This window comes from Triturus cristatus, chromosome 6 (assembly GCF_964204655.1).
Source record: "Triturus cristatus chromosome 6, aTriCri1.1, whole genome shotgun sequence".
NCBI classification, from domain to species: Eukaryota; Metazoa; Chordata; class Amphibia; order Caudata; family Salamandridae; genus Triturus; species Triturus cristatus.
In genome coordinates, this window is record NC_140589.1 from 1,840,632,785 (window position 1) to 1,840,776,963 (window position 144,179).

At 45.9% G+C, this 144,179-nt stretch overlaps 1 protein-coding gene across 1 annotated transcript; it reads left to right on the top strand.

Annotated features, from left to right (window-relative positions):
• Positions 1-1,856: 1,856 nt before the first annotated feature.
• Positions 1,857-103,969, top strand: SLC30A3 (solute carrier family 30 member 3). Its single transcript, XM_085609972.1, has 8 exons — positions 1,857-2,278; positions 7,208-7,419; positions 34,064-34,210; positions 35,379-35,532; positions 75,050-75,269; positions 81,355-81,460; positions 103,351-103,485; positions 103,824-103,969. The coding sequence occupies exons 1-8, from the start codon at positions 1,857-1,859 to the stop codon at positions 103,967-103,969; spliced, it is 1,542 nt and encodes a 513-aa protein (XP_085466098.1).
• The last annotated feature ends 40,210 nt before the right edge of the window (positions 103,970-144,179 follow it).

The window sequence follows — 144,179 nt, forward strand, 5'->3', positions numbered from 1 at the left end:
TCAGGGCGATTGTCGAAGACCTGAGTACAGAAATGGTGGTGTTTGATCAGGATCTAGCATCTGTACAGGGTACGTTTTTTGTACAGGCGTACAATAGCTTAACGGAGAAAGTTGGGGAATTTTTCCTTTTAAAAGGAAACAATAAGGACAAGAGTGGTGGTAGGGTTAACAATACAGCTATAACAAACAATCCCTGGTACACGGCCCATTGTAAAGCTACAAGAAACGAGATTAGAATTGCCTTGCGTCAAAAGAACCAATTCCGGGTTAGTGTAGCCAGGAAAGAATACGCAAGGGCCTTGGAGCAAGCAAAACGTGAATGGGAAGAACAACGCTGGCAAGACCTCAAGACAGCTTCCAAAGGAAAGAATTCTTCGCTGTTTTGGGATCTGATTAACAAAGCCAGGTTGACTAGTTCTCGCCCTTTAGATAGCCACATAACAGGTCAGCAATGGCAATCCCATTTTTCCTCAATTTATGGTGGGTCAGAAATGCCTCTTGCCCCTTCTGTTTATGCACCCAGCGTCCATCCCATACTCCCGGTCAGGGAACCCTTTTTGCCATCTGAGGTGATGCTAGCTATTAGTCATCTTACCCCAAAGAAAGCAGCAGGCCCAGATGGGATACCTGGAGATCTCCTTATGGAGGCCCCAGAGTTATGGGCCAAACTCATTGCAAAAATAATGAACCTCATCTCCCATGGATACCCTGTCCCAGTTTCGTGGAAGGGAGCGGAGGTAATCACGGTCTTTAAGAAGGGTGCCAGAGACGACCCTGCCAACTATAGACCAATCAGTTTGATTGATGTGCTACAGAAGGTGGTTGGCAGGGTAATTATATCTAGGGTTGGCACCTGGATGGAAGAGATGCATGTGTTGTCTCATCTCCAAGCAGGGTTCCGACAAAAGGTGGGCACGATGGACCAGGTCTTTCGCTTTTCCGCGATCTATTGGAAGTCGGTTACTATCAACAAAGGTAGCTTATACCTGGCTTTCATAGATCTTAGGATGGCCTTCGACCTGGTCCCTCGTGAGAGGCTGTGGGAGGTTTTGGAGAATATGGGGTTTCCTGGTCCCCTCTTGAGTTTAATTGTGCATCTCCATGAGGGGAACTATGCCAGGATCAGGTGGGGTACCCAAGGGGAATTAACTGAGAAGATCCCCGTGAAGAGGGGTGTACGCCAGGGATGTGTCATGGCTCCAACGCTGTTCTCTCTTTTTGTGAATGGAGTGGTGGATTACTTAAGAGAAGAACCAGCTGATGCTCCATCCCTGGCAGGTGTAAAAATCCCCACACTCCTCTTCGCGGACGACACCATTTTGATTTCTAAGTCGCCGTCTGGCTTACAAAAGCTTTTGAATCGCTTTAGTGCATTTTGCTCTGACAGAGGTCTCACTATCAACACTCTAAAAACTAAGCTCATGGTTCTAGCGCCTTCACCCAGATTTAGAAACAACCTTTTACTTAATGGAGAGCCCTTGGAGCTGGTAGACTCATATGACTATTTGGGTATTAGGGTCAATAATCGCATGAGCTGGAAGGATCACTTGGCTAAAATGATGTTAAATTATAAAAGAACTTCGGGGGCGGTTATGAGAGAATACCGCAAATCTAAGAGCAAGCCCCTCTCACCGCTCCTAACTATTTATGAAGGCCAAGTTCTCCCATCCGCTCTATATGGCTCAGAATTATGGGGGTTTGAAAATACTGTAGAGCTGGACAGAGCTGAAAATAAGTTTTTGAGAGGTGCAGTAGCCCTCCCAGTCTCCACCCCCCTAATTCCTTTACGGGCTGACATGGGTAGGCGCCCTCTTAAGGATCTAGTGCGCTTACGCCCGTTACTTTTTTGGGTTCGCATGCGTAGGACAAGGGAGCTTCAGGATTATGCCGCTGCCCTAGATGAATTAATCCAGCTAAATACCAATAATAGGATTAAGTGGCTGAGCAACTTGAAGCGGTTGGTGGTGCTCTTGGGTTTGAGCGACTCTTGGGCAAACCAATCACCTCCGCCCAAGACGGTGATTAAACAGCTCTACTGGGATCTAGTACAGCAGGAGACACTTTCTAGTAGTTCTGTGGGCTCACTCACTGAGCGATTCTTGTCCTTTAAGTGGATTAGGAGCTTTGAACCATTCTTGGACTACATTGAGCAGCCTTTGGATAGAGCTCTTTACTTAAAGGTTAGGCTCGGGATCCTCCCAGTAAACGATTATACCTCGGGGTGGAAAAAGCATGTCAGCAAAATGAATACATGTCCGGGCTGTGCAGCCCCTACAGAGTCAGTGGCCCATTTATTTTTTGCTTGCCCAGCTTACAGTGTTGCCAGGAGGATCTGGTTAAAGCCGTTATGTAAGAATTTGGGCCTTAGATGTCACGTATCGGCCCTGCGGATACTTAGCACTGATACTTCCTCGATTGCTATGGTTTGTGGAGTCGCAAAATTTTTGGGCAGTGCCTGGCGATCCCGCATGAGGCGTTGCAAAACCTACTCTGGTCCACTTACTAGTTAAGAGTACTTGGTTAGGATTTCCACCATGTTGATATGTGACTGTGTTTACCCTTAAGTGGTGTAGTGATCAATTGTGTTTTTATTTAATCTTATGCTTGGAATTTTACATTGTATTGTGTTGTTATTTTGCTCTTTTATGATGAAATTTCATCGAATAAAGAATATTTGATATTTGATTTGATAAAGCACTGGTATTAAGGTACAGAATACATGATCCTACTTTCTGACTGGCACTCTAAAACCTACCATGAAAAAACTTGGATAAATCTCTTATATGCTAAACTGGCACGCGAGAGGCAAAAACATTCACATTTATTCGAACTTTATGCCCAAATCTTCACCTCAAAGTGGCCTTAACTGAATTCACTTTTTAGTGTACACAACACTATGTCACCCCCACCACCTCCAACCACAAATACCTTGGAGAGTGGGCAGGCTAGAGAGAAATTACACCCCAAGACGCTCAGGGAAAGACAGTAAGAGGCAACCTATCAGGACGCTCTGCTGCCTAAACCCTCCTCTTCCAACTCGCCCACCCGTCTGAACAGCCCAGGGGGAATTGAGGCTGCCAATGTCTCCCCTGCCTCCTGTATGTGCCTAGAGAGCGTTAACAAAATATCCAGCCAATCAAAACCCGTTCTGCTCAACAAGAGGTGTCTGCAGTAAAATAACGGTGACTATCTCCTGAGGCAAAAGACACAAGATGCCACCTGGTGATGTGTCTACTATCAGAGCGACGCATGGTGCTATCTGAACCGTAGAAGCGCATTGAAAAGCCACAGTGAGAGCAGAGCAGAATAAAGATATGAAATCTCGTTCTATGGTGCAACATCATACCTTAGTTAGAGATAATCTTTGTGCAAATTATTAAACCAAAAAGACATGTAGAATTAAAATGATTGCACAAGCTATCCATCAAATGGATTTTATAACACTGAAATACACGTTAAAGTATAGAAATTGCCAGGTTATTGGCGGTGGATGGCACCACTATGGGTCATAGGCTATGTGAGGTACATAGTAAAGTGTTTGAGGAGAGTGGGGACATGGGCCACATGGGGCATAGGGGACAAGCGATAAGGGGTAGGTGAATGAGGCTTGGGACACCTGAGGCAGAAGAGGAACACATACAGGGAGGGGCCAGGAGCAGCGGACAGGTCACCAGCAGGCACTCCAGGAAGCAACGACTCCAGTGCCGCTTGCATCCTTACTTCCAGCCACAGCAGCTCATAAATACTCAACACATCCAAAACTAGGCGCTGATCTGATACCATTGCAGGATGAAGAAATCCATTTGTGCAGTTTGGAGCCGCTTTCACTATAGTGAATGGGCGCCTCTGCCCATGCATTGCAACGGAAGCACTTCTTTGGGAATGGAATGGAATGAGAAACAATGGAAGGGACTTGATGCACAATCCATAAGCTACCTCCTGCTGAGGAATCCATTTTTTGAAATAATAACTCCACTCAGTGGTGCTTGAGTGCTAGTTCACCAAAAAAGTCATAGTTAAAAGGAACTTTGAGAAACCAGAGTTTGGGAATGTGATACTGAGCTTTCATCCTTCATTACAGAGCTCCCTAGTTTCAGCCAAACATCCATGTAGCTATGGGCCTGATTTAAGGTTTGGCAGGCTGAGGACAGGCCATCAGGGAGGCATTACCTCCGCCATCCTGACGGACTACCGTCCACTACATTCAAAGATGACCTCCGCACCAACGCTCATCTCTGTTCATTGAAAGGAACTGCCCTCACAACACTTCTTTTCAATGTACAAAACCTTTGGTGGGCGACCACTGTTGTTTTTGATAGTCGTCCACTAAACTTTCTCAATTATTTTTGGAGGTGCATGCCCAGCAGCAGAGATGGTAAAATCATGGGCACCTTTCCTCGCTCATTTATGCGAGGTATATAGTGCAATATTGCTGAAATTTATGGAATGGAAACATTCGTGCTTACATTACATTCGTGCTTACATTAAACAAAATGGTATGCTTATGAATGAAAATGTTCTCCATCTGCATACATTCAAAACCAGTTTTCTCGGGCATTTCCTGCGATTCCAACCCAGCACTGTCCCAGTGGTACAAGAATGATTACTTCCATGGAAGCCTAGACCTTTGGCAAGATATATGGGTCGCCCTGCTGGTGAGGCGTGGATTACTGCCTGTCCCTGGTCCTCTGCTCTTGGCAGGGATAGCAGCTAGGTGGCTCCACAAGGGACAAAACCCGACTCACCCTTTTATTTCATACCAGATTTCTCCCGCCACTCCGCCAGACAGGGTGGAAACAATGACTGAAAGAAGGACATTTCACCCCAGGTATTTGAGGGTGCTAGGGCTCGTTGATAGGGCTGGAGCGCAACGCAACGTCAGCGCTCCTACGCACAGTAAAGATTTACACTGACGAGGTAGGGTGTTACCATTTCTTAACTTTCTGGGGGGTATGCCTTATTCCCTTTATCCTGAAGAGTGAGGAAATGTGTGAAATTTCACCCCTTTTCTTCACACCTAAAGGTTTTGTTCATGTAAAGATCCCATCCTCACACACCTTCAAAAACTAGGCGTGCCCTGCACACTTCCCAACTACTGCGCACTTCCCAACTACTAGAGGTGTCTTGCACACTTCCCAACTACTGCGCACTTCCCAACTACTAGAGGTGTCCTGCACACTTCCCAACTACTGCGCACTTCCAAACTACTTGAGGTGTCTTGCACACTTCCCAACTACTGCGCACTTCCCAACTACTAGAGGTGTCCGGCTCAGTTCCTAACTGCTGCACACTTCTCAACTACTAGAGGTGTCCTGCTCATTTCCCAACTACTGCGCACTTCCCAACTACAAGAGGTGTCCTGCACACTTCCCAACTACAAGAGGTGTCCTGCACACTTCCCAACACTGCACACCTCCCAACTACAAGAGGTGCCCTGCACACTTCCCAACTACAAAAGGTGTCCTGCATGCTTCCAAACAACTTACTGCATTCTCACGCTTACCTCATTTAGGAGTAAGCGTAGAAACTGGAACAATCGTTTAAAAGGAGTTGCAGATGTTTGTGAATACCCAAAAAGATATGACTCATGGTTGTCTACACCGTTTACATGGCTGTGTTGGACTGGCTTGTGGGCACTTGGTCATTCTTGAACTGCCAGATGAGCCGACTTAAAAGGGCCAGTAAATAGGCACAGCACATGTATACTGTAAAGTGGGGCATCACCGTGCTCACCACAGCTATCATCTCCACCCACACTCCACATACACAACATGCAACTGTGCACTTTTTGACAGAATTGTACACACATCCTGCACAGTACATATATGTTGTATAGTTGGGCATCACCGTCCTCACAGCAGCTTGCATCTCTAAACACACTCCCCATACACAACAGTGCACTTTAGACTGAACTTTGCACACACAACCAACTCAGCACAGAAAGGCCAAATGAATGGGTGAACATGATCAACGGCACTCTCCATAAGACCCGCCTTCACTGTCATACGAAAGAACATATGAAGACACAACTCAAATATGCATTAATTGGCTGTTGTGATAGGCAGAACCCGCTCATTATTGCTGATTAGCTAACACAGAGAAACACTACTTCTGGGCAACGGGCATATCTGCCATCCCAGAAGATGTATGAATCACCTTTAATTAGACCAGCTGTGTACGAGATCCAGAGGTGAAATAAAATCCAGAAGTATTTGCTTCTTTTAATATTTAACTTTAATAAAGAGTTGTTGTAGGATATGCATGGTGTCATAGTGCTGCACAGGTAACTGTAGGGGAAAGAAACATTATCCCCAGCCCAGGGTCAGGAGTTGTAGTAGGAGGATGAGGTAGTGTGTGTGTGTAGTGGAGAAGTTAGGATTCAGATCCAGAGGAGGACAGGAAGGTTCCGTCAAAATGAGGTGGTAAACAAGATGAGCACCTAAGTAGTTTAAGAGCTGAGCATCTCTTTGCCCTGTAGTTGAATGAGAATTTAATGGAACTTTTGTGGAAGCGTGTGCCATAGAAGTTCCAGCCTTCCATCATAGTTCGCTCAAAAGGAAAAGGCTGCAACAAGCCTTTATCCCCGGATGTTGGAAGACTGTATCTTTGGGTGGATGCGAGCTTCACCCAAAGATATGATGAGGCAGCACTATAAAAAGCTTTATGCACTATGCAGCAGCATTTAAATGGAATCTTGTCTCTTAATTGTGAACTTTGGTGTGGCTGATGAGATGGGAGTCTCCCCATCACAAAATTGTATACTAACTACACCTTCATCCCACCCTTCTTCCGACAACTGCTGCTTATTACAAATCTCTGCCTTACCTTACTACTATACTGCTATTCTCTCTATATATGTTTGGTCACTTCAACCTGCAGATGTATGTGCCTTTTAAATGCCCTAGGGTTGGTCTGATGCCCAGTACACATGTATATAGCTGTCACTTGTCTTATTAATGTATTCGTGGCGTCATTTCTCTTCCACTCACAAATGTTGAGGGAATTCTTACCTTATTACCCTTTGTTGTAAGAGCTATGTCACTCTCTGGAGCACAGCAGAACTATATAAAATAAAGGAATTTAAATAAAGCAAACTACACCGAGATCCTGTCTTTGTTAATGGTTGTTTTGCCAGTATTTTTAGATCTTGACTGCCTGATGTCTCTTTGAACCGTCACGCTGATCCCTTGTTTTCCTTTTTGCTCAGTCTGCTCACGGGATCCAAGGACTCGTTTCCAAGCATTCCCTTCGAGAACGGCGGCGTCTCCACGTCCATCGAGCTCGAGAGGCACGTGGCCCAGCACTGCCATGGCATTTCCTCCCCCACCACAGAGGGTCACCACAGCAAGATGCAGGCACGCAACAAGCTCTTCTTCGCCTGCGCGGTTTGCTTCGTCTTCATGGTTGGAGAGGTTGTAGGTAAAGGGTGTTGTGATGACTGCGGGTTATGCTACTACTCCATGAGCGTTTGTAGCACGGGCCAAAGGGTGCCACGTTTGAATCTATACAGTACTGCTCTGCTGCATTTTGACAGGCCCATGTAAACTGCGTTTTAAGCAAACAGTCAAAGATAAGTCACTTCTCCAAGGCAACCAAGTAGCTCTTTTGGTTGTAAACTAAATTTAGTTGTCTTTTCTACATGCTCTTCTTAGGTAGTGACGTAATATCCTTATGTACATTATGCAAATTGGACTTCCATAGCCTCCCACATGCCACTGTAAGCTGCATGAGAGTACTTGATCCCCTAAGTTATTTGCATGTAATTGTACGGTGTCACACTGCACGCCCTCACAAACCTGAGGACAGGTAGCAGTGGCCATGAAAGGAAGGCTCTTGGAACAGAATGCTTCTTAGTCCCTTACTACAACTCTTTGAGCAGACTTGTTCAGGTTCCAGCTATATGCTCCTGAGGGCTCCAAAGAGTGACCATGAGAGAAAGGCCTCTGGCACAGAATGTTTGCTAGTCCTTTACCACGACTTTCAGTATGCTTCTTTTTAAGGTTACAATGCTTTATTTTAAGTTATATATATGTAACATGCCAATTTATCAAAACATACACAAAATGTAACTCTTATCTACAGTGAAAATATACATCTGAAAATTATTTCTACACTTAACCAGATAAATAACTGCTTTTGATTCATGTATCTCAACATTAGATCAAACCTATAATAATGAAGGTAATGTGGATACCTATAATATTCGTAGCTTTTTAACATTTTATGTAAGTCAATTTGAAAATAATTGTGGCAGGCAAGGTGAAACCCGAGTGCCAATAAATACATATGTAAACAAAATTTAAAGTAAATGAAGGGGGGCGTGGCCATCAACATGGCCGAGTAAAACGTGCTTTCACTGAGCTCTGGTTGAAAGCTCTAATCCGATATGAATCCGGCAGTCCTGGTACTAGGATCAAACACCTGTGACTTGAAACCGCGGTGCAGACCCCCATACCTGCAGTGGGGACCCTGACAGAGGCCCTATATCTAGAAATAAAGGCAAGACTGGGAAGGCCTAGAATCATGCCCGGAGCCCAACGGAGGCAGCGCCTCACTGAAGACGGCGAAGGCTGTGCTGGAAAACCGAACCTGAAACTGGCACGAACTGCAACAGGAGACAAGGGGGGTTCCACCGCGCCCAGGACCTGAGAGGGCGAGTCTGTCTGGAACGTTTCCCCGTTTCTCCGGACCCCATTCTGCAGAATCATCGAGGCGGACCGCGAATGGTGTCGCCGACTGTGGACTGGGCTGTGCGTCGCTGTTTGCGGCCTAGACGGGAGGGAGCTGAGCGAAGGACGCCGGGGCTGTGTCCCCACCGGGGCAATCCCCTCGAGGCCCCAGAAGCAAACCAGAAAGACCGCGACCCAATTAGCAGCCTGAACAAAAGGAGCGGCGGCCCGGCCCTGGAAGGGAAAGGCAGCGGGAAGGCCGTGCCTGGACCGAAGCAGAGCAGACATCCCAGAGGCCCAAAGAAACTCCAGCTCTGGCGGTAAACTCAGGGCAGGGGCCGACCCGAGGGCATGCATTATAGACTCTTAGAGGGGTGACGGTCCCGACCGCATTACAGCCGCATAGAGATTGGGCCTAATTGAGAAGGCCGCAGTCTCAGAGTGGGAAATCCCCACCCCCTCCTGGGAAGTCGCAATACATCTGATGTACCCCCGCTTAGAGAGAGTGGCCCCAATGAAATGCGGGTGAAGCCCAGATCGGCCCTAGCAGTGGTGTAGAACCTGAAGAGGCATGCAGCGCTACCCCCCCCCCTACCCCCGGGGGCAGAGCATATAGAGATAAAAGAGGGATACACAGGCACGGAAGGCTGAATGCGAAGGGAGCGACAGCTTGCTTAAAGTACAAAACGTATAACAACACCCTTTCCCCCTCCAGGAACAGTGCCAACAACCAGGTAAATACATAGGATTAAAGAAATCATACCTCCACCAGAAACAAACGAGGAAAGGCGCCAGAGGTACATATCCTTGGGCCCTCAGGGACACATAGCTCTCTGTTGAAGTCGCCACATACGAGCGAAACGTAATCAGAAGCGACAATATAACGCAGGTCCGACCCGTGCAAGACCTAAACCACATCTGCCTCCATCATGGGTAAGGATAAAGACAAGGATCCCAAGCCCCCCAGACAAGGGAATATGGATCGTTACACCAAAGTGATTACCCCACCCCCAGAGGACCTACCACAGAGTTGTACAGACACAGAAACCTTACTCCAAGCCATACAAGCCTCTAGAGTAGTACTAGAAGAGAAAATAGGAGGGGTGGGCACAGATGTGACACTACTGAGAATTGATCTCCGTAATCTCTCGGACAGAGACACGGACTCAGAAACTATGATAGCGGAAGTGGAAGATATGATACAAGATCTCCGCAAAGGAATGGCAGAATAGCAAACAACAAATAAAGAGATCCAGTGGCGCATTGAAGGTGCGGAAAACAAAGTGCGAAGAAATAACTTAGACTTTGTGGGTTTCTGAGAAGGGGTGGAAGGCACGAACAGACCGGAATTTTTTTACACCTGGATACGAAATATCTTTCCAGCAGACACATTTTCCTCCTGTTTCGTGATTGAACGAGCCCACAGAGCACTAACGCCAAAACCGTCCCCAGGTGCCCAACCGAAACCCATCATAGCAAGATTTCAGAACTTTCTTGATAGAGACTTGATACTCAAGGAAGCCAGGAGACTAGTGGAAATTAGGCACGAGAATGCGCGGATCTTGATTTTCCCGAATTACATCAGAGAGTTCCAAAGGCAGAGGCAGACCTTTGACTCCGTTAAGGCAAATCTCAGACCCTACAAGAATCATGGAACTGGATAGAAGAACGTCTCAACCTACGGAGTTCGGGAGAATCACAACAGCTTACTGAGAAGCGAAATGGAGCAGGACTGAGATCAACTGGACAACAGAAAACAATAAGATCCCAGGAGCATTGGAGAACATGTATACAAGGGGCAGCGCCATATATCTCATGAGAGTGGGGAAGGTTAAGGAAAAGAACCTTCGCAGCAAAGGAAAGACAAAGAGAGAAAACTCCACTAACCACCCACACCGCCAGCCGATGAGATCCATGCACAGAAACTGATACCAGGGAAAGCTCCACTGGTGGCAAAGAGGAGCCCACCAAACACCCCCTGATAAAAGAAATAGTAGCAATGGAGCAAGACTCTGAGGGAGAGAGACCTCCGCTACGAGCAGAGCTACTTGAATCAAATTAATTAACAACAATGAGTACCAGGATTCTGCCCTAAAATTAGACCGTGAGAGCCATGAACAGCAGCCACCCCCTTTCCCCCCACACCAACCCCGTGACATCGTGCAGCAGCAGACTCCGAACACAGGGGCAGGTGACAGACCACCAGAGGTCTGAGACATTTTCTTCCTTTTCTTTCTCACTCTTTTCCTTTCTTCTCTCATCCTAGTGTTTCTACTTACTTTTCCTCTTTCCTTTACCTGTTAGAAGTTCTAGCGCTGTAGGAGTTCAAACCTATAGCGTAAATTGTTGAAGGGGTGGGCGACAGACCTCTCCTTCCCTTGCTCACAGACACTGAGAAGTGAACTCTGGGGAAGAGTGTGAAATGGGGGAGGCGGGGAGGGGGGGGCGCTAGGATGGGTTTACAATAAGTATGAAATTATTGTTTAAGTATGAACTTAGATTCAGTTGCGGAATCCATGTACAACACACTCCAAGAGGGAGACACAGAGCGAAACCACAAACCATACTGCAACCGCACGCATTGCGTCGGGACACCCTAGACCAATATAATGGTACCGGAAACTGAACCTCTCTCCACCCTGACGTGGAATGTTAACAGGCTTGGAGACAAAGTTAAAAGGGGCCTAGTCACGGAATTTATTTTTCTGATGGGCACGCGATGTGGGTTCCTTGGCAGAGTACCATACATGGTCTTGGCCCATGCAGGATATACCTCCGGATCCAGGAGAGTGGCGATCCTGATTAAACGATCACCCCCCTTCCATGTGAAACGCACCTGGTCGGACCCCCAGGGCACATATGTTGGGGTGACTGGGAAGTGGGGCAGACGGAGCGTAACACTTATTTCAGTATATGCACCACCGAAACTACAAATACGCACACTAAGTAAACTGACAGAGATCTTGTTAGACGCAACAAATTCCCTTCATATAGTAGGAGGAGACTTCAACGATGTGATGTATACACCCTTGGACCGCTCAAGAGATCATAATCACACTCCCACGATCACACCACTGGCATGCCTCGCTGACACGCTGGACTTGGTAGACGTGTGGAGATATGTTAACCCAGGAATAAGGCAATATTCCTACTTTTCAGGTGCACACAATGTCTTCTCGCGACTGGACTATGTGTTCCTCCCGTTAGGCAAGACACAGGAGATACACAAAGCAGAATACCTGGCCAGGGGCCTATCAGATCACTCTCCACTCCATATATTAATGGGGGAGAGACAAAGCAGCGGGAGCGCGCCCTGTCGATTAAATGCATGGGACCTTCAAAATATGACGATAATGAGGGGCCTTAGGGCAGACACTAAAATCTTCTTCAAAGAGAATCTAGGATCAGTATACTCAGAGGTAGCAATATGGGAGACATACAAAACTGTTTTAAGAGATAGGGCCCAAAACGGTCTAGCGTGGGAGAACCAGACTAGGGGGCATATTCTCAAAGACGTATCGCTGAGTTTGCAGCACTTTATCGCAGCCAAAGTCGTGACAAATGTATCGCCCCATTCACAAGCTGGTGCTAACAGCCCATATCACCAGTTTACCCGCGGTAGCAGCCGCAAAAAACATCGCCACAGATGACCCTGGCAACTAACGCTAATGAGATGCAAAGAAGGCGTTCCCGTGCAAAAAGCCGCAACAACACCACACCTCAACATTCTCAACGACCAGCCAGATCGGCGATAAGATCCCAAAACAGGCGATAAGGCACATTAGTAGCATGAAATTAACACCTGCTCTGACCTGGTGAAAAGTCGTACGGCAACCTGCACCAGAAAAGGGAGCCCAGCCCACAGCCACACCTGATGAACAACAGATGCCATGGAGCCACTGATCATGCAGCTCGGAGCCCCAACAGGGCCAAAACACCCACCGCCACCCCCCCGTTGCCCCCCACCCTCCTGGACCACCACAGAGGCAGCGCAGACAAAGGCAGCGGACCTTCAGGAAACGCACCAGTCTCACAGACCTAAGACCAGACAATGTCATTTCCCACTACAGGCTCAAAAGGACAACAGTCCTCCGCATCCTGACCTTCATTGCCCACAGGCTGACCGTACCAACACAGCGGACAACCAACATCCCTTCGCAGACAAAGCTGCTGGCTGTGCTGCACAAGTTGGCCTCTGGTACCTCCCAACCGCCAGAGTCGGAGGAGTCTCACAGCCAGCCCTATCCAAGTTCCACACACCTGTCCTGGATACCATCATCAGCTTGGTACCCCAGTACCTATACGTCCCCCACAATGCGCAGGAACAGCTGGAGACCAAGCAAGGCCTATATGCCATAACTGGATTCATGCACGTTGTGGGCAATCGACTGCACACATGTCCTACTTGTGCCCCCTACCGACACTGCACACATTTACCGCAACAGAAAGCACACGCATTCCATCAATGTGCAGGCAATAGTGGACCACTGGGGACTCTTCACCAATGTCGTCACCAACTACCCAGGCAGTGTGCATGATTCCTTCATCTTCCGACAGTCCATCATCAAGCTGCGCTTCCAGGATGTCACCTACGGAAATGCTTTCCTCGTTGGTAAGTACCACCTAAACACACCACAACCTCCAACTCCACAATCATGCAACTTACAACTCTGGCACTGCAAACATCACAGACTCACATACAACATGCCAAACAACATGCCTACCCACCAGACACGACAGCACAACTTACTGTGGTAACATGGGCTAGCCATGTACATGAGCCATCAACGGCATGGCACCTCAGCCACACAATAGCGGAATGTGGGGAGAGTTGGGAACCAGGCATGTGCGAATGAGGCAAGTGACCCATGAATGAGAATGTACACAATGCCAAGTGTGGCAGAGATGTGCTGGACAGACTGCAGTATGCATACCACAGACATATCAATGTCTACATGCACTGCTGGTGTTTGGAGTGTAGTGGACAGTGGACGCAACCATGTCACCCCAGCCAGTGGGGAAGATCGCGGAAATGTAGCTTGTGACGTCCCCCCCATGTAAGCGTGTGCGGATTAGGATGGCCCGGCATACGCCAGGTCAGCGTAGGGGTTTGAATAAAAAGCACGTAGCCCTGGGCGTGGTTCTCTTCCGGAATGCCCAACGTGTCTGCCACGAGGCCGACGCCGTCGCAGTGAGCGGTGTTGCCTGAAATTCTGTGCACCTGCTGCTGCCCGGGCCGCTGGTCCCCGAATCCGTCTTGCCCGCACCTGCGCACCCAGGCCTCACTGCTCTCCTGCCGACACCGGCGTGTGTCAAAGAGAGCCCACCACGTGCCGCCGCAAGCTCCAATCCCGAGGCCCGAGACCTTGGCAGCCTCCTTAGACCATCACGGCCTCCGCGACACAGGCCCGCAGTACTGCTTTCTCGTTTACGTACTCTACCGCTGCCTCCGGCCTACAATACGGTCAAGTAGGGCACACATTTGGAACTGAGTCTTGATATCCTGATGGCCGAGTTCATATGTTCATGGGACGTTTGATGTCACTATACTCCCTTCGATGTGCTGCCACCAAGTCTGTGCATAGCATTCCAACCATACGTGTCTGTGGTCCCTCGCTGACTACCGCCTTCGGCCCCCACTGCAGGCCAGTAGGTCACACATTTGGAACTGAGTCTTGATTTCCCAATGGCAGAGTTCATATCATTGTACCCCAGGAGAGGAGTAAGAGGAAGATGCGGTTCAGTACAGATCAAAAAAGGATCATCGTTACAGAGGTGTCCGAACACTACCGACAACTGCTCTGGTGTCACTGACTCCCATCCACACGAGCCAAAGACCCTGCTGACTGCTGCCTCAGGCCTACACTGCGGTCGAGTAGGTCACACATTTGGAACTCATATGGCAGATTGGATATCATTGTACAGGCTTCATCTCAGACTGCATACCCTTACAGCTCTGGTGCCGCTAAGTCTGTTCCCCGACATCCATGGACACTTTCTGGTTGAACTTTGGTGGCAACTGAGTTTATGGACTGGCTTGTTGTCTTCTTCATCATGTCAGTGATACTGACTTGGTGGCAAAAATGAGGCTGTAGCATTCCACTCCTCCATTTGCCGCTTCCGGCCGGCTTCTGCCCTCTGCATCATGCCCTGGAGGGCACCTTCCACTGTCCCCCGCAACCCTCCGCTACATTCACTTTCGACATCGACGTGGACCTGCTCAGCTTGCGTGGCCCTACCTCAGTGCACCGCAAGTCACCGTCCTGTGGAAGTGTGTTGTGCTGACCGCAGTGCATCTGGGGCCACTAACTCTGTGCAGCTCAAGTCATGGACCCTGTATGATAGAATATTGGATGGCCTCTGGGTCGATGGACTGGGGGTCATCAAGGCCATGTGTCTGTGGCCCTGCGCTGTCCGCTGCCTCCAGCCTCAACTGTGGTCCACCTGGGCTCACACATCAAATCGAGTCCTGACCTGCCCGGACGTTGCATCACCGTAGGATGCACACGCCACCACCGCCAGGACCAACTCCAAACAACAGGTGCCAGAGTCAGAAGTATCTTACTGCCAGACTATCAGAGTTGCTCACACCTGTCGTGGGTGCCATCATCAGCTTGATACCCTGCTCAGCTCCTCAGGTGCCACTAACTCAGTGCACCACAACTCATGGACCATTCTGGTTGCATATTGGGTGAACACTGTACTTTCTCCGGCTACCACCATGATGCTTCACAGTTGTTTCTGTTATGCTGGTGTTTTCTGATTCCGCTTTAATTGTGATCACTGTTCAAGTTGTTGCCAGCACCAATGACTCCATGAGGGCTGGCTTACACTCAACCCCCACACATCCAGCACAGGCGTCACTGTACATGTGACCCTGACAATAAAGGTGATGAGCGCACGTGCCCATAGCCAGTTCAACAAACTATCTTAGTGTGTCCGTGTGCTCATGATGCATGCATTCAGGCCCCGGGCCCTACAACATTACATTGTGCTGTGTACAGCGGACGCAGCCATGTCACCGCAGGCAGCGGGTGAGACCTTGCACATGTAGCTTTGTTGTCCCCCACTCAATACGTAAGAGGAGTGAACTGGGCCGGCGTACGCCAGTCCAGCGTGGGGGTGTGGATGATTATCCCGTGGCTCTGGGTGTGGTTCAGAACTGGAAATGTGCATAGGCATGTGTCTTTGTCGCAGTGTGGGTCTCCGTTGGGGAGTGTAAGTGGTCCCTGATGGGACTTAGACACCCACGTATGTGATCTAGTTTGGCTTCCATGAGGTCGAACCCCACCTACACCTGTTCAACCACCCCCTTCTGGCTTTCTGACACCTGGCCTTGGAATGCGATGTATGCTTCGATGGGCTGCTGGGAGCCAGCCGTGGTGGTGGGTGCGTCCAGCTGTGTGGTCTGTGCAGGGGGTGGGGTATCCTCGATGCAGCTGGTCTGCCCTCCTCCTGGAGGTTGATTGCCTAAGATGTCCATGAACTGTTGTAGGGCGTCGGTGTCAAAAGTGTGGAGGTCCTTTTCAGCATCACTATCGAGTTGTCTGGTCTGCTCTGCTGGAGGTGTTGTTTGTCCCTCTGCAATGTGAAGGGGAGATACTGATTGACATTGTGTTGGCATGTACGTTGACGCATTGTTCAAGTTTACATACAGACTGCATGACAATGTACATTGTGACTGTTTGGGAGGAGCGGACTATTTGATGTGGGACAGTGGACATTTGGACTACATGACGTAGGTGAGGTTGTACACGTAAATTTTCATCTCACAGTTTCCTGCTATGTCAGATGTGATTGGCCATTTTCTACGCACAAGCAGACCAGTTATGGCCTCTGTTCTGCAGTGTAAGTGTTGCACTGTGTACCATATTGTCGTCAATGTGGATGTGCTGTCATTGCTATGTGTATGTGCTGCATTGTGGGAGAGTCGCCCGTGCAGCTGGGATTTTGCTGCCCCTTATCCCTTGAAGGCAGTGTGCCTATGACTTTTGTGCTTTTAAGGTGCTGTGATGTTGGCGACTTGGGTCATTTGTGCTCTTGGACGGTTTTTGTACTCTTGTGCATTGTTTGTCTGCAGATGTATTGTTGATGTCAGTGGTTGTTTGTGCACATGGATGTGGCAGAGTGTGACCTGCTCCTTTACGGATGTGGTCCACACTCAGCCACCACAGTCTTGTGGCGTGCACAATATCATGGTGATTGTACTCCAGCTATGCTGCTCGTCATGTAGTGTCACTTGCATTGTCAGTGTGGTTCACAAATACGCATCTTTGCTGTGTTTCGCACAGGTGCATCTGGGTGTTGTGGAATTGATGATGTGTGGGGTGGGACCCCTTTGGGCACATGATGGACGGGGGCCTACGTGATGTTTCTATGTGTGCTGCAGAGTGCCACTGGGATGAGGTACATGATCCAGGGTCATTGTGGGTTTGCGCTGTTCTACACGTCGTTGTGCATGTGTGCCATTGTGCCCGTCACCCCCTTGTCCCCCCAGTCCCTAGTCGTTACTCACCCTGTTGATGTTGTGTCAGGTCATGTTTAGCTGTTTCCGGACTCCCGACTCCTTGCACCGTCTCCACAATGATGACTGTGGCCACCATTTGCTCCAGCTCCTCCTGTGGGGAAACAACCTTTACAACGCAACTATTACATCGCACTACACTTACAATGCAGGCATTACAACGCAACATCCTTTACAACGCATGACACTACAACGCATACCATTACAACGCATACCATTACAACGCAGACACTACATCGCATGTCACTACAACGCAGGCATTACAACGCATACCATTACAACGCATACCATTACAATGCATACCATTGGAGTTAGAATATTAATTTTTAACCCCTACACTATCCAACACTTACCCTACTGTTGCACCCCCTGGAGTTAGAATAGTAATTTTTACCCCTATACTATCCAACACTTACCCTACTGTTGCACCCCCTGGAGTTAGAATAGTAATTTTTACCCCTATACTATCCAACACTTACCCTACTGTTGCACCCCCTGGAGTTAGAATAGTAATTTTTACCCCTATACTATCCAACACTTACCCTACTGTTGCACCCCCTGGAGTTAGAATAGTAATTTTTACCCCTATACTATCCAACACTTACCCTACTGTTGCACCCCCTGGAGTAAGAATAGTAATTTTTACCCCTATACTATCCAACACTTACCCTACTGTTGCACCCCCTGGAGTAAGAATAGTAATTTTTACCCCTATACTATCCAACACTTACCCTACTGTTGCACCCCCTGGAGTAAGAATAGTAATTTTTACCCCTATACTATCCAATACTTACCTTAAATGCAATGTAACATTATGCGTTGTAATGGTATACGTTGTAAAGGTAGTATGCGATGTAATGGAATGCGTTGTAAAGGTAGTTTTTTAAAATGCGTTGTAGTGTCATGCGATGTAATGGAATGCGTTGTAGTGGATGTTGCGTAAAAATTGCGTTGTAAGTGCATGCGTTGTAAAAGTATGCGTTGTAACGTCATACATCCCTCCTGTGGCGTAGGACTCCCACCTCCAGTCGCCGTTGCTGCCTTCCTGTTGACAGCGGGTTTCAGCTTGGTTTGGCTTTTCACATCATGCCAGCGCATCTTGACCTCCTCGACAGTCCGACTGCATTCACAATGGAAAGCCATTTTTCCGTCTGTGTTGCCAGTGACACGGTGGAGGTGACGGACAGTTGTTGTTAGTGTTCTGTCACCTCCGTGACGATGATCCGGTTGTCATGCGGACTGTACCCTGTCCTCCTCTTCCTCTTCTCCTTGGCCTTTCCCGACCCTGAGGTTCCTTGCTGGTGGTCTGTGGGGCTTGTGGGGTTCGCGTTTACCTGGGCACTCGGTCCGGGTGCATCCATGGGGGTACGCATTTTTTTCTTTTGGCCTTTTTCGTTGTTCTGCTTTTATAGTGCATTTTCCCGCATGACGCGTGGGAATTGCAGGCCTGTTGCTGGTTATCGCTGATTTTTGTATCGCGATTGGCCTCATCGCAACTTTTTTTGTATTTGTGTTTCGCATTTTTGCGGCGTCGCGTTGATTTTAACGCGGTCATTTGACGCGTTATCGTGGGACTAACGCATGGTGCCGCCAGGTTGATAATACTACGTTAACACAACGTTGTTTTCCCGCGATAGACTGCGATATGCAAAGTTGCGTTAACCCCTTCAGTGCCACGCCCTTTCCCCGCCCTGTGCCGGGCGTTGCATTAGCGGGCGGGGTTCATGACGAGATAGTCTCGTCATGGGCACAGCGCAACCGCGCTCCATGACGAGACCATCTCGTCATGGGCACTGAAGCGGTTAAGCTAATTTTGCGATGTTTATCACAGGTTCTTGAGAATATCCTCCTAGAAAAGCAAATCTTAACCCTAAAAAAACAAAGCATAGAGAATAAAGATTCCCATGTACATAGACAGCTGGTAGATACACAACGACAATACAAAGATCTGTCGACCCTATCCTCTAAGCCACAGGCCCAGGCGACCCTACACAAACTCTATGAGGTAGGGGAGAAGTCAGGGAAACTCTTGGCTTGGCTCAGTAGAAAAGAAGTAGAAGCTCGCTGGATAGAGCGTATCACTGATTCACAAGGGGGACACAACTGAAAGATGAACAGATAGTACAGAATTTTGCTTGCTACTACAGAGACTTTTGCGACGCCCGCCCATTGCGTACGACTCAGGACATCGAAGAATACATGGCTGAGGTCCATAACCCAACACTTGATGACACAGACAGGGAGGGACTGGAAAACGACATTACGATAGAGGATGTTAGGACTGCCATAGCCCGACTAAAACCCGGAAAGACCCCAGGACCAAATGGCCTACCGGCCGAGCTATATAGGAGAAGCGCAGACCTCCTTAGCCCTCACCTCTTGGCTCTCTTTGTAGGGGCTTGTGACAAGGGCATCCTCTCTCTAGATCTCTGCATAGCCACAATCATACCAATTCATAAACAGGGGAAGCCGAAAGATAAATGTGATTCATATCACCCAATATCTCTCCTTAAAACAGAGGTGAAGATTTTGGCGATCATCCTGGCCGCAAGACTGCGCCTGTTGGTAACAACCTTGATACATTATGATCAGTCGGGATTTCTCTAGGGCGGAGCTACTAGGTGGAACCTACATAGGACAATAATTGAATGATGACGGTCAAAGATAGAGACGCCCCACATCTACTATTATCATTGGACGCAGAAAAGACGTTTGACGCCGTACACTGGCCCTTCCTTGAGGCTACTTTGACAAAATTTGGTATAGGCCTGAACTTCAGGAAGTGGGTGGGTCTACTACATAAGGACCCCAGGGCGACTGTCCGGGTGAATGGGTGGACTTCCATGGATTTCCCCATACGACACGGGACCAGACAGGGCTGTCCCCTGTCCCCACTGCCTTTTGCCCTTAAAATAGAAACTCTAGCCTGCTCAATTCGTCAACATCCAAAGATATGGGGGTTCCAAATTAGTCCAAAAGACACGTGGAAGAAAAGATCTCTGTATGCGGACGACATACTTTTATATATTACTCATCCTGACACAACGATCACAGCCCTATTTCACACAATAGACATATACGGACAACATTAAGGATACAGAATCGATGGGCACAAATCGGTGATCTACAGCCCGGGTGACCTGAATACATGGCCCACACTACCTAGTAACCTCCAGGTGGCACACAAGGGGTTTACCTACCTGGGGATCTATCTCACCACGTACAGAGACCTCTGCTACAAAAAAATTATTAAACATATACTCATGAACTTCAAAGAGGATGCACAATGTTGGAAATCATTACCACTTACTATATTAGGCGGTGCCGCCATGTTTACAATGATGATTCTACCCCACTTTCTTTATGCCCTGCAAAAAACATATTTTCCCCTCCCACGAGCCATATTTCGCTAGATTGACGCTGAGCTACGCTCCCTCTTATGGTTAGGGAAACAACCTGGAAGAGCACTACATACTCTGCAGCGCAATCAATATAACGGTGGGATATCGCTGCCAGACATAGAAGCTAATTACTGGGTGAAACATTTAACCCCTATAAATAACTGGATCCCCACACCAGGGGACAATCCCACTTATAGACTGGAGAGGTACACTATGCGTAGGTGCACATTCCTGCATTATTTATATGGGGGTAGAGGCAAAGGGACACTCCTACCAGCTACTCAGGCCACTATTGAGACATGGGGAGGAGCAACAAAAGTAATAGGATGGGACCATAAACTCACGAAAGAAATGCCTTTATGGCACTGTACATGGCTGAAAGAACTCCATAAATTGAAGGGCTTTGGGGAATGGGGTGCCATCTGTATTTCCGCAATAGGGAATATCTTAGACAAAGGCAAACTTAAAAGCTTTACCACCCTCAAAGCAGAATTCGCAGTTTCTTAAATATGCACAGATTAGACATGCATGGCACGCCAGACTATGCACCCCTGGAAGGGAGGTTGCTTCAGGAACACATTACGATTAAAGCAGTATCTCTCACCTACAAGACCCTGAATAATAATGCCCCAGACCGATTAGGTAAGCTGCGAAGCACGTGGGAAAGCAATATAGGCACATTGGAGAATGTAGACTGGGAGGCAGCCATGATGCATCCTAAAGAGGGCGCAATTAAATCCTGGCTCTGCTTTATCCAATACAAGATATTACACAGGGCCTACTATGACCGAGTTAGGCTACATAAGATAGGCTGAACAATGGACCCAAGATGTCTACACTGAGGGCGAGAAGAAGGGACTTTTATCATATCTGGGAGTGTGTACAGATACAGCCATTTTTGAAGAAGGTAATACAGAAACTGAACAAAATAATGGAGACCACTATACCATTAGACCCCAAATGTATCCTACAGGGAATTTCAAATGACATAGATGTGGAAAGATCACAACAAATTTTTACTACACTGGCATTAGTAGCAGCAAAGAGAAATGTTGCGAGAAGATGGGGGGGCCACAAAAACTCACCCACGATCCGGGAATGGAGAGAAGGGATGGATATGTATATGGCAGCCAAGAGGGTCACATATAAGGCGAGAGGATCCCTGAAAAAATTCCACAAGGTCTTGGGGAGGTGGAGGAAATATTACGGGCTGGATATATTGGATGCAGACCAAGCGGACCCTGGGGAACTTTCCCTGACTGGATCAATAGACACCTGAAGATATTCTGGAGATGGAAGGGAAGGGAACCGGGAGGATAGATTTGAAAACTGATGTTAATTCGTGCCTAGCTAAGTAATAAAAGATGTGGTTAAGGAGGTGATGATGTAATGCTCCATGGAATGGCGAATAATGTATGGTACTATGCAACTGTAATTGAGTTTGTTTTGGATTCATTGTTTTGGAAAACAATAACAAAACTTTTTTTTAAAAAAAGACTGTAACCAATAAACCAATTTCATTTTTTATTGTTATAAGTTAATAAAAACCAACCATGACCACGATGCAAGAAGGGGGACAAGGAGCTGTTAGAAATAGGTCTTGTACCAATGCTCCTAAAGACAATATGCAAACAATTAGAATGATATCAGGTCCTAAAGAGAGAAGAAAAGAGTGCTCAGCAGCCCAGGTTGGTTCTGCGAGTCGGGGTAGGTGTCTCCGAGATTAGGTATGAGTGTGCAAGGTAAGGGAGTGGTACTCCTGTGTGTGTTGTTGTGCCCTCACACACCCTTGTGGGTGCAAAGCATCATCATTAGGCACTGCTCCTCGTGGGGGTGGCGCTGCAGTCCCTCACGGGCCCTACTGGAGGGCACTCTGGTGGAGATCTTTTAAGAGTTGCCACATTTGTGCATGTGGGTGTGTGGGCCAAGTGAAGGTTGTGAGTGAAGATAAAATAACCCGTTGGTACCCTGATATGTTTATTCGGGGGTCCTCTGGATCAAGTTAAAATGTGAAGGGGATTGGAGGTGCAGTTTATGCAAAAATGAGAGGGGAAAGGAATAGATGTTCTTCCGCTGCTCTCAACCCACATGTTAGTGTTAAATGAAGTTTTACAAGTGGGGGATGGTCAACATGTTTCGTGCTGTCCGTGGGTCCCTAATGGATCCCTTTGCGCTTCATCAGAACCGTGAAAATGGTATAAAAGAGGGAATCAGGGACAAAGGCACCCTATATTCCCACCAAACCTACAGTGAGGTGGTTAACATGTACTGTTATTGGGCACGTCTTATTCGTGTCCTTTGATTCAGACCCACCGGTGGTCTTGGTGGTCGAGTAGGTCTCCAGGACTCGGAAGAAGGGTGATAATTTCCTCTTCCTACCCGAAGGCTTCCGCCGAAGCAGCCCTTCTCCACTCCGGGGAGGCTCTGAATCAAAGGACAAGAGAAGTTTTCTAGCAACCAACCAAATTATATCTCAAGTAGCCTTTAAAACCTCTTCAGTAGCCATTGAAGTTCAGACCATTATTGATCTAGAGACTGATAAATAAGAAGTCAAGGGTTGGCATATTAAACACTCTTAATATGCACATTTACGAAAGTGAAATTGGCCAAATCAACTCTATGGTTATAGCATATACCAGAGGTTGCCAACCTTTTCTATAATGAGAGCTACTTTATAATTGAAAATGTTCCTGAGCCACTGCCTAACATAAGGATTTCAAAAGGGAACACAACTTAAATACCGTAGCTCGAGTATCCCCAGTTGTGCTCCAGTGAGCATTACAACATTGTTACAATAGCTGTATCACAAAAGGTGAGATGAGAGCAACTGGAAGTTCACTAGGGTTGTTGGATGGCAGTTAGAGATGTGATGCGCTGGTTTTTCAATGGTACTCATTATTCTTTTTTAATCTGGTGCCATTTTCTTTACAGTGCATGTGTCTTTTCATTTACTCTTTTTCTCTCCTGATAGTGTCAATATACTTCCTGTGTGTATTGTGGCCTTACACATCATGTTGTCTATCACATTTTTTGGTTTTATTATATTTCTAGCTCATTATTTTACCAAGGTCTGTATTTAACTTTATGTAATGCTTAGATTTGTGTCTTGGAATGTGAAAGGTTTGTGTAACCCCATCAAGGGACAAATAGATCTTTCCCATGTATCTTAGATTAAGGCTAATATTGCACTGATTCAAGAATCCTATTTGTCTTTTGATGAGGCGATGAAGTAAAAAAGACAGTGAGTGGGTTATGTTTTTAATTAGGACACATTTCAGAAGAAAAATGGGGTCATTATTTTATGAGGTGAACCTTGAAATATTGAGGGTTTGTCATAGGAGAAGGATTCTGAAGGCAGATGGGTTTTGTTAGACCTTAAAATAAATGCTACATCTATTTGTATCCTAAATGCAATGGCCCAAAGAATTCTCAGGTTTATTTTTAGTATTCATCATCATAAACTTTATTTCGGCCACAAAGGTCATAAAAGTACCATAAAATTTGACAAAATACAATTCTAAAATACAATGAAATCGAATCACAATTGAACATAAAATAGTATAAAAAAATACCAAAATTACAGAGATATATTTGAGCTTAGTAGTTAATTGCAAAAATGTCTACGTTTGATCAACATAGCATTTAAAAAGCGTGAAACTGCAAAGACAATTGGAGGATGGGTGTCGTATTTCAGAACTCTTAAGGCTTTTTCACACTCTCTGAATCCCAAGTTTCTACAAATAGGTTTTACCCAGCGTTTTCTTTGCTGATGGTACATTGGACAGAAGAAGAAAATATGTTTTTCATCCTCCATTCGATAGCCACAGGCAGGGCAAGCAGTGATTTTATTGGGGTCCCAACTCGAAGTAAAGGACCTGAGCGGTAAACTGCCTATTCTCAACTGGAAGTACAACTTCCTAGCAACAGCAGGAAAGATCAGATCTAAAAATACCTCCCTCCTGTAATCGACTTTAATCTGAAGAAACTGGGCAGTCAATCTGCCAACACCAGAGTTAACATGCAGGCTCACAAGGTGGAAGTGTCTAAACTGCTCTGCCAATTTTGCCTTAGATAGAGCCAAGCATGAGACCTCCGGAGAACCCCATAGATCTAGAATGCCGATCTTAACACAAGTGTCCCTGATGTACTTTAGCCAAGGAATATTCTTGTTATTAATTTGGGGCCAGACCCCCTTGAATTCTTCTCGGTAGGAGCCCAACTCCGGATTAGACCAGAGTCTCTTCCAGTAGGTCACTGGCCGCAGCGCCACCACCTCTTCCATGGGTAACAACCCCAGATCAAACCTAATAGGTACCAGCGGGGTGCTAGGGGGCAAACCCAGCAAATTTCTCATGAAGGAATTTTCAATCCTTTTTAGGCTGTAGATCTTGGAATGTCCCCATAGTTCTGCTCCATAAGTAGAAGCTGCTCTAGCTTGGGTTTTGAAAATTTCTATTACTGGTGCTACAGGCTTGAAAAACGATCCTCTAAAAAATTTAGACATTCCTCCTGTAATTTGGGTCAGTTTTAATGCGGAATTAGCAACTTGTCCCCCCCATCTAAGATGTTCTTGGAGAGTAATCCCCAAATATCCAAACGTCTGAACCCGCTCAAGAGGAATGCCATTCAGCGCTGGGTTCGGGCGTGTATGCTTGGGGGGTTAGGATCATAAACTTCGTTTTCGCTAGATTAATCTCCAGACCTCTTTCCCCACAGAAATCCACAAAACCATCTAAAATACGCTGGATACCAGTAGATGTTGAGACAACAACAAAGTGTCGTCAGCAGACATCAGAGCTGGTACCCTACCCGTGGCGAGTCTTGGGATATCAGTGTCCTTGATGCCTTCCAGATGTTTGATAAGCCCATTAATATATAAACAGAATAGCGTGGGTGCTAGCACGCATCCTTGGCGGACTCCTCGGTTTACAGGGAAACGTGCAGACAGCTCTCCGTGTTTCCCACATCTGACCTGTGCAAAGTTTTCTGTGTGAAGTCTTCTCAAGACATCCAAAAGATACAAAGGAACATTGAGTGCCTGGAGAACTCTCCACAGATTTTCTCGCGGCACCAGGTCAAATGCCGACCTCAGGTCAACAAAAATGAGGTAGAGGCTGCCACCCTCCAGACTCACAGTCTTCCAATAAAGGACCTGAAGTCGGAATATCTGATCGACAGTTGAGGTGCCCTTTCTAAAACCCGCCTGCAGGATACTCAAGATGTTATTTTCTGCCTCCCACGTCTGAATTCTGTCCAGGACAATACGTCCAAGTAGCTTTTGAGTGATATCAATCAAACTAATGGGCCTATAGTTTGAAGGTTGTAGTGGGCATCCTTTTTTGTATATTGGCACGATCTCAGCGCCACGCCAGGTTTCTGGGGGTTCTGCACCAAATAAGATAGAATTAAACAGGACACAAAGATACGGTACCCATACCTTGGGTTCTGACCGATAGAGATCGCCTGGGATTTTGTCAAGACCCGGCGCTTTGTTGGGTAACAACTTATGGATAGCAATTTCCACCTCCTTAGCCGTGATCACCGGAACATCCTCTGCTCGACACTCGGTGGTGGAGGGGGGGCAGTTATGGCTAATGTGTTGGAATTTGTGCCTAAATATAGGCCCCCAAAATGGTCTTCCCAAGCTGCTGGGGCTATGTTAGGAAATGTAGTAGTCACAGATTCTTTTCTACCATTACTGACAATAGCCCAAAAAGATTTAAAATCTTTGTACTGTAAAGCTAATCTTAGCTCTTCCCACTTGTCATCCTCCCAAGTCTTTCTTGCCCTTTCGATCTTTTGATTATACTGTGCTCGTAGTGTTTTAATCCTTGCTTTGTCCTTGGCCTTAATTGCTAGGATCAATTCACTCTTTGACTTCCGGCACTCGGCAGTATACCACAATTGGCTTTTAGCCAGTTGAACCCTCGTACTCCCAACCGGACAAAACACCTCCGAAAGTTTTGAGGCGAGCTGGCTATGGATGTCTACCGGCCTTGTTTCCCTCCCAGTGGAGGTGCAATTTAGCCCTACTCCAGCCATTTCACTAAGATGGGGCAAAACCAGTCTATAAGTTTCTGCCATTTTATTTGGGCAAGCAAAGATACGAGGTCATTTTACTCTCCGTCTGTTGTTATACAGGATGAGAGGTTGTGATATGGTAGTGGCCACAGTATCATAACTGGTCAGTCTCCAACTTCCTGGTTTTAATATCGTAGCCAAAGCGTTATGATCGCTGTCATCTCGGTCTATCACCCTAAAATCAAGCACCTCGTCCCAAGATCTTGTTTCGATGAGAATATAATCTATAATAGAAGTTTGCCCTACTCTATTAAAGGTAACTTGTACAGGTCTATCGGATTTAAATCTGCCATTGCATGCCCTCAAGGATAGGGAAAGAGTGAGAGCAATGATCTGTAGCACCAATGAGGTCCAGGCTTTGACCAGGGGAATCAAGGGATCAGGAATATTCCAATGTGTATTTTCCACAATCGGGTCATCTAAGTCCAACATACTGAGTGGTTCATATTGGCAATTAAAATCACCGCCCACTATCACAGAGTACTCTGGGTCCAAGGTCAGAATGTAGTCATTCAAATGTATTATAACCTTGGATTCCCGGCCACTCGGGGAGGGTCTAGAGTAAACATTCAATAGGGCTAGATGTGTATTCCCAGGCAGATCAAGTAGAACACATTGAATATCATGTGAACTAGTTTGGAGATGTCTAGCTGTAACACCCAGATGCAAGGCCACCCAGGTGCTAAGGCCCCCTGAAGGTCTCTCCCTACCACTAGTTATTGCAAGTATGTTGTAGGACACAAAACCAGCCCGTTGGAAGTTTTCCAGAGCCCATGTCTCTTGCATTAGACAGATATCCTCATTCATTCATTCATCAAAGGTGTCTATAAAGTTGCCCCAATCTTCACAGATCAGTTTACTCTTAAGGCCTGCCACATTCCAAGAGAGTAGGTTGATATTCATCTTGGGCTCCCCTATAGCAGCAGTCAAATCACTGGCATGCCTGTTTGTAGCTGGGGGGATAGTCACCCTACCCAGGCTTCCCTGCTTACATTCATTCCCCAGCCCAAGTAAGTTGATGTTCATCTTGGGCTCCCCTATGGCAGCAGTCAAATCACTAGCATGCCTGTTTGTAGCTGGAGAAATAATTACCCTACCCGAACTTTCCTGCTCACATTCATTCACCAACCCACCCAACAATGGCAGTGTATGTGACTCTTTCGAGATGCTCCTAGGGCTTTTCCGAGATAAATCCTCAGTAACATTCAAACTGGGCAATACTTCTGGGGACCCCTGCTGCGGAAGATTGTCTTTCCAATCCTTAGAGCCCACCTTGATGTTATGTAGCCCTTTCTGATCCCCAGCCATAAGAATAAAATTACTAGAATCTAGGCGTCAGTCGACTTGGTCCAAAACACTAAATCTGTTATTATGGTGGAATGTTTCAAGTGGGGGCGGGCAGAATTGGTTATGGACTTGGTTATTATTGCCAGGGCAGAAAAAACGACCGTCCAGAGCATTTCCCAAACCATCCACCCAACCCCTCAAAGTAGCAACATTTCCTGGACCATCCACCCAGCCCCTCAAAGGAGCATCATACCCATGAGAAGAGGGACCCGGGTAAAAATAAGTGAGTTGAAGTGCTTTTATGGCTGATTCAGGGCTACCGGAGCTACCAGACTGCATTGTACAAATATACCTCACTATTCTTGGGTCCCTAAAATTAATTGCAACACAGTCGCCCTGTATATCCTTGGCTCTAGGACCTACCCAATCTATCCGTCTTACAAATAGTATTTCGCTTCTACACTGGTTGGGAAGAGGTTTGTTACAGTTCAACCAATGCGTACACTTATTTTTAAGTTCGCTAAAAGCCTCCCTTGATCCATAATTCAGGGTAGGTACCCCCACAAGGACCACTACATAGGGAACAGATTAAGGTGGCAAGTCCAGGCATGGCAACTTAGATTTAGCTATAGCCCCTGGCTTCAGTTGGATTAGCTTGTGGGGAATGGATTAACAACAGCATGATTCACCTTACTCCTTGCATTCCCTAGTGAGACTAGTGGGATTGGGTCATTGTGTTCTACTTGGACAATAGTACCTAGTCTGTTTCCCTGTGGGGTGGGTTGGACTGTCAAATCTATTGGTATGTTAATTGGTTTGGGGTTAGGGCGATTTAACCCATCTGAATCTTTATTCAATGAAGCAGAATCTGCAATTAAGCCCTCCCCGACCCTTGTCTCCTTGCCCCCAGACAATGCAACAAACATTAATTCCAAATTGGAGAGTCTTTTTTCAATAGAATCAAGTCTGTTGTGAATAGGGAGGCAAGTCACAGTGAATATCTGTTCCATTTTTGCCCAAAAGTCTCTTCTGGTTTCTGACCCAATCGTGCCCTCAATGCCTTGGGTCATAGACTCAGCAAGAAGCACTGTATGCTGGATGTCTGAATTAGCCATAGGGTCAGAATTCCCAACATTTGCCCGTTTTTGAATTTTTGTTTTTTTATTAGACAGAGATGTACCTCCCCGCTTGCGTCTAACAACCTGATCTGTCAACTTGCCATTGGCTTCCTCGGTCGTATCCGAGATCGAACATGTACGAATTGGCAGACCAGATCTGGTTGTTCCAATATTATTCGCGAGTATAGCGGAATCAAACCCAGAAAACTCACCACGCTCAGTTGAACTACGAGCATTACAATTTACAGCTGAAGGTAGGTTTCCATCACCTCTACAATCAGGAGGAATGGAGTCTATAGCTAAATTAGGCAAGTTGTTATCTACAGGTACAGGCGACTTTGCCAGGGCAATAGTGCCCAATGAGGAACGTTTAACAAACTCTTGGTCTAAGGAAAGCCTTTTTTCCGTCAACTCAATTTCCCTCTGTAAAACGGATGTAGCCCTAGTAATAAAATTGTCCAAAGTTCCGACCACTCCTGTCCCATTAAGAGACTTCCGCCCCTTCCCCAAACCTGCAGTGGCCATTACCAACTAATGGTAAATAGTAATGAAGGCAGACACACACAAGAGTGCCTAGCGGACCTCTTGCAAGGTGACACAATAAATCCAATGTAGGGATGTAAAATGATGACTTAACTCACGGATTTAAGTCCAGAGGAGATAAGAGGAGGGCCCCGTCCCGTCCTCTAACGTACTCGGATGGGCTCAGACGGGCCCGCCCTTGGCCCGGGCTTCGCCCGCGCTGCGTCCCGCGATGCGTGCCCACACGCACGTTGTAATCACTCAACTGAAGGGGGGCGGAGTCCCAGAGGAAGAGGGGGCAGCAAAGTGTCAGCGGCCTGCTGGTCCTCGCAGTCCTGTGGGCTGACTCCTGGTGAGACGGCAAGCAATGTTCTCGAGCGGCTCCTGCGAAGCGGGGGCCGCGAGACGTCTTGTAGAGTTTGGCAGAAGGGGGGCGGAGTCCCAGAGGAAGAGGCGGCAGCAAAGTGTCAGCGGCCTGCTGGTCCTCGCAGTCCTGTGGGCTGACTCCTGGTGAGACGGCAAGCAATGTTCTCGAGCGGCTCCCTCGAAGTGGGGGCCGCGAGACGTCTTGTAGAGTTTGGCAGAAGGGGGGCGGAGTCCCAGAGGAAGAGGCGGCAGCAAAGTGTCAGTGGCCTGCTGGTCCTCGCAGTCCTGTGGGCTGACTCCTGGTGAGATGACAAGCAATGTTCTCGAGCGGCTCCCGCGAAGCGGGGGCCACGAGACGTCTTGTAGAGTTTGGCAGAAGGGGGGCGGAGTCCCAGAGGAAGAGGCGGCAGCAAAGTGTCAGCGGCCTGCTGGTCCTCACAGTCCTGTGGGCTGACTCCTGGTGAGACGGCAAGCAATGTTCTCGAGCGGTTTATTTTTAGTATTAATATGATCTTGCATTAACATCCAAATGATAATGTATTAGTAGACAATGCAGAGTTCAAATTAACTATCACCAGTGCGTAATTTGCAAAGGAATCAGTGCCTGTGTCCAAAGCCCTTTCTTAGAAACCCATGGCCGGCTCTATTACTTGTTGACACACCAAATACCAAGGCTGCATAGTCTTGAATGCACCTCATGTCTATTTAATCGACTACCAGAGACTCTCTACCTCTTTGTCTCACTCTTGCAGTATCCTGCATTCTCCCTTTCTGGCGTTTTTTCAGTCTTTTGATTTCTACTTCTTTCCGCTTTGTCTTGCTCTTGGGAAATGTCTGATGAGGAAAAATAAGTGCAGGTCCCTGTTAGACTTGTGAGCCGTACGGTGGTCATCCCCCAAACCTTTTTTTTCACTGCTCCTATTTTGTCGAATTTGTTTTTGTTGGCCATTAGACTCTACGAACTTTGCCACCACTAACCAGTGCTAAATGCCTGTGCTCTCTCCTTTAAACATGGTAAAATTGGCTTACACCAAATTGCCACATTTAATTTATTTTGTAAGTCCCTAATAAAGTTGTATTACAGGTAATCAGTGTCTGTGAATATTCAAAAGCGCTTTCTGCAGAAGGTACAGATGCTACAAAATGCAGCAGCTCAGTTACTGCTAGGCATCCCAAAACACAAATCTGCTTCTCAAAGCTTTGGCTTAACTCCATTAGCTCCCTATAGGCAAATAGATTCAGTTTAAAGCACTTTGTATTGCCTTCAGGGCACAACAGGGTGTTGGCCCTGACTATCTGATACAACGTTTTCAACATTATACCCCAGCACGCTCTCTGCGCTCTTCCAAATCTGGAAATCTTGTAACTCCCAGATTTAAGACAGCTAACTGGGGTGGGAGAGGATTTGTATCATGTACATCCAGGTTGTGGAACTCACTCCCCACAGAACTAAAACTCAAGGCAAACCTATTGGAATTCAGGAAAAATCTAAAAACCTGGCTCTTTAGCAAATAGTCCCAGTATCTTTTATAATAGTTCTGGTTTTGCATTATGGGTCAGCGCCGAGATACCTTTGGGTAATTGTTGCGCTCTAGAAATTCTATTTTCATTTCATTTCATTCATTTCCTGTAAATGAAATGCTACTAGAAGGAATGCAGCAATAATTGTGCCACCCACTTAAGTAGCCTTTCAAACATGTCCCAGGCCTGCTATTGCAGCCTGTGTGTGCAGTTTTAAACTGCCATTTCGACCTGATAAACTAAAACTTTTGCCAAGCCCAAACCATCCTTTTTGATACATGTGTCACTCCTTACATAGCCCCTTAACAGCCCACAGGGCAGGGTGCATTATATTTAAAAGGTTGGACGTGTACTTTAAGTTTTACTTGTTCTGGTAGTGAAAGACTCATAAATGTGTTTTTCACTACTGCAAAGCATACCTCTCCTATAGGATAACATTAGGTTACCCTATTATCTTTAATAAGTGATAACTTTTTATTGGGAGCAGGTGGGAAAGTCATGTTTGGTGTCCGAGGAATTGTAATTTGAAAAACTCTTCAATGGTAAATTCAGATTTTAAGTCAAAATTTGAGAGAGGAGTTGGCCTAATGGCTAAGGCGGTCGACTTCGAATCTGGGGGAACCAGTTCGAGTCTTGGCAATGACGCTGAACATCCTGTGTTTCTGGGCAAATCACTTAATCTCCCCGTGTCAAAAAAAATTAATGTGTGTCCTCATGTAACACAACTGGTGCTATGTAAAGCGCTCTGATACCCGATACAGGGTCAAGTTCGCGCTATATAAAACTCTGTAAAACAATAAAAATCTGAAAATGTCACTTTTAGAAAGGTGGCATTTTCTTGTTCTAACCATATGGTGCCTGCAGCTTGTTCCTAGGTCACATGCCTAGGTTTAGTTGGCAGTTGGTCTTTTTGTATTCCTCTTAGACAGCCACACAATAGGGAGTCTGAGTGTTGGTAGGATGGGCCATGTCTGGAAGGATGAGGGGGCAGAGCTGTTACCTGCCACACCTGCAATTCAATAGAGCTGTCTCAGCACACATACAAAGGACTTCAAACTAGCCTATTGTTCCCCCAGACAGACTGGGACCAGTGCACGGCGGCAGGAAATTCCAGACACCTTGGTAAAGGGAAACTCCAGCAGCTTCTCCCACTTCAAAGTAGGCACCAGGTATAAAAAGGAGACCCTCACACTCACTCTTCAGTACACGCCTGGACCTGTCGATACTTCAACTTACATCTTAGGCTAAAGTGACTCCAAGGGTCAGCTGACTGACCTCCTGTTAGAGCTTAAAGGACTTAACAAGCTCCAGAGGATTCCCTGCATCTGCCCAGCTGATCTGCTGCCTGGACTTGCAGCTGGACCTTCAACTAGACTTGCCTAAACCCTGCTAGCCTCTGCTGGAGGAAGTTCCTGACCCCCAAAAGGTGCCACTCGGGTCTGGGACCATTGGTGTGGCATTAGTTGAACCCCTCCGTGAAGAAAAGGAGAAATCTTGAAGTTTTGGGTTCTTTGGGACTGCAAACAGGCATGTTTGTGCCATGATCTTGCCGCACGCACCACCCTCCAACAAGACGCGCCGCTGAACCCAACTCTTGGCACTATAGTGGCCACTAGTGACAACCGATAATACGAGAGCTGCGCTTCATGCTACAGCATTAGTAGTCTGCGGTGACCGCCAACGCATATCTCTAGCAACAACCGTCCACGACGCCTGACAGGATCTTCACACTACAGCGACGAACATCCACAATGCCTGGCCTGCTCTTCTTGCTACAGCAACGACCATCCGCAGTGATCTCCTTGATCCTTGCAGCCTCCTCCACTGCGAACGGAACTCTTTGTGTTGGACTTTAGAAGGTAACTTTTTCAGTGGGACTAACCTGGTGCCTGTATCCGACGCGCACTCTATTGTGGTTGGCCTGAAGTTGTGACCACCAGATCTCGCACGACCAGATAACTGTGAGTGACACTTTGTGCATTTAGGTGCTATAATTACTTTAAATCTTTAAAATGTTAAAGTTGCATATCTCCAGTTCTACTGATCAAAATGTTTTGTTCGATTTTGTTGTGTCAAATAATGTATTACATTTTACTCAATTTTTGTAAAATAGTGTGGTATTTTTGTTGTGTTGTATTTTCACTTTATTGCTGTTTGTGTGCTGCATAAATACTTTACACATTGCCTCTAAGTTAAACCTGACTGCTTTTGTGTCAAACTACCAAAGGGTTAATTACAGGTTAATCTAGTGACTTTTTGTTGTTCACCCTGACAAGGATTGTGGTTGTTGCCTCAGTAGAGTTTCACCCCCGCAACCAACTACCCAGTTTCACACAGTCACCAAAAAGTGAGTGACGGTGGGCCTGACCAGCAACCACCAGCTCGAATTGAGCACTGATTATAACTAAGCGCTGCAAAGTGCCCCGAAAACTAGTGGCCACCTCAATGCAAAAGTCTATGATTACATAAATACAATTAGGGGTGTTGAGAGGCTAACCTTCAGTTGTTTTGCTGCCTTGTTCTAAGTCTAGTGCCTAAGTGCTCTTATTAAAGTGAATTCTGCCTGTTCTACAGGTGGCTATCTGGCGCACAGCTTGGCTATCATGACCGACGCCGCTCATCTGTTGACAGATCTGGGCAGCATGTGTGTCAGCTTATTTTCGCTGTGGATCTCGACTCGTCCTCCTACAAAGACTATGAACTTCGGCTGGCATCGATCAGGTACGAACAATTATCTAGTTATCGTCTGAATTACTGTCTAGCAAAGGAGTTACAATGGAGTTACCAACTAGTTATAAAATGGATCATGCCTTTGGATACAAAGTTGGCCAGTTGTGTTTCCTCTCCTTTGGGGAAGGGTAATGTAATTACTTAGGTCCATTTATTCTGTTCTGGTGCATTTGTTGCCTAGGATAGGATGATACAGAGAGCACCCAGTCCATCAGCGGATCTCTGAGCATGTTCCTTACACGCATGACTGAAACAGAACTGCTAGCAATCGACACAGTGCAGAACTATATCTCAACATCTCTTTAGGGAATGTTAGCATCAGGATGTGCACACATTTGCAGATTCTTAGTGGGGGTGGTAAATTTACCAAGGAAATGACTGTCAGCAGACTTACTTCCACCGTGGTACAGCACATCCACTGTAGAGTGGTAGACTTTACATTACTACCCAACTCTAAACCAGACACAGGCAAGTGTATAGCTCTAGGCTCTGAATTGTCTGATGGCACTATCCATTAAAGGCTAAATAATTGCTCTTACATTTGAATGGCAAAACCTTGTTCTTATTAGGACCATATCTGCTAGGCACTGCCTTAGCCATCACTCACTGGCCTTCTACCTAGAAACTGAACACGGGACTGATGCTCCAGCCAGGCTGTTTCACAAAATATTGATTTGTGGGTACCATTGTGTGTGCATGTGTGGAGTGCAGGATAGGTGTATGATATATATGTGCACATGTAACCCTGCTGTTGTCTCAGCGTAGGAACGTGGGATGTAGGATGTGGTGTGAATTGAGAGCTCTTCATGGGAATTGGTTGGCAACAGTGACACGAGAGTCGGAAGAGATGACAGTTTACATATACTTGTGCTTCAGAAATAAAGTACTTACCTCTCACTGGCTTATGGTAGGAATAGTACTCAAGGATGAGGATGTAATTGGAGATGATTCAGGTGTGTAAAGTAAGTGTCGTTTTTCAACCTCCCAAACCTTCTTATACAGTCTATCTTCTCTCATCCTAACTCCCTAGGACATGCACACACTGTTAAAGCCAGTGGTTTTCCCACACAGATAGGCAAGTGAAGTAATAACCACGGGCTTGTCACTGAGCAGGTCTATTCTGAAACGAGTTTATTTCTCTGTTGGGGGGCTATCGTAGAGATTCTTGGCGCGCTGGCATCAGTGCTTTCCATCTGGATCGTGACGGGCGTGCTGGTCTACCTTGCCACTGTAAGAATCATCAACAACGACTTCGAGATCGACGGACACGTCATGCTCATCACCTCCGGGTGCGCCGTTGGAGTCAATTTTATGTGAGTTCCTTGTCAGTGCCTTTATGTCTGTATAACATTCTGGGAGCCTTTAATCCCTGTACAAAAGATGGCCTCTAAGTCCTTATTACAGGCAACTTGTGACATCTCCATTCACCTGTAACAAGGAAATGACATAGCTAATAACGTATTACAGTTGAGTTCTGATGTCATAATGCCTGCTGCCAGAGCCAACAGCCAAGGGAAAGGGCAACTAACGGAGCATAATTTCAGCTGCAGTTTAAACAACAATAAGACTAACTTTTCCTTCTAATCTGTTTTTCTGGATGAATAGTTATAAGCAGAAAATAGATATTTATCATATATATATATATAAATATATATATATATATATATATATATATATATATATATATATATATATATATATATATATATATATATAAAAATTCAACAAGGAATCACCACACTCCTCCAGCTTCAATTTGTCAGCTTATTTATTTCAGCGCAATAACCACCACCACCACATATATATTTATGAAAAAATAGAATCTCTCTGCATGTTTGTATGCATTCCTAGAGACAGCATTTTCTTAAATATGACATATCTTTTTGTGACAAAATATCTTACTGCTATTTGGTGTGTTTAATTTTTCACTAGAGATTTAAATATTATTTTTATGTTTATGAACATCCTCTCTCTTTAATATAAAGGAGCACCACACCAAGGGGCATATCTACAAGCCCCTATCGCCACAGGAACGGCACTTTTTGTAACGTTCCCGTGGCTTATGTACAAGGCAGTGTTAAGCCACATAACATGGCTTAATGCTGGTTTGTACATAAGGCACCCTTTCAAGCTATGTTTAGCGTGAAATGGGCGTGCAGTGGGTGTTGTGGTGGCCGCTCCACCGCAACACCCATTGTATTTGACGCTGCCCGTTATGTACAAGGGTGGCGTACATAGGAGGCAGTGCCAAAATTAAGACCAGGAAAATCCTGGTCTTAAGTTGGCGAAACAAGGAGAAATGCATTATTTCTCCTCGTTTTTGCTTTTTCCATGTGTGCTGCCTTGTGCAGCACACATGGAAAAAGCAAAATTCCATGGTTTATTTATGTACAGGAAGGTGCCCCTTCCTGTACATAAACAATTCTTTTAGAAAAAAACGCAATTTTTTAACTTTCATGTGTGCTGCATGAAGCAGCACACATGAAAGTTACAAAATGGCATTTTAGGATTGTTTATGTGCAGGAAGGGACACCTTCCTACACATAACTAATCCTCCCCTGCACATAGACACCCATGCACTCTGATGCAAGGCCATCGCTGGGGGAAACGCAAGGTTGCACCACATTCTTGTAAATATGGTGCAGCCTTGCATTTCCGAAGTGGCGGAGCGTGTCGTTAAGCCCAGGAGGCTAACAACACGCTCCGCCACTTCATTGTACATATCCCCCCAAGAGTTTAAGTGGGAAGGGATATAGTGTGAACATGTATTATTAGGAATAAAATACCCCTTGCTGTATCTTATAAGGATATTACAAGTCCCCTTGGAGTTCCATGACATTATAAAGGAACTCTGCCTTCAGCCTCGATACTCCGTATGGTTCATGGAACTCCTCAATGACTTGCAATATCTTTATGATGTACGGCAGGGGGTACTTAATCCCATCTGTTACTCAGTGGCCACCTCTTCTGCACTCTTTAATTGTAAATGTAAATTGTATTGTTATAGTGCTTATTACCCTTGACGAGGTGTCACTATCCCTAGATCACTTACTTAAGTTTGATCCCACCCTAAGAGGATATGCCATCTTATATCCTTATCAGGTGTCAGCGTTTTTCATATGTAGTGAGTACTGGTATTTATTTATTTATTTATAAAGTTTTGTATAGCGCAAACATGACCCGGATGGGTATCAGAGTGCATCACACTTTGGAAGGGTAGCATTATTCCGCCATCTAGTCGTTGGGTCTGGAATAGTGTTTTTTTTTTTCTTGTTTTGGGCGTTATCGACCACCATTTGGTGCCAGGTACGTCCCCTGTGTGATGTCAGACGGCGTCCTGTAGGTCGTTGTGCGTGGTAGCCATCTTCGGATTCTTTTTTCCTTGTGATTTTAGTCTAATACTTTAGATGGTCCTTTAGATAATTATTATAACTTGCTTCCCCACCTGTTTGTATTCCTTGTAGGGGAGGCCGGGTGGGTCGCATGTGAATCCAGAAAATTCTTCAAGCTGTAAAACTACTCCTACTGGTAAGTAACCATTTCGTTTTACAGGGCGAATCCTTTTCTGGATTTACATGCTGTGCATCAGATTACGTAGCTGTTGCTCTCATCTTGGGAAGGCTGTGGTAAGAAGAAGACCTTGCGAACAGGTGTTGAAGTACTTTCTGTCCTATTTGTGCTATCTTGGCCATATTTTCCCTTCGACTTTCAGATTTGAGACGCGATCTTCATCATGATATTTCTATGCACATGTCATTTGACTCCTTCCTCATCACCTATGTTCCTCACGCTAACGTTATTCATAATACCTTAATTCGGAAAAAGCTGAAAACACTATCCTCATGTCAGTACTTTGATGCAACTGAGACTGAATACAGCGTACCTACCTCAGCACCTATCAGTTGTAGTATCCTCAGCTTACCGCAGACACTTACTTTTTGGTGCTACTTGGAGCCACAATATCAGACTGAAGCATGGGTGCAGAGGGATGATGGTAGTGAAAGAGGAGGTTTCATGTGTCTCCCTTTACTGAACAGATTGACATAGGTCAAGAGGAAGCAGAGAAAAAGCCCTAGGTCCTATAAAGACTTTAGTTAAACTCCTAATGGGCTGGATGGGGGTCAGTGGACTGAAGTTGGTGGACCACACAGTTCTTGATGTGTTACAGGATATGTTTGGAGCTAGAGTGGAGATCACACAGCTCTACCGCTTGGTCTGCTGGTTGAACATGCACTGAAGGCAGTCACATTCTATTAGTTTTTGCTGAATATGGAGTGAAACCGGAGACAAGTGTTTAATGGATTAAAATGCCAATTGATGTACAAAAAATAGATAAAAAGTTCACATCTTAATTTTGTGGGTGTATTTATTTTGTTATTTATGTATTGCAACATGCTGCCTGATGACTTCTCTAGAACTTGTTCTGTTTGCAATAAATGGGTTTGCTCAGGCTCTCACACAGAATGGTAATCCTCTTCAAGCTGCAAAGTGGAAATTGATGTTTGCATGGGGATCACACATAGCACGCCATCTTTAGTGATGCTGTCCTATCGAAGACTAGACGTCGGTGACCGAACACTGGCTGTAGTCTTGTGAAGTAGTGTATTCCAGTAACCTTTATGGTAGATTTACACCTGGGTTGGAGGCGGCACTCCCCTGTAGTCTCTCCAGTCAACTGATGCCATCTCCTGGAAAAGTTCACCTGTCTTTCGTTAAACTTGCTAGGAGAGGTGAAAAAGTTTGTTAGTCTGACTGAACTGTTTGAGCTTTCCAAAGGTTTTCCAGATGAGGTAGGTTAGACAATTAACAGCATCAGAAGGCCCTTGTAACTGTTGTTTCAGCGACAACAATATTGTTTATGCAGGTACACCTGTTGTTTTCTCTCGGAATTTTAGCCATGTTGGCATTGCCATAGATGCAGAAGATTAGGGAACAGTTTCCAAGGTGTGGGAAGATTACAAAGAGATAGCCTTATGTGTAGCAGTCTGAGTCCTGCTGTTTAAAGCCAGCAGGACCAGAGGTCTCACCAAGGTTATTCCAGGAGGGAGTTCACAAAATCGGAGACATTAACTGAACGCCTTGGGCACCCATTGTTCTCCATTCCAGAGAAAGATGTCGGCAGTGCAGCTGAGGTAGTGACCATGAAATAAATTAGGTAGTGGTTAAACAATACAGAAGTCGTATATTATCCTACTTTCATTATATCTTCTCTAGAAAATATCAGATCATATGAGTGATGCTGGTCACTGTTTATTTGAAGTGGAGAGAGGCCATGCTTTGCAACAAGGGTTTAGCTGTTGCAGAGATTCTGACCAAAAATCTAAAGTACTAGGAATAGTAGGTGGGTGGCATGCACCTTTAGTTGCACTAACACATTAGTAGGAGATTTTACTTATTTGCCCAGCAGAAAGGAACAAGTATACAAAAAAGTGATGGTTGGAATTCCTGAATTAATCTCTGCTGCTGGTAATTACTTGGGCCGCATCCCAATCTATCGTTATGTTGCTCAGGTTCGAATTCCTTAATAAAAACAGAAGACAAGAGGTGTTTGCCAAAACAGGAACAGTTTTGTTTAATTAAACAGTTCGGCCGGGAGAACAGTTACAGGCACAAGGTCTAAGCACTGTCTTTTGTAAATGTTTACATCAAGCCATAAATGTATCTGGAATCCCCCATATGGTGAGGAATGTTGGTTGCTAACTTAGAGTCATAAATTAATGGTCAAATGTTACTACAGGTGGGTCTCAACCTTGCGTGGACAGAGATGTCTGGCGTGGGGAGCGCATGATCACTATGTGTGCTGGGTCTTGTGGCATCTGACTTTATGGTGTTTTTCAAAGCGCGCATACCCCCTTGCAACGTGTGCTTTACTGGGGGACAGTCACCCCTGACCATTATGATGTAGCTGCGCATATCTGTGGGATTGATCAAGGGTATCCTGCCTGCATGTTTGCCTGTCAGCCATGTACCCTCCCATCTGTGGCCCATCAATCAGGAATCCCAGGCTTAGGTCGCAGGGCCTGCCTAACTATATATGTGCCTGTCGAGGTGTTTTCACACCATTTCACCTCAGTTTGGACCCAGCTGTTTGCAAATCAGTCGTGGTCCTGCTCCAATGGGAATAGTTCAGCCTGAACTGTTAATCCAGGTCCGCTCTGAACTGGAACTCCAGCAACCCAGGAATGGTTTTGTGCTGAGTAGAGGTCCTCAGCCAAGTACAGCTTGGTTCCAGTGACACATTGTGCACTGGGCCCACGTCTGGGCATACCCATCCCACTTAGGGCGACACACTAACCTTTTTTTTAAAGTGATGGATGGCATGCTTGAATTAATCTTAGTCACTGCTAATTACTCGGTCAGCGTCCCAGTTCATCATTATTTTGCACACCGAGTCACCTCAGTTTAGACCCAGTATTTTCGAATCAGCCTTGACCCTACTCAAATAGGAATAGCCTAGCCCTAACTGCCAAGTCAGGTCGTCCCTGAATTTCTCCTAATTATGCTACAGCAAGCTATGCGAGTTATGCCCACCCCTACTTGTTATAGAACAATAATCCATCTGGTTTTTCTACCAACAAGCCACTGGTGATGAAACTCTTACTGACATACACCATTACCGAAGTGGCCTGAGTTCTAATCCCAGTTACCTAATTATCATTATCATATTATGTGATACCGGGAATGTCCCTAACTGGTTGTACCTTGGTTTCCTTACCCATCAAAACTGGGAATGCCTGGAGGTGATTCAAATTGCTTTGGAGGTACTTACTAATAAACATCATCCCCATTTTGCAAAGAGCTTGAGAAGCCTGGTTTGTCCTGCTGGAAAAAAACTTGGAGAAAATGGGGGCAAAATGTTGTTTTTACAACATAGTTTTCTAAAGAAATTAACTAGTAATCTGTACATTATAGAGACCATTATTAAACGGAATTGATTGCATATTCCAGTCTTGCAGATCTGCTGCAGCATTATTTCTTAACATAAGCAAACAAGTTTATATAGCTGAAACACTTGGAGGCATCTTTACCATGTGTTTTTTGTCACCATTGAACCAAGCAAGGGGGCTCAAGGGCAAAACTAAACCTAGAATGACATTTAGCAAGCCACGCAAGGCCATCTTGTGCGGCCCTGTATGGTTTGGTAAATGTAACACAAGGCAGTACAAATCACTGCCTTGCTTTACTCTGCCCCAGGGAGGCGTTCCATTGGTGGAGCGTGGGTCTTCCCATGCATCCACCCATGGATTTGGGTGCGTTCCCAGATTTACCATTAGTGGTAAACCTGGGAATGCGTCAAATTCTAAGCCGCCCCAGGGGAGGCATAACGAAGAGGAATATGCATTCTGCAGCACACATAGAAAGAGGAAAAAGACTTAGAGGATTGTTTGTATGCAGGAAGGTGTCTCTTCCTGCGCACAAACAATCCTGCCTACAGTGCAGGCACCTTTGCACCATGGTGCAAGGGTGCTTTCATTGGCGCTAGGCAGGATTTTGTGCGCCAGCGCAGACAGAGAGTAGGAATGTGCCATATAATGTTAAATACAGCACATTCTTGTAGTTTTCCTTTCATGCAGCGCAGCAATGTGGCTTGCTGCATTGCATTACATAAATATATGATCAAAATCCCATTGGTGCATAAAAAACAAACAATTGTGCCACACGAGAAGCTGTGCGTGAACTGCATGCCCATTTTTTTTTCCTTTGCCAGTTCTTACGCCACAAAAACGTTTGAGCCAGGAAATAAAATATCTGGGATAATGTAGAGAAAAGTATAGATAAGTATAGATAAGGGTGCAGCCATGTTGCCAATTGCTTGAATATTCCAGGGAGCTGTTCTAATATCCTGGGAAGCTGCTAATAAGGGAATGCCCTATTTGGCAAACTGCACATCAGTGTTTTGTTTTTTTTACGGAGTTTTACATAGCGCAAACCTGACCTGAAGGTATTGGGTATCAGAGCGCTTTATACAAGCACCAGTTGCATTACATGAGGGAACATTCATTTTTGTTAGGCACGGAGAGATTAAGGGGCATATTATCAAGAAACGGCGTTAGAATTATCTGTTCTGGTGTCAACATGGGCTTCTATTGGAATTCTCTGCGGCATATTATCAAGCCCATTATCGCCGCTTTAGCTGCAGTTTTCTGCCGCTAAAGTGGCGATAATTTTAACGCCGTGCTTGATAATATGCCCCTAAGTGATTTGCCCAGAATCACAGGATATTGCACGTCCTTGCCGAGACTCGAACCCGGTTCCCCAAATTCGAGGTCGACCGCCCTAGCTATTAGGCCAACTCCTCTCCCCGTTAGGCCAACGCCTCTGCTTAATACAGAAAAGGGTGCTCAGTGTGAAAGAGGAGCTGCTAAAACATGCCTTGCATGCTTATTGTTCATAGAGCTGCTCGTGGCTTTAACAGTCAATCCTATGTCACAGGTCTTATGCAGGGCTGCTAAGTGTGACACCTTGTGGATATATGAACACATTTGGACCCTATGCTCGCATCATTGCAGACCCGATGACGAGTCATGCATTTCTGTCATGGGTGTCTTATTTGGTGAATCTGCAGCCGGACAGTCAGCGCTCTGCTATCTTGTTACCCGCAAGAGTTCATTCTGTGTATTATCCATGAGGGAGCTGGTCTTCCCAGCCAGCTCTCCTTCCATGTTGCTACAAGCAGCAGTCAAAGAGTAGAGCGAGTCATGGCAGATGGGCTCAGACGCAGAAATAGCATCTGCTAATCTTTCTGACTTTGAGGCGCCTGACAGCAGACCTGCTTGAGTCCACTCAGTGGAGTATCAGACTGCAGCCAGTGACTCAGTTCAAGAATGAGAAATATCTGTGCCAAACGCAATATAGTTTAATTTGGGGAGACAAAGGCGGGGTGAGGGGGGGGGGGGGGAGGCTGAACAGCTATGTAATGTTAAAGCAACAGTATAACATTTCTTTAAGATTTCAAAAGAGAACAAGCATTGGCAAAGCCAATCGATCTCAGCAATCCGAGAGCTATTGACGTTGGTAATATCAATGTCTTTTAGCCCTGCTAAATAGCAGCATGGCTGAAAGGCATGTAAAAATCCTAAGCATATGACAGCCACTTCAGTTTTCGTGAGTGGGGTAACACACAAAAGGGCACACACGAACCAAAGCCCCAGCGCTGTTGTCTCTGAAAATAGGAAAGACGAGGCAGGCGGAGCTTGGCTCAGGCCGGATTTCATTTCTGTTTAGCTGGCATGAAAGAGCAGTAAAAGACTGGGAGGGAAGCGTCCACAGATTGAACACAACACGTGTCTCTAGCCAACACCTAAAAAGTGAGCCACTTACAAATTTTTAGTATTGAGAAGCGTCCAACCCTACTTGTGTTCCTAAGAAATCCCTGGAAGCCGCTAAAATATGTCAACAGTCCAGAATTAGACGGGAGACACTATTTCAAGCACCAAATGGCTTTTCTTCAGCCTTCTCATGTAAATAAAATCTGCCACTACAGCAAGGTACCAGCGAAGTTAGAATTCTGCGCTTTTTCCTAAAGTTTGGACTTCTCTGCTTAAATTTCCGCTTGTACACTACCTCACCTCCTTCTGTTAAACGGGATGGGCTAGCAGCCAGGGTAGAGCACTGTCTCCCGGTTGAAAACAGGCCTCACACACCAAATTGACCATCATCTGCGCATTTACTAAAATTGGGCACTTTGGGTATTTGCTGACTGTAACAGCATTGTGGTACAAAAATAAAAGAACAACGAAAGTTTAAAAAAGATGGCAACTCCTCATTTAAACGGAGAGAGCAGGCGTGTTTGCTGGCAGGGGAACAAGCATTGGCAGAGTGAGACACTTGTCTTTAACTTCACTCAGTTGACCACTTTCTTGTCCGCAGAATCCTAAGTCCTCACACATCCCTCTGTAGACAAACAATGGCCTAGCTGCGCGATTTTTGATAAGGCTTGTGGAAAGAAAAACACTAGATCATAAGAAAAAGGCATGTGCTCAGCCAACTCCGTATCTCCTCCTCCAGCACAAAATCACTCAATACAGCCAACGCAGCAGAGGGCCAGTGGCATGAAAAGCAATCTAGGAAACTCTAAGGACGAGGATGCGCTTTCGCTACTATTGCAGTTTAACAATGTATACATTGTGGAAGGTGAAGCCAGTGTGTGAGGAGAACAACGAATAATAATAAGCAATAACAAGAAGCAATGGGGGAGTGCGAATTGGGAAAAGCAATTTTGGACGGAGGGGGCTAGCAGCGATGAGGGTGGAGATGAGGGGACTGGCAAGCAGCGTAGCGGGAGGGAGTTGGGGTACAGACAAGCAACACCGCATCATTAGCAAAACAAACCCTCTCACTTTGAAGTCAGAGAAAGAAAAGTAAACAGGTGCCCTTGGAAAACAGCGTCTGACATCTGACCTCAGTCTTTGAATGCACAGTAAATGTGACAAGATAAGAACAAAGATTTACATGCTTTTTTTAAATGAGCAATGGGATATGGTTCATTTATTCTTCCAGGGACTGGATTGGGGGGGGGGGGGGGGGAGTTTATAGATGGACTCCATCTTATGTGCACTGTCTACATGTAACCCTTAAATGAAAATAAAGTTTTTTACAAAAAAAAAAGATTTACAGGCCTGTTTACAGAAATGGAGCTCGGAGCAAGTGAAAACACAAGTGCTTGTTTGACGTGCTTAAAAGCAAAGAAAAAAGTAGTTCCTAAATCAGTTTCTAGAATGGGAGCACTATATGAATAGTAGCAATTGGCATGACACATGCATGCTATGGACAAATGGGAGAAAGAATGTGGAGCCAGCAAATGGGAAGCCTATGGTCGAGCTGAAGCCCACATTTTGAATTTAACACTCCCTCCGAGACAGCGCATGCGCTGTCTAGCCGAGATCTAAAAATGCACTGACTTCAGTGACATTGCTGCCAAGTTGACTCATGAGCGAGTTCTGGCTTTTTTGTCAGGGCGGCTTTGAATCCGGGGAACTGAGTTTCATTGTAACCGAGGCATGAGCTCCAGAGTACAAGCATTCGAGCACTGTTGCCTGAAAGAACATATTTACATTTGGAGCTATGTGCAATCTTCCTGAGACTACATGGTCACATTTCTCTTTGAAAGGAGCGGTGTAAAATGTGTTCCTGAAAACATTTACAATTTTGTCTTAAAATTGCTACCCATGGTTATTTCAAAGGGCGAAGATACATGATTGCTTTTGCTGGAAACATTACATTTTGACCTTTGTAAAATTCAGTCTTAAAATCATTTTTATACTGTTATTAGACTGCACATTCTACTTTCACTGTTCTGATTTTAAGTACATGGTATCTTTATTCAGATCTGCCCATGTACAAGTGTTGTGCGAAGTAATGTGAAGCCCGATTGGACAGTGTTATAGAAGCTCAGGGCAAAGGAACGTTTGGAGAGGTGGAGGAGGGGAGGTCACAGGGATGCGATGGTATGGATACCAAACAGATCCTTGCCATGCAAGACATATTCACTCAGCCCTGCCTTTTGAGCCAATAATATTTTGCGATTTGCAGCTTGCACTTTCACATTTCTCATTATAGGGGTACTGAACTCTCAAGTTTCCCGTTTCCATGCGCGAGTAGCTCACCCAGTCTTGGGTTTTAAAGTTACATGCTGGATTTTGTAGTCATGTTTAACTCATTATAAATCTAAGACCACAAGTTCCAGAATTCAAAGAAACACCTGCAATGGATGAGCTATTCATGAAAGAAATTGGGGAAATTGTGTTCTCTGATAATAGAGGTATGGACTCATAGATGATGAAGATTTCACATTTAGCAGGGGTCAAATGGCAGCTTTATTCTGGAACTAGGAACTTTGGGGCTGATTTAGAGTTTGGCTGATGGGATGTCTTGTAAATAAATGATAGTCCTGTAGCCAAGTCATGTATAAGTACGTTGTAGGTTTATTCATTGGTACAGCTTCAGATAAGTTTATGTGTAAGAAGAGACACCTTCCAAAACATACACAATCTTCTCCTGCACGCAGACACCCTTGCACTATGGTGCAAGGGTGCCTGTGTTGGCGCTAGGCTGTTAAGCATAGCGCCAGCTCAGGAGGAAACGCAAGGCTACACCATATTCTTGCAAATATGGTGCAGCCTTGCATTTCTGAAGTGGCGGAGTGAGGCATTAAGCCATGACGGCTAAAGCCTCACTCCGCCACTTCTTTGTACATATTCCCCTCTCTGACTTTTTTAATTCTCAAGACTAGAAAAACAAATGTATTTGCCATTCCTTTTCTCCATGGCTTCGGCCGTATTTTGTTGTTGTTCCTTTCTTTGATTTGTTCAGTTGACAAAAAAGCCCCTTCTCTGACTTGATCTTATAGACTAAAATAATACTTATTTTCCTTTATTGTTCATAGTTTTATAATCTTGGATGTATCATTTGCATTATGTTTCCTATCAAAAGTCCATTGACTCCAGGAGTTTACTATTTACCTACTGCATCCCCCTGTTTCTATAATCTTTCTTTAAAGGTCAGTCTATTGCTCATGTTCTCAGCCTAGGTATTCACCTCTTGTTTATATTCAGCAAAATATTTTATTATGTTATTAACTGATTTTAACGTTTTGATGTTTTGCATACAGTGATGCACCAGAGTAGCAAGTGTGTTCAATAACCATTTATGTCAGAGAATGACAGATTTAAAATGGAGGAAGATTGGGTAAACTATAAGGATATATAATCAAAAACATTCCAGAGGGAGAAATGGAGGTTTTTAGTAACATTGAGTGATGATGGCGAGACAATGAGAGTGACAAAGCTGGAAATGAGAAGGAAACGAAAGAGGTAAAGCTAATTAGTTGTAAAATATATGGCTACAGATATAAATAGAAGACTGAATGTGATTGAGCCAAGACAATTTGAGATGTGTGTTGTAAATAAATGATAGTCCTGTAGCCAAGTCATGTATAAGTACGTTGTAGGTTTATTCATTGGTACAGCTTCAGATAAGTTACTGGAAGATGTAAAGTCCAGGTGATGCCCCACCAGGAGCAGCCTCCCTGCTGCTCAGCCTGCTCACTCCAACTGACACTCACAACCTCACCAGGCACCCATGCATTCCACTACATCATCAATCATCCAAAATTCCAGACATCTCCAAGCACACTAACTCTCATTCTGGCTGAGCAGTAGGGAAGAGATACATAGGCAAAGGGGAAAGGCAAACAGTAGATCATAACACATCCCCCTTCCTAAGGAAACCAAAACACAATCAAAGCAAATGAAAGTACATAAGGCAATCAAGATAGAAAATACATTAGATTATGAAAGATGCATGAAAAGACAATGAGCAAATGAATCAAGACATAACAAACAAATGAAAAGCATGACAATTCATTAAGTCAACGACTTCACACACCAAAAATCACTACAAATCCAAATGAAAGAGTTTCAAGAAAAGCATCAGGCTTAAACAGTACTAGAATATTCAAATCAAACATTACAAAGGTAAAGCCAGAGAAGCCTCGTTAGACTCATATCAAGGTAAACGCAGAAACTCCGTAAGACTCATATCAAGGTAAACACAGAATTTTGGCGACGAGCGGACCTGGACCCAAGCGTACTTATGGATTGTACAGAAACCCAGAGACTACAAAGAAACCATTGTAACCAGCGCAACTACAAAGAAAAAAGAAAGAAAAATACCTGAAGCAGAATGGAGTAAAAGGCAAGCTAGCCTCACCAGTGTCCTGTCATCGGACTGCCCCAACCACCGTGTGTGTCCTGCCTGATCTTGCTCCATGGACTTGACCACAGGTATGGTCTGTATGTTAGGGTATGCCTGATTTAAGATTCACCCTACCACTTCCTTTAGTATCTGCGGTATGGATGCATCTACTGCGTAAAGGAACTGTGGCTGTTCAAGATGAGAGTTATGGACCTAACTCAGTGAATGTTATTCACCGGTACCACACATGGACAGTGTGGCTCCACATGTTGTCAAAACGGCCTTAGGGAGGTGTTTTTAACTTAGGTATGAGCCTTTGGAGGAATAAACACTGCCCAAGATTCAGTAAGGTATTCATCTTGCTTACAACAGTTGTGCACACTTAGTTGTTTGGCACATGTTTGGGCACAGCGTTGAGTATCTGCACAGAAGGATATGGTTTTGGAGATTCACCTTTCAATGTGGCAGATAGACTCTCTGCAAGTCATGCGTGTTGTGTCTTATGGACTTTAATGAGTTGTTCCATGCTCTGCGATGATGGTGTTCACATTATGATTGGGAGTGTGCTCTTTGCAAAAAATGGATCGTCTGGACACCTTGCCAACAGTTTGTTTTAGCAGCGCATTCAAGTGTTGAGCTGCGTGTCAAAAGTGGTCAGAAATGTTCGTTTTTGTCATTCATTGATGGTCTCCGCTGAGACACAGAGATTTGGAGCGTTTTTTTTTTTCAACTGCCGAGTTGCTGATCGAAATACGAGGCGCGTGTCACTACCAACGTGCACTCCTACCTGCATGGTGACGCTGACTGACAGTCATCAGGCTCTTCATGATGTACTGTTCCTCGTGGGATCCACTATGACGTTTTGCTTCTTTGGCGCATCACAGCTTCTTTGAAGTGCACTGGCCACCTGGCACAATGCCGAAAACGTGCCGCCATCTTGGGGCTGGCACATTCTACATTATTGTCCTCTTCCCATCGTAATTGCCAACCACGCTGCTCTGTTTGTGCTGCGATACAGTTAACAATAAAGCTTGTACAAAGGAGTAAAATCTCGTCGCATGCCAAGAGTGACGGACTGGGTGGCGCGGGCTTGTTTACGACAAGCAGCTGTGTAGCAGTCCTTTCGCTTTTCTGTTTTTCCGGACTGTGTGGTGGATGTGTTTTCCAGCAAAATAAAGGTACATCTAGTGCGGCAGAAGTGTTCTCCAGCAAAGAAAAGGTTCATTACACTTTTAAACTTTTGGCGGTCTTATACTCAAGTTCCACAATCCAGCGTGTGGTGTGTCCTGAATGGCTGTCGTTGTATGAAGAGCTATGGAAAGATAACACTGGCGACATTCATTTGTGACTTTTGTATTTACAGTGACGAGTTCCTTACTTGTTCTGTTTAACAAGCGTCAGTACGTGCGCAGGTTGAGAGCTATGTATATTTAAGGGGGTGTCTTGGCTCTATGTTTGCTATTCCCACCATTAGTTTGTATAAGGTTATGTGCACTGTACCTGTGTATGCTGTGTGGCACAACTCTGGTGGTCACTCTCTACCTTTCAAATGCAAAATGTCTCCAAATATTTTGTGAAGTCTAGCAGTTTGGTTGGAGTTGTTGTTTTTTGTATTTCCTTACGCAGGAAAAGTACTGACCTTGATGAAGTCGGGTGAGTAATCGCTCACCGGCGTGGGGCACAGGTCATTAGTGTTCTACTTTATATGTAATTGTATTAGTAATATCAAAAGTGTCATATTTCGTGATGCCACAGTCTTACGCTATTTATTGAGTGGGACGTCCTAGTCTCCTGGTGGGTGGACATCACAGGTTATCCCCTACATGAGGGTGGTTTTGGTCTTGGTGGGTGGTTGCCCACTCCTTTGTGTTGTGTGTGTAAGTCGTTTTACATTGCACGTTGGTCTGATGTGTTGGTAAGTCGCCTTGCGATGCTCGTCTTGTCTGTGTGTAAGTCGCCCTGCGCCTCACGTGTTGTCCTGTGTAAGTCGCCCTGCGCTTCAGATGTTGTTATGTGTAAGTCGCCCTGCGCGTCACATGTTGTCCTGTGTAAGTCGCCCTGCGCTGCAGATGTTGTTGTGTGTAAGTCGCCCTGCGCATCACGTGTTGTCCTGTGTAAGTCGCCCCGCGCTTCAGATGTGGTCGTGTGTAAGTCGCCCTGCGCCTCACTGTGTGTACCCTCTATGTGGTCCATATTGTGGTACACTTGTGTCTGTAGTGTTGGTTCACCCTTGTTGTCTGTTTCTGGCCTCGGGTGTTTGTCGTGGGGTGTGTGCACCCTTCACTACTTTATTTTCAAATGTTCATGGGGAAGGATGGGGTTATTGCTAGTTTGTAATTTAAAATGCTTGACAATTTTTATTCCTTCCCAAAAGTACGCAGTGTTAGTCTGCTTCTCTGCGTTTTAACATCGTTTGTGATTTGATCATTTATTTCACGCTTTGATATGACTTAATCCCCATGAGGGAGGATGGGGGATTTTTATGCATGTTTCTATATGTCGTATTTTGCTCATCTTTTCTTTATTTGCATTGTTCTCTCTTTTGTGATGTTTTACTTTTAGTTGCATCCCTGAGTTACGAACATTATTGCTATTCTTGTGTATAGTTTTCTTCTTTTATTTGTAATTCCTGTTTCCATTTTTAAAGGAAAGGGATAATGTTATATCCTGAGTATTACATTTAATTGTAATCAGCCTAGGACCTCCTAGCTGCTCAGCCAGAGTGAGAGATGGTAATGGAATGTTGGTGTGACTGTGATGAATGGAATGCCTGGGTGCCTGTGTGTATGAGTGGTGACAGTTGGAGATGGGCTGAGCAGCTAGGCAGGCTGCTCCTGGTGGGGCTGGTGTAGGAGCTGGTACATGACTGAACTAAGACTGTTATTATTTGGAACTGGAACCAATAAAGAAGACTTAGAAACGATACTCCATCACAAATGTGATTGAGAAACCTTCCACCATATTACAAGTATATTATATGCTCTTGCACAGGGTGAAGTTACAGGGTGAAGGGAAGGGGTGAAGGGATGGGGTCAAGTGACAGGGTGAAGAGCTTACAGGGGAGTTGACAGGGTGAAGTGACTGGATGAAGAGAGAGGTTGAAGGGACAGGGTGAAGTGCTTTCAGGGGGTTTGAACAGGGCATCGATGCTTGTCTGAATCGGATTTAAAGAGCTGAGGACTCCACACCGAGTCCTGCTCTGAAGCCTCTTGATGTTCGCTTTTTGGACAGGAAGAAAGGGCTCAGCTTTGAAGCCCTGAAGATAAATACATTGAAGAGACTGCTTTGAGGAGCATTCGTGGGTATGGGGAGATCTTGTATTCTGACCTCGGGGATATATCTCCTTATGGAGTGTTTTCTAAATGTCAAGAGATTACAAGAGCAATTCGAGAAGTGTAAATGTCAGTGAATAAGCGTTACTCAACATATCACACAGAATATATGAGAATGTCACACATAAGCACATTAAACACATCTTAAGCATGGATACCACTCACATAACAAAATGCAAACTTAGAGGCCCTGCTTATGGGCCACACAGAAGAGTTAAAGATAATGTTGCGTTAGTCCGTACAGCACTCAATAATACTGCCAAGCAAACCTACACCCTCTCAACCATGAATTTGCATGGCTCAAAGAGATGTTGTCATAAAAGTCACAGATTCTCAGGTCTGTGTTCTACTGCTTTCTAATCTCTCTCCCACTTACACTTTACTCTCACACAGTTTGCCTGTTACAATTCTACCACTCATTTTCTGAACTCTCTTTGCCCTTCACCCAACTGCACTTCTGTGTTTTCTTTCCACCCACACCTCTCTTTCCCACCTTCATCCTCCCATTTCCTTCAACTGCACATTGTTATGATCTACTCACCGGTTGCTGTGTCTATTTTACTAACTCGAATGTCTCATTTATGTTTTTGTTATGATGTGAATGTCATTCTTTTGAGTTGTGGTTTGTCTTTGATTTTGCTATTGTATGGAAAAGGGGAGGTGAGTGTGTAGTGTTTCTGGTTACTTTTGTGTGTGTAGTAGTCAATATACTTTGCGTGAGTGTAAGGTCTCTCTCACTATTTGGACCCTGAGTTTAGGGGTAGACTACCCACCCCTAGCTTTCCCTTTACCCTTGGTTTACCACTGATTGTTGTTATTGGTTGACTTTAGTGTGTCACCAATGTGAGTGACTGGATTCCTTCATTGTTTGAACTGCGTTAAGAGAAGACACCTTCTTACGAAGCTTCTTTGTGTTACCTCTGATTTGTGGTAATTTTTGACATGAGTTTGTCGGTTTCCCTCACTGTTTGGATTGTGTGGGTGAAAGGTTTTTCCCTGTTGGACTGTGTTAAGAGCTAGAGAAGACATGTTCTTATGAAGCTTCTCTACATTTACCTTGTTATGAGTCTTACGAGGCTTCTGCGTTTACCTTGTTATGAGTCTTACGAGGCTTCTGCGTTTACCTTGATATGAGTCTTACGAAGCTTCTGCGTTTACCTTAATATGAGTCTAACGAGGCTTCTCTGGTTTTACCTTTGGAATGTTTGATTTGAATATTCTAGTACTGTTTAAGCCTGATGCTTTTTTTGAAACTCTTTCATTTGGATTTTTAGTGATTTTTGGTGTGTGAATTCGTTGGCTTAATGAATTGTCATGCTTTTCATTTGTTTGTTATGTCTTGATTCATTTGCTCATTGTCTTTTCATGCATCTTTCATAATCTAATGTATTTTCTATCTTGATTGCCTTATGTACTTTCATTTGCTTTGATTGTGTTTTGGTTTCCTTAGGAAGGGGGATGTGTTATGATCTACTGTTTGCCTTTCCCCTTTGCCTATGTATCTCTTCCCTACTGCTCAGCCAGAATGAGAGTTAGTGTGCTTGGAGATGTCTGGAATTTTGGATGATTGATGATGTAGTGGAATGCATGGGTGCCTGGTGAGGTTGTGAGTGTCAGTTGGAGTGAGCAGGCTGAGCAGCAGGGAGGCTGCTCCTGGTGGGGCATCACCTGGACTTTACATCTTCCAGTAACTTATCTGAAGCTGTACCAATGAATAAACCTACAACGTACTTATACATGACTTGGCTACAGGACTATCATTTATTTACAACACACATCTCAAATTGTCTTGGCTCAATCGCATTCAGTCTTCTATTTATATCTGTAACCATATATTTTACAACTAATTAGCTTTACCTCTTTCGTTTCCTTCTCATTTCCAGCTTTGTCACTCTCATTGTCTCGCCATCATCACTCAATGTTACTAAAAACCTCCATTTCTCCCTCTGGAATGTTTTTGATTATATCTCCTTATAATTTACCCAATCTTCCTCCATTTTAAATCTGTCATTCTCTGACATAAATGGTTATTGAACACACTTGCTACTCTGGTGCATCACTGTATGCAAAACATCAAAACGTTAAAATCAGTTAATAACATAATAAAATATTTTGCTGAATATAAACAAGAGGTGAATACCTAGGCTGAGAACATGAGCAATAGACTGACCTTTAAAGAAAGATTATAGAAACAGGGGGATGCAGTAGGTAAATAGTAAACTCCTGGAGTCAATGGACTTTTGATAGGAAACATAATGCAAATGATACATCCAAGATTATAAAACTATGAACAATAAAGGAAAATAAGTATTATTTTTGTCTATAAGATCAAGTCAGAGAAGGGGCTTTTTTGTCAACTGAACAAATCAAAGAAAGGAACAACAACAAAATACGGCTGAAGCCATGGAGAAAAGGAATGGCAAATACATTTGTTTTTCTAGTCTTGAGAATTAAAAAAGTCAGAGAGGGGAATATGTACAAAGAAGTGGCGGAGTGAGGCTTTAGCCGTCATGGCTTAATGCCTCACTCCGCCACTTCAGAAATGCAAGGCTGCACCATATTTGCAAGAATATGGTGTAGCCTTGCGTTTCCTCCTGAGCTGGCGCTATGCTTAACAGCCTAGCGCCAACACAGGCACACTTGCACCATAGTGCAAGGGTGTCTGCGTGCAGGAGAAGATTGTTTATGTTTAGGAAGGTGTCTCTTCTTACACATAAACAATCGTCAAATGCCGTTTTGTCACTTCTATGTGTGTTGCTTAATGCAGCACACATGGAAGTTACAAAATGTAAATTTATTAAAGATTGTTTATGTTCATGAAGGGTCACCTACCTGAACATGAACAATCCAGGGCGTTTTGCCTTTTCCATGTGTGCTGCACAAGGTAGCATACATGGAAAAAGCAAAAACGAGGAGAAATAAAGCATTTCTCCTCGTTTCACTAAGTGAAGAGCAGGTTTTTCCTGGTCTTATTTTCGGTGCTGCCTCCTATTTACGCCACCCTTGTAAATATGGGGCAGTGTTAAAATCAATTGGTGTTGCGTGAAAGGGTGCCTAATTTACAAGGCAGCAATAAGCCACGTTAAGTGGCTTAACGCTGCCCTGTAAATAAGGCGAGGCCCTATCGCCACAGGAACGTCGGAAAAAGTGACGTTCCCGAGGCGGTAGGGGCTTGTACATATAACCCAGAATGTCATGCTGGAGGGTTTCTTTCAAAGGGCCGCATATTGACTTAAAGTATCTGGTATAATGCTTTACAGAGTTGCCACATAGTCCACCTATACATTTTCGGTCATTTGTTTGAATCACTCCTCAAACACCTTTTTCCCTAAGGCAAAAAAATACCTTCTTTCTATTGCTTCCCAGGACTAATGAAGTTTTTTTGTGGGGACATTTTCAGGGATGATGCATCTTCTGTCCTTTACTAGGACAGTGACATTTTGCTCATTAGGTCCACTACAATGTGCTCATCTGTTGAGCTCTTTCACGTCATTTCACTTGCACTGAGGTCAAACTCTGGAGTCACCATGCTCATATCTCTGGTTTTGTTTTTGAATGAAGCCCCAGTGCACGCTGTTAGTGACCTCTAGGGAATATGGTGCTTATTGCTTAGAAAGAGGAAGAGAAAGGAGAGTTCTCTTCCAGGGGATCCTCATCAATAGTCATAAGCACTGAATATTCCCGCCCATGCGCGGGGACCCCGGAAATAATAAAAATTATATATGAAAAACATATATATATATACAGCAATATATATATATATATATATATATATATATATATATATATATATATATATATATATATATAAATATATATATATATATATACATCAAAACACAAAGTTGTCCCCAACTGGCAAAGCCACAACTCGGCGTGGTAATCCATATACACAGGTAAGTAGCAGCCCAGCGATGTGCACACTTTTTGCCAGACGCGTTTCGAGCTTATATCAGCTCTTGTTCACTGGCAGCAAGGATACAGGAAATGGAATTCAAGAACATATGATTTATTTAAATGAAGAGTCCCGCCCCAATAGGCGCAGTGGCATGCTGGTCATAGTAGTCTTAGTAACTGCCACCACTACTCAATGTTCGTTAACCAAGTGGCTCCGCACCTGCCTCCAAGTTAAAAAATAAACTTCCGGTTGGGCATGCGCTCACTGCCTGGCTTGCATAGATACATCTTGCCTGCGTTGGCCACGTCGTCCCTCAATGCCTCTTCGTATCCTGCAAAGAGGTCCTGCATGTGTCGCGGTGGGGCTTCGCCGCGGCTGGACCTGCCGCTCAACATCAAAACACAAAGTTGTCCCCAACTGGCAAAGCCACAACTCGGCGTGGTAATCCATATACACAGGTAAGTAGCAGCCCAGCGATGGGCACACTTTCTGCCATACACGTTTCGAGTTTATATCAGCTCTTATTCACTGGCGTCAAGGAGACAGGAAATGAAATTCAAGAACATATGATTTATTTAAATGAAGAGTCCCCCCCCAATAGGCGCAGTGGCATGCTGGTCATAGTAGTCTTAGTAACTGCCACCACTACTCAATGTTCGTTAACTAAGTGGCTCCGTACCTGCCTCCAAGTTAAAAAATAAACACCCGGTTGTGCATGCGCTCACTGCCTGGCTTGCATAGATACATCTTGCCTGCGTTGACCACGTCGTCCCTCAATGCCTCTTCGTATCCTGCAAAGAGGTCCCGCATGTGTCGCGGTGGGGCTTCGCCGCGGCTGGACCTGCCGCTCAACATCAAAACACAAAGTTGTCCCCAAGTTGTACACAAAAATGACCAAACCTCAATACAACCAATCAGTAACCTGCACCCTCTAGAACTTTCCCAAGAGAGGCTGAATCCCTCAGATTTTTGCCTCACGTCGTATGTAAAGGGAATATCCCTGAGCTCTGCTCAGGTCTTCAAAAGTTCTCTCAGATAAGTCTCATTTTTCTTTCTGAACAATGTCTGACAAGAAAGGACTATTTCGCCCTTCTAAATCCTGTGGGAAGAAGAGGGTTCAAATAGATGATGCCCACAAGGATTGCATCTATCCTCATCATGAGGCAAAACAATGTTAAAACTGCCGCACCTTTTCATCTAAGGCGCTTAGAGATAGAGAAGGCAGACTTTTGGTGTGACTGAAGAGTACACAGGGAGCGTCTTCTGATGAGGAGAGCGACACTTCCACTAAATCCCATAAGAGGCCCAGGTTGCCTGAGGGTCAATCTGAGAAGGTCAAAAAACACATTAAAACATCTCTGACCAAAGAAGCTCGAAAAAAGGAGAAAGAACCTAAAGTCTCCCCAGAGCCAGCCTTGCGACATCATTCTGGGACTTCAAAGGCTAAACTGAAATCTTCAGGACCTTCCAGGTATAAATCCAGTCACAGATCCTTTTCGGCATTAGTTTAACTTTTTCAACAATGCCAACGACGACTACTCTCTCATCATCAAGGCTGTCGATGGCACCTACAATATTGACGGCCGCTATCAACACCCCAATACTGTTGACCCTCTCTTTACCTTCTACGAAGACCTCAACGACGAGGTTACCACAGTTGACGCCTGCAGCTATGACCACACCATCACCGTCGATGACAGCTCCACCATGGACAAAGGCTCCACCGTCGTCGAAGTCTCCACCGCCGATGAGCATACGGTCGACGGCTACATCAACGGCGATTTTGCCATCTACCAGAAAATCAGGTTCGTAGACGGATCCGTCGACACCGCTCACGGCGACGAAGTCACTGCAAATGCAGTCCACACCATCCAGACTGTCCGAAACATCTCTGCGGCCTGAATTCCAATCGCCAGGCAAGTTTTCGCCCTTACTCCAAAGTCACCTTCTAGACACAGAAGAAAAGGATAATGATGGTAAATTCAGGGCTGCTGCTAGCCCTTCTGAACTCCATGTCAAGTGTCAGGAAGAGGATGAGGACTATTATGACGAGGAGCAGTACTACCAAACTCTATCCAGCTCCTCCTACACAATATCAACATTTTAGATATTATGTTGATCCACCAAGGCAAGAACCTTCTCAATTGCCTTCTTCTTTAATACAAGATCTACAGGCCATACTCACGGACTACAGAAAAAGGTTCCCGCCCCAAGAGGAACACATTGCTGTGTCGCCGCCTCCACCACCACCACCTGTGACGCCGCTTACACCAATACTGCCTCCTCCGGCTACTCCTAGGATGATTCCACATCCCATCATCCCTGTTCCTCCTAGAGAAGATCCATCCTCTTCGGAAGAAGAGCCTGAAGAGGGAGAAATTCATGAGCTTTCTCCACCCACTGATTAATGCGATAACCATATCATGCCTACACGTCAGATGAGATCAAAAAATCCTTCCACTCCCGTCACGTCTCCACCGGATAAGGAAGGGCGCCGCTTGGATTCCACTGGGAAGAGATTCTCATCCATATCCGCGATCTCTGTCAGGGCTGCTAATGCACTTGCCATTCTGGGCCGCTATGATCGGCAAATGTGGTCCGATATCGGGGCCATGCTAGATTTTATACCATAGGAAAATAAACAGGAATTTCATAAGATCCTGGCTGAGGGAGAGGCACAGTAGCCGAAATTAAAGACTGTGCCATGGACATAGCCACAACAGGTTTTTGATAACTAGCTGGCGCAGCTGTTTTAAGACGCCAGCGATGGCTTAGGGGAACGTCTTTCCATGCAGAAGTGCTATCAAAGATACTGGACATGGCATATAATGGAGACAGTTTATTTGGAAAACGTATAAATGACGCTCTACTAGCCATCAAAACTGATACAGACACAGCCAAAGCATTAGGTACCCGACAGTATCGTAAAGTGCCCTTTTGGGGAAAAGGAGGATGTGGATTTTCAGGCTAAAGAGGTACATTCCAGCACACCCAAAACTATCAATGTTTTCAGCTACAATATTGTCAGGGTTACCCACAGCAATCCTATCGACAGCCAACAACAGCTGGCTTCTCCAGGGAAGGCTCACGCAGGAAACCAACATCGCAAGCACGTGACTCAGGTCGCAAGCAGTGACCACATCAGGGTACCAGCTACTACTTTTTCCCCCCAACCAGTGCGAACGTTTCCAATCATATCCATCAATGGCACAATATTACAACAGACAGATGGGTCTTGGACCTATAGCCACACTCTAGAATTTATCCAGCGCCCACCAAACACTCCACCCAGGGGATTGCACCCCCCTCGTCTTCACTTACTCAAACAGGAAGCCAAGATTATGCTAATGAAAGAGGCAATAGAGAGGGTTCCAGTAACACAAAGATGAAAAGGCTTTTACTCCAGTTTCTTCCTGATATGCAAGAAATCGGGAGAGTGGAGACCTATTTTGGACCTCAGATGGCTAAACAAATTCCTCAAAATCAGACCTTCAGAATGGTTACACTCTCAGACATCCTTCAGCGCCTTAACAGCGGGGACTACATGACATTGCTGGATTTAGATGATGGTTATTTCCATGTTCCTATACACCCCAAACACAGAAAGTTCCTCCGCTTCACAGTGTCTGGTACCCACTATCAGTTCTGAGTCCTACATTTCGGCCTCAAATCTGCTCCGCTGATTTTCTGGCCCCAGTGGCAGCCGCCTTTCAGAACCAGGGTCAACACATTTTTCCATATTTGGACAATTGCCTCCTGAAAGATCCATTGGCTCATCTGACAGCTACAGCTACAAGAGAGTGCATGGATCTGTTCCACAAATTAGGCCTTTCTATAAACCAATGAAAATCATCAATGTTTCCAAGTCAGACAATGACGTTCCTAGCGGCCGACCTGGACACCGTTCAGAACAAAGCTTTCCTCTCGCAGGAAAGGCAGGAGCGGTTGAAAACCTTGGCTCTTAGACTATCAAAAAGAAATAAACTTCAGTAAGGACATAGAAATTTCTACTGGGCATACTCTCCTCAGCAATCGACTTAGTGCCACTAGCTCGTCTTCACAGGAGGCCTTTGTGAGAGAAACTTCAATGTCAATGAATTGAAACTACGGGATCCTTCGACGACTTGATAACTATCACTCCACGCATGAGTGAGGCTTATGAATGGTGGACTTTGGAGTCACATCTTTCTCAAGGCCTCTCCTTTCTGCCACTGATGCCGACATCTATTCATAGTCACCACCGATGCTTCCATGGAGAGTTGGGGAGGTCATCTTCAAGACCTTCAGATTCAGGGAAAATGGTCTTCTTCCCAGCGTCAGATGCATATCAACAGGCTAGAGCTGAAGGCCATTTTTCTCTCCCTGCAAGCTTTCCTTCCTCGGATAAAAGGTTCATCGGCGTCGGTCCATACGGACAACACCACAAGCATGTTTTATGTCAACAAACAAGGAGGAACCAAATCTCTTACTCTCTCTCAGGAGCCCAGCAGCTCTGGAACTGGCTCGCACTTCACGGAATATTCCTAAAAGCGGAACATGTTCCAGGACTTCGGAATACTCTGGCAGATACCCTCAGCAGGACCAAAGACAACTGCCACAAGTGGGAACTTGAACAAGACCAACTGGACATGATTTTTTCACATTGGGGGAAACCAGCACTGGACCTGTTTTCGACCCATACCAACTCCAAATGCTGCTTCTTCGCAAGCAGATTCCCTCTCCTTAACTCTCAGGGTAATTCCCTTTCAATGCATTGGTCAGGAATATATGCTTACGCCTTTTCTACCACTCCACTGATACTCAAGGTCCTGATGAAAATGAAAATGGAACACTGCAGTCTTCTTCTGATAGCCCCCAGATGGCTCAGGTAGCTCTGGTTCACGGAGCTTCTCCTCCTCTCGGAAGCCCAGCCCACCCGTCTGCTACCGACACCAACCCTGTTGACCAGGGACCATGGTTAGATGTGTCATCCGGAACCAGCATCTCTTCGATTGCATGCGTGGCTCCTGAATTCTTTGAATTTAAGGGTTTGACTATTGAGCAAGAGTGTAAAGACATTATCGCCAAATCTCGTGCGGATAGCCCCAACAAGACGCACAGACTGAAATGCAAGTGTTTCTGCCTTTAGTGTCTGCAGAGCAAAGTACATCTGTATCTCTCTGCTCCAGAACAAATACTACCGTACTTACTGTCTTTGGCTAAATCTGGGATGGTGTACTATGTAATTGAGGTTCATCTCACAGCTATCTCTCAATATAGACGCTCTCAAAAATGTCTGTCTCTCTGCTCTACCAGAGTTGTACAACAATTCATGAAAGGCCTATTTTGTACTTATCCACCTGTTCAAGCCTCACCCCCTGAGTGGCACTTAAATGAAGGCTTATCGCAATTGATGAAGCAACACTTTGAGCCCATCCATAGAGCAGACATCAAGTACCAGACGTGGAAAGTAGCTCTCTTGCTCGCCCTAGAAGGGTTAGCAAAATACAAGCTTTCACCATAAAACACCCTTTCCTTCGTTTTACAGATGAAATGGTTATCCTCAGGACGAATCCCAAATTCATTCCTAAGGTTCCTTCGCAGTTCCACTTAAACAAACCTGTTATTCTCAGGACTTTCTTCCCTGATCCTTCTACACCTGCGGAACAAATATTAGACACTCTAGACATGAAGAGGTGTCTTAAATTCTACCTGCAAAAGACTAAGACTATCCGGAAGACAGATCAACTGTTCGTAGCCTATGGACAAGGTCGTCAGGGCACTGCGGTTTCTAAAGCTACCATCGTAAGATGGATTGCAGCCACAATTCAGTTTTGCCACGATAAGGCAGGCAAACCTTTGTCAAGGTAAGTGAAAGCGCACTCCACAAGATCAGTCTCTACATCGGCTGCCATGTTCGCTGGGGTGCCACTGGAAAAAATCTGCACAGCTGCGACCTGGAAGACCGCATACGTTCATGCAGCACTACTGCCTGGAGTCGACACAGCGGGCTGATGCAGCCATGGGACAGGCAGTACTACGTCATTTATTTCAGTAAGGTGAGCCTTTTTAAGTAGAGCATGTCTTTTCTGTTGTCAATATTGATCTGCATTTGAAAATGTACCTTTATTCGTTGTAAAGGTCGGTATACTTGTCTAAGCCGATAATAGAGATGTTTATTTCACATGCCAGTGCCTTTATATGCATTTACCTTTACACCAATAGTTTCACAAGACACTCCTTTTGTGAATACATTTTGAAATATTATTGGCACTACCCGCCATCCACTAAGGGTGCTTCTTTGTTTTATATTACTGCTTGCTATTCTGATTCAAGCATGTGAATCTATGAAAGATGCACCAATACTGGATAAGAAATAAGTTACTTACCTGCAACTGCAGCTATCCAGTATTGGTATCTTACATAGATTCACATGCAACCCATCCTCCTCCCCGGAGAGGCTCCCCTTGCACTCCAGTATTACTATCCACGCTTGTGCTGGAAAATCTGAGGGATTCAGCCTCTCTTGGGAAGGTTCTAGAGGGTGCTGGTTACTGATTGGTTGTATTTAGGTTTGGTCCATTTTTTTAAAGGAGATAGATAAGCTATTAAATGCATGGTTGCCTCCATGATATCCTATTGAAGTTTTTTTAATTACTACTTTATTTATATTACCCTGGGACTTCCACTTCGACTACGGGGAACGATTCAAGCAGAATCTATGAAAGATGCCAATACTGGATAACTGCAGTTACAGGTAAGTAACTTATTTCATTCACATGCTTGAATCATTCCTCATCATCAAAGTAGGAATCCCACGGTACCATAATCAAGCAGTAAGATAAAGCTATCATAGGATACCACGGCGGCAGGTCTTCTTTTCATAGCCTATCTATATCTTTTTATTTAAAAAATGGACTAAAGTTGAACTCTAACCAATCAGCATTACCACAATCTAGAGCACTCCCAAAAAAGGCTGAGTTCCTTGGATTTTCACCTCACGTTGTGTGTGAAGGGAGTCTCCCTGAGCTCTGTCCTGTTTTTTCTTCTTCTAAACAGCTTTTTCCAATGTGAAAGCTACTATGTCTATCAAGAACTGCCTGTTTCATCCCTGCAAAACCTGTGGGAAAAAGAGGGTTCATATAGACGACACACACAGAGATTGCATCTACTGCCTTAGCCACAGCATGAGGTAAAATAGTGCAAAATCTGTCGCACTTTCTCCTCTAATACACTGAGGGACACAGAGGGCAGGCTATTTTTGTGGCTTAAAAAGATGCAGAAAACATCTCATGATGAAGAGAGTGACAAACTCTTCCAAGTCTCACAAGAGAGCCAGGTCACCTGAGAATAAGTCTGACGAGGTCAAGAAACATCAAAACACTTCCCATCAGACTAAAGACGCTCTGTAAAAGGAGAAACAGAAGAAAATCTCCTCAGAGCCAGCCTTGGCATCACATTCCACAACTTCTAAGGAAGAAAACCATGCGTCTGCCTCACCGTTAGGCTTATTGAGGCATACATTCTCTCAAAAATCCCTCTTGCATCGATATCATCGCCGACACTGTGAACATCAACAACTCCAACCCTCTCGTCATCGAGACCATCAACGGTGCAACGTCATCTACGGTAGCCATCTGTGCTCCCATTTCGTTGATGACAGCTATACCATTAACGAAGATATCGTCCACGTTGACACCATCCACATCACCACTGTTGATGATGAAACTCTTGCCAATGATAAACCCATCAGTGACACACCGGACAGCGTCACACATGTCGTCGAAGACTTCTAAAGAGATCTGTATGATGACGATATTTTTAACGCCACCACAGTATGGAGATAACGTCACCAAGCAAAGTCTCACCTTTGCCCCTTAGTCACTTGCTGGACATGGAAGAAACGGATGGCGATGGTACTTTGGGAGAGTCCATAGTCCCTCAGAATTACACATAAAATGTCAGGATGCGCACAAAGACTATTATGATGAGGAGCAATATTACCAACATTATTACCCTGTTCCTCCAACGCAATACCAACCATATAAATATTATCTGGACCCTCCTAGACAAGATTCTACAGAGCTGCCATCCTCCTTGATCCAGAACTTACAAGCAATGTTAACAGATTTAAGGAAAAGGTTCCTGCAACCTCATTAGGAGTATACTGGCACACCATCAGCACCACCTGTGGCACCTTCCACGCCAACATTACCTCAGCCTTCCACTCCTAGAATGACACCTCGTCCCATCATACCAGCACCTCTTAGGGATAATCCATCCTCCTCTGAGTATGACGCAGAAGAGAGCTAAATTCAGGAACCTCCACCAGCTACAGGATGATTATATTATACCCCTGCCGTCCCCACCCCCATATCAACCTTCTGACTCTCTTCTAGAGGATATAGGAGTTTTTCACATCCTAATGGATAGAGCTGCTTCCGGATTTCACCTGCCTATCACAGTGAAGCAATCAGACTGCTTCCTTTATGATTTTAAGGAGCAAACGAGGAAGTCACAGGTAGCCACATTGTTGTTTGCTCTGAATGCGCCTGGCGCTAGCTGATTGATCGCACTCGCCCTGTCAGCAACATTTTAAACCTTTTATTCATTTTTAAATTTGATTGTCACTTGTCTTGCCGAGCACTAAGCACTTTAGTTGAAACTGCATGTGTACCCATCAGGAAGCCTTACCTGACCGCCACACCGCAGCGCGTAGCCCTTCCGGTCACTCACCGGTCCACCACGGGTTTCTGTCCCGATTGAGTGGAGGGAGCCTCACTTCCGGTTTGGGTTAGCGCTCTAGTTTCTCTGTAGCGCACCTTCATAAATTGTGATGATAAGCGAAGCGCGCAGCGGACGCGTCCAGGTAGCCACATTGTTGTTTGCTCTGAATGCGCCTGGCGCTAGCTGATTGATCGCACTCGCCCTGTCAGCAAAATTTTAAACCTTTTATTCATTTTTAAATTTGATTGTCACTTGTCTTGCCGAGCACTAAGCACTTTAGTTGAAACTGCATGTGTACCCATCAGGAAGCCTTACCTGACCGCCACATCGCAGCGCGTAGCCCTTCCGGTCACTCCCCGGTCCACCACGGGTTTCTGTCCCGATTGAGTGGAGGGAGCCTCACTTTCGGTTTGGGTTAGCGCTCTAGTTTCTCTGTAGCGCACCTTCATAAATTGTGATGATAAGCGAAGCGCGCAGCGGACGCGTCCAGGTAGCCACATTGTTGTTTGCTCTGAATGCGCCTGGCGCTAGCTGATTGATCGCACTCGCCCTGTCAGCAAAATTTTAAACCTTTTATTCATTTTTAAATTTGATTGTCACTTGTCTTGCCGAGCACTAAGCACTTTAGTTGAAACTGCATGTGTACCCATCAGGAAGCCTTACCTGACCGCCACACCGCAGCGCGTAGCCCTTCCGGTCACTCCCCGGTCCACCACGCGTTTCTGTCCCGATTGAGTGGAGGGAGCCTCACTTCCGGTTTGGGTTAGCGCTCTAGTTTCTCTGTAGCGCACCTTCATAAATTGTGATGATAAGCGAAGCGCGCAGCGGACGCGCACAGCGGGCGCGCCGGCGGCGCGCCAAAGGCGCGCCAAAGGCAAGCCCGTCTGCGCCCGTCCGCGGCCGACCGGGCTCAGGGCCCGGGACCCCTGGGTCGGACTCCCTAGACCCTGTCTCATACTCCAGAGAACAGCTGCTCGCTATCAGGGACCACACTAAAATCTATTGCATACACCCTATTTCCTTGGATACCCCCAAAGACAAGTGTCCTCATTGTGGATATAATTTTGTCCTCAAACCCCTTACCTCGATCCCAGCTAGCAAGCCACTGAATATGGCCTTGCTTAACTGTAGATCCTTGCCAAAGCATGTTACAGAAATTTTCACACTACTACACGATTCTGAAATAGATATCTTATTCCTCACTGAGACTTGGCTCTCACTCAACTCTGACCCTGATGTGATCCAAGCACTTCCTTCGGGTTACGTGATTCAACGTCTTGACAGAAAAAGCGGCAGAGGTGGAGGAATTGCCATTATCCACAGAGATCAGCTAGTCTGTCGTCTCTTAGACAGTCCCCTGTTGGACTGCGAAAATGTTCAATTCTCCATCCAAGTCACCCCCCTAGTTACCCTCTCCGGGATCCTTATATACCGCCCACCAGGAACTCCTGGAAAATTCTGCAGCTCACTACTTGAAACCACATTAAATCTAGCCAGTTCCCTGTCTAACTTTACTGTGCTCGGAGATTTTAACTTACATCTTGATGAGCCCACTGACAAAGTATCAACTGACCTTAAGCATGACCTCATAGCCTACCAGCTGCATCTGTTAAACCACCTCGCCACACACGCGAAGGGCCACCTCCTGGACCCTATTTTTTCCAATATTAAAGAGCTAGAAGGATCGGACCCCATCCCCTTTCCCTGGTCAGATCATTTTCTGATTCCTTTCACATGGCACCTTCCCCATCCACAAACCTCCTTAGTGTCCTCACGAACTTGGACGCGACACTGGTCCAGACTTAGCATCAAAAACTGGACCCACGAACTCGAACGCACTACACCTAGTCCTGACCCCAATCCGGTAATTGCAAATAGAAAATTTCACGCCTGGATTGAAAATTCACTCAATATCGTACTCCCCTGCAAATATAGCCTGAAAAAAAGTGGTCCTAACAAATGTCCCTGGTTCACTTCTGACTTACACATCCAAAAACAACATTGTAAAAGGCTAGAACGAGCTTGGAGGAAAGATTATTCAAACGAGAAAAAAGCCGCGTATAGAGCATCTATCTCTGCTTATAAAACTAATATCAGAGCAACACAGAAGGCCTTTTTTGAAGAAAATATCCAAGCCTCAAGCAACTCTTCCAAAGAAATCTTAAAAATAATAAAAAAACTCACTCGTACCACCGACCCTCCTCAGGCAATAGATCCTACCGATCGACGCTGTGATAATTTAGCAGGCTTCTTCTCCACAAAAATTAAAAAAATCCTCGACCTGTTCCCTCCCACCACGACGAACCACGTTCTCTACCCGGAATCTCCGGAGAGCAACATATGTCTCGACTCTTTTGCTCCTCTGTCTGAGGAACACCATTCCTTTGCCACATCTTGGAGGCAATAAAAAGTGGCTCACCTAATGATCCAGCTCCCCTCAAAATCCTTAAACAGGTACTGCCTACTGTTATTCCTCCCATTTCCAATTTGATAAACGCCTCTTTAGCCGCAGGCACAGTCCCTCCGGACTGGAAAAAGGCTATGGTGAGGGCTCTTTTAAAGAAACCTCATCTTGACCCTTCGGATCTAGGCAACTACCGGCCCATCTCCCTGCTCCCAGGTATTAGTAAGGCTGCGGAAAAGTATGTCAACCAAATACTCTCGGCCTACCTGGAATCCTCCAACCTGCTTCACTCCTCACAAACCGGCTTCCGTCCTGGTCAGGGCACGGAGACGGCGCTCATTGCGGTGGTTGAGGAATCTCGTAAAATTCTGGATGCGGGAGGATCCTCAGCCATTATCCTTTTAGACCTGAGCGCCGCCTTCGACACGGTGAATCATCACACCTTAATTCACCGTCTCAGAAATATGGGAGTGACGGGTAAAGCTCTCTCCTGGCTGGAATCATTTCTGGAAAACAGATCCTTCCAGGTATTTGAAGGGAACACTAAGTCTCAACCTGCTCCCCTCTTATGTGGAGTTCCGCAGGGCTCCTCCTTGAGCCCTACCCTTTTCAACGTATATATGTCCCCATTAGCTCAGATAGTCTCCCCATTTGGAATTCAGCTGGTCACCTATGCTGACGATACCCAGCTCATCGTGGCTCTGAACCAGGAAGAACAGTCCTCAGTAAATCTTTGTTCATGCCTCAAAGAAATTAATAGATGGATGACCCTTTCACAGCTTAAGCTCAATGGGGATAAAACAGAGCTTATGTTGTTGGGCAATCCAGCCAGCTTTAATCCCAGCATATCATGGCCAACAGACATGGGACCTGCCCCACTACCTAAACAAGAAATAAAAAGCCTGGGCATATGCCTAGACCAAGATCTCTCCTTTATGACACAAGCAAGGAAAACGGCGGCGACCTGTTATGGTACCCTCCGCACTCTACGAAAAGTTCTTCCCCTTCTGCCCTCGTTCGCTCGCAAAATTGTGGTCCAGGCACTTGTCCTTTCCAGGCTGGACTTCGGCAACTCCTTATATATGGGCGCCCCGAGAACAGTAATCTCTAAACTCCAGACCGTTCAGAATTCGGCGGCCAGGCTCCTCACTGGAACTAACAACCGCAGTTCAGCCAAACCCGCCCTGCACTCGTTGCACTGGCTCCCTATACAGGAAAGAATTCATTTCAAGACCCTCTGTATCGCTCATAAAATCCTTCATAACAAAGGTCCTCCTGCCATTAAAAATCTTCTGAAACCCTACAAACCCACAAGAAACCTCCGCTCTGATCAACTCCACCTAGCTGCAGTCCCCAGAATCAGAAAGGCTCGTTCAGGAGGCCGCCTCCTGTCCTATCACGCCCCGAAACTCTGGAACACTCTCCCTCTCTCTATCCGCAAAGAAACCAATCATTTGTCATTCAGAAAACAACTTAAGACCTGGCTTTTTCCGTAATTTCCATCACCTCCTTCACGCTCTCCGCAGCGCTGGGATGCCTCCGGGTAGCCATGCGCTATATAAGAATATCTTCATTCATTCATTCATTCAAGTCAACAGGAAATCCGAGATTTTCCTGTTTCCTGCATATCCCCACTTTTGGACAATCTCCGGTGCAATCTCCCCAGGTTCAATATCTACTGCATCCAGGGGTGTTGCTGCATTAATCAGGGGATTGGAATATCTCCTATAAAGATCCCCATACTTCAGAAAGAACCACTTCAAGCTCATTTAGCAAATTCTTTTGGGTAGCTCAACAGACTTGAGCACATCCACACTATGAAACTCTTTAAAAATCAACTGCATAAAATTATTCAAAAAAATCCCTGTGTGCAGGTTTGAATTAAACCTAGACATGTATTGCGCAAAATAGGCAAAGTAGTAAACTTGAACATTGGAGAGTGCCAACCCTCCATCCTTCCGCGGTTCATATAAAGTGCTTAGTACAATTCTGGCAGATTTTTTTTGCCAGTTAATTGATTAAAACATGGACTCTACGGATTTAAAAAAGCTGAGAACAAGAAATAGAATAGTGGAAGGACAGGCATTTTAATCAGGGAGACTCTCCCAAGAATGGACAGCGGGAAAGGATTCCATCGGGAAAATAGATTTTGAACTTTTAAAAGGAGAAGAGCGAAATTAAGGGTGTACAGATCCTCAATCTTAGAAGAGAACATTATACCTAGGTATCACTTAAGATGTAAATTAACACGTGCGACCATATCCGAGTGTAAAAGATCAGAGTTACAGCCACACAATATTATTTCTGTCTTCTTCTTGTTAATTTTATACCCTCCCAGCTCCTCATATTGAGCAAAGAGCTCAAAAACCTTTTCTTGGGTCTCGTTTCGCCTATCCAAAATTAACATGATATCGAAAGCATATAATTTAATCCTATCCATCTGTGGTAGAGGAGGGTGGATACTATTATTTCCTCGAATCGCTCCGGCTAGTGGCTCAATGAAGGCAAATAAAATAGGGGCTATCGGGCAACCCTGCCTTGTGCCACGCAACTCATTTATTTGCCCCACTTCTATTGAGTTGATGATAATACCTGCTTCGGCTTTACAGTACATTTGATATGTAAGTCCTGTGATCCAGGATGGAATACCAAACCTGGTCAGAACATTAAATACGGTTTCCCAGACCACAAGGTCAAAAGCTTTTTCTGCATCTTGCAGAAACACCAAATCTTGTATGTCATTAACTGTAAAATAGTCCAGAGCTTCAGCTAGATAGTGATCATTTGTCCCCAATTACCGGCCTGCTATAAAACCGTTCTGATCTGTATGGATAAATCCAGGAGCTATTGAGTTAAATCTCTTGGCAAGCAGCTTTGCAATGATCTTATAATCTGTATTTAGTAACGAGATAGGGCAATAGGAGCTTACAGGCTTGGCATCCTGGCCTTTCTTCAAGAAGCTTAAAAAATTCCCTTTCAAAAAGAAGGGGGTATAACACTCCCTTGTAGCATTACATTTGCAAGCAATAAAAGATAATCAACCAGAACATCTTAAAAAAGTTTTCAAAAATCCTCCCGGAAATCCATCGGGCCACAGGCTTTGCCGTTCTGAAGATTGTTGATAACCTCTATCAACTCCTCTTCAGAGAAATCCGAGACATGTCAGCCCCCTCTTCTGTAGTTAATGTTGGAATATTGCAGTCTGCTTAGAATCTGCCCAGGGAGAACAAGTCAGTCGTTTGCGTTTGTGCTTATATCTGTCTTTAATGCTCTAACATAATTTCTCCCACCTGGTTCCCTACTCGTAATTCCAGAGATGCGACAATTTAAAGCATTTATACTGTTCTTGGCAGCTTGTTCACGTCCCTGCCAGGCTAGGAATTATTCAGTAAAGGTGCTTTCCTCAAAAACATTTTGAGAATGGGCCCGACTCAGCACAGCGCACTTTGCATAATATGCTTCGCTCATTGCCTGTCTAGCAATGTCGAACTTTTCTTAATAACCCTGGATGACTACTTCAAAAACCTATCGTAGCTCTGCTGTACCATTTGTTCTAAAATGTGTTTTTGTTTTTTAGCTTTTAAATTAATTTCTGCATCCGTACTTATTACTCTTCCTCTAATGAATGACTTCATAGCATACCATACAATGCCCGGTGGTGCAGTCTTATCATTAGTCATCCAAAATTCCCTTATGTCCTCTTTGAGAATTTGGGCCCATCCTTCCTTCTGCAGATATTGTTTATTGAACACCCATCATCTGGGGCACACCGGTGGCTTGTCCACTACTGTCTCAAGAGTAATCATTGCGTGATCTGACAACCCAATAATTATAGTACTTTAGGATTTATAGTTCAGGGCTACAGAGATAAAAAAAAATCTATACATGAAGAGCTTCAGAATCTCCCTGAAAAGAGGTATATATGATTTTTGCAGGACAGGCTGTCCTCCAGGGATCAACTAAATCAAGTATTTCCTGGAAGTTCCTGATGACTTTCAAGGATTTTGGTTTTGTCTATTTTTTTGCCTTAACCAAGGAGTTCAGTTTTGGGTCAAAAAATCCCCCAATGCCCCTTGATTATCAATTCACCAGGATTTTGTAATAGTGGTTGAAATAGGTCCACATATGGCGTAATATTATCTTCAACTGGGGCATAAAAGCTGGTGAATGTTATAAGCCTTGACCATACCGAACAGCTCACCCAGCACCAACGGCCTTCTTTATCGCTGGCACTTTTTAACACTTCAGCCCCCAGCCCTTTTGCCAAACAAATAGCCGTCCCACAGTGGGCTGCTTGGGAAGACAAAAACCCTCTATATCCTGCCCAATTTTTTAACATCGAGAATGCTGACAGCTTCCCAGCTGGAATATGAGTCTCCTGATCCAAAATCACAGCGGGATTTTTGGCTAGAATCCAGTTTTCTGTTGCCTGCAATGTCTTAGTATTATTGAGGCTATTTGTATTAAAGGAAACTGACCTTCAGGGAGTTACTCATACTGATAGTCTATTCTTAAATAGCCTTCAAGGAGAAATATAATTTTACTACCTTCCCCCTCCCACACCTGGGCGCAAGAGTTACTCCACCCCTATAAAAGCCTTTCACATAGATGAAAATTCAATCCCACCCTTTAGCCCCCTCTTTGTCTTGCAATAAAATAATGAGGAGGTACATTTGGTGATTGGCCCACCCTTCGAACAGGGTTAACATTCTACTCTACAACCCTTAATGCTTGAACTAGACAGCTGCATGCTTTGATCCATTTTTACCAAGCTTTTCACCGCAACCCTCCACTTACCTTGTGCCCCCCCAATCCTAACTCCCTCACCCCACCTTCCCTAAGCCACGGTGAGTGGTGCGCCTTCACACTAACACCTGACTTGCTTCCCCACCCCTAAGAATCTGGTACCTTGATCTTGTGCCCTGCGCCCCCTACCCCGGCAGGATACTAAAAAGAGAGAAAAAAACATATTCAAAACATAACAAGAAGTGCTGAATCAGACCCCCACCCAGAAATCCCGAGGAGCCCACACCAGCGCTCGCCAGTGCTCAATGCCGGATATAATAGAGAAAAATTAATTTTTTATATAACACTTTTTGGCCCCAATTAACCCATGCAACCAAGAATCGGATTTCTAAATATCTGGATGCACAATGATAAGCACAATGAGAAACTAGTCCTCAGTCAGCTAACAATGCATAGCAAGAAATCCTAACCCGAGCCCCCAGCCCAGGACACCAATCCCCACACTTGATATCACATGCAACAGGAAGATATTCTATAGGCAGTCAATGACCCCTAGGTGACCAAAACACAACCAGAATCTAGTCACTCAGAATTTAACAAGGCTTCTTCGAGACTTGCTGCAGTAATTCCTGCGCCTCAGAGACGTCACAGAACACATGGATTCAACCCTTTGCCAGCACTTTCAGTTTAGATTGCTGGGCAATCATTGCCTGGGCTCCCTGTGCCTTGAAAAGGTGAAGCCTCTTTACAAATTATTTCCTCCTCTTAGCTGCAGCAGCTGACATGTCTGAAAAGATGCAACAAAGCAAGATCTCTGGATTAGTGAACTGTCTCTGCTTGATTGCTTTCGAAAGAACTTCACCCGGTAATCTCCAAAATTCATGAGAATTGTGTGAGGGAATATCTGATTTGGGGGCTGATATGCTGGTACGCCATGAGCAGCTCTTGTGAGTGAGTGTAAGGTCACCAGAGTATTCAGGGAGAACATGCGTTTTAATAAAAATGTTTGCCTACTGAAGCATGTGTTGTCCCTCCAGCTCTTACGGAATTACAACAATGCATAGATTAGAGTGCCAGGAGTGATTTTCCAACTCCTCCAGGTTATCCTCATTTGAAGACTTCTGTTTCTGAAAGGTGGCAGCCTGTTTTTTGCAGGATTAATACCTGATCCTCTAACTGAGAGATCCTTATTTCCGCCTCTTTCAACCTCCCCGGGATCTGAGCAACTGTCTCCTTGATCTTTGAAAGACATGCATGTATTGTTGCAATTTCTGTAGTTTGTGAGGCTTTCATGTCCCTTATCTCCTGCAGAATAAGGTTTAGCATAGTCTTTGCATCCCATAGCATGATTGAGGAGGATTCCCCCGAAATGTCTCATCGCTTGTTGAACCTGGGTCCTCTTTCCCCCAACTGCTTCCTTCGTCTTCCTGCTCAATATCTACTGAACCCAGAGGAGATACTGACTGGGCGTGGACACAAGGGATGATTGCGGGGGGTTATAGCTTCTCAAACTGGGCGGCTCCAGGGGATGCGACTGGGCCCCTGTCCTTCATGAAGAGGGGATAGTCCATGACTTCTCTGGACTTCAGGTGAATAGCCTCAGGTTCCCAGCTGGCCTCCACTAAGCTTTGTTCTGAAATCTGGCTGAGAGAGGATACCCCAGTTACCGGACTATTAGGACTCTGGATATGGCTCATTTTCATATCCTCCGGAGTTTCCGCCAAGTGTTGCTGGCCCTCGACAATGCTTATACCTTCTTTGTGCTCCTCAGTATTGCTAGGGAGGGTGTCTTTTTTACGGGCCGCAGCATTGCGGTTAGCTCGAGTTGTAGCTTGTCCTTTTTACCCATTAGGCCAGAACAGATGAATCAAGGTGGGTTGTAGTTGTAGTACGAGAGACCTTAGAATGGCTGTGCATTATTGCGCTAGACACCAGGGGGCAGATTTATGAGGGACTTGCGCCCCTTTTACGCCGCCGTTGCGTCACTTTTGTGATGCAGCGGCGGCGTAAACCCTGCGCCATGTTGCGCCCCATTTACATCGTGACGCATCTATGGAGATGCGTCACGGTGTAAAGCCCTGCGCCACATGAAACCTGCGTCAGGTTTCATGTGGGCGTTTCTACTCAGGGGGGGCGTTCCGTCGCAGGAACGCCCCTGAAAAGTGACTCAGTGAAATCTATAAGATTTCACTGAGTCACTTTCCCAACGCTGATGCGTCAAAACCCTGCGCCTGCTTGAAGCAGGCGTAAGGCTTGACGCACCGTGTTAGGGATTGGGTAGGTTGGAGCAGTGCTGGAGTTGCGTCGCGCTTGCGACGCTACTTCAGCACTGCGCCAACCTTACGCTGGCAGATGCGTCACGTATTTGCTTGTCCTTGTGCCACGATGCGCCGCATTGTAAATGCGGCGCATCTGCGGTGGCGCAAGGGCAAACTTGCGTGACGCATCTTCCCTGGCGCATCCATGCTGATTTGCAGGGATGCGCCAGGGAACATAAATCTGCCCCCTGGTCTTTAAACTTGCCTTCCCGCCCTTGCTTATCCACTGTATTGCGATAAAATAACAGTGAAATTGACAGCCTCCTATAAGAGTTCCTACTGCTGTGACGAGCGAATTTCTACCTGATAGTGCTACCAAGTACTGCAGAAATAGAAACAGAACACGTGAACTTACCCACAGTGGGAAACCTGGTGGCCACTACAGCAAGGAGGAACTCAGTCTCTCAGAGACCTGGACATCAGGAGCACAGGAATGAGGATAAGGAATGAGGGTTATATCCACCCTTGCAGAAAACTCCTTTTCTTCATTCTTTTGTTGTTGTTTTTCACTGCACAATCAACCAGTGGGGAGGGGGCACTGCAGCCCTCGTGCCCCCCGCTTTAACGGCGTGACATGGTAGGGAGAGATGACAGGGGTCTCCGCATGCCTGTCAATAACGTCTGCCGACAAGCTGATTTCACGGGCAACCCTCTTATCCTTGCTTGGTTTGGCGGTTTACCCGTCCGACTTGGTGGCGTCCAGGAACCCACAACCAATTTCCCGCAACCACCTTCGAGCGTTCATGCAGGAAGAGGAACATAGCAGGGAGGCGTAGCGCTGGCGCTTCAACCACCGATCATCGTCCTCAGGCAGGGTTGGGCCATTCCTGATGGAAAAAGGGATGCTGTAAAAGACTTAGCTAAATAGAAGCCTGGAGCTCTGTCAATGCAGAATTGATGTTGCCCGACTTTAATGCCCACTTGTTTTGTGTTCTCTGGAGCTTTGGCGTTTCTTTGTTAGAGATCCTAGGGTAGATTATGTTTAATTTAATTAAAATTTAAATTAAACATAATCTACCCATCAGGAAAGAACCAGAGTCTCAGTGAATGTAATTTGTGGGCTCTTCTGCATGAGTGGAATGAGCCTTATATGCCACATGAGTCGTTGTGATAAGGTTAATAGTGGGACAAACATTTCTATTATTTTTGGGCATTTTTTGCCCATGATAGGGGTACTCCAAGTTCCTGCAACCTTGGAAAAGAGAAGGAGATGCAAGCATCCGCTCTCTTCAATGGTGCATCAATGGGGGATATTTTGTTTCTGGGAAAGAATAGTATGAAGGCTGGTGTATTAGCAGGAAATACAGCCAAGCATGGAGATTTAGTGGGAAAAGCATTATTGATGTACCACTGATTAGGTCAAAGTATGCCTCAGAGCGCAAATGAGACACTGGACTGCACTATGAGCAAATTAAGGAGCTATCCGTTGAAGTTTATGCTATCACCAATGTCTTGTTTTATCCATCACATTTGGTCCTATGCTTACCAAGGAACTCGATTAAAGGTTTTATATCACTAATTCGATCTTCATAATTTTGGATTATCATTATGTCTGATCTTTTATTTCAGATTACCATAATTTCAGCCTGATAAGTAACTACACAAGTTTTCAGATGTTTTGTTTCTTTTTTTCAAATTGTAATTCCTTTTTTTAATAGTGGTAGGTTGAAATTGTAGATCGTAAATTGTGGTGATACACCCAAATAAAGCTAATTGTTGCTTTCTTTGCAGAATGGCCTACATTCTTCACCAGTCCACTGCGTTTCATGGACACAGCCATGGCCCAGAGTACGAGACGATTGAAGACAGTCCAACCAGTGCCAATGGTGGATTTTCCTTGCACCTCAACCCTCCCGGCAACACCAGTGTGAGGGCTGCTTTTATCCACGTGATCGGAGACTTACTGCAGAGCATTGGAGTCCTAATCGCAGCCATCATAATCTACTTTAAGGTGCAGTTTTAGGGCAAACGCATGGGAAAAATCCATATTTATGAACGATTCAGTCATCTTACATAGATATTCTACCACACACCAATAAAAACATTTCTGGTCCCAGCCTGCATCAAGGATGATCAACCGAATTCCAGAAGCCCCAGATCTATGCCAGATTTCAAGATATATTTAGATATAAGTGGCCTGATTCACTAAACCTTTTCTGGGAGTAGTGTGTGTTAGTCTTGTCTAGGTGTCAATTACTCTTGATTACCTAAGCCTGAATCACAAAGCTTCTTCTGATCTTAGTGAATCACAAAACGTTTTCCAATTGTAAGTATGCCTTTACTTCTAGTAGTTCAAGACCAAGTGATAGTTAAGTCTTGAGTAAGAAACAATTACTACTAGGAAACGGTGGTAAATGAGACCTAGCTATTCAGTTCTAATTAACTGCTAAGAATGGTTGAAGACACAACTACTCACAGAAAAAGCTGTGTAAGTCAGCCTAAAATAATTCATTTTAGTCAAGGGTTTTTCCTAAATCCCAACATCCTTTCTGACTCTTTTACTTATGTTGGCTACCCCGCCTCTACCTATTACTTTGAGAATTCTACTCCAAATTCCTGTAAGTGATGAAAATATGTGTGGAACTGGATAGCAAAGTAAATCACAATGCTGTATCTTGCTTTAGGTAATAGGAATGTGAATTTTCATTTTCTGTTTTTCACTCATATCAAACCTGTAGAATTTAATTTCAAAATGTCACCCTATAGTCACTTCAGTATATAACTCAAGGTGGGAACAAGAAGCGCTGGTGTGAGATGACAAAAAAATCTGAAATGTACATAAAATGTAGAAACCAAAATAAAGTCCAGGTATAAAAAACTTTAAATGTATGAACAAGAGACCAATTGAGTTTGGGGCAGAGGGGTCTGTGAGTGTTCTTTCTGCATCTCAGCTGGTGAAGTCTACTCACGAATGAACAATGATAAACGAACTTGGTAGTGAGACTTTGGCGAATGTTCCCTTCCACAAGAAAAGAGTTGCAAGGACAGGAACTCTCCTACCAAGATGTGTCCGTAATAATGTGGGTGTTTCTGGCTCCTGAGATCTGCCACTGATGTCAAAGAGGCTACAAGATAGGAACCACACACCACCCACAAGCACAGTATAACAGGAGCTTCAGAAAGGTCCACCTGCATCAACGTCTATTAGGAGTTTCTAGAGGGAGAAGCTGCTGCCCTTGACTGGTCCCTTGGCACTCATGGTCCTGCTGCTGCTACCTCCAGTCTCAGGTGTTACAAAGGCAGCAGCAGAAGTATAAAATAAACATGGGCCAAGAGCCATTTTCATTATTGATAGTTTCCACTTCTTGCCTTGATCATGGCCTCTCAGCAACAAATATTAGACTGTTCAGGATCTTAGAGTTGGCCAAATAGTCAACCTGGTGATGTCATCAAGGGTCACAGGTTGCATGATGTTATTTCCTGTTCTTTTTGTGAATTGACATCCATGTCTTCCTGCTGCCACTAATGCTCCCTGCCGCTACAGAGTGCAATATATTGGATCAGCTAAGGAGGGTGCACGTATAAGGCATGAAGTGATGGCAGCTCTGAAATGGAGGCCAGCATGAAGAGGGGCTGATTGGAGAAAAGTTTAAGTAGAAATCATCATCCACAGAGTGACTGGGGCTGGGAGAGAAGGAAAATGGGTAAAAGGGAGACCAGGTTTTGACTGATATGAAAAAGAAGGGGGGTTGGGTACTGTGGATTAGGCAGGAGGTCACAGTGGTTTCCTCCATTTGAGGATGTGATGCAGACTAATGCACTCTCCACCACATTGGTGCTGAAGCCCACTAGAGTTAGAAGAAAAATATTTTACCTGATGTCTTTGTGGCTGTTAGAAGGTGGTTCTGACACTATGGGCCGCCCTAATTTTTCGCTTTTTGAGCACCTAAGTGCTGAGCTTTTACTGTGGGGAAGCCTCATACTTTGGGACTCACCCACAGTGAACTCAGGATGTAAGGCAATACATGGGGATTTCACTGGTGTTCCCCTGGCTTGACCAGGCCCCTGCGCAGCAGCTGGAGTAAGGGACACCGGGCTGGTTACATGCAGACACATGTGTACATGCGTGTGCACACGTGTACGGGCTGCGCAGGGGAGATTCCTAGCGTGCTCAGTCCAGGAGCCACTACAAAGTGAATGGTGTGGCAGGACTTATGCAGTATTGGGTGGTGACCTGGAATAGGCTTTATACACTGGAAAGAAACATGCCAGGGAAAGTCAGTGTGTCTTACTGTTTTTTCACTTCATTATTCCCCTATGGGGATGTGGGGCCCATGGCTAGATTAACTTCCATTAGGCCTACAGATTCCAGACACACACTTAAGTCCAATGTAGCTAATGTGAAAATAAGTATTCTGCAGAGTCCAAAGTCATATTTTTACTGCTTTTGGGTCATCCAGAACTGTCATATTTCTCTGAGCTAGCCATGACCAGACCCAGGCTGAGGGCTGACCCTAGCTGGATGGATTGATAACCTTTCTTCCACAAGCGAGGGCCTCCTCTCCATGAAGAGATGATGGGTGGGGCTACAGGCTCATCCATCACTAGGTGACACGCACCAGGCTGCACCAAGGAGGGAAGGCAGCGTGGGGGGATGGGGCTTCAGAGACATGTGGCCCACCCTGGACGACGCCATTTTGAACAAGCCCAGAGGCTGGACAAGAATGAGGGAGCAGGGGCAGGGACGTGATGTGTTGCTGTTTGATAGGACCAACAGAGACTTCCTGCCAGCCCACTACTCAACTTTTAAAAAGTGCTTGCACAGGAAGAGAAGCTCTCTCTGGGGTGTGGTCTGCTGAGGCTGAAGGTGCTGGAGCCTCGCGCAATGGGCAGTTGGAAGGAGAGACCCCCTGACTGCCCCCAGGACCCTAACAGCACCAGAAGAAGAGCCCAGGACCGGTGCGCAGGAGCAGTGGCCTCTGCGCAGGGAGAAGAGAGGCCAAGGAGGAGAGCCAGGCGAAAGGCTGGCGCAGGGAGCCAGTGAAGACAGCACCCTGCTGAATCTACTCTCTCAGAGACCCCGAGGGCGGAGGAGAGTGTTCCCAGTGGCTGGTAAAGAGGAGCATGAAGCGCCCCATAATGCCTCGCCAGGCATTTGGAAATCTGCCGTTTTGGTGCTTTGCGGCCCCCAGAGGAGGGGGGTCACCCTCACTTGTGAAAAGGTGCTGAAGGAGCTGCTGGAGAAGTGCTGTCTTCCCCCCCAACACGAAGAAAAGTCCCACCCTCTGTGTCATGGGGACCTAAAGGAAACTACCCCTCAAGGGCTCAGCTAGCATTTAAACACATTCTAAGCTGGAACTTTTGTCCTACAGCTGAGGGTGTGTGGAGAAGTGCATCATGAAGTGAAGGGCTGAGTTGGGGATGTGTGAAGAAGTGCATCCCCTGGAGGTGAAGTGGTGTAAATGCACCGAAATTCATTTACTAGTGGTTATTTCTTTTGAGGTGGACTGAAAGTCACATGTGTAAAGTTGAAGTACCTGTGTAAGGTGATCTTAAGCTAAATGGAGTTATGTTGCTGGACCTTCCTGCTAGGGGGTCTGGCTGTATTTACGTAATAAAAAACACAAGATGATGGACGGAATGTTGCACATTGGCAAAACATTCACCCCCAGTCACAGATCTGGGTTTAATCCATCGTTATTTTGCTCACCACGCCACCCCAGTTCAGACATAGCCATATGCAAATCAGTCTTGACTTTGTGCCTCATGGGAACAGTCCAGCCCGAACTGCCAAGCCATGTTTTCCCTGGACCGGAACCAAGCATCCTAGGACCGGTTTCGGGGTTTCACCCCTCTTCAGCCAGGATAGCTTGACTCCAGTGGCGTAGTGAGCACGGGACCCACGTCTGGGCATACCCTTCCCACATAGGGTGAACAGCAAAAATCACAAGATGATGGACAGAATGTTGCACATTGGCAAAACATTCACCCCCAGTCACAGATCTGGGTTTAATCCATCGTTATTTTGCTCACCACGCCACCCCAGTTCAGTCATAGCCATATGCAAATCAGTCTTGACCCTGTGCCTCATGGGAACAGTCCAGCATATGGCCATGTCTGAACTGGGGTGGCGTGGTGAGCAAAATAACGATAGATTAAACCCAGATCTGTGACTGGGGGTGAATGTTTTGCCATTGTGCAACATTCCGTTCATCATATTGTGTGTTTTGCTGTTCACCCTATGTGGGAAGGGTATGCCCAGACGTGGGTCCCGTGCTCACTACGCCACTGGAATCAAGCTATCCTGGCTGATGACGGCTGATAGCCAGAAACCGGTCCTAGGATGCTTGATTCCGGTCCAAGGAAGACATGGCTTGGCAGTTCGGGCTGGACTGTTCCCATGAGGCACAGGGTCAAGACTGATTTGCATATGGCCATGTCTGAACTGGGGTGGCGTGGTGAGCAAAATAACGATGGATTAAACCCAGATCTGTGACTGGGGGTGAATGTTTTGCCATTGTGCAACATTCCGTCCATCATCTTGTGTGTTTTGCTGTTCGCCCTATGTGGGAAGGGTATGCCCAGATGTGGGTTCCGTGCTCACTACGCCACTGGAATCAAGCTATCCTGGCTGATGATGGCTGATAGCCAGAAACCGGTCCTAGGATGCTTGATTCCGGTCCAAGGAAGAAATGGCTTGGCAGTTCGAGCTGGACTGTTCCCATTGGGCACAGGGTCAAGACTGATTTGCATACGGCCATGTCTGAACTGGGGTGGCGTGGTGAGCAAAATAACGATGTATTAAACCCAGATCTGTGACTGGGGGTGAATGTTTTGCCATTGTGCAACATTCCGTCCATCATCTTGTGTGTTTTGCTGTATTTACGTAATCCCATGCTTTTACCTGTGATTCCTTTTAAAGTGAAGAGGCGCACTGCAGGAGAAGTGTAGTTGCCAGGAGTACTGCTTTTGACGGGACTGTAAGTCACATGTGTAAGGAGATGTCATAAGCCAAGGGGGGTTATGTTGCCAGACAGTCCTGCTAGGGTGTCTGGCTGTATATGCGCAATCCTGTGATTTAATCTGTGATGCCTTTAGGGGCTGTAATTGCAATGCATTCAAATGATCAACCAAGGTGATGAGTACTGTCATTCTAAAGTGTGCGTAAACATGGATTCTTGCTGCTGCGCTTAGGTGAAGACCCCAGACTGCTAGCCCTTAAGATATAGAGGTGCATACTTTATGGTCAGTAGGAGATGATCAGTCAGGGTCATGTGTCACCAAGGCAGGTTTACCCCTTTTTAATGCTTGTTGAGGTAATGGGGTGAGTCGCCACTGGGATGGTGCCAGTGCGCAGGGCCCTCGCTCCAGGTTATGTTCAACTATCTGCATTGGGGGCAAGTTGATGTGCATACATGGGAGTGGTGGTACTAGACCCCCACCCCCCCCCTGCGGGAGGGGTGGAGATGTTATGCAATGTCACATAGTAATTCCAACAGCTTATGTATATTTGTAAATTGGTGCATAGTATTGAGTAGTGTTTGTGTTTAATAAATGTCCTATTACTTTTATAAAGAAAAGTACAGACTGGACAATCAATTATTGAGTGTTATTTTTGTGCACCTGCAAATGGCGATTACTAGCCCACACCACCTCCCTTGAGTAAGCCTCAGACTGCTCTGCAACGCTACCCTCTGAGAGTCAATTGGGTGTTTGGTTCCCAGTGAAGGACAACTGTAGTCATGTTATTTGTGCAGGCCTCACAGATGCTGCCTCATTTTCCAACAGTGGCCCACAAAGGAGCAGTGGCTTTTAGGGGTTGGGGAGTATTTTTGGAACATATGACAATGCATAAAAATGTGAGATGTTACTATCAACCAGACATCACGGACAGTTTTAACCCACATAATCTTCTGGTTCCAAACATATGTAAAGTAACCTGTAATGTTTGGCAATTAACTCTTTCCTAGGTATCAGTGAAAAGGGCAGGATGCACTCAGAAATATGTGACATTGATGTACTTCATTCCTACAAGTCTTTCGTGCTTCTCTGTTTAGGGCTCACATCACAGAGACATCTTTGTTCTTGTTTTACAGCCTCAATGTAAAATTGCAGACCCCATCTGTACTTTCCTCTTCTCAATCTTCGTGCTGGGAACCACACTTACCATACTGCGAGATGTCTTCCGAGTCCTCATGGAAGGTAAGAAGTGTCATGATTAGTTTCCTGAAAACCTTTCTGCTGTGTTAAGATGTTCCAATGGGTTATCCCTACAAGGGAAGGTGAGGAAGGTAAAACCACCAACACTGGACAACTACTATTCAAGATTGGTCAAACCCACCTATCTGACATCTTAATATAAAGCCATAGCTCATCCCATGGAGAAAAAGGAAAGAACAGCTGAGCTACAAATGTCAGCACTTGTAACATGCTCTTTGTCAGCACTTGAGCTGTTAAACTTGGTTGATCAATTATGGATGGGCTGCCAGCCAGTTCCGTGCAATATGCTGCAATATTGAATTGATAAATTCAGTGTTATGAATAAAATGCACAACTTACCTTCGTTTGTGAGACAGTAGAGATATTGGAGGTGCCTCTCTGGTGGGCGAGGGGCAAAAGTCAGAAACTAGTTCTCCTCCACTGCAGTCTCTCATTCTTTCCGGACATACTGTGCACATTATGTTTCTTAATTTCATCTCAGCCTCCCACCTCTGTACCTCCATCACTGTGTTCTCTAGAGTGCATCATGAAAGATCTAGGAAGAGAGATGCCCTGTCCTGTGAGAACAAGGCAAAATCTGGAGGTAGTAAGCCTCCAGCATGGAGAGGCTCAAGTTGCACAGATTTACTTAGAGCATGCCTGGAAGGTGTGGTGCAGGGCCGGTATAAATCAAGAACCCTGAAGAACCAGACTGGGCTCTGGCCTCTTTGACCGATCTCCTTTGACTGTTAGAGCACGCATGTTTAGGGAAATCTCGAGCGATGTCCCCTGATGCTCTAATGTGTGCCAAAGTCTAAAGGTGGATTGTGGTTTTGGTCCTAAGGTTGAGCTGTTGAGGCTTAGACAGGCCCTCAGTTCTTAGTGCCAGCACCACAGATGTGAAGAAATCACTTCACTGAGTGTTTGATTGATCTCTTTGTAATACCCTCATGATGATATTTTATGTTTAGATCTCCCAAACGTTTAGGCCACCCTTGTATTTAGTTCTTTCATCGCGGCTGGACGATCTCACGTGGTTGGTCATGCCAGTGCTTAGCCTTCCTTGTTCTTACCTCCTCCTGGGTTAGGCTCTCCTGATAGTCTCCCTTGCACCAAGAGCTGGGCCTTTTGTGTGGTTTGACCTCCAACCTGTGACTTTAGTAGTCATGCCACTAGACGCTTTAGGTAGTTAAGCTCATTTTTTAAAGAATGAGCAGCCAGGCAGCCTCCTCTGCACTGAGCACATCACTGATGTCCGCACATTCTATACAGAATGCACAGTGGAAGGAACATTCCAAGACAAAAGAAAAATATATCATAACTCTACACAACAATTTTCTTTTTTTATTACTGTACATTTGTTGAGTGCTTGAACTACCACTAGACTCCTTCGGAGCACTGGTGCAAAGAAGGAGATGTAAAGAGGTAATATCAAGGAGTACAGAGGTCATTGACCGAACAGGGAAGGAGAGTCTTTACAGCTTTTTAGAAATGCATTTATTTATTTCATTCGGGGATGCTAGAAAACACTACCATGTCATCTTGCCAGCCTAAAGAGTTCTGTAATCTGGATCTTTCTGAACAGACATGCTTTGGTTCTGTTCTTAGGCTCCCAGTGGTCAAGGACTTATATAGGTTGGGGCTTCAGACACCCAGAGAACTCTTTGTTTCTGTTATTAGAAGGTCAGTTTTTAATAAGGAGTAGATTGACAGGTGAAAGGCTCATATCTAGGTTATAGTGAGGAGGCTAAAGTTTGTAAGTAGCTAGTCCACATGCTTATATAGACCTTGAGGATGTGGCAAAAACCTTGGAATTTGCCCCTCTGGAGCACATGATTTTTTAGTCTATGCAGTGACATATTGGAGATCAGAAACAAGTGTATTGCTGTAGGCTAGCCAGCAGCGTGGTCTTTGTCAACTGCATCTGCATAAACGGAAGCACATTCATGAAGATTGGTAGGTTAGCACATCATATTACATTGTTAATTTGTTGAGTGAACAATAGATCTGTGTTGCATATGATCCTAAATCCCTTGCTTTATTTGAGGTTACTGGGGTAGTAGGGTCTTTGAGGTCATTCAAAGTGAAGCATGCTTTGATCCGACCATCTAAAAACTAGGATCTCGCCATTTCAGAAAAAGATCACACCCACTCTTACCCAAAAGCAAATTGCACATTCTATGCAGAACATTTTGGACCCCACGCCGATTGGCTTTCTTGGGCCTATGGAAAATTGTGACTGTTGGAGTTGTAATACTTAGAACGCTGATTTATGCGATTTGTTATATGATTATTTTCAAAGAACATAGGACCTTACTTGCAGGATATCACAGAAATCGTTGCATAGAGATACAATGAAGTTTATGTTAGGTGTCCAAATGGAGAACAAGGTATTAATTTAGTCATACAGTAAAAACACATTAATAAAGTGGGTAAAAAAGAAAAGAAAAAGGTAGAAACCTTTACGTTCAGACATTACACTGTGTGACTACAATGAGCACATAATAGTTATGTTACATATATTCCCAAGTACCTATGCCCATATAAACAATTACATATTTACATTTCGGGTCATGGTACTCTTTTTAACAACGTTTCAATCCCCTAAATGGATGTAGGGATAATCATCAGGATGTAAGTAATTATGCCTGAAACAGAAAATTCCTGCGGAAAAAAACATCGGTTAGGTCTCGAGAATACAGGACTGAGGTCAACAGACCAGAAGGATGACCTATGCAACCGGACTCCGGTCCTAATCGGGGGAAGGGAGCAGTAGGCATCGGAAGAAACAATTAGCAGGTAATAAGAAACCAATCTGCAGCTATGTGAAGAGATGGACTGACAGATACCGGCGTGAACACCATCTAGACCAGATATCAACAGCTGAGGGACCAAAGGCTCGAGGTAATGCGATCAGTGCCTGTCAGTGCTAAACCAAGTACATATGCCAATTGAGAGGGAAAGAGGCTCAATAACTATATAGCCAACAGAACCGGATAGTAACAATGCAGGACCGGGGCTTTATGGAAAATAGTGACTGTTGGAGTTATAATACTGAGAACGCCAACTTATACCATATGTTATATGATTGCCCCTCACTACGCACGTTCTGGAAAAACATACACATCATTGATGACAACTTCCACACCAAACTCCCCAGGAACTTATCGTTCTCCATCAGAGGCCTTTTTAGTCTCCCACATACAACAGGCCTTCAGAAGGAGGAATGCCTACTCTTTGACCTAATGGGTTTTTTTGGCCCATAAGACTATTTTATCATTGTGGAAATCTCTGAGCAATGCTTCGAGTAATGCCTAGTAGGAATGATTGTATTATATCAGACGAGCACAGTCAATTATGTCTACCCAATATCCCTGGATCTCGGCCAACAAATCTTTGCAGAACAACCTTGACCACTATTTGGAGTTAGTCAGACCACCATAGTATCCTCTCACCGATGACATCTTCCAACAACAACTTAAGACACCACCGAATTGTGCTGCAGTTATCCGAATATTGTCTGATGTTTTACCATCTATCCGTCTAAACGTATCTTTACTCCAGTATTGGAACTTTCATAGATTCCCATAGCTTGTATCATTCCCCGTCATCGGAATGGGAGTCTCGGTATCCAAAATAACATAGCAGTAGGTACTAAAGAGAAAGAAAAAGGCCTAGGCCTCATTCCCTTTTGTAGTATATCTACCTCTTTTTGTAAAAGAGACCAAAATAAAGCAACAACCAATCAGATTAGCCTCACCCCGCAGAACCTTCCTGAGAGAAGCTCAGAGCCTTAGATTTTCTACCACATGTTGTGCTTAGGGAGTCTCCTTTGAACTCTGCTCACTTCAACTTTGTTGACTGCTTTTTTCAAAATATTTTTCTTCCAACTTGTTGCTGTTTTCCTTCAGGAATGTCTGACAAGGAGAAGAAAGCCCTGTACAAGCCTTGTTCCACCTGTGGCAAAAAGCGGCTCTACGTAGAGGACAGGCATAATGATTGTATTTATTGCCTGTACCCGGATCATAAGGCTGCGGAATGCAAGATCTGCCGCACCTTTTCTACAAAGACCCTCCGGGACTGTGAGGGTTGCCTTCTCACGTGGCTCCAGAAGATTAAGTCACGGAAGGGTGCTACATCCAGTGACAGTGAGAACTCATCTTCTGGCACCTCCTCTCGCAGGTCAGTGAAAAGGGGTAGGGGTTCCCCTTCGCCATCCTCTGACCGCCCTGCTAAGGCCTCAAAAAAGACCCCCCGTGAGTCTGAGAGCCGGAGTCCGAGTAAATCTCCTCACCACGGTGCAAAGGGGAGGGAAGGACTTTCTACTGCCCCAGCAGTGGTGGTATCCACTAAGGCGTTCAAGAAGCCCTCTTCTCCATCTTCAGAGAAGTCAGAAAAGGACTCTAGACGACGCAGCTGCAGACTCCGTCGACGAAGACTTCAAAACCTCAACTTAAGAAAATCCCGCCGTCGACGGGCTCGTCGACGGTGCCTTTTGTTCCAGCATCGACGGCGGCGGCGACGGGAGTGTTGATGACGATACCGGCGTCTACAAGGGTGTCGACGAGGGTGTCGACGACGGCGGTGGCGAAAATGGTGTCGTCCACGAGAGCTATGACTACATCGACGACGGCGGGGGTGTCGACGGTCTCGTCGATGACGGTGTCGGCGACGCCCATATCTTCGTCGACGATCCAGTCGTCGACGGTGCAGCTTCCATCGACGACCTCGTCGACGATGGTTCCATTATCAACGCCGACGGTTCTGACGACGACCTCGTCGACGGAGAGGATTACAATTTCCTTGAGACGTATAACACCGGATATGACATCGCCAAGGAGGGTGACCCCCTTGCCTCCCGCATTGTTATTAGAAGAAGAAGACTCTGATGGGGATGATCAGGATTCTTGTGGTTATGCCCATAGTCCTTCACAACTACTGGTGAAATGTCAGGACACGGATTCAGAGGGCGACAACACGCCTGGGTACGCCTATCCACCATCGTATGGGCGTCAGGACAGCGCAGGCCAGGGTATGGTTGCGGTTCCTTCATCGCTCCTGGCAGATCTCCAGGGCATGTTACAGGATTATCGGAAGAGGTTTTCTCACGTTCCTCCTCCTCCGTCTTCGACTTTCTCTGCAGTGCATACTGTGCCTACTCCATCGGCTCCTACAGAATTTTCTCCGGGGCAACCGCCTCAGGTGGTTTCTCAACTGGACGTTTCCAGCCCAGGTTGCCCCCAGTGATCCCGGTTGTTCCTGATGATTCCTCTGATGAGGATCAAGATACTGGCAACACGTCTAATCAGTGTGCTGAGTGGGAGGACTATGTCATTCCGGATCCGGCTTCACCTACTCCTGATCCGGTGGATTCTCCCCCGGCAGATATTGGCAGTTTCCACAAGCTGATGGAAAGGGCTTCCAGTAGATTCCAGCTTCCTATGCCGCCAGCCCCAACGGAATGCTTCCTGTATGATTTTAAGAAGCCCTACAGGAAAGTGGTGCGTTCAATTCCCATTGTTAGCCATCTCTGGGACGAGGGTTTGAAGGCTATGAGGAACCCGGCTACAGTGATTCCGGTTTTGCCGCGCCTCGAAAAGAAGTACAAGGCACCTGAGGACAGTCCAGCATCCTTGGTGGCACAACGCAAGTCACGTAATCCTTCGGCACCACTCACCACCCCTCCGGATAAGGAAGGCAGGCGCCTGGATAATGCGGGAAAACGTTTCTCCTCTATGGCCAGTCTTTTAGTAAGGGCAGCTAATGCGTTGGCGATCCTCGGCAGGTACGATCGCCAGATGTGGTGCGACCTTTCACCTTACTTGGACCAACTTCCATCGGAGGCCAAGAAAATTCTTCAGGAGGGGAAGGCTACGTCGGCGGAAGTGATTGACTGCGCCATGGACATCGCCACTACAGCTTTCCGTGCACTGGCAGGTGCGGCTGTTCTTTGCCGGCAGGGCTGGCTCCGAGCGACTTGGTTCCGACCGGAGGTTCAGAACAAGATCTTGGACCTCCCGTTTGATGGGGAGGCATTGTTTGGGAAACATGTCGATGATGCCCTCCAGGACATTAAAAAAGATACGGAGACGGCGAGGTCTCTAGGCACTCTTCAGTATCGTAAAGTGCCTTTCCGTGGGGCCAGAGGGAAGAGTACCGCGTCCTACAGAGGCTCGTACCAACAGCAACGGTACCCCTCTTATGGTTCGACATCCCAGTCGTATCGCCCACAGTACCAACAATGACAAGGCCAGTCCACGTCTTTCTCTCGCTCAACCACTAGAGGGAAACAGACTCGCCAGGGACGTGACACCTCCAAGAGACAATAGCGGCGTTCTGGCTCTGCCTACTGTACCCTCCTCCCTGTTGACACCTGTGGGAGGCAGGGTGTCCCATTACCTCCACAACTGGACCCGGATAACATCGGACCGTTGGGCCCTCAACATCATTCGAGACGGTCATACGCTGGAGTTTCTTCATATACCACCTTCCAAGCCCCCTGTCGTTATGCCTTCAAAACATCTGCGTCTCTTAAGGCTCGAAGTACATCAGATGCTCCTCAAGGGAGCAGTGGAACCGGTTCCTCTGTCTCAGAGGGGGGACGGTTTCTACTCCAGGTTTTTCCTGGGCAAGAAGACGCCGGAGAAATGGCGACCCATTTTATATCTCAGGGAGCTCAACACCTATCTCATCTGTCAATCCTTTTGGATGGTGTCTCTCCAGGATATCTTACGTCTCCTCAACCCGGGAGATTTCATGGCCACTCTCGATCTCGAAGATGCGTATTTTCACATCCCTATTTATCCAGCTCACAGGAGGTTTCTACGCTTCACAGTAGCCAAGAGCTACTTCCAATTCAGGGTTTTACCCTTTGGACTTCGTTCTGCCCCGAGGATCTTTACCAAGGTGCTGGCACCGGTAGCAGCTTTCCTCAGGAAGCAGCATTATCAAATCTTCCCCTACCTGGACAATTGGTTGCTGAAGGCTCTGTCCAGGCTCATAGCGGAGGAAACAGTCGGGGCGTGTACGGCTTTGTTCAGCAATCTGGGTCTGACTCTCAACAGAGAGAAGTCGTCGCTCTGTCTGTCCAAGAGAGCACGGTTTCTAGGTGCTATCTTGGACACGTCTCTCAACAAGGCTTCCCCAACCTTCGAAAGGCAAGAAAAGCTGAAGTCCTTGGCACATCTGTTGAGAAGAAGGTGTCTTTCAGTACGCCGTTACAAATCCTTGCTAGGAGTGATCTCTTCATGCATCCCTCTGATACCCCATTGCAGATTACGGATGCGATCTCTTCAAGAGCAACTAGACATGCAGTGGCAACAAGTTCACGGCTCTTTCGACGACAAGGTGGTGATTACTGCGGCGATGAGGGATGCCGCCTTGTGGTGGACACAGGAGGAGAATTTATCCCGAGGGCTATCCTTCGTAAGCAATCCGGCTCCTCATGTTGTCACGACAGATGCCTCGCTGGACGGCTGGGGTGCAGTGCTTCAGGACTTGCAGGTCAGCGGGCATTGGTTACCCAAACACCGTCTCCTTCATATCAACCTCCTGGAACTCAGAGCGATTCGCCTGGCTCTTCAAGCATTTCTGCCACGGTTGCAGGGTTCCATGGTTCTTGTCCGCACGGACAACACCACGGCCATGCATTACATCAACAAAGAAGGGGGCACCAGGTCTCTTCCGATGTCACAGGAGGCCCAGAGGATTTGGGAATGGGTGATCCTTCACGGAATATCACTCACAGCGGAACACCTACCTGGGGTCCTCAACGAAAAGGCGGACAGGCTCAGCAGGCTTTCATCCATCAGCCACGAGTGGGAACTAAACCAGATGGTCTTGGAGGACATTTTTCGCCAGTGGGGAAAACCTTCGATAGATCTTTTCGCCACCCCAGAACACCGGAAACGCCAGTCTTACGCAAGCAAAGTTCACCATCGCGGATCACTGGGGAATGCGCTTTCGATAGCTTGGTCAAGCGCATTTGTGTACGCTTTTCCCCCCATTCCGTTCATACCGAGGATACTCAGAAAGATCAAGGCGGAACCATGCAAAATGATCTTAATAGCCCCGACATGGCCGAGGCAGTTTTGGTTCACGGAGCTTCACCTTCTTTCTCTGGTCCCTCCTCGTCCTCTACGGACGATTCCGGATCTTCTCACTATGTCCCAGGGCCAGATCTGGCATCCGGTCCTCGTTCCTTACACCTCTCAGCATAGCTCCTGAGCAGCGAGAGTTCCTAGATCTTCCTCTCTCGAACAAAATAAGGGATGTTCTCTCTCAGGCTAGAGCCCCTTCCACTAACAAGACTTACCGTCTCAAATGTAAACGCTTTTGCATATGGTGCCATCAGCAAGGTGTTGTTCCTTTTTTGTCTCAGCCTCATCGAGTTCTTCCTTATTTCCTGTCCTTGGCTAAGGCAGGTTTGGCTCATTTGTCAATAAAGGTGCACTTGGCTGCAGTTTCTCGCTTCAGATGCACTGCCTCTGGGCCGTCTCTGTGGTCCTCTAGAATTGTCAAGCAATTTCTCAAAGGACTATTTTGAGTTTATCCTACCGTGAGGCCTCCGCCTCCCACATGTCATTTGAACTTGGTTCTCTCCCAGCTGATGAAGCCTCCTTTTGAACCGGTTCATCGAGTGGATCTGAAGTTCCTCTCATGGAAATTGGCACTCCTTCTTGCTCTCACGTCAGCAAGGCGTATTGGGGAATTGCAAGCTCTTACAATTCAGAAACCTTTCCTCCAATTCAAAAGGAATACTGTAATTCTACGGACTAATCCAAAGTTCATTCCAAAGGTGCCTTCGGACTTTCATTTAAATGAGCTGGTGATTCTCAAGGCTTTCTTTCCTCAACCGTCTACACCGGCGGAAAGGGCACTTCATTCGCTGGACGTGCAGCGGTGCTTGAAATTTTATGTGGCCCGTGTAGGAGAGTAGGGTCTGCTTTCTATGTTCACCCCTACTTTTTGCTTTTGCTTCACTGGTTTTCGACTTAGATGTGGCTGTGGGCCTGCCAATCAGACCCACAGCCCAGCTGTTCTCTCTCTAAGTTTATACTATGTACTTTAGGTGCATAACCCAATTGGTTAGGATCACCTTATTGGCCCCTGTATAGTGTACCTTAGGTACCCAGGGCATAGGTGTACCCTAGGCCTACCAGGGGCTGCAGCATGTATTGTGCCACCCCTGGCCTGGCCTTCCATTATGTCACAACTGGCTGATCACTCAGCTGTGGCAAGGTTGTGTAATCACTCCTTGCTTAGGTGTAGTATTCCTATACCTACCTTATATATAGACACATGTGTACCTATCAGCCACTCCTATGGCAGGCCTTAACAATCCTGGAGGCAGAGTGCTTGGTAACATGTGAGATGGTGCTCTAGCATGAGCCTGTCTGCAGCTTTCGGAACCATGTCCTTATAGCTGTTCTATGATATAACCTACCATATACTCTTAAAGTACCTTATAATCTTAAACGGTTATGGTAACTTTGGCTTTATCAAAACATGTCGTGTAAGGTGTCTAACACTTTGGAATAATACCCCCATACCATTTCTGGTGATGAGGATATTATTCCTCCCTTCTATAGGGAGAAGACATGTTGAAACCTACTTACCCGGTTAAAGTTAACCAGAGCCCCAGCATCACAAAATGGATGCTGCTGCCACAGACACAAGTCTGACCTCCTGCTGCTGGGAGTCCTTCCAGCGAGGGAGGCTTGGACAATAGGTTTCCTGCCTTGGGAGGTGCGAGCACCACCCCAGACAGGACTTAGTGTATTGGGGCAGGGAGGGATGAAAGAAACTAGACACTGCCTGGGGCACACAAGGTGTCCCATGCATAGTCCAGTTCAAAACGGCGCTGGGGCACTCCAGCCCCAGCGCGGAACTGGACAAAGGAAACAGGGTGTAACCACTCCCCTTCCTGGTCCCACCCATAGGAGGGACCTTGCAGGTAGCCTAGCCCACTAGCCCAGTATATCAGTAGGTAGCTGAGCCCTGCTAAATTAGATTAACCTGAATCTGCAACTTGAACAGAAACTCTGGACCTTCGACATTCGACCTCAGGAAGAAGACTGAAGAAATCTCCCTTGTGGCCAAGGAGTGACCACCCTGGGCAACCAGGCACCATCCAGCGACCGCTGCTTGCTTTGCGACTGATCCTACGAGGGACGACTGCAGAGACTGACCAGCGCCGAGACTTCCATACACCTCAGACCCAGATCCACATCTGCAGCGAAGCTGAGACCCGTGGAGGCGACGAGGGACGTGGGACCGGCGACTTGGGAAAAGTGGCTAGTAACTGAATAGCGCGACTTCTGAGGCTTCCTCGAGGCTGTGCTTGGGGAATTGAGAAGCCCCCATCCCGAGCACCATCTACAAAGAAGATCAGCTCCCCACACTTCACGTGTTCTGCGTGGGGCCCTTCTGCACCTGAGTTGCTCGACGTGTTGTCCGGTTGCTGGCCCGTTGGCTAGTGACCTCTGCGACGACGAACCTTTGTTTTCATCTTGCTGGTCCGGCTCCTCCAGGCTGGCACCCGCTCCTCTGTGAAAGAGAAGCACCCCAGACCTTCCTGGTCTGCACCAGAAGCAAGTCCTCCATTCTGCGTGGGTTCCGCTTGCCAAGGCTTGTTGGGTCCTAACTCAACATCAACGCCGCCGACAGCAAGAACCTTTGTGGGACAGCTCACCTCCTGGTCCTGGTCGTCCTCGACGCCTCCTGGTACCTGTGGCTGCTGCGACAAGCTTCACTTCTTCACCTGCATCTTCACGACATTGCCTGGTTCCTTCCTGGTTCCTTCCCGGCTCCTGGCTGGTGACCTAGACTCTGTCCCTTCTGCTTGCAGGTATACTTCCTTCTTGATCCCATCCTTGGGATCCACCGGACACTCTTCACTGACTGCCTGTCAGCAACTTTCCTTCAGGCATCCATAGGAGTCAATGACGAAACCCGACGCAAGTTCACACCTATGCACCCGCAGCCCGTGGGCTAGGTAACTTGAGTAGTCCGGTGCTCACAAGGGTATTGACTATCCTAGGGTCTAGTTTCCAAGTCTCGACTTCCTAGCTATTCCAGAAGTGTCCTAAAACTGTTAAATTCTAATAACTTCTATTTCTATCGACTTTTACGCATTACGCGTGAGTGTTTCCACTCTGCACCTGAATCCCGTGGGCCTCCCACTTCCTAACCTTTGGTAGTATAGTGTAGCCCCAGCGATTCCCTAGGCCTAGACCTATCCTGTGTTTGTGACAGTGGTTCTTATACCACTTACTTAGTATATGGTTTGCGTGGCCCCTAGGGCCTAACTGTATTACTTACCTGTGTGACTTAATGTATGCCTAATTAAGACAATGTTGTACTTACCTCGAATCTCATAAAGAGTGCTGAGGGTTTGACTAGAATAAATACATTCTATTTTTATATATATCTGTTGTGGTGTCCTTTCATTTGGTATGCAAGGGATTACATATGGTATAACAGCTGGCTTCACATGCCATACAGAGTTTAGCCTAAGACTGCTCTTGTCCATGCTACCACTAGGATAGCTGGTCTATAAGGTTGACTTTACAACCAATCACCATAAGGGTTGTTTGGACTGATACAAGGTGTACACTAGAATTAGTGACATCATAAATCAGGCCAACTTCTCACATTGGTGAGCAGCGGTTGGGATCTGAGCTTGCTGTTGTAATACCATTGTAATCTTGAGATACTAAATTGAAAGATCACATAGATATTGTTAGGTACATATAACATAGGTTATAAATACTTAAGTCCTACTGGACTTAGTTGTTGTACGTTGAAGGGCCTAGCATACCCTGACTACAACTACTAGAGAGGTTTAGTAGATACAACTAGTGTAGGTAGGTGCACTCACCACACCCTCACTAGATCATGTCTCTGAGAGGAGATCAAGTTGATTCTCTCTCAGGAGGGGTAGGTCTGAGAAAGATCCCCTCTAGATATGATACCCTAACTTTTCAGGAGATGAGACAATTGTGTACCTCCAGAAAGTTAAAACAGGGTTCAAACCCTACCCTCATTCAGCTAGTGGAGATCCTAGAGGAGTATGATGCTCATAGGGCCTCCCAGGTTAGTACCCTAGGTACAGGTGAGGGTCTACCCACTACAGATGAGTCAGATGGGACTTCAGAAGATGAGGTAGACAGCCAGGTCCAAGTTGGGAGACTTAGCCAGGCTAACTTAAGCCGACATGGGAGTCTGACTGGGGTCCCCCCATTCAGACCCTCAAGTGGGCTTAACCAGAGAAGCAGGAGAGAAAGATCCCCTTCAAGGGAATCTATCCACTCCCATGTCTCTAATAGCTCCAATGCCTCTTCTCACAGGGGAATGACTTCTCCACAGAGAAGAGAGCATCAGGCCAGAATGAGGGAAGCCAATCTGAGGATTGAGAGGGAAGAACTTGCCCTTGCCAAGGAGAAGCTTGCTCTGGCCAGAGAGCAGAAGTTAAGTGGGTTAGATCCCACTGGTGGCAGCAATATCCCTAAGGATAGAGACAGGACCTATGATAATAGAAACCTGAGCAAGATTGTCCCTCCCTACAAGTGTGGGGATGACATCCACAAATGGATAACTGCTTTGGAGAGGGCTTGCAAAGTACAGCAGGTACCCCAAAGTCAGTGGGCAGCTATCTTGTGGCTCTCCTTCTCTGAGAAAGGTAGAGACAAGCTCCTCACAGTTAGTGATGAGGATGCTGACAATTACACTGTCCTGAGGAGTGCTCTGATTGATGGGTTTGGCCTAACCACTGAACAATACAGGTTGTTGTTCAGGGATACCCAGAAGACACAGACTCAGGACTGGACTGACTTTGTAGATTGTGCCACTAAGGCTTTGGAAGGCTGGTTATTGGGTAGTAAGATTAAGGACTACACAGGATTGTATAATTTGATCATGAGAGAACACATCCTTAACAACTGTCAAAACCAGCTGCTGCATCAACACTTGATTGACTCTGACCTAACTTCTCCCCAGGAACTGGGAAAGAAGGCAGATAGGTGGCTCAGGAATAGAGTTAAGCAGAAAAACCAGAACCAGGGCGGTGATCAGAAAAGGGCAGACCAGAAGGGTAATGAGCAGAAAGCAAAAGACCAGAAGTCTTCACCAGGCCCCCAAAAGGCTCAGGGGGAGGGTGGTCCCAAAAAGGATAAAAAGAAAGATGGCCAAAAGAAACCATGGTGCAACTATTGTAAGTCAAACTCACATTGGTTTAGTGAGTGCACCAAAAAGGATAAGCCCCCAGCCACCATTGCCCGTAAGGCAACTGTACCCCCTAGTCCAGCTGTAAGTGGTGGTTCCCAGCAAAAGGGTGAAGTAGGGTTAACCCTGGGAACTGAGGAGGATTCTGGCCTAGTCAGGATACCTACTCAGGCTGTTCTGATCTGTGATGGGGACATAGCTTTGTCCTCTACTGTGGGTCCCAGTAACCTGGGCAAGTACAGACAGACTCCTTTTATCAACCATAGAATGGCTCAGGCCTACAGGGACACTGGGGCTAGTGTCACAATGGTGACACCTGCCTTTGTGGACCCTGGACAGATCATGCTAGGTGAGAATTACCTAGTGACCAATGCTAGCAATGCCACTACTTCCCATAGTGTGGCAATTGTTAACTTCTCCTGGGGAGGGGTAACTGGCCTCAAGAAAGTTGTGGTAAGTTCAGACCTTCCTGTAGAGTGTCTGTTGGGAAATGACCTTGAAACTTCAGTTTGGTCTGAAGTGGAGTATAGGACCCATGCAGAAATGCTGGGGATAGATGCACATGTCCTTGCTGTGACCAGGTCACAGGCCAAAAAGTGTAACACTGAACAAGTGCTGGATCCTGGGACAATGGACCAGACACAACCCAAGAGAAAGAGCAGTAGGGTAAAGGCTGTGCCTTCCCCCCTGCCTCAGGTGGTGGATCAGCCCTCACAGGAGGATGATTCTGAGAGCCCTGAAGGAACTGTCCTAGAAGAACTGGAACCTGATCAGGTTGAGTTTCTTGGGACAGGGGAACCTTCAAGGGCAGATCTGAGGCAGGCACAATTAGACTGTCCTTCTCTTGAACCCCTCAGACAGCAGGCTGCTGCTGAGGCTGCAGGGAATGCTCAAGGTACCCATAGAGTGTATTGGGATGAAGGGCTACTGTACTCAGAGGCTAGAGACCCCAAGCCTGGTGCGTCCAGGAGGTTGGTCATACCATTGAGTTTCAGAGGCTTCCTTCTTACCTTGGCCCATGATATTCCCCTTGCAGGACACTTAGGCCAGAACAAGACTTGGGACAGGCTTGTCCCTCACTTTCACTGGCCTCATATGTCAGAAGATACCAAGGCGTTTTGTCGCTCCTGTGTCACCTGCCAAGCCAGTGGTAAATCAGGTGGCACCACAAAGGCCCCCCTCATACCACTACCTGTGGTGGGGGTTCCTTTTGAGAGAGTGGGGATAGACATTGTAGGACCAATGGACCCCCAAACAGCATCTGGGCACATATTCATACTCGTGATAGTGGACCATGCCACTAGGTATCCAGAAGCTATACCCCTAAGGACCACAACAGCTCCTGTTGTGGCAAGGGCCCTACTTGGAGTATTCTCCAGAGTGGGCTTTCCAAAGGAGGTTATTTCTGACAGCGGTGCCAACTTCATGTCAGGATATTTGACTGCAATGTGGAAGGAGTGTGGTGTGAACTACAAGTTTACTACACCCTATCACCCACAGTGCAATGGGCTTGTGGAGAGATTCAACAAGACCCTAAAAGGGATGATAAAAGGTTTACCAGACAAGCTTAGGCGAAGATGGGACATCCTTTTACCCTGCCTTCTGTTTGCTTACAGAGAGGTCCCACAAAAGGGGGTTGGCTACAGCCCTTTTGAGCTTTTGTTTGGGCATCCTGTAAGGGGACCCCTGTGTTTAGTAAGGGAAGGATGGGAGAGACCTCTCAGACAACCCAAACTGGACATAGTGGATTATGTACTTGGCCTCCGCTCCAGGATGGCAGAGTATATGAAGAAGGCTTCTAAAAACCTTGAGGCAAGCCAAGAACTCCAAAAAGCTTGGCATGACCAAAAGGCTGTGCTGACTGTGTACCAGCCAGGGCAGAAAGTGTGGGTGTTGGAGCCAGTGGCCCCAGCAGCACTCCAAGACAAATGGTCTGGACCCCACACTATTGTTGAGAAAAAGGGAGAAGTCACCTACTTGGTGGACCTTGGGACTCCCAGAAGCCCCCACAGGGAGCTAAATGTCAACAGATTGAAGGCATATGTTGACAGGGCAGACATGGGCTTACTCATGGCTACAGATGAGGGGCAGGAGGAAGAGAGTGACCTTCTCCCAGACCTGTTGACTCAGAACCCTGATGATGGCTCAGTTGATGGTGTGGTATTTTCTGACAGCCTCACTGATCATCAGCAACAGGACTGCAGACAAGTTCTGCAATCCTACAGACATATGTTCTCTCTGACCCCAAGTCAGACAAACTGGTGCACCCATGAGGTGGACACTGGTGACAGTCTGCCTGTGAAGAGTAAAATCTACAGGCAACCTGACCATGTCAGGGACTGCATAAAAGTTGAGGTACAAAAGATGTTGGAGCTGGGAGTCATTGAACCTTCAGAGAGCCCTTGGGCTAGTCCTGTAGTTCTTGTGCCAAAACCTCACACCCAAGATGGTAAGAGAGAGATGAGGTTTTGCGTGTATTACAAAGGTCTCAATGCTGTCACTAGGACAGATGCCCACCCAATACCTAGGGCAGATGAGCTCATTGACAGATTGGCAGCTGCCAAGTTTTTTAGCACATTTGACCTGACAGCAGGCTACTGGCAAATCAGACTAGCTGAGAATGCAAAGGCCAAAACTGCTTTCTCGACCCCAGGAGGACATTATCAATTTGTGGTAATGCCCTTTGGTTTGAAGAATGCACCTGCCACTTTCCAAAGGTTGGTGAATCAAGTCCTTACAGGCCTGGATGACTACTGTGCAGCTTATCTTGATGATATTGCTGTCTTTAGCTCCACCTGGGAGGATCACCTGGTCCACCTGAGGAATGTTTTAGAGGCCCTGCAAAAGGCAGGCCTCACTATCAAGGCCACTAAGTGCCAGATAGGGTAGAGCAAGGTTGTATACCTGGGCCACCTAGTCGGTGGGGGTCAGGTTCAACCACTGGAGAGCAAGATCCAGACCATAAAGAACTGGACTCCTCCAATTACCCAGACTCAGGTCAGAGCTTTCTTGGGCCTGACTGGGTACTACAGAAAGTTTGTTAAGAACTATGGGTCTATTGTGACACCACTTAATGACTTGACCTCTAAGAAGATGCCAAAAAAAGTTCAGTGGACAGTGAGCTGTCAAAAAGCATTTGATGACCTGAAGCAGGCCATGTGCAGTGCACCTATTCTGAAAAGTCCAGACTACTCCAAAGAGTTCATAGTCCAGACAGATGCTTCTGAGTTGGGTGGGGGAGCTGTTCTTTCACAACTGAATGTAGATGGTCAAGACCAACCCATTGCTTTTATTAGTAGAAGGCTGACACCTAGAGAGAAACGTTGGTCAGCTATTGAGAGGGAGGCCTTTGCTGTGGTTTGGGCCCTGAAGAAGCTGAGGCCATACTTGTTTGGTACTCACTTCAAGATTCAGACAGACCATAAGCCCCTCATGTGGCTAAATCAGATGAAGGGTGAAAATCCCAAACTTCTTAGGTGATCCATTTCCCTACAGGGGATGGACTTCACAGTGGAACATAGACCTGGGACTGACCATGCCAATGCAGATGGACTCTCCAGATATTTCCACTTAGAACATGAAGACTCAACTGGTCAAGGTTAGTTTAATGTCCCTAAGTTTGGGGGGGGGGGGTTGTGTAGGAGAGTAGGGTCTGCTTTCTATGTTCACCCCCACTTTTAGCTTTTGCTTCACTGGTTTTCGACTTAGATGTGGCTGTGGGCCTGCCAATCAGACCCACAGCCCCGCTGTTCTCTCTCTAAATGTATACTATGTACTTTAGGTGCATAACCCAATTGGTTAGGATCACCTTATTGGCCCCTGTATAGTGTACCTTAGGTACCCAGGGCATAGGTGTACCCTAGCCCTACCAGGGGCTGCAGCATGTATTATGCCACCCCTGGCCTGGCCTTCCATTATGACACAACTGGCTGATAACTCAGCTGGGGCAAGGTTATGTAATCACTCCTTGCTTAGGTGTAGTATTCCTATACCTACCTTATATATAGACACATGTGTACCTATCAGCCACTCCTATGGCAGGCCTTAACAATCCTGGAGGCAGAGTGCTTGGTAACATGTGAGATGGTGCTCTAGCATGAGCTGAGCCTGTCTGCAGCTTTCGGAACCATGTCCTTATAGCTGTTCTATGATATAGCCTACCATATGCTCTTAAAGTACCTTATAATCTTAAACGGTTATGGTATCTATGGTTTGGCTTTATCAAAACATGTCGTGTAAGGTGTCTAACACTTTGGAATAATACCCCCATACCATTTCTGGCGATGAGGATATTATTCCTCCCTTCTAGAGGGAGAAGACATGTTGAAACCTACTTACCCGGTTAAAGTTAACCAGAGCCCCAGCATCACAAAATGGATGCTGCTGCCACAGACACAAGTCTGACCTCCTGCTGCTGGGAGTCCTTCCAGCGAGGGAGGCTTGGACAATAGGTTTCCTGCCTTGGGAGTTGCGAGCACCACCCCAGACAGGACTTAGTGTATTGGGGCAGGGAGGGATGAAAGAAACTAGACACTGCCTGGGGCACACAAGGTGTCCCATACATAGTCCAGTTCAAACCGGCGCTGGGGCACTCCGCCCCAGCTCTGGCGCGAAACTGGACAAAGGAAAGGGGGTTTAACCACTCCCCTTCCTGGTCCCACCCATAGGAGGGACCTTGCAGGTAGCCCAGCCCACTAGCCCAGTATATCAGTAGGTAGCTGAGCCCTGCTAAATTAGATTAACCTGAATCTGCAACTTGAACAGAAACTCTGGACCTTCGACATTCGACCTCAGGAAGAAGACTGAAGAAATCTCCCTTGTGGCCAAGGAGTGACCCCCCTGGGCAACCAGGCACCATCCAGCGACCGCTGCTTGCTTTGCGACTGATCCTACGAGGGACGACTGCAGAGACTGACCAGCGCCAAGACTTCCATACACCTCTGACCCAGATCCACATCTGCAGTGAAGCTGAGACCCGTGGAGGCGACGAGGGACGTGGGACCGGCGACTTGGGAAAAGTGGCTAGTAACTGACTAGCGCGACTTCTGAGGCTTCCTCGAGGCTGTGCTTGGGGAATTGAGAAGCCCCCATCCCGAGCACCATCTACAAAGAAGATCAGCTCCCCACACTTCACGTGTTCTGCGTGGGGCTCTTCTGCACCTGAGTTGCTCGACGTGTTGTCCGGTTGCTGGCCCGTTGGCTAGTGACCTCTGCGACGATGAACCTTTGTTTTCATCTTGCTGGTCCGGCTCCTCCAGACTGGCACCCGCTCCTCTGTGAAAGAGAAGCACCCCAGACCTTCCTGGTCTGCACCAGAAGCAAGTCCTCCATTCTGCATGGGTTCCGCTTGCCAAGGCTTGTTGGGTCCTAACTCGACATCGACGCCGCCGACAGCAAGAGCCTTCGTGGGACAGCTCACCTCCTGGTCCTGGTCGTCCTCAACGCCTCCTGGTACCCGTGGCTGCTGCGACAAGCTTCACCTCTTCACCTGCATCTTCACGACATCGCCTGGTTCCTTCCTGGTTCCTTCCCGGCTCCAGGCTGGTGACCTAGACTCTGTCCCTTCTGCTTGCAGGTATCCTTCCTTCTTGATTCCATCCTTGGGATCCACCGGACACTCTTCACTGACTGCCTGTCAGCAACTTTCCTTCAGGCATCCATAGGAGTCAACGACGAAACCTGTCGCAAGTTCACACCTATGCACCCGCAGCCCGTGGGCTAGGTAACTTGAGTACTCCGGTGCTCACAAGGGTATTGACTATCCTAGGGTCTAGTTTCCAAGTCTCGACTTCCTAGCTATTCCAGAAGTGTCCTAAAACTGTTAAATTCTAATAACTTCCTATCGACTTTTACGCATTACGCGTGAGTGTTTCCACTCTGCACCTGAATCCCGTGGGCCTCCCACTTCCTAACCTTTGGTAGTATAGTGTAGCCCCAGCGATTCCCTAGGCCTAGGCCTATCCTGTGTTCGTGACAGTGGTTCTTATACCACTTACTTAGTATATGGTTTGCGTGGCCCCTAGGGCCTAACTGTATTACTTACCTGTGTGACTTAATGTATGCCTAATTAAGACTGTGTTGTACTTACCTCGAATCTCATAAAGAGTGCTGAGGGTTTGACTAGAATAAATACATTCTATTTTTATATATATCTGTTGTGGTGTCCTTTCATTTGGTATTCAAGGGATTGCATATGGTATAACAGCTGGCTTCACATGCCATACAGAGTTTAGCCTAAGACTGCTCTTGTCCATGCTACCACTAGGATAGCTGGTCTATAAGGTTGACTTTACAACCAATCACCATAAGGGTTGTTTGGACTGATACAAGATGTACACTAGAATTAGTGACATCATATATCAGGCCAACTTCTCACGGCCCGTACTAAAGCCTTTAGAAAATCTTCGCAAATGTTCATTGCATTCAGTGCTTCCTGCAAAGGATTACCCCTGTCCAAGCAGGGCATTGCTAGATGGATCTCCAGTGCTATACAGTTCTGTCATTCTGCAGCGGACAAGCCTCTAGAGGGCAGAATTAGAGCACTCTCGACGAGGTCCATGGCTTCCTCTACGGCTCTCTTTGCGGGGGTCCAGATTAAAGACATCTGCAGAACTGCGACTTGGAGCAGCATGCACACCTTTACAAGACATTACTGTCTGGAGACCTTGGCACAGGAAGACACGGCTGTGGGCCAGGCAGTCCTGTGGAACCTCTTCCATTGAGTGGTGAGCTTTCCTTTCTTCCCTCCTTCCTTTGTATGGTTCTTGCACATTTTGCTATGTATTTTTCTTATGTGATTGCATGGTACTTTTATGTAAAATATAAAAATTAAAAAAAATAAGTACGGTGATATATAGTTATGGATACTGAGATGTCTCAGGGAGGCAAAATGTGTTTCTTACTGCTAGCTACTCTGATACAAGCTATGGGAATCTATGAAAGTTCCAATACTGGAGTAAGAAACAAGTTACTTACCTGTAACTTTGGTTCTCCAGTATTGGTAACTTTCATAGATTCCCATGCGCCCACCCTCCTCCCCTGGGAAAGCTCAGCCCTCGGCAGGTTTGGTTGTACTGTTACACAACGGCTACGAAAATCTGAGGCTCTGAGCTTCTCTCAGGAAGGTTCTGTGGGGTGAGGCTAATCTGATTGGTTGTTGCTTTATTTTGGTCTCTTTTACAAAAAGAGGTAGATATACTACAAAAGGGAATGAGGCCTAGGCCTTTTTCTTTCTCTTTTGTACCTAATGCTATGTTATTTTGGATACCGAGACTCCCATTCCGACGACGGGGAATGATACAAGCTATGGGAATCTATGAAAGTTACCAATACTGGAGAACCAAAGTTACAGGTAAGTAACTTGTTTCTTCTGCAAGGTTTATCCTATACGTACTCTAGTGGGTTAATGCAGCAGCCTTTCTCTCTCTCCTCTCCCCACACCCCATTTTTATTTTGGTTCCCACCTTAGCGGTCAGCCAACGTTTGCCATACATACCAAGGGATATTGTTGTGTGTTTTGTCCTCTGTTTTTTCTGCTTTTATAACTGTAATGTTGCGCTCGACTGACAGTATAATTGGTAATGCTTTTACTTCCTGTATAAATGCTAACCTCTCTTTATTTGTGTTGAAAACCCAATAGAAAATAGTGCAATAAAAATAAATTAGGATCTGTCCCTTTGCTCTGTTCAAGCTGACCTTGTCACTCCATGTCACCTACTGTCCTATACTAATTATTCTTCAAAACTAAATACTTCTGAGCTCTTCCCACCGACTCCCTACCTCAGCCAGTATAAGTTCGAACCATAACCATATTTCAAACAACACTACTGCCTGCAAATACACAGTACAGTAGGGCAATAAATACACTTTCCCTTCATTAAGGTGACACAATTAGGAATGCAGATCAACACACAACTAAAGCGTCTTCATCAAAAACAACAATACACTAACATTCCTCTAGAATAGAAGTTGCATGCAACGAATCAGTACTCTAACTTTAATAATCGTCCATATTATACCACTAAATGCAACACTACAAACTAACTCTAAGCTGCATGAAGTTGTATGCTACCCATGTGCTTCAACACTTTGTGAGGAGTAGTACGCCCTATACATGAGTGTAATAAATAGAATTACCTCAGTGTTGTAGTTGCAGTTGTTCCCAGTGGAAGGGCAAGATCCGCTCAGTCAAGTCAAGTGAAAATGAACTATTGTCTAAAAACATTGTAATAATGTAATAAATGATCCTCCCAAAAGGCATTCGCTATAGGATCAGAGAAATCTCATGGTAAGGCGTAGCTGCTGTGGTGAAGGGAGCAGAGCCTAATTCAGTCCTTGATTCTTCTCCCAAAGCCACATCCTGGGTGCAGTAGAAGAAATCTTAAACTCTATTTATTTGAATGAATATAGCATAAATAGAATATTTTGAGTATTTTTAGCATGGCAGGAAGCAATCTGCTAGGTTGCAGATATCCTGACATTGTTGTATGTCAGTGTCAGGATAGTAGAGTGTTCCCTGGAGTTTCCTCTTTGTAGCAAACATGTCTGAGCAGTTCTACCTAGCAGCCCACAAACATAGCTGCTGAGGACCCACCCCCAGACTGCGCTTTTACCTGCGTCTCCTGTCAACTAAAGCTTTTGCTTTTTTGTCTGTCCCGCTGACTGTCTAGGTGTGCCCAGGGAAATCTCTTTCAATGCTGTGAAGGAAGTCCTGTTGTCTGTGAAGGGAGTGAGAGCCACACATGGTCTTCGGTTGTGGGCGCTTACTCTCAGTCAGAATGTAGTATCAGTTCACATTGCCATCGGTAAGTTTCACTCCACAGGCATTATTTGTTGCTATCACTGACTCATGGGATTCCATGGGCGTTGGTATTTCTGTCTTAATGATGTTGACCTCCGCTCCAAAGATTTTTACCTTCTGCTTTACACAAGAGAAATAATTGATTAGGTGTGACTCCAAGTTTGGCATTTCCCCTTTCTTTTAACAACAGAGCTTAGATTAACTAATGCCACTGACCACCTCCACCACAGTTTGCATGGCAAGATGGCTTCTATCCAGTCCACCTATGTTTGATCTCTGTTGGAAGGAGTCTGTCCCACAGTTGCCTGTTCTTCTAAACCATTTCTTACTTTTTGCCATCAGATGACAGCACCGATGCAGAGACTGTGCTGAAAGAAGCCACAGATGTACTGCAGAGCAAGTTTGGCTTTCTCAGCACTACCATCCAGGTAGAAAGGTATTTGGAAGAAATGGCACATTGTTTGAAGTGTAAAGATCCCAGGGATTGATTCAACTGCCCCCTCCCACCCCCCCCAATCATCCTGACATGAAATTTGGGAGGCAGCTGTTGAGCGGGAACTCACAGCTACCGAGCCACCCCACTCACTAATGCCATACCAGAACCAGGCAGACAGACAGACGCCAGTCTTGAGGGGACATACTCAGCATTGCCGCCTCTCCTGACCGGATCGCTGCTAATGTATATCTGTCATGGCTGCCTGGGAGCCATACATGGTTGGGACATTGTATTGCATCACCTTGTGTTCTCCAGCCTTTTGTTTTAAGAAGGGTTTCGGAACAGTGACAATTGTGCTTCTGTCAAGCTCCGTCCAGCATGAATGCAGAAAAAGGCACCGTGTCCAGAGGAGTTGACTTGGACATACAGAATAAACCGGGTGGTGACTTTAATTACCTGTTTGCCCTACACTGCCAATTGATGCTCAACCTTATCTCCACCACAATTCCAAGCAGTCTCTCTGTGCCATGATTACGCAAGGGTTGAAGAATCCTCAGTGAACCAAAGCCAAAAATCGGTGTCGGTCGGTTGGAACTTCAAAGTCAACATAAATCCTCCATCATCCTAAGACTACCGAATACACTATAAGGATGTAACAATGGCAGACTATGACAAATGCCGGTAACATAGCATAATGCAGTTATGTTCTTGAAATCGGAAAAGTAAGAATACAAACTACTTCCTCTGCATCCAGTTGCCCGGTTGTCCCTGGGTAATCCTGTTGGATTCTAGATACACATCCTCCAAGACCGATACCACCCTGGACCACTGCCTAAAATATGAAAAAAGACAAACTGTTTAACTTGATACTGTCAGCCAGCTTCCGACATTCCAATGTGAAGTAAAAACAAATGACAACTTATGAAATCCTGCAACATACTCTTAGATTCAGGTCTACATCACTATGAAAGGATATTGCTGTGTGATGGAGCCTTGAAAATATGTATCTTTAATGGTATTTTTACTGCAACCCTTGGTAAGTGAGGATGATGAGGATTATAGAAACTCTTTCTTCTTCCTTAGCAGAGATTCACAGACCAGACTCACACACACCCATGCACTGGGATCTCGAGCTATAACCATTATTAGTATTTTTCCGTCCCAACAATTGTCTTTATTTATATATTTATTTATTTTCATCCCCGTCTCCATCGATAGATCAATTCTTCCACAACCACGAAGTCTTCCTTGGGTGGATTCTTGTCACAGAATGATGCTGTACATCTCTCTGCTGCTGAAATGAAACTTGAGGTCGATTGATGCTTGGCACAGTAGTTGGGCACCAGCTGGTAAACAGGTGTTAAACCGAGGCTTTGCTTAGGCATTTCATACCTTCACAAGTAGATTTATTTAAAAAGACTTCAATATCAGTGGAGAAGCCTGGCTAGTAGAAGTGTTCAGATGACTTGAATCAGCTTCACTATGATGCACAGTGCGCATGGACTTCAGAGTGTAGCTGGTGCCAAGTGACCACTCAGGATTAGAATCCCATCCCTGCCCACGAGAGCATGCTGAGGTCAGGGCAAGACAAAGAAAATGAATTAACACCGTACATCTTGAAACTTGAGGAATAATCTCTTTGTGAATGACCCTTTGAACAATTTGAAATTAAGTCTGTCATGAAAGAGAAGAGCTCATTAGAAATATTGTAGGTTGTAAAGCCATCCGATACCACCAAAATGGCCTCCAAGCGAATGTCCCTGAAACTTAGACATAGCAAACAAGAAATGCAGTACTATCTAGGGAGCAGTGTGATTGCCATAAACCTGCAGCTGTAGCTGGGTGTTTAGGAGGAGCAAGCTCCAAACTTTGACTGCCGGCATTGAGAAGGCTGATCTAGTCTTTAAAAGTTCTAAAATGATGCTTCTTGTTAAGGAAAGGTAAACGTGTGCCATGAGAGGCACAGTGGGCAATGCAGAGCACTTTGACTTCAACTCCCATGCCACAAGTAGCAAACATTGCTTTGACAAAGTTTTACAAATGTGGTCTGCAGTTGATCAACTGCATATTGCATGAAGTGTAGGAAGCAAATGAAGTATGCTGACATCCCTAGTTGGATGATATGGCCACATTTATTTTAGTGAAAATGGTAACTGAGAAGATGGGGAGGAATATTAAAGGACCCATCATAGATTTTTTAGATCTCAAACATGGTGACAGCTTTAGCCTGGGCAGTTATGCATAAATGATAGACTGGCATAACTGTTTTAGTTGTATAGATCAAGGGTACATATCAGTAGGGCAGTCAATGGGGCTCAATATATTCTGCCCTATGCCAAACAGTACTACCTTGATTTCACCTACATGTAAACGAATTTCATGTTGTTGCCACACCAATGACTTTTGGTCTCCGGCTAGATACAGTATAATTTGCATTCCGTTGATACATGTGTAGAATATGATGACAAAAGCAAAAACGAGTGTGGCCAGGGATTGTAAAATATAGCAATATCCCCCAAACCAAGATGTGTGCAACTGAGGCAAGACCATGCATATGTTGTATAACTGGAACCTAAAAGCATGGGATTATGTATGTGTGGAGAGATGATCAAGTTACAGCATTTAGTACTTTCTAATATAGTAAAATTTCTTAGCAGGGCCAAATATCAACTTAAAGCGTCATGCTTCTTAGTAATCTCGAAAAGCAAAAATATTCAGAAGCAACGAATGTCTTTTCTTATAGAAATAGACTGTTTTAAGAAGCAAAGTGTGCAAAATGTAGTGCACATCAACTATGAATCAGCTTATTTATTAGTGCTCAGCTACATGAATGAAAAAGAGCTAGTTACAATTACACTGCCAAACCAAGTTTGGTGCAACCGTCTGTTGTTCTTCACATAGACTTGGTATCAATCTTCCCTCAAATCTCTGTAGCACACAATATGAGAAGCAAACCATCCCAGGATCATATTATACCAGCAGCAGACAGTTCCACTAGCATACAGTCCCACTAGGAATGTAATCCCAGTGGCATGCAGACCTGCTGGAAAGCAGTCCCAGTAGCAGACAATATCAGCCGCCTTCACTACCAGTAGCACTGTCTAAGTAGCACACAACTTCTAATAGCATACGAGCCTATTAGCATACAATGCCTAAAGCACACATTCCCAGTAGCAGACAGTCTGAGGGGCACACTCCCCCAGCAGCACACAGTTGCAATAGCATATAGAGCTAGTAAAAGATAGTCCCAGTAGCATACAGTCCCAGGGGTACACTCATCCAGTAGCACACATTTGCAATAGCATATAGACCTAGTAAAAGATAGTCCCAGTAGCATACAGTCCCAGGGGTACACTCATCCAGTAGCACACATTTGCAATAGCATATAGACCTAGTAAAAGATAGTCCCAGTAGCATACAGTCCCAGGGCCACACCCATCCAGTAGCACACATTTGCAGTAGTACAGACCCCCAGTAGCACACAGTCCCAGGGGCACACTCCCCCAGTAGCATACAGTCGCAACAGCATATAGATCTAGTAAAAGCTAGTCCCAGTAGCATAGAGTCCCAGGGGTGCACTCGTCTAGTAGAACACAGTTGCAGTAGTACAGACTTCCGATAGCACACATTCCCAGTAGCAGACAGTCCCAGTAGCAGACAGTACCAGGGACACACTTCCCCAGTAGCACACAGTCACAGTAGTACAGACCCCCCAGTAGCACACATTCTCAGTAGCACACAGTTCTGGTAACACCCAGTCCCAGGGGCACACTCGTCCAGTAGCACACAGTCGCAGTAGTACAGACCCTCCAGTAGCACACATTCCCAGTAGCACACAGTTCTGGTAGCACACAGTCCCAGGGGCACACTCCCCCAGTAGCACACAGTCGCAGTAGTACAGACCTCCCAGTAGCACACATTCCCAGTAGCACACAGTTCTGGTAACACACAGTCCCAGGGGCACACTCCCCCAGTAACACACAGTCGCATTAGCATATAGACCTAGTAAAAGATAGTCCCAGTAGCATACAGTCCCAGGGGCACACTCGTCCAGTAGCACACAGTCGCAGTAGCACACATTCCCAGTAGCAGAAAGTCCCAGAAGCACACAGTCCCAGGGGCACACTCGCCCAGTAGCACACAGTCACAGTAGTACAGACCCCCAGAAGCACACATTCCCAGTAGCAGACGGTCCCAGTAGCAGACAGTCCCAGAGACACACTCCCCTAGTAGCACACAGTCGCAGTAGTACAGACACCCCAGTAGCACACATTCACAGTAGCACACAGTTCTGGTAACACACAGTACCAGGGGCACACTCCCCCAGTAACTTACAGTCGCAATAGCATAAAGACCAAGTAAAAGAGAGTTCCAATAGCAGACAGTCCCAGGGGCACACTCGTCCAGTAGCACACAGTTGCAGTAGTACAGACCCCCCAGTAGCACACATTCCCAGTAGCACACAGTTCTGGTAACACACAGTCCCAGGGGCACACTCGTCCAGTAGCACACAGTCGCAGTAGCACACAGTCCCAGTAGCAGACAGTCCCAGTAGCACACAGTTCTGGTAGCACACAGTCCCAGGGGCACACTCGTCCAGTAGCACACAGTCACAGTAGTACAGACCCCCCAGTAGCACACATTCCCAGTAGCACACAGTTCTGTTAACACACAGTCCCAGGGGCACACTCCCCCAGTAACACACAGTCGCATTAGCATATAGACCTAGTAAAAGATAGTCCCAGTAGCATACAGTCCCAGGGGCACACTCGTCTAGTAGCACACAGTCGCAGTGGCACACATTCCCAGTAGCAGAAAGTTCCAGTAGCACACAGTCCCAGGGGCACACTCGCCCAGTAGCACACAGTCTCAGTAGTACAGACCCCTCAGTAGCACACATTCCCGGTAGCACACAGTCCCGGGGGCACACTCGTCCAGTAGCACACAGTCGCAGTAGTACAGACCCCCAGAAGCTCACATTCCCATAGCAGACAGTCCCAGCAGCAGACAGTCCCAGAGACACACTCCCCTAGTAGCACACAGTCGCAGTAGCACAGACACCCCAGTAGCACACATTCCCAGTAGCACACAGTTCTGGTAACACACAGTCCCAGGGACACACTCCCCCAGTAACATACAGTCGCAATAGCATAAAGACCTAGTAAGAGAGAGTTCCAGTAGCAGACAGTCCCAGGGGCACACTTGTCCAGTAGCACACAGTCGCAGTAGTACAGACCCCCAGTAGCACGCATTCCCAGTAGCACACAGTCCTGGTAACACACAGTCCCAGGAGCACACTCCCCCAGTAGCACACAGTCGCAATGGTATATAGACCTAGTAAAAGAGATTTCCAGTAGCAGACAGTCCCAGGGGAAACACTCATCCAGTAGCACACAGTCGATGTAGTACAGACCCCCAGAAGCACTCATTCCCAGTAGCACACATTTCCTGTAGCAGACAGTCCCAGGGGCACACTCCCCCAGTAGCACACAGTCGCACTAGTATAGACCCACCAGTAGCACACATTCCCAGTCGTACACAGTTCTAGTAACACACAGTACCAGGGACACACATCCCTAGTAGCATACAGTCACAATAGCATATAGACTTAGTAAAAGATAGTCCCAGTAGCATACAGTCCCAGGGGCACACTCGTCCAGTAGCACACATTCGCAGTAGTACAGACCCCCAAAAGCACACATTCCCAGTAGCAGAAAGTCCCAGTAGCAGACAGTTGCAGAGACTCACTCCCCTAGTAGCGCGCAGTAGTACAGACCCCCCAGTAGCACACATTCCCAGTAGCGCACAGTCCCAGGGGCACACTCCCCCAGTAACATACAGTCGCAATAGCATAAAGACCTAGTAAAAGAGAGTTCCAGTAGCAGACAGTCCCAGGGGCACACTCGTCCAGTAGCACACAGTCGCAGTAGTACAGACCCCCAGAAGCACACATTCCCAGTAGCTGACAGTCCCAGTAGCAGACAGTGCCAGAGACACACTCCCCTAGTAGCACACAGTCGCAGTGGTACAGACCCCCCCAGTAGCACACATTCCCAGTAGCACACAAATCCAGGGGCACACTCACCCTGTAGCACACAGTCCTAGGACTATAGAGGGAAACTTCAGTAAAGGCATTGCACACTTCTAGTAGCGTACATTCCTAGCAGCATAAAGTCTTAGTAGTGCAAAGACCTAGTTGTATCCAGTCTCATTAGCATACAAGCACAGTAGAGTACATGATCAGTACAGAAGCACAGAGTCCATATAGCAAACACTCCCCGTAGGAAACAGTCTCGGCAGCACACACTTCCAGCTGCACGTAGACCCAGTACCACACGGTTCCTTTAGCACCCACTCCAATTAGCATACAGTCCCAGTGGCAGACAGCCTTACTAGCACACTGTCTCAGTAGCATATAGTGCCAGTAACAGACATCCCAATAGGATACAGTACAAGTAGCACACAGGAGCAGTAACACACAGTACCAGTGGCATATACTGACATCCCCGTAGCATACAGTACCAGTTAGCAGTCAGTGCCAGTAGCATATAGTTCCTGTAACAGACATCCCCAGTAGCACACAGCATCAAGTAGTATAGAGTCCCAGAAGTCTACAGTATACGCAGCGCACACTTCCAGTAGGGTACAATCCCAATAGTAGAAAGTCATATACAGACGCAGTAGTATAAACACTCAGCACAGTAAAACGCAGTAGATTACAGTCCAGTTAGCAGACAGTGCCAGTAGCACACTGCTCCTTCAAGACACAGTCCCAGTAGCAGACACTCTCAGTACCACAGAGTCCCAGTATCAGATAGTCCCAACTCTACACATTCCTAGTGGCATTCGGGCTGAGTAGCACACAGTCTCAGCAGTATAAAGTCCCAGTAGTGTAAAGTTTCAGTAGCACACGGTGCCAAGTGTATAAAGTCCCAGCATTATAAATTCTCAATTAGCACGCAGTTCCAGGATCTTAAAGTCCCAGTAGTTTAAAGTCTCTGTAGCACACAGTCCCAGGAGTGTAAAGTCCCAGTAGTTTAAAGTCTCAGTAGCACACAGTCCCAGGAGTGTAAAGTCCCAGTAGTTTAAAGTCTCAGTAGCACAGTCCCATCAGTGTAAATTCCCAGTAGTTTAAAGTCTCAGTAGCACACAGTCCCATCAGTGTAAATTCCCAGTAGTTTAAAGTCTCAGTAGCACACAGTCCCATCAGTGTAAATTCCCAGTAGTTTAAAGTCTCAGTAGCACACAGTCCCATCAGTGTATATTCCCAGTAGTTTAAAGTCTCAGTAGCACACAGTCCCATCAGTGTAAATTCCCAGTAGTTTAAAGTCTCAGTAGCACACAGAACCAGGAGTATAAGTCCCGGTAGTATAAAGCCTAAGTAGCACAAGGTCGCAGGAGTATAAAGTCCCAGTAGTATGATGTCTCAGTAGCAAACAGTCCAGGTAGTATAAAGTCTCAGTAGCACACAGTCCTGTGAGTGTAAAGTCCCAGTAGTATACAGTCCTAGTACCAAACGTGCCATGGGCCCGATTCACAGAACAAACTTAAGACAAAATCCTAAACTTAGTACCATTTTGGTATTCACAGAATGCACTTACTACTTCTGGTATTCACAGAATGAACTTACTACTTTTGCGATTCACAGAATAAACTTATTTATTTATTTATTTATTATGCAACTTATAACGCGCAGACTAAACCCGAAGGTATCAAGGCGCCTATCAAAATCAATAAACAATAAACAGAATATACAAAGCACCACTACGGGAATGCACGTGTAAAAAGGTGAGTCTTAAGCGCGGATCTAAAAGTTTGCAGAGAGGGACTGGATCTTACTTCCAAAGGGAGGGCATTCCACCACTTAGGTGCCAGGAAGGAAAAGGCCTTGCCTCCCCATCTTGCTTTTCTGACACGGGGTACAGAGAGGAGAAGTTTGTGACTGGAGCGAAGATTTCTACTGGGGTTATGCCGAGAAAGAATGGATCCCATGCTTGTAGGGCTGGGTTTAGCTAAGGCTTTATACACCAGGCACATGGATTTGAAAAGGATCCGGTATTCAACGGGGAGCCAGTGCAGTTGTTTTCGGGCTTCGGTGGCAGAGGCACGTTTTGGTAGGTCAAGAGCCAATCTCGCTGCCGCGTTCTGGACCACCTGCAAGCGCTGTAGAAGACTCTTGTTCAGCCCTGCATACAGCGCATTGCAGTAATCCAGTCGCGAACCCAAAAGAGCGACAGCAAGTTGCTTTCTTGCCTGGGGTGACAAAAAGTGCCTGATTTTCCTCAGAATGTGGATAATCCCCCAGCAGGTCGAAACAGTCCTGTTGACCTGTTGGCACATACTAAGGTTGGGGTCGATCATAACTCCCAGGTTTTTTGCTGACAAGGTGGGCTCGGGACATACGCCCAGCGAGTTCGGCCACCACTCCGCCGACCAGATCGGTTCCTTTCCTCCAAAGACCATCACCTCCGTCTTCTCCCCATTCAGTTTTAGTGAATTGTGGATCATCCACTGGCCAACTGCCTCCATGCAAGATCTAAAATTGGCGGCAGTTGATGTAGCTGGCTGGGAGAGAGAGACTAAGATCTGGGTGTCGTCCGCGTAGGAAACTACCTCCATCCCAAAAGATCTAATGAGTCTGGCAACTTACTACTTTTGCTATTCACAGAATGGATTTACGACTACTAACTTTACGTCTGCACTCGGGCCGGAAATGCCGGCCCGGAGGCAGAGCTTCCGGCCCGGATGCGGAGCTTCCGGCCCGGAGGCGGGGCTTCCGGGCTGGAGGCGGAGCTTCCGGCCCAGAGGTGGAGATTTTGGCCATGGCTAAATCTCCGCCACTGGCCGGAATCCCCACCTCTGTGCCGGAAGCCCGGCCTCCGGGCCGGAAGCCCCGCCTCCGGGCCGGAATTTCCGGCCCGAGTGCGGACGTAAAGTTAGTAGTCGTAAATCCATTCTGTGAATAGCAAAAGTAGTAAGTTTATTCTGTGAATCGCAAAAGTAGTAAGTTCATTCTGTGAATACCAGAAGTAGTAAGTGCATTCTGTGAATACCAAAATGGTACTAAGTTTAGGATTTTGTCTTAAGTTTGTTCTGTGAATCGGGCCCCAAGAGTATAAAGTCCCAGTAGTATAAACGCCCAGTAGCACACAGTGCCAGAAGTATTAAGTCCCAAAAGTATAAAGCCCCAGTAGTATAAAGCCCCAGTAGCACACTGTGGCAGAAGTATTAAGTCCCAGAAGTATAAAGCCCCAGTAGTATAAAGCCCCAGTAGCACACAGTGCCAGAAGTATTAAGTCCCAAAAGTATAAAGCCCCAGTAGTATAAAGCCCCAGTAGCACACTGTGGCAGAAGTATTAAGTCCCAGAAGTATAAAGCCCCAGTAGTATAAAGTTCCAGTAGCACACTGTGGCAGAAGTATTAAGTCCCAAAAGTATAAAGCCCCAGTAGTATAAAGCCCCAGTAGCACACAGTGCCAGAAGTATTAAGTCCCAAAAGTATAAAGCCCCAGTAGTATAAAGCCCCAGTAGCACACTGTGGCAGAAGTATTAAGTCCCAGAAGTATAAAGCCCCAGTAGTATAAAGTTCCAGTAGCACACAGTGTCCCGAGTATAACGCCCCAGTAGTATAAAGTCCCAGTAGCACACAGTGCCAAGAGTATAAATTCCTATACATTCCCAGTAGTATAAAGTCCCAGTAGCACACAGTGCCAGGAGTATAAATTCCCAGTAGTATAAAGTCCCAGTAGCACACAGTGCCAGGAGTATAAATTCCCAGTAGTATAAAGTCCCAGTAGTACACAGTGCCAGGAGTATACATTCCCAGTAGTATAAAGTCCCAGTAGCACACAGTGCCAGGAGGATAACTTCCCAGTAGTATAAAGTCCCAGTAGCACACAGTGCCAGGAGTATAAATTCCCAGTAGTATAAAGTCCCAGTAGCACACAGTACCTGGAGTTTAAAGTCCCAGTGGTATACAGTCCCAATAGCATACAATCCGCCAGATTCTTGTGTGTTGGCAGACGCATATTCCTAGTCACTCAGAAAAGATAAAGAATGAATGACTATAAGTGCCTCCTCTGTGATATTGATGGACAACCATTTATGGAGAACCAGGGAAGTGTTACATGAACAATATAATGCAAAATGGAACAAAGTTCGCCCTGAATACTGTGCATGAGTAGGTTAAAACAACTAAATACATTATTTTAAACTGGGTCTACAAAGAGACAGATAGAAATATAAAACAACAGAAATACTTACGTTTTCAATCACTAGTTACACATGCAAGTACTGTCATCAACATATATGACAACAGTTGCCTACCACACACTTAAATTAGTGCCATATAAAGCCCTTCCTTCGGTGATTCTTGACCAGCCATGATGCTGCTGTATTGCTTGTGGGGCATGTTGACACGCAGGACTATTAGTTAGACAATTTTTTCAGAAGGCACTTGTTTAAAAATGTGGATATTAATAACGTAAGGTTCGTCGTCAGCACTTTCACATTATAACGTTGCCTCCAATCTCACATTAGGGTTCGTTCGATTCAGGATCAGTGAAATCCCATCACATAACTCCTCACTTACTCAGCACACATAAAATTAAATACATAAGGAAAACACAATACATATTACATTTGAGCATTATCACAATACTTTAAACCAAATTAACCATACAATTCTAAGAAAAGTATCCTGATGTCCTTAAACATATCCAGAGCAAAAAGAATAGACATTCACCCCCAGTCAAGAGATCTGGGATTAATTTGCCGTTTTTTTGCACACCCCGCCACCCCAGTTTAGACCTGGCCATATGCAAATCAGTCTTGACCCTGTTCCTTATGGAAACAGTCCAGCCCAAACTGCCAGGCCAGATCCTGCTTGGATTGGAAACAAGCATCCGGGGACAGGTAGCAGGTTATCATCCCTCATCAGCCAGACTAGCTTGAATTCAGTGGCACAGTGAGCACGGGACCCACGTCTGGGCATACCCTTCCTACATCATCTGTTCTTTTTGCATTTGTCACCCTAAGTGGTAAGGCTTTGCCACGACACGGGTTCTGTGCTCGCTATGCCACTGGATTCAAGCTACAATGTTTTCCTTGATCACCCTGCTAAATCTCGCCACTTGTCCATTACATTGGGGTCATATACTGCAGAATATATATGTTTTCCGATAATCGTTCATCACCTTAGATGTCAACTGAACCCCATTATCTGTGACAGTCATCCCAGGGTATCCTTCCCTAGCAACCTCCTCATTGGCTTAATGTTTTCAGTATAGGTACTAACAAATGTACTATAGCAGTCACACAATCCTGTAAAAGATAGTAATTTTTCTTTTCAATCATGAGTGGGCGCAATGTGAATTGCTTCAATAACAGATTTGTTTGGGACTACTACTTATCTGATGTGGTATGTCCTCAGTATTCAGTTTTCTCTTGAAATAGTTTACACTTTTCCTTTTTCAATGTTAACCCATTTTTCTGTAACTTTTCACATACCTCCCTACTCTGCTTCCTGTGTTCTTCTTTCCCACATGAGAACACTAGTATAACATCTTGGAAACATAACAACATGTTCACTTCCAATTAGCTCTTTGTCCCAGACTTGTATGTTCTCAGGAGAGTGATTAATGTACCCATTGCAGACATGTTTGTGTCAACACAGAACCATTTGCCAGTAAAGGCAATAATAGCATAGATGGAAAATGCAAGTGCCAGAGAAGACGTTGTGTTAATCAGAAAGATTGTGCAACAGTATTGTGTTCTTTAGAAAGGCTGTGCTGCTCAGAAATGAGCAGCAATGGCCCAAAGCAGAAACCGTGCCCAAGAGAACAACAACTGTGATGAGTAACAAACAAAATTAGGAATACATTATTGTACCCCTCAAAACCTTATAGCCACCCAGAGCATTGTGTCTCAGCAGACATTGTGGCGATTAGAATGAAAAAATCAACATAAATTGTGTAACAGAAGTAATTCCCAATACCAATGTTGTTCCAAGAGAAATACATGTTGAACTTTGCCAGTAGGAATACTGCCCCCCGATATGCTGTCAGAATAAACGTTCTAATTTAGAATACTGTCAGAAGATTACACCTCTTGGTAATATTTTTAGATGAGTTATTCCCCTAATAATATTGTCTAAAGAATAACGAACCTCATATTCACTTTTATTTATTATAAGGTGTTGCTGTGCATGACCCACTCCCTTTTGGTTGACAGAGCACTCTACAGTATCAGGAAGTTTCAAAATGTATGATTTTGACATGGTATTGCGTTACGCTTAGAATCAGGACTAAATAAAGGATCAGCCATGATAGGTAGGCATACTGCCAAATTATACTGAGAATCTATAAGTGCTTGTTTACAGTCAGATTCTGATGAAAGATACCCCACCTCCTCAATAAAGAGATGGACAAGAAGACAAACTAAAGGTTATTCCTCCTAGGGCAAAGACCCTGGGTGGGGAGACCTGTCTTATTACCCTTTCAGTACCATCACTTGCAGGTCTATGCTTGTGTTTAGATTTTTCTTCTGCTGATTTGTTATTCTACAAAGAATAATAATAATAATAATAAACCTGTCAACAGAGAAATGCACCCAGGATACTGTACCCAAAGACTATAGTATGGCAGAAGAATATATTTCCCAGACATCGCCAGAGAAATAAGGCTCACAAACTGTTCTGCAAGAATTATGCCCCTACAATGCCAGACACTTAATGCTTCCAGAATTGATTGCTAGAAAAATATGTGCTCGTGGCATGTGTGGTTGTAGATACAGATGACCTGCATACTCCAGCCATGTGGCGTTGAACTTGGCCATTTGCAGGCTGTTTTTCTTCAATTAAGTCTTTGAGTCACGAGATGTGCTGAGGCTCCTGTCTTAGTTGACAATTTGCATGTACATCAATTTCATGTTAGATTTTATTCTTCCGTTGGGTTAGGACTTACAGTGATAGGGCTTTGAATTTCAGCACGTTACACATGTTTTTTAGGCCCGCTGGTTAGAATTCGACAACCATGATTCGCAAGAATGAGTTTGCGTTCTATGACTTCAATAGGGTTTTTCAGCAGACACCATCCAAGGACTAACGAGCAGCACATTAGTCCTCACATGTCTATGGCCCATGCCCTTCGAGGACAGCATGTCCCCTATCAAGCTTGGACACCGGAAAATGCGGATCACAGGGGGTGATGGAATAGACGCCCTTCCAATACTGACCCTGAACAACTCGAAGTCCCTGTGGTGGGTCCATCACGGCGTCTTCGACGTGTGCCTTCCTCTGAACCATTACGATGCCTCTTGTGAATCTTGTCTTGCCTTCTGCTCCAAGAAAACCTTAAAGTACTGATAGGAGACACTTTGGGTCATCATAAAATGCACCAACTATTAGCCTCTGAGATCTCCGATACCATTGGTGAACAAGACCCCTTCAGTGCAAACGTAAGAGAAGTCGGCCAAGCCGGAATCCCTCCAGTTCTACCCACACCCAGTCTGGAGCCAGTCTTAAGCGCATCCGAACACAAGGAGGAAGAGGTGGTCGAACTGGCACCGTAGATCAATGGTGGACAAACAAAGGCCATACCCAGGGTTGTGAGTACCCCACTCAGCTCCAACACTCACTCAAGGTGTCCCAAGAAGTATTATGTCGAGGTAGAGCATGTCTCCCATGGGTGATGGGTATTGAGCTCTACGCACAAGAGACTGCCACCTCCAAAGCCTCCACCAACTTTTTGTGTCCGGTCGGCACTGAGAAAAGGCTGTGGAACTGAAGCAGGATCTGCACAATGGCATCGTCCCTCACCGGCAGTCCAGTTCTACAAAGCCCAAGGGTGCCAAACAGTTGCACCCAAAGTCAGCAGCAAAGCCCTGGTAACACTAAAATATTTTGAATGCTGAAAAACCAGTTGACGTTGAAAGTACTGTCGACAGTTGGGTCCAAAGAATTGAAGTTGCCCATCCTACAGATGGTTCAACAGGGGTTCAATGCCAGCCAGAAGCAACCATCCCGTCACTGGGAAAATCTTGGTGTAATCACCTCTGCCAAAGCCAGCAGAGTCTCTATGGCACAAAAGCAGTCTTGCCTTTGAGGAAGAACCAAAATCCGAAGCTCCCCCAGAACTGGCACTGAAATAACATAGAGGCAGGGACATAATCCCTCTCCCTTGTGATCTACCCCCAACTCCACCACTACCTGCTCCATCTTTACCACTCCTTCCAATACCATGCTCATGCACACCACCCTCTTTGCCTTCTGCTAGAGTCACCTGAAAATACCCAATGCACCTTTTCTGTTATAGACAGTTCTTTTGATCCTACTGATGCTTATGAACAGCTATTAGATCCAGGACCCACAGATGACCCCCTAAGATGACTACACTGTTGACTCCCTCCCTCCCCCTCCAAAGGATGACTCAGATCTGGACCACTTTGCCATCAGGAGAAGAGCGAGCCCACTTGCCCCAAACAACTGTGGTTTAACGAAAGACAGGAGCAGTCTTCCAAACAACAGGCAGAAAGGGTTTACACTAGAAGTGCTTACAGAGGTAAGAGCAAGGGAAAGTGAAGAGCTGGCTCTGACAAAGGGGTCTCCACCTTCAACATTGACTTTCCCCCAATCATACGTCACCTGTTGCAGAGAGAATAAAAGATTTCCTCTCGTCCTGGAAGGATGTCACATCAGATCAGTGCGTTTTAAGAGTGGTTCTCCAAAGCTACTGGCTAGAATTTCCTTTCGGGGTCACCACGACTTTTATAAGGGTGGTCATGATATGCTTAGCAGTGGTGGCTGCACATTTATGAAGGGGTAGCAAGCACATCTTCCCCTACCTTGAAGTTAGACTACTCAAGAGTGCAGGCAGCAATGCCTAGCCCAAACTCAGGCTACAATCTCCCTGTTACACAGCCTTGGGTTCACCATAAATGCCACCAAGTCCCACCTTCAACCCTTACAGGTTCAGCCTCTCCTAGGGTGTGCCCTAAACAAAGTCACACGCCTATCCCAATCAAGAGAGAGTGTTGGCATTTCAGCAGCTGTTGCCTCTTTTTCAGCTCAATCATCAGCTTACAGTAAAGTCTGTGATGCACCTACTACTGATGCACCTAATGGTGTTCTGCATCGCCATTGTACTCCAAGTTAGGCTCTAAACGTTCCCATTACAAGCATGCCTCTCGGCGCAGTGGTCATAAGTGGAGGCTCACTAAGAAGATCTAGTGTTGGTAAAGGCCAACTCTCATCGCTGTCTGCAGTGGTGGAACAGCAACAATCTGTTGAAGGGCAGATCTTTCTCAGACCCCATCCTGCATGTGGCCATTACCACAGATGCTTCTCTCGTAGGCTGGGGGTGGGGTGGCACATCCCAGCAATATGATTGTCCAGGAAGTGTGGCCCTGACAACACCAGGGACACCACATCAACTACCTAAACCTTCTTGCCATACACTTTGCTCTCAAAGCCTTCAGTTCATTCAAGTCAAAATAGTTTCCATCAAAACAGACACCGTGATCTTTCCCCCACTCTGATGCACTACTGCAGGAGCTCTGGCACTGGGCCATCCACCACAACATACATCCTCTTGTGGAGCATCTCCCAGAGGTGGACAGCGGCTTTGCAGACCTGCTCAGTAGGACTCATCAACAAGTCCACGAGTGAGAACTCCACCCCCAAATCCTGCACAGGTACTTCCAGCATTGGGGACCGGTTTGCTACCCTCACAAATATAAAATGCCCATACTTAGCTTCTAGGTACACACACCCACGGTCTATGGGCAATGCACTGTGGATGAATTGCTCAGGAATCATTGCCTACACTTTTTCTCCTCTTCCACTCATTCGATACATGGTAAGGGAGATAAAGCAAACATCCCTCACACTCATCCTGGTGGTCTTTAGTTGGGCCAGACCGCCTTGGTACTTGATGCTGCTTGAGATCTTAATCAGCCCACATGAGCTCCCAAACAGACCAGGCCCTCTCTCGCAGTGCCATGGCTAGATTAGGCACACATACCCCAGACAGATCAACCTAGTGATCAGGCACCTGAGGTCCTACAGTTTGGCTATCTTACTCTCCCACAGGAATGCATGATTGCTATGCGAAGCACACAGTCCTATGACACAGGCCTGCTATGCCCCAAAGTGGAAAAGGTTTGCCCACTATTGAACTTCTAAGAACCTGTGCCATCTAAAACTGAATGTCTCGGACTACTCCTTGCAATTTCAGAAATTAGGGCTCACCCACACTTCCGTATGGGTACACTTAGCTGTCTTTACAGCCTATGTGTGAAACAAGAAACATTTATTCTTGCTTAAGATACCAGTAGTCAGAAAATTCATGGAGGCTCTCAAGAGGGTCATACTTCCCAGAATACCTTTTGTCCTTGTGTGGCACTCAATGCAGTCTTTGCTAGACTCATGAGTCAGCTCTTAGAGCCAAAAAACGTGTTCCCTTTACAGTTCCTTTCTTGGAAAGTGGCTTTCTTAGTAGCCATAATTTCTCTCATATTCCTCAGTGAGCTGAAAGGGCTTTCTGATGGATACATCTGCCAGTGGATTCCTCACCTTGTGAATATCCCCTGCGCCAGCATTCCACGGAACTTTTCTTCCCCAGCATTCCACGTCGACGTGGGCGACGTCACAATACATCGGCTCCGCACGCGACTCCGTACGACGTCATCGGAGCCATAAGAAGCCCACGTCGGCGTGGTGACGTCAGTTCCCTTTTTTCCGCGCCGTCGACGCGCAACGGTTTTTTCCCAGTGCTCTCTAGATACTTTGTAATCTAGTGGTGTATTCTTGTTAAAATCGGAATGTCTTCGACGAGGAAGTCGGGCTTTAAGCCCTGTAGGGAGTGCGGAGGCCTGATGTCCATGACGGATCCGCATCAGAATTGTTTATGGTGTCTCTCTTCTGATCATGATGTGGATGAGTGCGGGTGCTGTAGGAGCATGAATCCTAAAGCACTGAAGGAGAGGAAGACCAAACTCTTCATGAAGAAGATCGGTGAGGAGAAGAGAGGGAGGAAAAAGGAGAAGTCCAGGCGGGAGTCTTCGACTTCGAGGTCGTCGAAGTCGAAGAAGCACCATAAGAAGAGGAAGCATTCTTCTCGGCGTCGGTCCTCGAAGTCTAAGAGGTCGAGGTCGGCTTCGCCTCGTCGACGTCAGAGCAAGATCTTGTCTCCTTCGCCTTCTCCGGATAAGTCTTCGAAGTCTCCCTCTCCGAAGCGGACTCCGGCTCGTTCCCCGACGCCGTCTCCGGCGCCGTCCAAGGCTTCGACTCCTGGTCGGGTGGAATCTGATGTGGAGCAGGAGCAGGAAGAGTCTGTCCCGGTGCCTGATGACTCCGTGGTTCCGGTGGAGGATTCGGAGGAGCCGACGCCGGTGGCTCCACAGGAGGATACAGGGGCAGTTCCTTATCCCCAGTTCCCGGCTCCAGGTACGGATCCTTCGGGATTTCTGAATGCCATGTATGGCATTTTTCAGAGAGCATCCTTCCCATCCGGAGCACCAGCAGGTCCCGTGGGTCCGATGGCGTTTTCTCTGGGAGTGCCGCAGCAATATGCTCAGGCTCCTTTTATGCCTTTTATGCCGATGGCGCCTTCTTGGCAGTTTCCGGCGCCGGTTGGGAATCCGGCTCGACCTCGGATGGATGGTCAATCTTCGGAGCCTTCTTTGACGCCGAGGCCGACTCCTTCGACGCCGCATCCGGCGCCGCCGACTCCACCTGTAGCGCCTCCGACGCCGATGCCTTTGGCTCCACCGACGCCGCGTACGACGTCGACGACGCCGGCTCCTCGGAATCGATCGAGGCGTGAAGCCCAAAGGGTTTTGGAGGAGGAAAGATTTCGTGCTGAGGTGGAAGAAGGTGAGGTCGACTCTTCTTCGGACGAGTTTGGAGGTATAGAGGTGGCAAGTGGTTTGGATACCACCCCGGAGTGGGAGCATGCTTCTGCAAGGTCTTCTCCGCCACAGGAATTGGCGCCCTACCATGTTGTGATCAAGAAGGCCGCGGAGTTGTTAGATCTGCAGCTGCCCTCTGTGGAATACAAGTCCAATCTGCTCACAGAGGTGTTGCACTCCCCGACGTCGGCTTCTGAGCCTTTGCTACCTTTCAATGAGGCTCTCTTGGAACCAGTATTGGAGGTGTGGAAGAAGCCTCTGTCAGCTCCAGCAGTTTGCAGGCAGGTGGCAAGGAGATACAGGGTTGCGCCAGGAGACCCGGATTTTTTATCCACGCATCCTTCTCCGGAGAGCCTAGTGGTGCAGGCTTCATGTTCTAAACATGCTTCGGGTGCTTTCCCCCAATCTCCTGCTGATAGGGAGTCGAAGAAAGTTGATCAGGCGGCCAAAAAGTCTTTCTCCTCAGGAAGTATGGCATTGAAGTCATCAAATGCTACGTGCTTGCTGGGGCGTTATGTTCATGCCCTGATGGACTCTATAAAGACTCTGGCCCCTAAGTTACCTGAGGGGGATAAGTCGTCCTTCATGGAGGTTGTGGCGGACACTCAGGCAGCTGCCAGGCAGGTGATCCAGTCTGGGCTGGATACGGCGGACTCTGTGGCGAGAATTATGGGGTCGTCCATTGCCGCAAGGAGACAAGCTTGGCTCCGTTCCTCGGGGTTTTCTGCGGATGTCCAGGCCACGCTGGTGGATCTGCCCTTTGATGGACAAAAGTTGTTTAGGGAGAAGGCAGATTCTGCTCTTCAACGTTTTAAGGACAGTAGGTTAACGGCGAAGTCCTTGGGTCTGCAGGTTCCTGTGAGAGGTTCAACTTTCCGTAAGGTTAGGGGATTCGGAAGGTCATCCTTTCGCTCCTTCCGACAGCCACAACAACAGCAGCAACAACAGCAGCAGAATCCCCTCTATCGCTCCTATAGAGGGAAGCAAAGGGGTCGGAGAGGTTCTGGTCGTAACCCCTCTTCTTCCTCCTCCTCCTCTGCTCCAAATGAGGCTTCAGGGAAGCAGCCCTAGATCCCCCATCCCGGATCATGTAAGACCTGTGGGGGGTCGGGTGTCCTACTTTCTACGGGGTTGGAAATCTGTTACAACCGACCTTTGGGTTTTGAACCTCGTAGAGACTGGGTACGCCCTTCCCTTTCGGGAGTTTCCTCCCCCTTACCCTCCTTGCCAAGGTTATTGCTCGGAGGACCACCTGCTTCTCCTGCAGAAAGAAGTTCTGGCCTTGTTTCAGAAGGGCGCAATAGAGGTGGTTCCGGAGCAGGAAAGGGGTCAGGGATGCTACTCCCGGTATTTCCTGATCCCCAAGAAGGACGGCAGATTGCGTCCGATTCTGGACCTCAGAATCTTGAATTTTTACCTGAAACAGGAGAAGTTCAAGATGCTGACCCTTGCGCAGGTTCTTCAAGCGTTGCAGCAAGGAGACTGGATGGTGTCGCTCGACTTGCAGGACGCGTACTTCCATGTCCCAATCCTGAAGTCGCACAGGAAGTATCTCCGTTTTACGGTTGGGTCGCAACATTATCAGTTTGCGGTCCTCCCGTTTGGTCTTACTACTGCACCTCGAGTCTTCACAAAGGTGATGGCAGTGGTGGCTGCTCATCTCAGGAGGTCGGGGATTCCGGTTTTCCCCTACCTGGACGACTGGCTTCTGAAGGCAGAGTCCCCGGAGATGGTGCAGCGTCATCTGCAGGTGACAACTCAGCTGTTATTCGACTTGGGTTTTTCGATCAATGTGCCCAAGTCTCACCTGGTGCCCTCTCAACGCAACCTGTTTATAGGGGCAGTACTGGACACTACTGTGTGTCGGGCATTCCCTCCTCCTCAAAGGATTCTCGACATTCAGGAGATGGTCCCTTTATTCCACAGTGGAGCGGTTGTTCCAGTTCTGAAGGTCCTTCGCCTGCTCGGTCTGTTTGCTTCCTGCATTCTGTTGGTCAACCATGCACGCTGGCACATGAGGGCGCTCCAGTGGTGCCTCCGCAAGCAGTGGTATCAGCACAACGGGGATCTCGGGGAGTCGATCAAGATCTCCGGAGAAGCTGCAGCGGATCTGTCTTGGTGGAGCGTGGAGGGCAATCTGTCCCAAGGAAAGCCTTTCCATCTACCTCCATCGGTGGCCACAGTGATAACGGATGCCTCCACCCTAGGGTGGGGAGCTCATCTGGGGGATCTGGAGATCAAGGGTCTTTGGTCTCCAGAGGAAAGGTTGTTTCATATCAACCTTCTGGAGTTGCGGGCGATTCGTTTGGCACTCAAGGCCTTTCTCCCTTCCCTTCGCGGTCGGTCAGTTCAAGTTCTGACGGACAACACGACCGCGATGTGGTATATAAACAAACAGGGAGGAGTAGGGTCTCTTTGTCTCTGCAGAGAGGCCCTGCGGCTGTGGTCCTGGGCTCAGGACCATCAGATTTGTCTGATGGCAAATCATCTGGCCGGGGTGCTGAATGTGCGTGCGGACAGTCTCAGTCGGCAGTTCTCCGCCGACCACGAGTGGAGGCTCCATCCGGAGGTGGTTCGTCACGTCTTTCGGACGTGGGGGACTCCTCGGGTGGACCTGTTTGCCACCCGAGAGAACGCGCACTGCCCGTCATTCTGCAGTCTCCAGTTTCCGATGCAGGGGGCGTTGGGGGACGCGTTTCAGTTGAGTTGGGGTTCACGACTCCTTTACGCGTTTCCTCCCATACCCTTGATTCCTCGGGTTCTGAGGAAAATTCGCCAAGACCGGGCCCAAGTCATTTTGGTCGCCCCGGACTGGCCAAGAAGGGTGTGGTACACAGATCTTCTCCACCTCTCCTCGTGCCCTCCGCTCCGTCTCCCTCTGAGGGCAGACCTCCTCTCGCAGTCGGAGGGGCAGGTTCTTCACCCCCACCTCCAGAGCTTGCACCTTCATGCCTGGAGATTGAACGGCGCAACCTGAGTTCCTTCTCTCTCCCACCTGATGTGGTGGACGTTATTTTATCGGCCAGGCGACACTCCACCAAGTCCATATACTCCTACAGGTGGTCTAAGTTTGTAAAGTGGTGTGGAGAGAGATCCATTGACCCTTTAAAGGCTCATCTTTCTGATGTGCTTCAGTTTGCTCTTTCCTTGGCTCAGCAGGGCTGTGCTGTGGCCACGGTCAAGGGCTACCTTTCGGCCTTATCGGCATTTCTGTGCCTTCCAGATCAACCTTCGTTATTTAAATCTCCGGTTGTTCTGAGGTTCATCAAGGGCCTTACAAACATGTTTCCTCCTACTCCATTTGTAATGCCTCAGTGGGACCTTAATCTTGTCTTAACCTTTTTAATGGGGTCCCCATTTGAGCCTCTTCATAATTGTCCTTTGAGGCTGTTGTCCTTTAAGGTGGTTTTTCTTGTAGCCATAACCTCGGCAAGGAGGGTAAGTGAGCTTCAAGCTCTTAGTTCCAAACCTCCTTTTCTTACCTTACATGCTGAAAGGATGGTTCTCAGGACCAGGGCTGCTTTCCTGCCAAAAGTTGTTACTCCTTTCCATTTGGGGCAGTCTATTACCCTCCCTGTTTTTTATCCACCCCCTCATCCTTCCAAAGAGGAAGAAAGACTCCATCGCCTTGACCCGAAGAGGGCTATGAGTTTTTATTTGGACAGGACCAAGGACTTTCGTGTTGATGACCAGCTTTTTATTGGCTACGTTGGTCGTTCTAAAGGTAAAGCGGTGCACAAGCGCACGCTGTCAAGATGGATAATACTGACCATCAAGATCTGCTACGCCCTGGCTGGTAAGACTCCTCCTGAGGGTATTCGTGCTCACTCTACTAGAGCTAAGTCTTCAACATCTGCTCTGGCCCGGGGTGTTCCTGTGGCAGATATTTGTAAGGCCGCGACTTGGGCCTCCCTCCATACTTTCGCAAAGCATTATTGCTTGGACTCTGAGATGAGGAGGGAGGGCCACTTCGCGCGCTCTGTCTTGCAGGACTTTCTGGTATAGAAAGGTGGACACCCTCCTCCGGGAGTGGGGACTGCTGTGGGAATCTATTCACAAGGTGAGGAATCCACTGGCAGATGTATCCATCAGAAGAACAAGTTACTTACCTTCGGTAACGATTTTTCTGGTGGATACAGTATCTGCCTGTGGATTCCTCACCAACCCACCCGCCTCCCCGTTGTCCACCTTTTGTATACCATGAAATTAGTCTTGTTTGAAATGCTTATATTTTCTCTTGTACATTTGTAGGTAATGCTTGTTTGATTAGCATTCCCTTGTTTTGTATGCTATGTATATGTATTGGTTTTCTATATACTGTGTATACTTGGGTTTGTCGTTGGTTCACCTGTTCGCCTCGAAGGCACGGAAAAAATGGGTGGAACTGACGTCACCACGCCGACGTGGGCTTCTTATGGCTCCGATGACGTCGTACGGAGTCGCGTGCGGAGCCGATGTATTGTGACGTCGCCCACGTCGACGTGGAATGCTGGGGAAGAAAAGTTCCGTGGAATGCTGGCGCAGGGGATATTCACAAGGTGAGGAATCCACAGGCAGATACTGTATCCACCAGAAAAATCGTTACCGAAGGTAAGTAACTTGTTCTACGGTGCAAGAGCTTTTTCTCAGAACAAACCCTAAGTTTCTCTCCAAGGTAGTTTCAATCAGACCATAGAACCTCCAGTCTTCTTTCCACAGCCAGATCCATAGCGGAAAGAGCCTGTCACACTTTAAATGTTAAAGGGGCTCTAATGTATTATATTGGCAGGATCTAGCTCCTTGGCAAATCTGGCCTGCTCTTTGAAGCCTTCGCAAAATCTCACAAAGGCCATCCCATCTCTAAGGCTGCTAAAGTTAGATAGATAGTCAGGTGCATCCAAACCTGCTATTCAAAAAATCACAACAGCTCTACCTATTCCCCTCAAGGGGCACATTACCAGAAATAAAGGGCCAACCTTGGTTTTCTTGGGTAACATCCTGCTAGCTAACATATGCAAAGTGGCCACCTGTTCGACCCCACCTTGTTTTACCCAACATTATTCTATGAACATCGTATTCTGCTAACAGGCTATGGTTTACCCAGCAGTCTTATGAACTCTGTTTTAGACGTCTGCATCATCCACACACTATCCACTGTATATGAAGTGTATTGTTATATAGTCTGTGCAGAGCATGTGCATCTACAGCCACACATTCTATGGTTGGAAAATCTTACTTACCCTTTAAGCATCTGCTCTTAGCTTGTAGTGCTTTAGATTCACAATTGCTCACCCTCCTCCCCGGAAGCCTACATTTATTGCAGATCTCTTCTGTTATTATCTGGTTGAAACTACACAATACACATGGAGTACCATCATACACATTCTCACCTACTGTGTCAAAAACAATCTAACATGAAGCCTTTGCTCATGTGCATTGTCCACTAGGGAAGGAGTCACAGCACACACCATGACTAGAAAGATTTCTTCGAAGAAAAACAACCTGCAATCATCTGAGCCCAATACTAAATGGTAGGGGTATGCAGAGCATGTGTATTTACAACCACGCATGCTATGAACAGATGTTTACAGGGCAAGAGCTATTTTCATCCCTATGCCAATTATGCCTGTAGAATACTGCGATGGAATATTGAACCTATTTTTACCAGAAAATTAAAGCACTCAAAAATAAATGCCAGAAAAATATTTCCCAATAACCTACTGCCCCTGGAATACTATGCCAGAAATTAATGTACAGTGAATTTAATCCCATAATAATGTTTCATTTGAATTGAATGCCTGTAGAAGAACACTGTCTGACTAATGCCACTATTGTGCTAAACAACTGATGTACCCAAAATATAATGAAACACATATAGTTTAAAGGCAAAAGTATATGTTTCCCAGTAAAATAATGCTCATACAATATGGGTCCAAATAATTGACATATTGTACCAGAAAACAATTGCACACAGGACTTAAAGCCATAAGAATATGTTTCCTATAAAAATAATGCCCATAGAGTACCACGTTAGAATGATGTAGCTATTTGTGCAGAAAATGGATGCGCCCAGAACTTAATGCCAGAAGACAAAGTTCAGCAAGCACTGACAAGGACATTATGGTATTTAGTAGAAGATTGCAATTCCCTCAAGGACTAAAATCAGCAATTGGTCAGGCGATTTTTCACTTCTTAATGCAAACTTTCTGAACAGCCAGGTCAAAATTCATTACACAGAAAAGCAGTCGGTAAGTAAAATATCTATCACTCTTTGCACTAGATTTCCCACAGTTTATGCATCTGGCTGGGGCATTGAAAGAAATCAGAAGCACCACAGCATCCCTTCGGGTTACACTGACATCAACATTACAACCTATAGGTATCGCATCAGCTCTTACACCAGCATTATATTCAGAGAGATAGAGAGATCATTGATACCAGGAACATTGTTAAATTTTATGGAAAAGTCCATTATATGTCCACTGTTCATCACCATCAGGAGATATTGTGTGAAACGTGAATAATTTTTTTCACCCAAACAGATCATCCAGGCCATGCTCACTGGCCTATGGCCATGCTGCATACTGTCACCAGTGCCATGTACCAGATGCCATCCAATGCTTCCTCTCAGCTCCTGCCTCTTTGGAGCTCATCGACTGTGCCTGGCTAAACTACTGCAGCTGTTGTGCCCCAGGTTCCCCTCAGCCTTCCCGTGGTCAAATGTCACCCTGCTGTTTTATCATGATATTGCAGCCAATGCCATTAGCTGAATGTCTCCACTGTTGTCTTTTCGTGGCACTGCAGCCAATGCCATTAGCTGAATGTCTCCACCGTTGTCTTCTCGTGGCACTGCAGCCAATGCCATTAGCTGAATGTCTCCACCAATGCCTTCTCGTGGCATTGAAGCCAATGCCATTAGCTGAATGTGTCTACCGCTGTCTTCTCGTGGCACTGCAGCCAATGCCATTATCTGAATGTCTCCACCGCTGCCTTCTCGTGGCACTGCAGCCAATGCCATTAGCTGAATGTCTCCACCGCTGTCTTCCTGTGCCCCTTCAGCCAATGCCATTAGCTGAATGTCTCCACCGCTGTCTTCTTGTGGCACTGCAGCCAATGCCATTAGCTGAATGTCTCCACCGCTGTCTTCTCGTGGCACTGCAGCCAATGCCATTAGCTGAATGTCTCCACTGCTGTCTTCTCGTGGCACTGCAGCCAATGCCATTAGCTGAATGTCTCCTCCGTTGTCTTCTTGTGGCACTGCAGCCAATGCCATTAGCTGAATGTCTCCACCGCTGTCTTCTCATGGCACTGCAGCCAATGCCATTAGCTGAATGTCTCCTCCGTTGTCTTCTTGTGGCACTGCGGCCAATGCCATTAGCTGAATGTCTCCACCGCTGTCTTCTTGTGGCACTGCAGCCAATGCCATTAGCTCAATGTCGCCTCCGCTGCCTTCTCGTGGCACTGCAGCCAATGCCATTAGCTGAATGTCTCCACCACTGCCTTCTTGTGGCACTGAAGCCAATGCCATTAGCTGAATGTCTCTACCGTTGTCTTCTCGTGGCACTACAGCCAATGCCATTAACTGAATGTCTCCACTGTTGTCTTCTTGTGGCACTGCAGCCAATGCCATTAGCTGAATGTCTCCACCGCTGTCTTCTAGTGGCACTGCAGCCAATGCCATTAGCTGAATGTCTCCTCCGTTGTCTTCTTGTGGCACTGCAGCCAATGCCATTAGCTGAATGTCTCCACCGCTGTCTTCTCGTGGCACTGCAGCCAATGCCATTAGCTGAATGTCTCCTTCGTTGTCTTCTTGTGGCACTGCAGCCAATGCCATTAGCTGAATGTCTCCACCGCTGTCTTCTTGTGGCACTGCAGCCAATGCCATTAGCTCAATGTCGCCTCCGCTGCCTTCTCGTGGCACTGCAGCCAATGCCATTAGCTGAATGTCTCCACCACTGCCTTTTCGTGGCACTGCAGCCAATGCCATTAGCTGAATGTCTCTACCGTTGTCTTCTCGTGGCACTACAGCCAATGCCATTAATTGAATGTCTCCACTGTTGTCTTCTCGTGGCACTGCAGCCAATGCCATTAGCTGAATGTCTCCACCGTTGTCTTCTCGTGGCACTGCAGCCAATGCCATTAGCTAAATGTTGCTCCCGCTGCCTTCTCGTGGCACTGAAGTCAATGCCATTAACTGAATGTCTCCACTGTTGTCTTCTCGTGGCACTGCAGCCAATGCCATTAGCTGAATGTCTCCACCACTGCCTTCTCGTGGCACTGCAGCCAATGCCATTAGCTGAATGGCTCCACCGCTGTCTTCTCGTGGCACTGCAGCCAATGCCATTAGCTGAATGTCTCCACCCCTGTCTTCTTGTGGCACTGCAGCCGGTGCCATTAGTTAAATGTCGACCCCACTGCCTTCTCATGGTAATGCAGCCAGTGCCATTAATTGAATGTCACCCCCCACTGCCTTCTCATGGTACTGCAGTCAGTAGCATAAGTTGAGTGTCGCCCTGCTGTCTTCTCATGATACTGCAACCGGTGTCATTAGTCAAATGTCACCCGCTGCCGTCTCATGGCACTGCAGGACCTGCAGCCAATGCCATTAGTTTAATGTCACTCTCACTGTCTTCTCATGGTACTGCAGCCGATGCCGGTAGTTAAATGTCACCCCTGCTGCCTTCTCATGGTACTGCAGCTGCTGCCATTAGTCAAATGTCGTTCCCACTGTCTTCTCAAGGTACTGCAGCCGGTGCCATTAGTCAACTGTTGACCCTGCTGTCTTCTTAAGGTACTGCAGCTGGTGCCATTAGTCAAATGTTGCCCCTGCTGTCTTCTCAAGGTACTGCAGCCAGTGCCATTAGTCAAATGTCGCCCCTACTATCTTCTCAAGGTACTGCAGCCGGTGCCATTAGTCAAATGTTGCCCCTGCTGTCTTCTCAAGGTACTGCAGCCGGTGCCATTAGTCAAATGTCGCCCCTGTTGTCTCCTCAAGGTACTGCAGCCGGTGCCATTAGTCAAATGTCGCCCCTGTTGTCTCCTCAAGGTACTGCAGCCGGTGCCATTAGTCAAATGTTGCCCCTGCTGTCATCTCAAGGTACTGCAGCCAATGCCATTAGTTAAACACTGCCCCTGCTGTCTTCTCAAGTTACTGCAGCCGGTGCCATTGGTCAAATGTTGCCCCTACTGTCTTCTCATGGTACTGCAGCCAATGCTATTAGTTAAACACTGCCCCTGCTGTCTTCTCATGGTACTGCAGTCAGTGACATAAGTTGAATGTTGCCCCCCTGTCTTCTTATAGTACTGCAGCTGATGCCATCAGCTAAATGTCGCTCGCTGTCTTCTCATTTACTGCAGCGGGTATCATTAGTTGAATGTTGCCTGCTGTCTTCTCAAGGTACTGCAGCCGGTGCCATTAGTCAAATGTCGCCCCTACTATCTTCTCAAGGTACTGCAGCCGGTGCCATTAGTCAGATGTCACCCCCGTTGTCTTCTCAAGGTACTGCAGCCGGTGCCATTAGTCAAATGTTGCCCCTGCTGTCTTCTCAAGGTACTGCAGCTGGTGCCATTAGTCAAATGTCGCCCCTGTTGTCTCCTCAAGGTACTGCAGCCTGTGCCATTAGTCAAATGTTGCCCCTGCTGTCTTCTCAAGGTACTGCAGCCAATGCCATTAGTTAAACACTGCCCCTGCTGTCTTCTTATGGTACTGCAGCCGGTGGCATTAGTCAAATGCCGCCCCTGCTGTCTTCTCATGGTACTGCAGCCAATGCTATTAGTTAAACACTGCCCCTGCTGTCTTCTCATGGTACTGCAGCCAGTGACATTAGTTGAATGTTGCCCCCCCTGTCTTCTTATAGTACTGCAGCTGATGCCATCAGCTAAATGTCGCTCTGTGTCTTCTCATGTTACTGCAGCGGATATCATTACTTGAATGTTGCCTGCTGTCTTCGAATAGTACTGCAGCCAGTGTCATTAGTTAAATGTTGCCCCCGCTGTCTTCTCATGGTGTTGCAGCCAATGTCATCTTGGCAAAGAGTGCAAATGTTTTTTGGCAGATGGCTTCCTTTTAAACTGAGAGCTGTGGATGAATCACTTGCATAATCACTAGATGTGAGACATGCATGCTTGTTTGTGCTATATTTAACATTAAGAAAGGGGTTTAGCCATAAAAATAAGGCTAATTTAAAAAAAAAAAGCTACTGTTGTGGTGATTGCAAAATGTTTTAATGGATGTTTCTGTCTCCGGTTCTGTCCCTTCTATCCACATTCCAAAGTGAGCTGTGAACACAGGGATCCCTGGCAATGAACTGCTGTACAGCCCACTGTACACTCATGTCCTCCCTGAAGGGGGCGCCGTGCAATTACTGTCATGTGGTGTACACTGTAACCAATGTGTCCTAAGTGTTCTTCGTACTGTAAACCTGAAAGTGTTTGTGTCTCAGTGGCCCCTACTCATCCTAAACAGAGCATGGTCTAACCCTTGCTGTTAGAATCGAGGAAAGTGTATATATGTATCTGGGGATGTGTTTCATACGATCAGAATGCCAGCTTGTAAATCCCATTGTTGGCCGTTTGAGGTACTGTGGCCAACAATGCCAGATTAGGAGGATTCTGAAAGACCATCACAGACGTTCAGGGACCACTGCTTAGTTCTTTTAAAAAATAAAAACGGTCTCTGGAACTTGTGTCACAATTTGCAACCTACCTCATTAATATTCATGCGGTAGGCTGAATAGCGACCCACTACAGTTGGTTTATTTTGAAAACCGGCTGATTAGTACATAGGTCGGATTTGCAAAATGCAAATGTATTCAGTAAAATTTGGTGCGCAAATTTTGACCACTTTATTGAATGCATTCTTTGTACATAAGGTCCCAGGCACCTTCTCAAAATCTCCATTTACTCCCAGTATTTCACCAGGAAACACTTGCTAAGTGTCCGAGTGAAACACACCTGACTCGTGGTGAGCCCAGGGTAGTTGTAATCCATATGGGGCCTACGACTCCCGTAAATGGCTTTATGAAACTTGATGGATGACCTGCAGTCAGGGCACTAATGTTAATTAAAGAAAAGAACAGTAAAATGAAACACCTGAGCTCCCAATGTAAAAAACTGTAGAGGTTAAAATTGCCCAAAAGGAAGCAAATGAGGCGTGCAAGATTGGTGTTCACTCTGCGGTTGAATGCATAACACCAGCACGCTTACACTCTGTAACAGGCGACTGGTAGTCTTTAACTGGTCTCCAAGATCTGAAGGAAGAAAGATCCATGTAAAATCACAAGGGAAAACTTTTTATTTCATATCTCTGACCCCTGCCACTGGACCTGACCCCATTATAGAGCTTGATTCCCTTTACCAAAGGAATGTCTACAGAAGTCCACGCTAGTAGAACACTGAAAATGGCTGACAGATCCATTCGTTTGTGTGGTCCTACATTTCTTTTGGGTTGTTTATATCACAGAAGGACAGCAATTCCACCTGCATGGTGAGCACTAAATTATGCGACCTTAATTATTGTTACAAGTGCTTGTCAACAGACGTTGACTTGTGAGTAGACCACTGGAGGCCGATGTGGCGCGAGCGCTCCAGCGGTTGTGGTGTCCCCTTCTAGCTGTTGTACCCTGCTGTAGTGAATTAAAAACTGCCTCCCAGCGGATGTCTAAGCACACTGTTCCTGCCATACAAAGCTGCACTGTGTGTGCAACAAGGGCCAGACAATCAAGTTAAGCAATGTTGAATTAGCCAAGGTCCTCTAGACTACCAAGAGAATAACAAGGAGAAAGAGTTATAGTAAGCTCACAGAATACGTACTACAGAGGCTTTTATTGTCCACAATTTGCTCTGTGTGAAGATATTCCAAATTGCTAGGGGAGTAATTTATGTGAGAGTCTTAAAATCAATGACTTCCACAATGGACACTTTAGTGTGTAGGTCTCAACTGCCGACAGCTTTTGTTGTCTTTTGAAAGATCCATTGTTTTCAATAAAGCCTTAGGAGAATTGGGCCAACCCACTTGCTCATGATTGGATGGCTTTGTAGTCTATTTTATATGCCTGCTCTTGATTTGACGAATTTCCTTCCTAGTCATGCTTTTGTCCCAGCTAGGAGCATATCATTCTCACAGTGTTCTGAATGGAGAACTTGTATCCTTAACTTGAGGGGACTCGCTTTTTTCCTTTTGTTTTCAGCACTCAATTGGAGTGCATGGTATACATGTTCTCTCAACCTCTTTTTCCTCTGCTCCCCACATGCTCTTTTTACTTACCCCCAATGCACCCTGTATTAATTTCTTAATTAATTAATTAATTAATTAATTAATTAATTTGTTTATTAATGAGGGTCCAGAAGTTGTTAAGTGCTGTTGGGTCACTCACTTAAATTTTTGACCATGGTGCCCTATGTCTCCTGATGCTCCCCACCCTTTTCCCTTTGTTTAACCTTTTATTATTGTTTCTGTTTTTATGTTTTTTTAGGGGCAGATAGCTGCAAATCGGTAGCGGCCTGCTTGCTTTTAGCATTTGCGCTGGTGTGCAGTTGTTTGTTCTTTCTTTCTTTTTTTTTTTTTTTTTACTTTTAATTGATTGTTCGAGGATAGTGGTCTATCGTGTTAGAGCGGTAAATAAAAAATAAAAAAATGCCCACTGTATCTTACAATGTGTAAGCATGCATGCATCACGATACATACGTGTACTTGCATCACATCACCTGTGTGCAAATGCACTACAACAGTTGCACATGTGTCATAATGCATGCACAAATGGTTATTGTGACACAGGCCTACGCATCTATCTTGGAATGGATTTGCTTTAATAGCAGTCCCATTGCAAGGATTCCTCATGCGTTTGCATGCATTTTAACTCATTTGTGCGCATGTGAGCAGCAAAGTAAAAAAGCACTGGTGCAGCTAATAATTCAGCCTCTAAAGCAGAGACCTATTGGCATTGTTAATGCGTGTTTAAATGTGGAAGTCGTTTTTTCAGGGACTCATTGTCCTTTGAGGATAGATGGGGAATATGACTTGCCATCGGGGATAGCACCATTGTATAAAAAGCACAAATGTGTCAGGAGTATATAATATTACCAGTTCCCTCATATAAAGATTAGCACTTACTATGCTATGCGGGAACAACAGTGCATGTCTCAAATGACTAATTAACAATGGTCTTAAGTCAGTGCTGTCAATGTTGCCAAATTAATCCTCCCAAAACAATTTGATTACTAGGAAGGCAGAAAATTCCCTCTTCTGTCAGCTCATTGGGCCCTGCAATTTTTCATAGGAGTCCTATTGATACATATCTGAAATAAATCTACAGGCAAAATGATGTGTTGATCGGTCATTGGCTCAATGTGTTTTAAAGGCAAATCTTGTCATAATAACTTTCACAGATAAAGACCACCAATGACACATACCTTTCCTGGTCATGACAGTAAATTGAGATAGGTCTGACTTCAACTCAAATGATATTTTCTTTATCTCCTCCGCATTAAAATACTCTGAGGGCAACTCATTCTGTTAGCTGAAGTGACTGCGTGCAGTTTAGGTTGACCACTCTCCATGGTGGAATTCAGGCTAGATGTGCACAGTAAGGAGAAGGGTGGAGAATTTAGGGCGCTCCCACTAAGGAGAAGCATGTAGGTTTTGTGGGAGACATACACACCTTGTCCAGATCTCATAGACCAAGATTACCCACCAGCAGCTGCTCGTGCGGCAGGGGCCCGTAGAGAAGATGAGGATGAACACTTTCAGGTTTACAGTGATCAGTGTTGTGGGTGCATATTCCTGTCTTTGAATCGGGAGATTCTGTGTGCTTCCAATACACGTGTATCAGGAAGACGGTTAGACAAACATTTTGAGATAAGGAAAAGTAAGTGTGTCCACATATCCTCTCGGTTTCCGCTGTAACCTACAGGCAAAGATTGATATGTTCTTAACAGCTGTGCAAAACAAACCCATACAATATATTGACAAAGCTTTTTCAGAGCATTGATGGGTGACTTATCATCCCTAAACACATCTCATCGGGTTTATTTCTCTGTGCCTTTATATGGCTTTACAATTCTTGAAGCTACTTGCATACTCAGCTGTCCAAGGAACCTGATGTATCTGATTTGTTGCAAGTTGAACAGGGATGTAAAGTGTTGATCAAAGTCCTGAAGAAAATCAGGGAACCGGTACAACCTTCTTCTCAAGACACAGCTTTGGCAGCACACAGAATCAATAGCCCATTGTAGGCCTAAGATATAGTGTATATGTCCCCGTGAGTAATGCGGTCGTTTGGTGGCTGTGCCAGTGTGTGTTTGTATCAAATTGTGTATATGTGCAAATAAAGATTTCTAAAATAAAGTTTGAATACATAACACAGGCTCGGCTTTTGTTGACTAAAAAGTCCCAATTTACTGTATGCCTCTGAGTAATAATTCAAAACTAACTTTACATTAAAACCGCAGCTGAGAGCAGGCCGTAAGAAGCAGTATGGGCTTTTAGTAAACCCATGGGCTTCAACCATGTCCAGTGTTAATGATCTGGTAACAATAAAAAGGAAGTCGTCCATATAGAGGAGTTTGGAAGTGGGAAGTGTCACATAAGTTACTTGTTGCTGATGCCCACAAACCTTTATCAAGGCTCCAAAGCGATCAAAGACACTTTGTTGTGATTCAGGGAAATAAGATTATTGGGTGCTGGGGGAAGCAGGAAAAGGAGCCAGACAGTGTGTAGTAATTCACCAGGAACAGTTTGAGTTGGAGTTGATTTTATTGGAAAACTACACAGCTCTTGAACTGCCAACCACCTTCATCCTCAGCCAGTCTGCTATAACCATACACATAACATTCCACCAGTGACATCAGTAGATGACATCACATACACATCCAGCTGGCAGGAGATGAATGTTAATAAGTTTATCATTGAACATAGAATATAACATACCTCCTTTTCTCCTAAGAAAAGGAACAATAACATAACAACAAAACTCCTAAATTACAAAATTTAAACCTAAAGAACATAATGTACACAAAACCCGTAAAATGAAATATTCAATGCTTACACAAAGCATGTCGAATAATAACACATCTCCCTTTTCTCCAAAACCGATTAGAACATATTTTCTATAGTAACATGCAATGCAAAATACATTCAATCACGAAACCTGTGGGGAATAACTCGAACCCTCGAACTCTTCCTACTCTGACCCACAGAAGGCTCGACATGACTGTCCTCTTTACTTGTAAAATTTGCACTCTCTGATGTAGGACGAGATCTTGTTTTAATTAATCTGGATAAATTCCACCAATAACCCCCTTCAACCTGGGCAGCATTATTATAAATGCGAATAACTTTGACAGGATTACCGAATTTACAATGCCCCTTCTTGGTATGTAGAGGATTCTTGATGCGTACAAAATCACCCACAGACAGAGAAACAAATTTAACACCCCTTTTTTTGTCAAACCATGATTTTTCTTTACCCTGAGCCTTATCAGAATTGACTTTGACCTTTTCCATGATACCCTCCACATTACAGAAAGATTCTACCCATTTACTCATCCAACCCGGTCTGAAACTGGTATTTGCCTTCCTACCTCTAAGTATCTCAAAAGGAGACACTTTTGTCGAGGAATGTGGAGTGGTCCTATAAAACCACAACATACTCTCAAGGGACTTGTACACATCGTGATTCCCACTCACCGCCCATTTGATACACTCACCCACAACCCTGTTCATTCTCTCTACCAGACCATTCGTTTGTGGGTGGTAAAGCGAGCTCCTGAGATGTTCAATAGAACTGAGTTTTAGAAAAGACTGAAATTCATCACTCACAAATTGTGTCCCATTATCAGACACAAGATACTGTGGAAAACCTTCCCTTAAAAATATGTCTTTAAGGAACTTGATTACACTAGAAGAGGTAGCATCTCTGACCACTTTGATTTCTGGCCACTTTGATGTATAGTCCATGGCTACTAAAATGTACTTCAACCCTAATGGAAGAACCTCGTAAGGACCCATAATGTCAATCCCTATTTTAACCCAAGGACCAGACGGACACTCAATCGGGTGCAAAGGAGGTGTGATTACTTTCATAGATTTCTCCGATGTTCGACACACAAGACAGTTTTCAACCAATGTTGAAATTTCAACGTCCATACAAGGCCACCAAAAATCCTGACGAATTCGTCTTTTGGTGAGAGTGATTCCTAGATGACCCTCATGTGCCTCTTGGATAATCTTGGGCCTCAAAGAATGTGGTGGAATGAGTTTGTCACCTCTCATCAACAGACCATCTTCCACAGAGATCTCAGACTCAACCTTCCAATAAGCTTGAAGATTTGTGGGCAAAGATCTTTCCTTGGGCCACCCAACTCTGGTAAGTCTGCATACCTCTTGCAGAAGAGAATCCTCTAATAATGCACCCCTCCAATCAGATTCGGAACCAACAGCAAGAACCGGAATATCTAATGAAGCTACAAAACAATCTTCCTTATCTTCATCGTTCAAGTCTAGGAAGTTGGTTCCTTCACTATGTCCACTACTCTGAGGAAAGCGAGACAAAAAATCTGCTCTGGTATTTTTCCCCCCAGCTATGTGGAAAACTTCAAATTGATACTGTAAGAGTTTGCTGACCATTCTGGTAATCCTAGGAGTGCAGCACTTACTCGGACCTGAAGACAGAATAGAAACTAAAGGCTTGTGATCCGTAAATAAGTAGAACCGTCTTCCCCAAACATAAGGTCGATATTTGTCTATGGCCCACAAACAGGCCAACAATTCCTTCTCAATAACGGAATACTGTGTCTCAGCACTCCTGAGCACTCTAGAAGCAAACGCCACAGTATTTTCTACACTACCATCCTGTTGAGTAAGTATAGCTCCTAAACCTGCCAGACTAGCATCTACAGTTATGCAACTTGGAAGATTTGGATCAAAAGGAGTAAGAGCATCACTGTTTTTCAAAATACTCTTAACTTCCTTAAACGCCTGGTCACATCCTGTACACCACAGAAACTTTTTCGAACCCACAAGTAGACTGCTAATAGGTCTGACTATAGACGCGTAGTTTGGAATGAATCTCGAATAATACTCTAGAAGACCTAATAAAGACTTAACTCCAGTCTTATCCTTCGGCACAGGCGCTTCCAAAATTGCATCAATCAAACCTTGTCTGGGCTTAATACCCTCATGAGATAACATATGTCCCAGATATTCTATTTCCTTGCAAGAAAATTTACACTTCTCAGACTTCAGAACCACACCACGCTTCTTGAATATTTCAAGGACCTGTCTGACAATAACATCATGTGATTTATTGTCCTTGGCATAAATAAGAACATCGTCCTGGAAAACAATGACTCCTTCAACATCTTTTAACATATTTTGCATAACCCTCTGGAAGACAGACGCCGCGGAGGCCAGACCAAATGGCATTCTTCGATACTGAAACGTACCCAGAGGAGACACAAACGCAGTTAAAGCACAAGAATCAGGGTGCAACTCTATTTGATGATAAGCGCTAGCCAAGTCTAATTTCGAGAATACAGCAGCACCCTTGATGGATGTGAACAAGTCTGATATCCTTGGCAGAGGATGGGAATCAACCCAGATCTCTTTGTTGAGGGACCTGAGGTCCACACACACACGCAGCTGTCCATCCCTCTTCCTGGCAACCACCAAAGGTGACAACCAAAGAGAGGACTCAGTGGGTTCAATAATTCCTTTATCACATAACGACAAAAGTTCTTTGTTAAGATCTTCTCGTATACTAAACGGAACACCTCTGAGCTTGTGTTTAATCGGAATAGCTCCATCTTTTACAATTATTTTGTGTTTGAATCCAGTAATTTTACCCAGATCGTTACTGAACACAGAAGGGAAATCATTTTTCCACTTAGAACATTCCTCTTCACAGGTGACTAACATAACCTGTTCTTTTGTTCCTGGCCTCAGAATCATGCCAAAAAGACCCTGGTGAAACCAGCCTAAAATGTTCAACCCCTTGACCGCTACATAAATTTTTCCTCTGATCTTCCTTCCCTCGAAACTTAAAAAATCTTCCATGAAGCCTAACAATTCGATTTTCCGTCCTTCATAAGAAACAGGAGAACGATCAGGAGGGAATAATTCCCTCTTACCCCAGGTCTCATGAAATAACTTCTGAGTTATCATGGTGATTCTGGCACCAGAATCCACAAGAAGAATGATTTTCTTATCTCCGACAAGTATTTCAACAACTGGATCAACACAACACGAGGGATCACCAGTGAGGGGAATAGATGTTTCCTCACCAGAAACTGTCTCATGAACAACAGACACAATTTCACCTTCTGATTCATCAGCAGATTCTACCACACAAGCTACAGGTTTCTTTTGAAACTTTTTCTTGAGACACACAGTCGCAAAATGTCCCACTTTCTTACAATAATTGCAAATTGAATTGACAGCTGGACAATTTCCCCCTTTGGCATGTGACGCATTACCACAACGCAAACAGACATTGCTTGGTATAGGTACATTAGGTTTGATATTTGAAGATTTCTTATTGAAACTTTTACCAAATTTGCTCTTGTCTTTCTTCACTCCCCCCACAAAGTTAATAGTATCAGGAGGTTTGTCTTCAAGTTCCTTTAACGAAACTTGAGAAGTCTCAATACTCTTAGCTACCTTTATCGTTTCATCAAGTGTAGGGTTGTCCATTGACAGTAATTTTTGTCTAATCTGTTTATCTTTGCCATGGCACACAAATTGATCACGAATGAGTTGTTCAGTAAAATTCTCAAATACACACACTGCAGCTAACTTCCTAAGAACAGAAATGTAAGCATCAACATCCTCATTTTCAGCTTGCTTTCTCTTGAAAAATTTGTGTCTAAGTACAATCAAACTGGGTTGTTTGTCAAAACGAATCTTAAGTTTTGATACAGTTATTTGATACTCATCTAATTCTACACCATTATCTGCCAAGTCAGGCAGATGCTTAAATATTGACCTACCCTCGAACCCAAGAGAATGTAATAGGAGATATTTTTTCCTTTCTGGACGGTATCTAAGTGCACCAATCGCACCCAAATAGGTTTCGAAAGCATCAAACCAAACATCCCACTTAACAGGTGGATCCCCTGGACTTTCTAAAAATGCAGGAGGTGCGTTAATTGACTGCATAGTTGACATGACTAGAAATAGATGAAGACAAAACAAAGTGGGGTGTAGAACAAATACAAAATTATATAACCACTAGAGATCAAAATTTAGTATAACCAGTAGAACTGATACTAAAGCCATAGAACGAAATACCACACGTATAGAATAATACACAAATGAATAGAATGAGAAACAAGGATGTAAGATACTCCACAGGAATACCTCTAGCACAACCATGAATTGTTTATAATATAACAAAACAAAGTCACCATCCTTTGAATTTGAAAACAGCAATGTTCTCCTTGAACCTGGAAATCGAAAACAGTGAAGTAGACTTGTTTGTTACTACACCCAGTTTTTCTTATTTTTCTTATTTTTGATGAAAAAAAAAATAAATTAAAAAATGTATAATAATTAATACGTGGTTGACACCCTAAATGTTATTAGCAAAATGGTTGTAAACACCTTTGTCAAACAACATTTGATAAAATTGTCCAAAAATGGCACTTCCTTGGCCAAAATCGATGTTCCCAAGGCAAAAGATCGTGAATGACAGCCCAAATCTGTTGGTTGGCAAAAAAAAACAAACGTGGTTGGCGAAAGTCTTCCTGCTTGGAAGCATTCAATACACGATGTCGACAACAACAAAGGTTGCCCCGGAAACGGAACCCTCGTTGAGCAGGAACTCCTCTGTTATTAGAGAAAAGCAATGGGCACAACAGAGCTGCCGTAACTATGGAAACGTTGCACACGCTCCAGACAGAGACGCTTCTTGACGCACAAAAAGTTTATCATTGAACATAGAATATAACACAGTGAAGTGTGGCTTCTTCAGCGAGTTCTCCACACACTACTTGGTAAGTCACTTGATATTCCCTGTTGTATGGGCCTAAATTGGCCAATAATTATCAATCTACAGATAACCAAGCAACAATTGTTGAGATATTAATTGTATCTGTAAAGTGTCTATCTGAATCCTCCAACAACTCTCTTGAGTTGCCAGGATCTCAAAATGAGAGCCTTTTCATTGCTATATAACTTGAATTTCCTTTTATTCACAATGAGGACCTCAGGCAGATATGCAAAATCTTCAACGATAAGCCGCTGAGGCTTGCTCCTTTTACCATCCCGAGTACATGTGTAATGTTGTGTTTTCATTACTCTTCTCCTTTCTTTCCTGCTCTGTTGTTCCCCCACCTTTTTTGTCAAGTTGTGTGTCGTGTTTGCTTCTTGTGGCCATTGCCTTTGTTTAACATTTTGTTACAGTCTTGTGATGGGTTGTGTGTTTACTGTTAACTGGAGTCCTGCATGGCACCGCCTTGGGCACAGGTTATGAGGCTACCTTATTCCTGCTGAAATTCTTCTCTGATGAGTAAGACCTGGCTCTGCCTCAGTATTTTAATAGGTGATGAGTTTACTTGACGGCAGTGCCTGAATACCTGACGTTCAGTGACTTACTGTAGTATGTCCTTCGGTGGACAGCTGCGGTAACGATTTGCACTGAGGGAGCGGACTGTGTGCTACCAAGTAAGTTGGCAACTAAATCAAGATGACTGCCATGTGGTCAAAGGCTGAGTTGGCAAGCCTCGTTGTTTTGATTGTTGAATCTCTCATGTCATCACCATTCAGTGAAACAGAGTAGTGTGTTCCCTTGGTTACACCAAGCGCAGTGGACCTCAGCTCAGTTGAGCATGCATGAAGGCCTCTACTTCTTGTGGACACCCAGCTCATCCCAGTTCGCTCCACCCTCTGTCTATGGAGAAATGTTCTCATTGAGGCGACAATGTACTCTTTTGTGACCCACTTGCTTGACAACTTGACATCCGTGCTTCTGCTCTTTGTTTGTGCTCGGTTCTATGCCACATCAGGGCCAATTCCAATGTGGGGAATCCTTGTTGCCTTGTTTTTTACTGAGACGCTGCAAGCTACTTCTGTGTCACTTTGAGCTACTTGCAGTTAGTGACTTTTACTATGTACTCTGGTTTTGTGTACCACTTTCCTACCTAGAACATTTCCACGCCTTCTTCCAGTCTCTGAGTGAATCACCCATCAAGTTTATGAGTGGATGCGGCCTAACGGCTATAGTGGCCAACCTTAAAGTTGGGGAACTGGGTTCAAGTCTCAGCAGGAACATTCGACATCCTGTGATTCTGGGCAAATCACTTAAGCTCCCCGTGCTTAAAATAATGAATGTGTCCGTCTGTAACACAACTGGTGCTCATGTAAAGGGCTCTGATACCTTCGGGTCTAGTTTGCGCTATATAAAACTCCGGGTGAAAAAACAACCATCAGATTTTTTATAAACTAGCCCATTGTTGTGCATGGCGGATGATTTGATTCCAAGAAGGCTCTTTTAGTCTGCGATCTTGGAGTTGAGTAACAGACAGCGTTATGCAGGTGGTCGGTCACGTGGCTGGTACTGGGGTTTATGACGAGTGCCATCAAGAGATTGGAGGGATCTTTTTGCAAGTACTAGACACACTCATGGGTTGTAAGGGCTCTTCACACATTAGCAGCAGACTGAGAAATCCACTAAAAGTTGTGTCCGACTCATGGACGTTAACCGACTCGTGTGAGGTTTGTGGTCTGTTGGATCAATCAGTACACAAAGCGAAGACTGGTGGATTGTTTTACTGAAACGATTTAGAAATGCTTAGTTTGTACTAGACTCTAATGTTGAAACATGTCATGTACCTACAGTTAATCGAAGACCTTAATAAGAAGGGTTGGATATGTGTTGTGCAGAAACATTACATAGATACAAATTGTAACATCACTACTAAGAGTCAAGAGGCGGACATGGGGCAGAGAGCAGACTGCAGAGAGTTATTATTGATAAGTCAAGAAATCAGGGTGCTTCTTAAAGACATGAGTCTGGATTTCTAGCTAGAAGTCTCAGAATCTGCCTGCACTGAGGGACATGCTGCTGGAGAACACAGCTTTAGAATCATCCCATTTCCTGTATGGAGGGATTCTGCTGCTGCTACAAGTTCCTGAAATACGTGTGTCTCCAGAAACATGACATTGCATGTGTCAGTACAGTGGCGTAGCTAGGCAATTTGCCGCCCGTGGCGGTCCCACTGAAGAGCAGGGGGGCGGGGGTGGTGCTGGCGGTATTTCCTGAGTTTGCTGCCCCTGCGGCAAACTCATGTAAGAATGGTGGGGGAGCCTCGGCCCTCAAAACTCGTGTCGTCCGGGGCAGACCGCCTCCCCCCACCCCCCTTGCTATGTCACTGTGTCGGTAT

What these genes read in the sequence shown, in the direction of transcription:
- SLC30A3 (XM_085609972.1), top strand. Translation starts at nt 1,857, where the DNA reads ATGCGTAGGACAAGGGAGCTTCAGGATTATGCCGCTGCCCTAGATGAA. An exon ending in CTTCCGAGTCCTCATGGAAG is followed by an intron (nt 81,461 to 103,350) that starts GTAAGAAGTGTC and finishes CTGACTGTCTAG; the next exon opens with GTGTGCCCAGGGAAATCTCT. An exon ending in ATCAGTTCACATTGCCATCG is followed by an intron (nt 103,486 to 103,823) that starts GTAAGTTTCACT and finishes TTTTGCCATCAG; the next exon opens with ATGACAGCACCGATGCAGAG.